The 144179-nt window shown below is 39.9% G+C and overlaps 1 protein-coding gene across 6 annotated transcripts; it reads right to left on the minus strand.

Moving 5' to 3' along the window:
* Positions 1-4329: 4329 nt before the first annotated feature.
* zgc:158464 (uncharacterized protein LOC791139 homolog) lies at positions 4330-119238 on the minus strand. 6 transcript variants are annotated; one of them, XM_047363202.1, is made up of 7 exons: positions 119170-119238; positions 99305-99437; positions 41083-41301; positions 26121-26267; positions 16014-16188; positions 15799-15918; positions 4330-7425 (listed from the first exon to the last, which is right to left on the minus strand). In XM_047363202.1, the coding sequence occupies exons 2-7, from the start codon at positions 99336-99338 to the stop codon at positions 7239-7241; spliced, it is 882 nt and encodes a 293-aa protein (XP_047219158.1). In that variant the 5' UTR covers positions 99339-99437; positions 119170-119238; the 3' UTR covers positions 4330-7238. The 6 variants fall into 6 exon arrangements, with proteins under 6 accessions (XP_047219158.1, XP_047219154.1, XP_047219155.1 ...); XM_047363198.1 differs by lacking the exon at positions 119170-119238 and adding an exon at positions 118362-119157 and having other exon boundaries at positions 26121-26264; XM_047363199.1 differs by lacking the exons at positions 26121-26267; positions 119170-119238 and adding exons at positions 40193-40291; positions 118362-119157.
* Positions 119239-144179: the final 24941 nt, after the last annotated feature.

Raw genomic sequence — 144179 nt, forward strand, 5'->3', positions numbered from 1 at the left:
GGCAAATTTTCAGTCTCTAAACATACAAAGCTGGTAGAAACATGAGCTGAAAGACTTGTACCTGTAAGCAAATTGTGGTTCTACAAATGGCTGACTCGGTGGACTGAATGCGTGTCACACTTTTAAGGTTTTTTATTTTAGTTTTGTAAATCATGCAACATTTTCCATCCACTTCACTGTTGGGCACTGCCTTGTGTTGGTCTATTATATAAAATCCCATTAGGACTGATCTGTGATTGAAACAGGATAAAATATGAAAATGGTTAAGTGCTATTAATAAATTTTGTAAGGCTCTGTAGATCCAAATGAAACAGAAATATAAAATATTTCTCGAGCTTTAGCAGCCCTGTAGAGTTTAGTTGCTCTTGTACATTGTTCAGCATCTTCTAACTGTGCTTTGCTGCTGCTGTTGTTGTTGTTGTTGCCCTAAATTTCAATAATTCTGAGGAAAATAATTATTAGAATTTTCAAACATGTTTTTGTCATTACTAGGATGTTGCAACAATGATTCATGCATAATTTTGAAAGGCAACTTGTCTGCAGAGGCAACAGCATAAACAAGAGGCCTCCCTTATGAACCTTTTTAACGGGCACAATTCTGCCCAATTACTCCCGAGGCACCTGGGATTTTTAGATAATGAGTAAGGGTCTTGCACCCTGTCATTACCGGCAATATATCAGACCGATGGAAATAATCAGTGCCAGGCCTGTTGAAATTGTGAGAAGGCTTGTCTAATCAAGCCTCCACAGACATGCAGAATAATGCGGACACTTTTCGATGTAAATGAAATCCTCAAACATCACAAAGCGGAAGGAAATGACTGAGTTAGCATAATGGCCTCCGTACGCTTTTGTCTCTCTGAAAGAGAGGCACAAGGTCTGTTACCTGAGATTGCTTTCTCCCAGGTATGACTGAACGGAATATGAAATGTGCTTCTGTTAAATACAAGGCTGTTTTGTACCCTCGTTGCCCATTCATTGCTTTCAAGCCATGCTTTTTATTCTTTCTGCCTCTTTTACAACCCTCGCTTTGTCCACAAAGCTTCTTTGATGCATGTTATCCCAGGTGCTTTAACCCTTGATGGAGTTTCTCTGGAAGAGAGTGAAGCTGCAGCACAGTGAGGGGCTGAAACTGCACTTGAAAGTAAAGGAGATATGTTTGAAATACCATCTCTGAGTGTTGTTTTAACTTTAGCTGCTGATTTGATTACCGTACGTATTGTGAAAAACTGGCAAATTACAGCTTCTGTTTATAGATTTTTTTACGTTTTGTTTTGCTTCATTTTTGATCAGAGAGAAGCTTGTTGGCTTAAACATAAAAAGAAGTGTAAAATTCAGTTTTGCACACAGTCATATTACCTGAGAGGTTCTCGGGTTATTATGAGAGCCAACTTTGAGGTTTGTGCAGCACAGGTTTTTGCCAACGATCACACAACACGAGATACTTTCATCAGCCCCGCCTGTGTGTGCTCCTTTCGCATGTCAGCCAGCTGCTTTCTGGCCAAAATGTGTTGGTGAAAACTGCTTTACCGTCACAATGCAGTGGTTCCAAAAGCAATCACAGAGAAGGAGGCAGAGGGATTTAACTGTTTCAGCTGCCTTTAGCTCTAATAAGCGCTAAACGGCCAGCCAAACGTTGAACAGTGAGGGTGTGTTTGGTGAAAAAGTAAAGAACGTATTGAAAATAGATTTAAACTGCTGCAGTGTAAAAATAAACTGCATATTTTGTTTTTTGAATTATCATGGTTTAGGCAATGCAGAAGTATTACTTAATGACCTTATCTCACCACTATGCACCTCTTTTAAATATTATGCTAAGAATAAAATTTTGGCAGTAGTTGAACAGGTATTGCACTTCTTGTAAATGAACAAAAAGTTGACATGGAATTGTAAATAGTCGAATACTAGCCTAAGGTCACTGACGAGGAGCAGCGTAATGAAAGGGACGCAGTCCAGCTGTAAACACAGCACCATCACAGGCTTTCTGCAATAAAGAATGCAAGGAAGACAATTACAGCCAGAATACTGCAAGGATTGCTGTGGAGACAGATTGGAAGCAGTTAACAGAAGGGTAAAACTGTGGTCTACACACATGGAGAATAGCAGTGGCACATGTATGAGCAACGACAATGAAAAAATTGAGCTGACCATGCAGGTAGTCGCCTTGGCAACCCAGTTGCTACGTTGTTTTATTTGTAGTAATTTTGGTTGAATGAAAGTAAGCCCCATGGCATGATGCTGCCGCCACCATGTTTCACAGCGGAGATGATATCTTCAGGGTGATCAGTGTTAGTTTTCTGCTGGTGTTTTGGGAGACAAAAAGTAACATTTTGGTATCATCTGACCAGAGCACCTGCTTTAAAATGTTTGCATTAAACAGGACTTCTTGACAAGCTGTGGATCTCTGCAACAAAGAGCTGCTGCTGAAATTTTAAACAGTTGGCTACTAAATAGTGAAGGAATGAAACAAACCAATGTACCTCCATTACTCCTTCCTTTAGTTGCAAAGGCAACGAAGGCTAATGTGGCTAATGATAACACAGGTAAACGATATAAAATAGTGAAGCCAGGCTGAAGCTGATATTTAAACCATAGCATAGCAATGCACTCTGCTGCTGTGGTTGATCACTAAAGAAAGTGTTAGGCAAAATTACCAGAAAGACAGAAATTGTACACAATTGGACCAGATCATTTTTTTTACACTGTAAAACATACGTTTTCATGCATGTTTGTTTTAAAACAATTTATTTTAGGTAAAGAAGGATCCATTGTTTGTCCATCATTGGTAACATTTATTTGTATAAACTTAACAGGTAACTGGTAGCACACATTGGCACACTAAAGATAAGCAGTTATAATAAAATAAAATAATTTACTGGTACACGCTTCCATAAAGGATATTAACAGCTATACGCTCTTATCTTGTGTACGGTTCTAAAGGGAACTGACAAATTTAAAATCCATACTTTTCCCTAATGAGGGGTGAATTGTCTATTATGTGTTGGTTTATCCCTAATTAAGGAAGTTAAAATATTGTCTTATTGCAATGTTACTTTTTTTCTCTTAACTAGAAAAACTCCTGTGCCTTAAAAAAAATGCTGCTGTATCTAAAACAGTATTGAATATTATTTGGAATCACGTTTGAAATTTTGTGACAACCCTTCTCAAAGCAATTAGAACACTTGCCATGAGTTTGTGGTGTCATATTATCATCATCAACTTTATTTGTATAGCGCTTTTAACCAGCCACAGCTGAAACAAAGGGCTTAGCATTAAAAACAATGAAAATACAATAAAACAATATACAAACACATAAAAACAAATTACATAAAATCAATTCTCAGTTGGGTTTTTTAAACGAGTTTTAAAAATGGACAGTGAAGGGGCCTGTCAAATGTACAAGGGCAGAGCAGTCCATAACTTCAGGGCCCCAATAGAGAAGGCCCTGTCTCCTCTTAGTTTCTGCTTTAAGCTGGGAACCACTAGGAGCAACTAATCAGCAGACCTAAGAGACCGATGTTGGAAGTAGCGACGGAGAAGCTCTACCAAGTGGGGCCAAGTTATTTAAGATCTTAAAAACAAACAGAATAATTTTAAAATGAACTCTAAAATACACTGGGAGCCAGTGGGGAGAAGCCAGGACTGGGGTAATATGCTTCCTTTTACGTGTTCCTGTTAAAGGATGCAGCATTTTGCACCAGCTGCAGACGAGCAAGTAAGGACAGGCTGACTCCGAGATAAAGGGAATTACAGTAATCCAATCGTGATGAAATAAAAGCATGGATTACTGTTTCCAACTGTTGCCTTGGAAGAATAGCTTTTATTTTTGCTATTTTTCTCAAATGATAGAAACTAGACTTCAATGTGGCCCTTATTTGAGTGTCAAGTTTAAAATCATTGTCTGACTTTAAACCAAGATTTGTTACCGTGGGCCTAACATACGCTTCCAAAAAGTCAAGGTCAACCAGAGGGCTCTGACATATTAAAAGAGGTTGACGACAAATGATAGATTTAGATTTTCTAAACATTTCAAAAACTATGCTTTCCATTTTCTTTTGCAACTTTTTCATAGCACCGTATATATCAGAGAAGCAGGCAGCATTAAAAATTAATAAACAAGTGGTGGAAAACTGGCTTGGTAAAAGCACTGCTTTCTGTCCTTGATTCAAACATTGGTCCATCTTCCCTAAATATTGAGAGGCTTCACCATGGTAACCAGTGATGGTGGGGATACCGGAGAAGGCTTTTCTCTCACAAAATAATGATGCTTCCTTCTGATGCGTGTGTGTCAGGGTGCAGACAGGAAAAAATACAATATCAAAGCACATATTAAACTCATAAACCCAACTTTATTTATTTTGCACCATGATGCCTCTATGTCCCCATTTAATACATTCAGTATATACATTTGGCCATGGGGGACTTTACAGAGATGCGTTACACTAGTGCATACATATGTGGCACAAAAATGTACACAAGGAAAACTCAGACATGCCACTTTACCACAATAAAGCAATAATGCGAGATAACCCAGGGCAAGTTGATGATGGCTGATGTGTGCGCACACACACACACACACACACACACACACACACACACACACCCAGTTAACAAGTTTATGCATGCACAACAGCTTTTTACCACACACACAACCTTTAAGACACTTCTGATGGAGAGAGGGGTTTTTTTAGGGTTCCATAATAGAAATCTAAGAAAGTGAAGAATGTCTCTGCTGACTGCAGGAAATTCCTCCCTCTCGTCACAACACTTTTTTTTTCACTGTCTTGTACTCATCCCCTACATGCCTCCAATTTCCTTTTCCCCAAAACTAAGGCCTCTCAGCAGGCAGTGCTGCCATCATACATGGGCTCTTTCCTTTAGTAGAGTAGTACTCATCAGCAGCAGGAACTAAGTAAAGAGCCACTCCTGTCATTATCAGATCTGCTAAACCCCTGAAATTTGTGACAAAAAGGACACAATACATAGTTTATTTCAAAATTTGCCTTCTATCTTCAGATATCTTCTCTCAAGAAAACACAGGTCCACAATGACAACTTACTATTCCTCATTAAAGCACAAAGAGACTCTCAGAATGCACTGTTCTGCTGCCAACACCGTCTGTCTGCTCACTTCCTGCACCTAAAACCACGTCACTCTCCTGATTATGTCTCCTTCTCCTCCTGCCGGACCTATTGTACCATCAAAAGCTTTTCACTGAGGCACAAACTCCATCCAGTTTCATTTTAAATGACTGCAGTTTACAGTTGCATAGCACACAGCGGGAGTTGTAGTGAAAGCAAAAATGTATTCCTCTTTAAAAATTGTGTTTCGGATCTCTTGGGTCATTTCCAGCCTAAAACATTTTGCTGTTATTTGCTTATTAAAGCACATATTTTGTAAGTTATAAGACATGCGTTAGGCAGTTGTATTGAACTGCATTTATGATGGTACGCTTTGAGCAAATCCACTTGATTTATTTATCATAAGAAATTTTGAGCTTGGGAGAAAATAGCAGGACAGGACCATGAAACAGTGCTGCTTTGAGGTGCTAAAAAACGTAGCAAAAAAAATTAAAAAACACCTTTAACTTGTTTTTCTTTTTCAGAATTCAAGTTAGTATCGAAAGATGTTTGAGCACAAGCAGTAAGCAGGTAAGAAGGGTTAAACTGTCCGTGTACACATTCTCTTATGCATTCAAACAATGTACAGGTGAGCATAGTGTTGGACATCTGGGGGTTTTAATGCAAACTGAAAGCATGATAGGTTTAAGGTAGGTGTTTTTCTGGTTCGAACAGGCAGCACTGTGATTCGGCTGGGTGGGTGGGAGGATGCAAGTTTGGACAAATGGGTAGAGGGGTGCTTAAGAACCTTGTTGGACTTGTGTCTCATGGGCAGGCGTGCACTTAGCAGAACAGGAGACAACAAAAAATGCAAGATCCCTAACAATTCATAGATCCTATAAGCACAGAACAGGGAGAGCGAGCGGGCCGAGGCGGAAAAACGGCGCTAATAATTACCCAGAATAAATAACAGTGACAGAACAATCGCTGAAAGCAAAATTGGAAATAAGATTATCTAAGCGGACTGTTTTGACCCCATGCATTATAAGGCATTAAGCAAACATTTTTTACTGACATCACATAGTATTAATAACAGTGACTATACATACAGTTCCTGATCTGAAACAAAAAAGGCTTGTTTTCATTATTATGATCATTTTATAAACAAAGAAAAAATATATTCCTAAAACCAATGACACAGTTTTAAGGTGATTGGGAATGTCTCGGGGAGAGCAGATTGATTTCTACAATCCCATTGTACCTATCGATCTGCTGCTGAGGGAATGAAATTGATTTTCTGAGGTAGACAATGCAGGCATATTTCATTCTCTCCCATGCAAAGCTATTCCACGCAGGGGTAGTGGGGATAATTTGGTCCATTTGGACAGGCTCTGGTCTCCGGCCTCGGCCAATTTTACTGTGTCAGATTGGTTAACCCATCCATCATGCTTTTCCTGCCCATCTCACTATTGTGATTCTTACACTGTCACTGGCATGATACACCCACTTAGTGATGGATAGCAGACAATATCCACTATGACAACATAGAGAGATCAGTCTGCTCAGCTCACAGGCCTGTTTTTTACCTGCAGCTGGGGATACATACGCGGTCAGTTTATTTCAGTATCTCGGCTGCTGCACGAGGCCCACATGGACAATATAGCGCATCATAGCATGCATCATAAATGTTGCCTCTCTTGTTTTATCTTCAAGTTCCCTTTAAAATACAACTAAAGCAACAACAGTGCCTATCCAAATGAGATGCTCATACAGCTGAAACAGGTAGAAGAGTTTAAGATAAAAGACTGAGCCCAGTGACCAAAGATATGCTGTACCTCTCTTTTTCTTTGAGTGTTAAGTGCTATGAGCTCTCAGCTCAACAATAACTGAAATGACGCTCATCAGACAATCAGTCTCCAATGTGAGAAGTGGAAGTCTGCATAAATAAAACACAATAAAGTAATAAAATCATCAGGGATATTGAGTCTGTTTATATGAGATAGTATAGTGGCCTTTGAAACCACTTAGGAATCTATCAGCCAGCGAGGTGAGTCAACATCAGCAGTTTCGAATGCCATTGTTCATGTTCCCGTGATTTCCGCCCAGAAGGACGGGAAGTGCAGAGCCATGAGGATGGGCTCAATGAGTCCAGTGACACCTGCCACGTTCCTCACAGCACTATAGTGTCCTGATGCCTACAGGGTACAGCAGGGACATGTGTTCGGCCCCCTTGATGGGCAGCTTGCGGCTTGAATAGAAATGTATGATCTCAGGCACGCTGTCAAAGGGGCCACTGTTCTGGCCCAGGACATACTTGTTCTCCTTGGTCCGTGAAAGCTTCATGTGCATGAAGCCCTGGCTGCTCCTGGACACAGACAAAAGAGATGGACGGAAAAAAATGTTAGCAGGTATTCAACAAAAAACTTCACACATACTGTATATTCATTGCTTAAAATATTAGGGAGATAAGGATGGAGGGAATAGGACTCTCTATGAATCACTTCTCCTTGATTGGCAGTTGCTTATGTATTTATATCTAAACTAACAGTCTCTCCCAAAATGCAACAATGCTCTGAAAGCTGGATTACCTCTGATAATGTTGAGGCCACCTGGGGCACAGACTAAAAGGGAAGGTTGCTTAAGGTGCTTGGTTTTCAGGCAGCACATAAAGATGAGGCTAATGAACCCCCGGGATAAATCACTTAAGCTACAGCAATAAAAGCACAGCAAATTAAAAGCCCCCTGCGCGCCAGAAGCTTTTGATCGATACATTTTATAGTGTGCCAGTAATCTTCTTCTTTAAAATAGAAATGCACAGGTTTTTGAGCGCGTATTAAGTAACACAACAGGCTTTAGGAAGGGAAAATAAAGAACAAAGGTTCTATACGCTGCAAATAATAAACACTTAGGAAAATTTGTCTTTCCAAAGCACGTTAACATCAAAGCTCTTTTGATCATCGGCTAACGCTTCTTACAATTTCAGATTGCTTTAGGCTCAAACATATCCGAACACATTACAGCATGCGTTTAACATGATCTGAAATGTTTTTTACACCTCACTAAACTCCATGTTTTTTCTCTCCTCTGAAATGTAAGCTCTGGATTAAAAAAAGAAAAGAAAAATTGGAGGAAAGTACAGCTTTTATAGTTGGAAAAAAAAGAAAATGACAGAAAAGAGAATAAGGATTATGATAATTTACAGTCGAGTAAGCATGAGTGCTTACAATGAATGGGCCAGTTTCTGGTCTCAGGCACATGGTTTTATAATGGAAACAGGCATGGTTTAAACAGCAACATTTAGCATTGTACCACTTCAGTTTCTTTTACTAAAGAAATGATATTGTGAAACTAATGAAGGCTATCAAACCCTCAGAATGTCAGACATGTCTGACGCACAGATTTACTGATAAAGTCATTCACTATTGTTTATGCTTTTCCTTGTAAGACTGGCTTGTAGGTGTGTAACACCTTTCAGACATATGGTCTAGTTAAGAAGAGGCAAACAAGCACATAGTTCTGTTTTAGTTATATAAACACAAATCAAAGCTGTCAAGCCTGCTAATAACACTTATAACCACATTCCTCGCATTTTTTATTCCTAATCAAAACACACAAAATCCATATTTGTAACCACATCTCAATATATCCTGCAGCACATATTTCACATAGTGTTATCTGTGAAAAACAGCAGCACAAACAAGGCTTTAGGCACCTTGCATACAAGTCTGTTCTTTACATATCACTTAACTACATGTGTAGAGCTGGTGGTAGCGTTTCCTCCCTGCATGCCAATAAACAGACCAAAAAAAAAATCTACCGGGTTCAATTAAAGGACAGCCATCGAGAATGAATAAAAAAGAATACATAAATACAGATTTAAACGAATGAGAGCAGTCCTGCTTTTAAGAATTCAGTCACTGTAAATTTAGAGATTACCGAGAATAAATGTCTTTAAATGTTTGTAGCTTGTTGCATGGCAGGATAGTTGAAGTAATTCAAAGCTAAAAAGCCTTTTATAAGCTAGATAAGTCAGAAATGTAGGTTTACAAAGTTACAAACCGAAGTAAACAAAACTTTCAGACTGCTCCATTACTGACCCCCCGGCTCCCATTTTAGAACACAATCATTAACAAGTTTATCACAGTTCGAAGAAAATAGAACAAATGCTCCCCCTAATGCGCCTCTTTCCAGCTTCATTATTCTTCAAGCGGTGGCAACAAAGCTCATGTAAAACAATAAAATGATCTAAAATGTGCTTGATGAATCTTCAGCGTGAGCGCTGCGCTGGTAGGAGGGTGTTAGGTTACTCAGAACCACACTTAAACAGGCAAACACACCAGTAGCTGCATTTTTAGATTCCCCATTGGTGTTTAGAGCTCCTTATCATGTTACAGTCCAGTAGAGACAGAAACCAGGACAACAGAGAAGCAACGCAGGAGTGTGGTTGATAAAATGAATGAGGGGCTGTTTTTGGAGCTGACAGGCCTTTGTAGTGTTATCATATGCCTGTGATTGTGGACCTTCTATTTGTGTAATCAGGATGAATCTCACCGGGGAGGTCTGCTGTTGTGTTTATTGAGGTTTATGACTTTGATTTCAACCGAGCGACATTCATAGCAGGAACAACCTGACAGCTTATCTTCACCTTCAGCATATTCAGCGGATTGCTTTGTGAATGATGCTCTCTGCATTATGAGTCCACAGCAGCTGAAACTGAGAAGTCATCAGCCAAAATGATGATGACCTTGTGTGACTTTTATTCAGGCATCTGATCCTGTGTGCCTATTATTTCACATGAGGACAAACTAAATAATACTAACTGGGATGATCCAAACCAAGCTGTTAGTCACTTATTATTTAGATTCATTATACACAAAGTGTTCATTTCTGTTAATTTTGATAACTATAACTTACAACCAAAGAAAGCACAAAAGTCAGATTCTCAAAAAAAAAAAAAAAAAAAAATAGAATATTGTATAATGCAGAAATGTCAGCATATTAAAAAATGATATCTATGTACTATACTGTATGCAATCAATACCTAGTTGGGTCTCCCTTGTTATGAAAGACTGCATCACTGCACTGTGGCAAAGAGGTGACCAGTCTGTTCCACTGCTGAGGTGTTGGCCCTAGTTGCCTTAATAGTGGTCTTCAACTTGTCTGCATTGTTGGGTTTGGTGTCATCTTCTTCTTGACCCTGTTGTTCCCCATTATCCGTGTGCTCTTTTCTAACACACTTTTTCGTCCCACTCAATTTGCTATTAAAATGTTTGGTTACAGCACATTGAATAGCCAGTTTTTGTAGCTTTGAAGTTTTGTGGCTTAAACTCCTTGTGGAGGGCGTCTGTGATTGTCTGCTGGGAGACCGTCAAGCCACTGATTGTGTAGACCTAAACATGGCCATAACTTAATTCTTCTGGATTAAAACCCCTTTTTATTGGTCTCGTGTAAAAAATTCATCAGCTGTAAGTGATAATCACCAAAATTATTTTTCTTATAATAAATCATCATAATTCATGAGTTTTACCTTTTGTATTTGTATTGAACAACCAAAATAAATAAATTTTGTAGTTATATTCTAATTTATTGAGATGCACCTGTATATAAACGAAACAAGCCCATATACACATGGGCAAGGATTTTTTCCAGCTGAATTAAGCTTCACTCTGTCTGCATGCTGGCATCAAACTGAATCAGCTGGAAACATTTAATTCTCTCTCTAACGACGTCTGCCCTCAGATGGTTTAGACAAGCTGCTCAAATCTGTTCTGTGATGTGAGAAATGGGACAACGGTGCGCTCTGAAAACATGTGAGGGGTTTAAAAATGTTTCAAACATGCCAAAGGGAGAAAAACTGTAATGGTTGAGCAGAAAAAAAGTGAAACGGATATCATAAAACAGAGAAAAAAGCTTTCTGTTCAGGCCAAACAGCTGAAGAGGCAGGAGGTCTTAACCATGCCTGTCCTTATCAATAATGCAATGCACATTTGTGCCACCTCATGGCCTTATGCATTTTTCAGCAGCCTCAGACATGGAGGCTCTTTTTGGGTTTTCACTCATTTTCTGTGGCATAAGGAACTTGTGTGAGGAGGCTGAACCCAGAGCCACCTCTGCCTGTAAGGGTGGTGGCACCTGTCGCTCCAACAAATCAGATCTTTCTCTGGGTTTCACATGACTGAAGTCAAGGTCACAACATGACGTTCTGTTAAACCCCTGACACACACAGTATAAATACATGCAGTATTCATACCTGTTGCAGTTCTTCACATTTTGCCACCGTACAAGCACAAAATTCTAAGTATTTTTACAAGATTTTATGTGTAGACCAAACACACAGTACACCGTGGTAAAGCGTAAGGAAAATGATGCCTGGTTTTTAAATGTTTTTACAGATAAAAATCTGAAAAGTGTGGCCTGCATTTGTTTTAATCCCATTTCACACATATTCTGAAATAAAATATGCAGCCTTCAGGAGATTAACAAATATAATCCAACAGTGTGAAATGTATTCTCCGCATAAATCCAGTGGTTCTGTGAAGGCCTCAGAGTTTTGTTAAAAATGAGTGAACAAACAGCGTAATGAAGGAAACTAAAACACACCAGGGATAATGAGGTGGAAAAGTTTAAAATAGGGTTTGTTTAAAAAAATATCACAAGCTTTGAGTGTCTCACTGGGCACTGATCAAATCATTATCTGAAAATGGAAAACGTATGGTATAGATGCACACTACGAGTCAATGGGAAGGTGGATGGACCTCAATACAGGACGATCCTGGAGGAAAACCGATGATAGGCAGCCAAAGAATCGAGATTGGGTTGACTTTAAACAAATAAATAAACCTTCCGGCAGGACAACAGCCTTTAAAAGATTAGATCAGATTATATTCATGTCTTGGAATAGCACAAAGGGCAGACCTAAATCCAATTGATCATCTTTGGCAAGACTTGTAAACTGTTTGCAGACGCTCCCCATCCAGTCTGACTGATCTGGGGCTAATTCTTTAATGAAGAATGAGCACAAATATCTGTAGGTGTGCAAAGCCTTCAGAGGCATTCCCTAGAAAAAACAATTAGAGCTCTAATTGCAGTGACAGGGATGAATATAAATGCATGCCACACTTTTCAGATTTTTGTTCAAAAGAAACAAACAAAAAAACATGATTCATTTTAATTTCATGTCAGAATTATGCACTACTTTGTTCAATAATAACAAAAAAATGCTCAAGTTTGTGGGTTTTACCTGAACAAATATAAAATAGTTTCGCTTTTTACGACTTATTTCAATACCTTATACTGAACCGAACTAAACTTTTCATAGTGCCTGGTTGTGATTGGTTGGGGGAAAGAGGTAATTGCTACATATTGTCAGTAAATCCCATAATCTTGCAATCTGATATTTAACTTGCGGCTGTAAAAACCCAGAGAATTAGCTCATCTGTATTTCATACTTATGGTACAAATGAGAGGATGAGCTCTTTGAGGTTTTATAATTATTAGCTAAAGAAAAGATTTATCTAATCTGAACATATGTCAGGTCTTTTTGTTATTTAGCTTTAGCAGATTTACAGATATATTATTAGCGGACTTTAAACCCAGAGTTTTAGGTAAGAAAACCAAGTCTAAAAAGTAAGAAGAGAGTTTCACATGGTAATTATACATATAAACACTTGTCCAAACTCAAATATCCAGAGCTCTCAGTCCTTTTTAGAACATTTCCAAAGAATAAATAGAAAAGCTCACTTGATTTATTGCAGATAATTCTCCGGTGGTCAAGTTTTAAATACAGAACCTGATAAAAGAAAACACACACTAGAGGAGCAATACAAGGAAATGATTATCCCTACTTCCACAGAGTGTGTATTAACCCTGGATTCACCATCCAAACATTGCAGGGCCTAATTGTATGTACCAGTATATATGTTTAAATCTTTTAGTTTGTCTATCAGTCAGACATGCTCTGAACTGCACTGCAGAGGATCTGTGTCAGAGGAGTCTAATCATCTTTTTATCTGTAATCATGGCAGAAGAAAGAAGGAGCTGCTGCAGCAAAAGCAGATGATCATTCAGTGAGAAAGAACGTACCTTCAGTGACTTGTATAAAAACTGCTTGAGCTGTGAACAGAATCGTTCTCCTTCCAAGAGATATGAGCCTCCAGCAGGATGCTGTTATAACAAAGGCTCATCAGTGTCTCTGCATATTATGGTTTTATCCCATATGAGGGTTGACAGATGATTGCCGAGCATGAATCATGTCTAACTTTTTTTTTTTTTCAATCAGCAGACTATTCTTTCTTAACCAAAATACTGAGATTTTAAAGCTGAAGTCATGCTATTGATGTTTATTCTGCAAAGCTTTGGAGGGTTAAAAGTTTCAGAATGTTTTTCCATGTCTGTTTGTCCTTTTAATCTTGTAGTGAAAACCAAACGTGACTGAAGTGCAGGGCTTTGACGCAGAGAAAACCTCTCCTAAGGAACAGACCTTCAGCAGGATGCAACGAAGAGTAGAGGGTCGCCAACGACAGGGTAACCGGTAACCAAACTGCACCAGCAAATTAAACGAGGGAACAAAGGAGATGCCGAGGAGAGAGGAGGTGGAAAAAAAAGAGGATGAAATAATTTCCTCCCAGAAAAGTTCAGCATTCTAACAGATAACAGGTATACAACTAGTTCATGTCGTCCTCTCAACCACCAGCCGTTTGTGGCAGATGGCTGTTCACGCTGAGAAAATATGGGATTTCAGTATTATTGCTCAATGTTGCAATTAGGATATCGTTAGTGATTAACCCACAATTGCCTTATAAACAATTTTCAAGCACTACAATGTTCTCACTACTCTCCTTGACATCCATGATCTCAGTCACAAAGATCTATATCAGACATGGGCATAAACGGCCATAAAAGTACATCCAATAGGCCAAATATGTTAATATTTAACAGTTTGCACTGACTCCAGGCCAGACACACCACAGCCTGACCCTAAGTCAGCCTCAACCCCCTCCACACGGCGCAGAAGACGTCGTAAGAGGGATGCCCCGGCTCAAGTCATCGGGGGCCCCGACGACGCCTCTGCTCACGCCACTGAGGGTCCAGTCGACGCCTCAGCTCCCGCTCACGTCACTGAGGCTCCGGCCGACGCCTTGGCTCTTGCATACGTCACTGAGGGTCCAGTCGACACCTCAGCTCCTGCTCACGTCACGGAGGATCCCGTCGACGCCTCAGTTCCTGCTCACGTCACTGAGGGTCTCGGTGACGCCTCAGCCCCTGCTCACGTCACTGAGGGTCTCGGTGACGCCTCAGCCCCTGCTCACGTCACTGAGGGTCCAGTCGACGCCTCAGCTCCCGCTCACGTCACTGAGGCTCCGGCCGACGCCTCGGCTCTTGCATACGTCACTGAGGGTCCAGTCGACACCTCAGCTCCTGCTCACGTCACGGAGGATCCCGTCGACGCCTCAGTTCCTGCTCACGTCACTGAGGGTCCAGTCGACGCCTCAGCTCCCGCTCACGTCACTGAGGCTCCGGCCGACGCCTCGGCTCTTGCACACGTCACTGAGGCTCCGGCCGACGCCTCGGCTCTTGCTCACGTCACGGAGGATCCCGTCGACGCCTCAGTTCCTGCTCACGTCACTGAGGGTCTCGCCGACGCCTCGGCTCTTGCACACATCACTGAGGATCCCGTCGACGCCTCAGTTCCTGCTCACGTCACTGAGGGTCTCGCCGACGCCTCGGCTCTTGCACACATCACTGAGGGTCCGGTCGACGCCTCAGCTCCTGTTCCTAGTCTGCAGGAGTTTAGGAAACGTTTTGTCCTCGTTCTGGCTTTTGAACCCAGAGCTGAGGGTTCGCCAGGCTCTGCTTCAGCCTCTGAGGGTTCGCCAGGCTCTGCTTCAGCCTTTGAGGGTTCGCCAGACTCCACGCCTCTGGAGTTCCACAGAGTGTCTGGGATGTCCTCTACTCTGCTCAGTCAGCCTCCACGTCTTTGGTGCAGGCCTGGACGCCCGCCTGAACTCTGTGCCTGCTCGGGACGACCTCCTGGTCGCCCGCCTGAACTCATGTCTAGCTCTCATGTCTAGTTCTCTAACCAAGTCTTGTTTTTGTTTTTTTTGATCATGCCATGCCTGTCTTGCCTGCCCGTTTGTTTTGTTCCTGACTCCTGCTGAGTTTGAGTTTTTGTTATTAAACCTTTTTTTTTTCACTTACCATCACGCTGCCTGCTCGTCTGCATTCTGGGGTCCAATTCCAAGTAAACCGTGACAGAACCGTGACAGCTTGTGCTTAAAAAATAACTGCTGCTTTCATGATAAACTTCACCTTTATCATATTGCTTTCTTGCTGCTGCTTCTCCTACAAAGCAATGGACTAACACAGTCTCAGTATGTTGACTATTGTGTTGTTTAATTTGTTGTTTATAATATTTTATGATTCTGCTAGGTTGCCACTATAAAACTGGCCAACAGGACTACAGATGAAACTAGCCTCTGGCTAATTCTGTTATAAACATGCACTGTCCTGGTAAATAAAGAAATAAGTCTTTTTTTAATAACTAAATTCAGCCAATAATCATAGTTATTCTTTTTACCTTTGGGAAAATTACTGTTTTCTATTGGAAATGAATTGGACCTGTTTTTCTTGTAAAGTACCTTTACTGAACATCTACTCCTGTGTTGCTGTTATGAGATTTGTTTGTATACATTCTGTGTACAAATCACAAACTTCACTGATCTTGAGAAACTGTTCTTACTTAAGAGAGAGGGAGTAGTCATTCTTGCTGGTCTCGCTGTTTCTCACCAGGTAGCTGGCCTCCTTGCACATCCTGAGCAGAGACTCAGCGTCTGTTCGGCTGATGGCGCCATGGTACCAGCTGCATCCAACAGCAGGGAAAAAGGATGAACAGGAAGACGCTAAAGATAAAAACGTTTAAACAAAGCCAAAAATCACAACAAGAACCACACTCACAACTGGCTTTCCAGAGGCATCGTTGCATCAATACGTTCCCCGAGAGAGGAGCTGCTGAGGTCCATTGAAGTCATTTTGGTGTTGACCAAACAGCCACTGGAATGTCGCTGTAGTGGGCGCGTTTTCCCATCCTTGGTGGGTGAAATTCGGGACTTTTCCACCCCATCAAACTGAACTATAATGAAAAAAAAACAAAAAAAAAACAGGTCTAAGCAGCATAGAACTATGATGAAATAAATCAACATCATTGGCATACTGGGCATGGGCCACAGATCGGTATAAAGACCTACTAAAGTTTCAAAATGCTAGGAACGAAAATTTCTCTCATATTGTTCCCAAAGTCCTTTAAAGTGCTTTTGATCGGAAGCCACCGAAAGTCCCAGTGTGTCTGGGAAGTAATGCCCCTTACCCCCCTGTGCTGCACACTGCTGGTCAACTGGCTACTAGACTTTTCCATTGCTCAAAAGAAAAACAAATTCAGTTGTAAAAAACACAGACAGTGTTGGTGTAAAAAAAATCCCAAAACTAAATGAGCACCACATATCACTTATATTAAGGTAACATGGGGTTAAAACTACGGCTGATAAGCTACAAGCAGTGTGCTTTTAAGAAGCCGACTGCAAGCTTGCTGCCTGAGCAGATAGCATGACTAATTCAGCAGCTAAATCAGCTTGCTTAACAGGTGTTAAACTATAATTAAGAGAAGAGCAAAAAGGGCACCACATTCATGTTAGCCTTGTTTACTCTATATTTCTGCTTAAGTCAATATATCAAAATTATAAAAGGCAATGTAACATAATTATAGCTGTACTTATCAATATGTTATAATATGTTTGTAGTAGCAACTGAAAATGTTTTTTTCTGTTACTTTTCCGTTTTAAATAAAGGTGTGTTTTCATGTTATCAGTTTTTGTTAACCTTTTTTGAGCAAACCATGACAGTCATTTTTACTCAACGTCATCATACCATCAACATCTCATACTGGCGCATGCCCAGTGCCTTGTAGCCCAGCTAGAAGTCAGCTTAAGGTCACTTGTGAGCAGCAGATATTTGCAATACTTCAGACATTATGTATTTAGTAAACTAGACCAGCGCAAATATGTGAGAAACAAAGCCCTGCTTGTGCTTTCGCAAACACACACCCACACACTCACTTTGTGCACGTCATCCAACAGAAGGACAGGTAAACACTATGGAAGACACATAAATCAGTCTTTCCCCGCTGCACACACATTCCAGTGAGAGCGAAAAAGAAAAAACACAAGCAAACTTCCATCAAAACATTCAAACAACTCCATGTGTCCATAAATACCTCTATGTCCGATATGATATTGCTGAGCATGTTTGCTGTTTGAATCGACGCAAACAAGCACATCTGAGTCTATTAGAGTAAATAGCAAGAAGCACACACAAGTTCCACAAGTTAAATATTAAACAGATTTTTCAAACTCCCACGGTCAGCTCTAGACACGAAACGCTCTCCTGGCTACCCCACAGCGAACTGTTTGCTGGTACATGGGGGCTTAAGTTAACCTGTACTCATTACATCACTGCCAGAGTATACACCGGGTGTATTCTCAGCCAAATCAGCTCACAGAGAAAAGCATGCAGGTTTGTTCACTGAAGACAATGGAAGAAAAAATAATCTTTAAACAGACAAATGAAAGTACCTGCAGCTGAGGGCTCCCTAAAAGACTGGACACTGGAGGCTGGAGTGGTGATCGTGAGAGGTGGTCAAACTGTGAATTTGCATGGGAGGGATCCAGCCCTTTTATCTTCCACAGTCATCCATCACTATAATTGATGTCGAACACCCCAAGGTTTGGGGAAAGAAAACTGTTTGCAGCCACTGACACGCTTCCCAAGCAATAACAGAAAAGAGGCTTGCAGCATCAGACACACAACAAGCGTCAGGTGGGAACCGCTTGAAGCCTGAAGGCACTGAGGTTTGGATGGAAATGGTTAATGTGGTGAAAATTGAAAATGTCCAGTTTTGTTGCCCTTAGTTACTCATGGTGGGTCTTTGTGTTTTCATTACGCAGACTGAACATACCACTGAGAGACAGACGGGCACTGCGATCTTAACAGTATGTCGATGGAGACGGCCCTACACCAGTCTAGACTCTGCAGTCCACTTAGAGAGGATTACATTGCACGATACGGTTTGTAGGTTGGCCACCTTCTAAGCCCTACACGGAGCTAAAGGGTTGTCAATAAAAAACAACCAATAATCAGACTGAGTCAGAGAATTAAAAATCAAATTAGCAACCCTAATTAAACAACTGAGTGAGTCAGTATTAGGGTTAAAAATGACGTAAAAAGAGTAGAACATTCTTAAATGCAATTTCATGGTCAATAACTGAAATCATATTGAATCCAGTTTCCCAAAATGTTCATTATTATGAAGAAAAGCAAAATAAACAAACAGTGAAAGCCTCTTTAGAAGTTGTCCGACTTTTGCTAATAATATTTTACATGTACTAAAGTGGGAACACACTTATTTGGAACACTTTTTTCTTTCTTTACTGTATATACTTCTTTTTTTTTAAATTATCATACGAACATGATCTACTGTCTAGCGAGGCTGCTGAGACAGACTACTGTTAGTTTATGTTCAACCACCAGGGGCTCCCCTTGACCTCCACACTCAACCTCAGGTTGAACTCGTTGGCCTTAAGCTCACTGATGCGTTTCCCTAAACATAAACTCATGGAAATGATTATTCCAAATAACTGATTGTTGTCTTGGCCTCTGCACTTCTGTTCGTTATAGGGCTTTGTCTGAGTCTTACGACGACAGCCAAATTGTACTGCAGCATGACAGCTGAGTAAAATGTGGGTCTATAACCTCGGACCCATGGAGGAGTATGAGCTGCAGCTCTAATTTCCTCCAGTCTGATGCAGGCAGTTAAATGATGCTCCCTGTTGCATTTAAGTGAATCTGAAAGAATTTACAAGTTATCCCCTTCCTTCATACAGCCCATATGAACCTCATGCTGACTGCTTGGAAAATAAAGAAAGTCAGATGAGCATACAGTTTATGTGTTCGGGTGAGAAATAGAGTTTCCATGGAAACTGACCGAGGGGACAACAGAGATGTATGTTTGTTCCACTCAGCCGCTGTCAGCACTGACAGATCATAACATGAAGATGCAACCAATTGCTCTCACTCCTTCGCTTTCAATTCTGCTCTTCCTGTTTGCAAATGTCTGGTCCTACCTCTTCCTCTGCTGCTTCCCGTCGCCCTCCCTTTTGATCTCTGTATCTGACACCCTCTGGAAAACACTGAGACTGTTTTGGCCTGTTTGCTGTTAACTCGTGCATGTGAGTGGAGTGAGAGGAGAACAAAAAAATTGTAGAAAAGGGGCCTTTTCACCAGCCTGATTAACAACAGCTAGTTCTTTAATCTACAGTGTGTTCTTTTAAATGAATATTACTATAAAAACCCTTAGAGGCTGGTAAAGTTCTCCGATGTTGCACGAAAATAAATTTGGCCAACTTGGCTTTATGACATAGTCAATTTCTGTATTGTAACTCTGATTAACCTCAGCTCTTCATATTTCGTGTATTCTACTACACTAATGCTTCTCTTTACCAAATTGCAACAGTTAGTTTCCTTTTTGACCTTGGTTAAACGTCTTTTGCTTCACAGTCATATAAAAGGCAGAGTGCCTGGTCTCTATGGATATTGCCCTATCAACCTTACCTGTCAGCACTGAATCTCCTCCACAGGGAGTATATATACTTCCAAGAGAAAGCATTACTCTGAAGGGACCTTAAACGAAACAAAAGCGATCATTATATTTGCTCAACTGTGAATGGACTCAGGTCTGCTTCTTTTGCCATCCATCTCACCTACAGCAGCTTCAGACGGTTGAAGAATTATGTTTTAAGGTCGAATACAAGGAGGAACGAGGGAAACTAATTCCCTTTTCTTTCTCCGGAGAGCACCGTACGAGACATGGCCGACAGGAGACTGACAGGAGGATTGGTTCACCGGTGAACAAAAGCCCTGGGAGGCACCCTAAGAACGGGGTGGTGGGCTGCATGAAGACATGCACAAACATGCTCACATGCACACACGCCTTCCCATAAACACTCTAAGACACATAGTGAAATGTGTCGGGTATCTGGGATTGTTGTCAGTCCTGCTGCTTGTAAAGTTCAGCAAATGGAATCTGTGTATCAGATTGAACTGTCAGTTAGATGGTGACTGATGGTTGGAAGGCCTTTAAGCATGCATCTCCCTTCTGAGAATGCCATGAAGAAACACAAACCCACACACACACACACACACAGCATATAACTGACTGATGAGGGAGAACAAACTGATTTATTTGGACTCAAACAAACATAAATGTCAAAAGGCCATTTCAGTGATGAAATCTGCAGACCCATACTACCCAACAGAGCAACACAAAGCTCAGCACAATACACATTTGTCACAAGAACAATGAGAACGTGTCCTACAGTTGGACTCAACAGCAAAAACATGCTAAATACAGGAGTAAAGTGCCCTGCAAAATAATTTAAACACCTTGAACCTTTCCACACTTTGTTACATTACAACAAAATTGGGATTTTATTTGACTGTCCTACACAAAGTGGTGGAGAATTGGTAAGTGAACAAAAATTAATACAGGGTTTGTTTGTTCAAAAAGAAAAATCCGAAAAGTTTGAGGTGCATATGTATTGAACACTCTTTACTCTGGTACCCCTAAATAAACTTCAGTCCAACTGTTTTCAGAGGTCACCTAAATGGTAAATCGATTTCATGTGCGTGTATTTTAATTTGAGAGAAAATTAATTAGAGAAAAGGCCAAAAAGGCTATGGAGGCTCTAGAGCTACAAAGATCTACAGCTCATGTGAGAAAATCTGTTGTTCGGACATTTAGTCCTGAACTCCAAGAACTTGGGCTTTATGGAATAGTGATGCAAGAAGAAAGCCGCTGTTAAAAGGATGCAATAAGAAATCGTGTATGCAGAAGGAGCTGCTCTAACCAGACGAGACCAAAATTAAACATTTTAACCTTCATTCAAAACATTATATGTGTAGAAAAACTAACATTTCGCATCCCCCATCATAGAACATGGTGATGGCAGCATGTTGCTGTGGGGTTCTTTTCATTAGCAAGGCAGGAGAGTTGGTCAGAGTTGCTGGGAAAATGGATGAAGCTAAACGGAGGGCAATCCTGGAAGAAAAACTCCTGACGCTGCGAGAATTTTGAAAAGAAGAATGGGAATAATATTTGTCTTTAGATTAGAGCTGCACAATACAATATTAAATCGCAATAATCATGATATTGGTGTGTACAATATTGCAGTAGTAAAAGACTTCTCAGATGCAATATTTGGCGGCATTATTAATTTCAAGTGTCAGGCATTTAGGGTAATATTGATAATATATTTGGCATTGTAGTAAAGAATGAAAAGTGTCAGGAAAATGTAGGTTCATCATAATCAATGTCGCCATAACAATTTCAAGGCCTTTTCTGGAATTGTGCAGACCACCTGGAATATGCCAATCTGGGAGAGAAATTGCTTAATAGGCTTAAATTTGCATAATTGTTCTTATACTTTACAATTACGCACTATACAGTGTTGGTCCATCACATAAAACCCCAAGAAAATACTTTAAAGTTAATGGTTAAAATGTTTTTGCGAAGCATTGTTATATAAAACTTTGGATTTGACATGTTTTGATGGCCAAATGAAAGATGAAGTAACACTGATTACTGCTGATTCTGAGCAACTACTCCCCATCCCCAGCTGCACACACTGCTGCACAAATGTCTCTAATTAGGCCCGATAATTAATTCTCATTTGCTAATGATACTCCTATCAAAAAAGATGACTACTCTGAGGGGCGACGTGTGTCACTGACGACTGCATTGTGAGGTGAAAATTACGTTTTACAGCCTGGATGTGTGGATTGAGTTAACAGGTCTGCACCTCATTAGAATCTACTCGATGCAAAGCTGGTTTTCAGATTGTCTAGATCGTTTATAATTTTTAGTTTTAGCAAGAGAGAATGTGGAAATAATTTTTATTTTATTTTTATAATATTAAGACAATAGTTCGGTGTTGAAATAATGATTCATTTGATGGACGGTAATAATACAGTTTGAAATCTGTTGCTGCTGAATCTAGAAGTCAAATCTCAGAGGATTCCACCTTCAAAAAATTTGCATCTTTATTTCTAAGGGTTTTAAAATGAAGCTCTAATTACGTTTTCCCTAGTTTATCTGATTTAAACAAAGTATGTTTTAATTACGTTCTATAAAAGATGTCTAAGACATTGAAGGGAAGAAAGAGAAACGATTAAAGTGTGGATAATTATTTCATACAAAAAACAACGGAGAAAAGCTCCTCATTATACTCAGACAAATATGTCTCCATTTATATGTAGATTTAATATCTGCTGGGACAATCTGCGTTTCAGTCTTCATAATGGGGCTGAACGGACAATGCTGACTTGTTATACATTGTTTTCCTTTTTATCAGTGTTCGATCCAAGTGATTATGAGACGGCATTTATACATTTTATAAGCATTTAACTCCTCAGTCAGTTCTGTGTCTGTCACTGACTCACTCGAACAACAGTTCTCAGCCCCATCCTCAATAAACCTTGCCTCCATTGTCTTCGGCCTGTCTCCAATCGTGCTTTTCCATCTAAAGACCTGGGATGTGCCATGCCCAAGAAACACAAAATCTGTGTGAAAAAATTGTTTCCAAATCCATGTTTTGTTCACAGCCCGGCACCACGGCCCCTCTAAAATCACCAAATTATCTCCTTCCATCCTCTGACTGGATTCCTTAGCATCCTCGTTCTCCTTGACCTTACAGCACCCTTTGAAACTAGCAGCACTCTTCTCAACATCACCAGTTGTGGTCTGTCTAACAGACTATAGTTATTTCATGTCAACTACTCCACCTTCTCCATGACATCTCTATCCAGTGGTGTTCCCCAATGTTTTGTGTTTGGTCCTCTCCTTTTGATAACATGATATTATCCCTATTGGCTACATTATTCACCATTTAGAACGTAGTAGATCCATAGATCTACAGATCCATCAAATCCATAACCCCCACAACCAAGTCTACTTTCACCAACTACGTTAAAGACATAAAATCATGAATGGGAGCCAATTATCTCTGACTCAACTACAATAATTCTGACATGTTAATAACTACACCAAAATCCGTAACCAAATCTCACAACTTCTGCTTCATTCTCAACTAGCCCATGCGAAGCCCTTCATCACATATCTGCAACCTTGAAGTTATGTTTAATAACTGCCTCACGTTTAACAACCACATCTCCAAAAACACCTTATTCAATCTCAAGAACATTGTTCTCCTTCTCCTTTGCTGAAAATTTGATCCATGCATTTGTCACTTCCTGAACCAATTACCGGAACAGTATTCTCTATGTTTTGCCCTCCAAACTCCTTGCTAAACTCTGTTGAACAGACAACACACCGGCACATTTGCATCAGAGATTATATTAGCCATTTCCTTAAGAATCATTACGGGCTTCCCATCTTTTAAACAATTTAATTCAAAACTCTCTTGCCAACCTTTAAAGACCTCAATAACCAAATGCTCTTCTACCTTAAGATGTGTGTCAAAAATACACACTGGCAACATCCAGTCACAGGGAGACACTTCTGTTAAAACACTCCATGGATGAGGTCAATTTCGTTCTGTTGTACACTTAAACATGATGTTTCCAGTGTGTGTTAATGGAGCCAACTGATTCTCATCAACCGACTCGAGGCACCGTAGCACTCCTGATTCACACCTCTGGTCCCAAGGCTTCAGCCCTTTAGTCAGGACCACCAACCCCCTACATCTTGAACTCAGGCCCAAGCTCACATTATGGCAAGACACATGCGCCACCAGCACAGCCGCCTCGCTCTGAAACTGTCTTTCACTAACAATCAGAGACTGTAGAGAACTATCCACATTCAAATATCAAAAATGCTTTCAATGTTTGACTAGTTTTCTGGTAGCTTTCATTTTGCATTGTATGAAAAGCATCTTAGTACTGCGTAAAGCTCCTTATGCGTAATTTTTGCTATTATTATGAACACAGAGAATTTCACCATCTAAACCAGTCCAGATAATGTGTTTAATGGAAGTCTAATGTCCTGGTGTGGAAGTGTGGATCTACTAGCACTCTATGGTCAATAGAGCCAATTGTAACCCCCCCCTACCCCCCCCCCCCCCCATGTGTTTCTGGCACATTGACCTTTGACCTGAAAGATGTAGAGTGGGGCCACACTTGCTGGGATGGAGAGAGGTTCGCTTTACAGGACGGCATTCTAAAACTCCCTCACGTCACCGGAGAGTTTCTCATGGATCTGTAGGCATAAATCAGCTCCTCGTCCTGTCCTCGCCTATAGCACACATTGGTGTCCTCTTTCATGTCCCCCACTCTGAGCTTTCCAACTCTGTCTGGGGAAAATCCCATTCTTGGCTTCAAAGTTCAGCAACATATGCTCCTTTCCCCTGGATAATTAAAGCAGCCACATTGTGACTGTGCGGGGGCTTCCAAAATCAACCACTGCCTTTCTGTTAAAAATAGGTGACATACTTGTCCATTACGTCCATCATAATGATAAATAAGTCAACAACTAGTTGCCATGAAAATGACTTACTGTTTTTTTTTACTTTAAGTAATCCACTTGCAGAGAACAGCAGGTCAGGGGGACATCTGGGATGGGTATGAGTATGTTGACAAGAGGAAATGGGGGTCACAACGAAAGGCAATTACGCATGGAGGCGACAGTTTAGCACAATTAAAACTAATGAGGCTTCATCTTAAAACCTGCCCAGCAGTTAGAGATTTTCTGCCACATGCGATCCAGATGGAAAAGTGCAATCATTACAGCGCTAATACCTAAAGCTAAATTATTCAGTGCATCTCAAACTCTTTTAGTAAGTCACCATCAACTAGAAAATGTTACTTACTGATTAATGATGTTTTTTACAAGATATACATGGTTGACATTTATTTTTTCTCACATTAGTTCAGAAATAAAGAAAAAGGTGATTAAAGGGTCAGTCAGTCAGTCATTTTCTACCGCTTATCCCATAGCGGGTTGCGGGGGAGCTGGTGCCTATCTCCAGCAGTCTACGGGTGAGAGGCGGGGTACACCCTGGACAGGTCGCCAGTCCATCGCAGGGCACGATTGAAGGGACTTCTACCAAATTGGTTCTAGTGCTAATGCTTTTTAGGCACCAATTCCTTGCTGAATTCCACAACCACAGGCTCTTGCACCCTTCCACAATTTATTTTGATATCACCTATCACAGAGTTTAAGTAGCTCAATGCCTAACATATAGCTGCAGTCACAGTAGAACTTTTCTGATCCAGAAATGCCATTTCAGACTCATCAGGTAGTCTTATAATCATCAGGTAGTGTGAATAAATCCTTCTTCAAGCGTGTTTTGGAACTTCCGTTTTCCAATGCTGCAGAAACCAATCAGAGAAAGGCTGGTTGGTTATTGAATTCAGTTCAAATTTCAGTTTGTCTTATATAGCACCAATTCACAAATATAAGGCGCTTTAAAAGAAAAAAACAAAAACAAAAACCTCATATCCCAAGAAAAAGCCAATTGATAGTTTTCATTTTTTGCAGCAATCTCTCATCCCAAGCAAGTGTTTACAGTGGAAAGAAACAACTGCCTTTTAACGGGAAGAAAGCATTTGAAGCATTCACAAACACTACTTGTTCACAGCGTTATTAAACTAAGCTGGTGATATTTCGGCATCTGTTTGGGAAATAATATGATTTGTGAAGTTAAATAGTTGGCCTGCACACAGATTGAGGATGAAGCAGGGGAGTGTCAATAACATTTATAGTGATGCAATGACATGGCTCTAAGTTAGAGCAGCCCTAGACATGCACTGGAACTGCTTTGGTGGAAAAACCCTAAATAAAAAAACTAAAGACATATAATGTGCCTGCTAATTATTAAAGTTTGCTGAAACAGTAACATAAATAAATGGATGAGTGCACAGATGGATGGAAGAATAGACACACAGAAGGCTGATGGTGAAAGGCAATTAATGGGAAATATGCTGGACACCAACACCCACCATGGTGGTGCTGGTCACAGCTCGTTGGTCCGGGTGACGGCTGAGCTGTCTGGGAAGGAGACTCGAGCTCCTCCGCCGGGGGAGGGCTGGTGTTCAGTTGGCCAACAGGAGGGGGCCACGGTAGGTCCTTGATCACTTTAATCTCTACTGCAAGTGTTGCCAAAGGAGAGAGATAGAGGGAAAAACAGAGAGGACATCAACGAAAGGTGAAGAAAGGAAAGTAATGATAGAAGAAAAGTGAGGAAAAAGAGAAAAGATACCAGAGGTAAGTTAGAAATACTGCAGATATGACCAGAGGATGGAGGCTTGTGGAAGAGAACAGGTTTATAATGTGGTCAAAGAATCAGCATCACCTGTGGACCAGAAACGGTAAGAATGCAACAGGACCAGAAAGAAAGTAAGGTTAGATCTAAAAGTAAGAGCTAATGATTTTGTGACCGACCTTAAAGATACAGAAATGGATCTTTAATGTCCTTCTAATAACTAAACTGACTTCATGCTGAAGCCAACATTCCAGTTGGAATACCATTTTAGTGTGACCAAAGATAAAGTTAAACCTATTATTCAAGGTCTAATTTACAATGTGGGATAAAAGGCAGCTCAATAAGCTGGAGACCCTGCAATACAATACATTTGGGTTAAAAGTGCAAGATACAGATGATAGCTTCAGACATTCGGTTATTCTGAATTTAGGCCTCCCTATTAAGATAAAGAGCATTGTGGATAAAATCTATAACTGTCAGGCACCACAGACCTATCCATCCATGCACTGGGCACTACAGAGGCTTTTGCCCCCGAGATAATGCATGCCTCATTTCTGGACAAAGCATTAGCAGGATAAATCGAGTATGCTTGTGGTAGCCCATCTGTTTCCAACTCAGGACCACATGTTAAATAGCTGAGAACACTGAATAAATGAGATGCTGAGTGAAGGTTTTTGTTTGCCTTTATCAAAGGATGTCTGTGTCAGAAGCTAAGGCTAATAAATACACATGTATTCCAATATACACACACCTCCTCCCTCAGGTTTGGTTATTTAAGGTGCATTTCACAGTTCCCTCTCTTGGCATACACTGTATGTGTTTTTTATGTCTAAACATGAAAAAATAAAGTATCTTTTATAGAAGATCAAGTTTAACCTTTGCGACCCTGTTTTCTTAGCATGGCCGTATTAAAATAAAGGTTGTAAAGCAAAGTGTTGTGCTGTGTGAAAAGAGCAAATGTTACTTTTACTATTTTGCTTTATTATTCTTTTAACATTTAAAGGAACTGACGAAGTGGGACTTCAAGTTTACTCTGAGTGACACAAATTTGGCAAATAATTAGGGTATGTTTATCTTCTTTAGTGCTATAAGAGTGTCTGCATGATGTAGCAAGAGATTAAATAATGTTACTGGGTCTTCGCTGGCACTTATGTAAATGTTGTAGCAGTGAAGCATTAAACGTTCATCTCCTGTCTAAAGGTTGCAACAGTCATACTGCAAAGATCTTCAGCATATCCAAAAATGCACTGTGGCCTGTCTTACCACGGGTTCAACTTGTGTTACCTTAATGTGAGATTTTAAGGAGTGTTATAGACCTAAAGCTGTGTATCTTATACTAATTAAACATAAGGACAATTTGTGCTAATATAACAGAGGTATTATGCCTTTTTGAATGTTTTCTTAAAAATGTGACCAAGAACATAGTACTGGTCACAGTAACTTGATTTTTTCCCTAGAGATGAAAATATTGCAAAAATTAATGTCCTTTCCTTACACATGCTAATTTTGGTCTATTTAGCGCAAATCTATAGCAATAATAACTGAACCGCTTATTTAGAGTCAAATTATGCTAGTCCCCACATTGGACTGTATTCCCCAGAGCTAAATGTTGTGGATGAATGCAAGTAGTTTCAATAAATTACAATAGTGTGAGAAGCCACCCTGGTTAGTTGTCTAATCCCATGGTTCTATTACTGCGGTACAAGTAAAACAGAGGTACTTGTCTGTCTCTGGTAGTATTCAAAATAAATGTTGCTTTTAATTAATGGCAAGGTTAGGAAGAACAAATTAACTGTGATGTAGAGCTAATAACTGTTCTTAAAAGAAGTGCAGTTGAGAAAACTCGTAGTACGAATTGAAGTTGACAAGACTGAGCCAAGAACAATTGTTGGGCACTGCTTTTTCTGCCTTCCTTTTATCTTTATTTTAGTTGCAAGGATGATCTGACAAAGACAGCGAACCCAACTTGAAGCTGTTCCAGTTCCAAGTTCTAAAACTGGTGGTATTTGTTGTTTGATATGCTCAGTGACCAGGCTAACAACTATTAGCAATAAAAGCTCTTATTACAGCTCAGCACTATGTACTTTTAAACATATTCACAAAAGGTTGCACAGTACTGTGTGTGAAAGAGTTCACAAGACAAATTGCCAAAAAGGGAAAAAGGACATTTGTTTTACTGCGGTTTCTATGCAAGGCAGCCATACTGGATATTGTGATCAGGATTCCCAGTTGGTAACTTTTTAAAAAATCTTTCTAACTTCAAACTTGGAATGTCAGATTTGAACAAAATCATCACAAAATCATGCATCACTACAAAGTACTATTTAACCAATCCTGCATTGGATCACTTTTGTTCCTTTGATTTTTTTTTTATCAGATAATACAAAAGACGAAATAAAAGTCCAAGTTCCATTGTATTATTGTTTTAAAATGACTGAAGATATAGGAACTTGGATAAGATGCCTATATCTTTAAAAAAATGAAACAGCGAACCACTGGTGTAAAAACTATGTTTAAGTAAATTATCCATGTGACCGCTTTACTGTAAATCACCTGTCTTGACAAGGGGAGGACTGCGTTACTGCCTACCTCAGCATTTGATATAATTTGTTACATTGGTTGGTTTTAAATAGCAGCACAAATATCATGTTATAGATGTGTGTTTTCCATCCCGCAAGCAAATGCATCACTGTGGTTATCCTGAACATTATAAGGAGAAGCAATATCTGCAAGCTGAATGAAGTGGAAAACTAGAGAATATTCAATCTGAGAAGCAATTAAATAGCTGGGCTGGGGGTGTCGGGGGCCAAATCTACCAATAGCTTGCTGGAGGAAAGAGCTTTTGCCGTCTATACTGATGGGAGATGTGTAGGATGGTGGTGCAATGGAAGTAGAAGGTCAAAAACTCTAAGACCTAATATGACTTTCTCTTTTTTGTGGTGAAGTCGGGGACTCTCAGGCTATGAGATTAAAAGCCCAATGCTCATTTCACATTGCAGATTAGCGTGTAATTGTTTGGGGAGCAGAAGGCTGCCTGAACTCTGCAGACTCACTGTGGGGACGAGGAGATTCTGGAAAGTGGCTGAGACTCTATTGTTTGCACAGCTGAATTATTGCATATAGCACATTGAAAATTAATGAAACTGATATTTTTTTCATTTAAATGAAGATCTGATTGCCTCACCTTTAACGTATTAAGGACCTTAGGCCTTCATTTGATTTAGATGTCTTGCTGGAGGTGTGACAAGCACATGCCTACACATTGAAGGTTTCTTTAAAAGCAAGAGCAAATTCAAATAAAGTCCAGGGTGCCCTGTGTTAAACATTTACACATCATGCTAAATAATCCTGCTTTCTTAAACACTGGCTGATGCAGAAATCAGAGTTTTGTGGGTAACCTGCTGTAGTTGTAGTCTGCATAGATTGCAAGTAGACAAAGTAAACCACAGTCAATATAATTCCAAATGATCGATGTACCCTTACAGTTGACCTTCAAAGTCAATGGTAGATTTTATGTAACAAAACAGCCCAAACGTGACTTAAAGTCTAATTCATTTGCATCTCTACCGGCTTTGTACATCTATAAACTGATAACGTTTGCCAATGCTACATTCAAAACAGCTTTAATTTCTATAAAAGTGCGCAGGTTAAAGCAGAATCTGGCAGATAAGATTACATTTGGCTCCAGTTTGTGGTCCTCTGTTTAATGACCTTTGATATAAATGATTCCCTTGTAGCTCTGGCTGTATGTTTAGGGTCAGTCTCCTACTGAAAGCTGGACCTCCACTCAAGTCTTTTCCAGCCTGTAACAGGTTTCCTCCCAAAATTGGTCTTTACCAAGTTAAATCCAATCATCCTGTTTAATCCAAAATGATGCTGCCACTACCACGTTTCAAAATAGGGATGGAGCATTCAGGGCTATGTGCAATTGCACATACTGTCTTGCATGTATAGGCAAAAGGGTTCAATTTTAGTCTTATTTGACAACCTTCTTCCACATGTTTGCTGTGTACCCACATGACCTGTGGAAAACCGCAAGCAGAACTAATCTTTCTTTCAGCAATTGCTTTCTTCCACCCAGTCTTCCTTAATGGCCAGATTTGTGAAGTGCACTACTAATAATTGCCTTGTCAACAGATTGTCACACCTGAGCCATGGATCTCTGCAGCTCCTCAAGAGTTACAATTGACCTCTTGGCTGCTTCACTGATTAATGTTCTCCAGTCATTTCTATTTTCAGATGATGGACCGAACAGTGCTCTGTGACTTGTCCACAACTTTATTCCTGACCTGTTTGATATGTTCCTTTGTCTTTGGGATTCTGTTTGTTTATGAATTTTCTCTACTAAACCTTTGAGGCCTTTAACTACAGCTGTATTTTTATTGAAATCGAACCACATGTGGGCTGTTCGGTAATGGGGTAACTTCTAAAATCAATGGGTTGGGCTGGGCCGGACTTTTAGGTTTCCTGAATACAAATGAACAGCACACTTTTCAGGTTTTTGTGTGTAAAAAAATAGAACACATTTTCCTCTTCACAGTTATGCTTTGTGTTGGTCTATAACATAAAATCTAAATAAAATAGACTTCACTTTGTAGTTGCAACATGACACATTGTAAAAAAAACTCAAGTGCAATGAATACTTTTCCAGGGCACCGTATGTCATCTCTTTGTGATGAACTTTAAGTAATGCTTGGGATGCACAACTTATTATTGCTGTCTGGACACAGAGGCACCATTATGAAGTTTAGCATCAGTCAGTCAGTCATTTTCTACCGCTTATTCCATAGTGGGTGACGGGGGAGCTGGTGCCTATCTCCAGCAGTCTATGGGCGAGAGGCGGGGTACACCCTGGACAGGTCGCCAGTCCATCGCAGGGCAACACACAAACAACCACGCACACACTCATTCATACACCTAAGGGCAATTTAGAGAGACCAATTAACCTAACAGGCATGTCTTTGGACTGTGGGAGGAAGCCGGAGAGAACTCACGCATGCATGGGGAGAACATGCAAACTCCATGAAGAAAGACCCCCGGCCGGGTATCGAACCCAGGACCTTCTTGCTGCAAGGCAACAGTGCTACCAACTGTGCCACTGTGCAGCCCGAATTTAGCATCATTTTTCCAGTTTTCCTCTGTGAAATACCAGAAAGATATAAAAAATTTTAATGAGTGCCTCCAAAGGTGGTGTAAAAGCTTCATGTCTGCTTTGCCATCTAATCCTATTGCATTGTGATCGATATGCCTCGCTCTCATCTACATAATCCCCGATCCACATGAGTAAATATCTCTTTCTGTTGACAAAAGGGCCAAAGCAGATTAATGATTCTCAATCAACAAAGCACCTGTCATTCAAGCTGGTTGTACAAAATTGGCAGGACATGAAACATCAATAGGTGAAATCTGTGAATGGCTGCATGTGTTTGCTTGTTTAGTTATGTGGAGCAGAATACTTAAAGTATCATTTTAAATCTTTGACACTTTCTTTTTATTCTTCCAATTTGACAGCAATTTTTAAAGCCAGGTATTTGTTTACCAGAGGCTTTTATTAGCTTATAGCACTCCATCAGTCTAAACAGTGCTGCACCATAAATCATCAGCTCTGCTTGTTTCCACCAATGGCATTCAGCCTAGTTCTGCTTAATTTAGTTGGCTAATTGCATGCACATTCACAACAAGCTGGAAGATTGTAATGTTTATGCCACACATTATAAGAAGGGGAGCTCTGCAAACAAAACCCGTGTCTCCTGAAAACGTGTTTTTCCCATCTGCCCCTAAATTATTACAGATAACAACAGTGTAATGCTCCGGGGGAAACCGAAATGTCACCTCATAATTCTCTGCACACTGCATCCGTCACATTATACGGTCCCACTCTTTCTCAGCGAGTAGATCTGTTTTGAAAGATGGTGTGTTTGCATTAAAAAGAAATAGGTGCAGGAAAATAGGTGATAGAGACGAATTGACAGTAATGTCCCTCGATCTTCCATATAGAGAAAATGAAATGTGAGTTACTGGCAGCTGTCCAGTTGCAGCTTCCATTTGGGTCAAGCTGGCGAAGTCCTGCTCTTGAGCTCCATGAGGGATGGTTGTAGCGCTGTTGTGTGTTGCCAATGTGTGTAAGTGAAGATAAGACCAGTGGCAGTGCTCTGTTGAAGGCGGTAGGACACATTTGAAGCTCATGAAAGAGGGCTGTCTGCAAGGTTATCAGCAGGGTGATGCAGCACAGGCCACAAGGAGAAGGTCTGGCTGTGCTTTGACAGACAACGCCGGGGGAAATCGGACCAGGCCAGCAGAGAGAAACAGATCCACAGCAGCCACCAAACACCTGGCTTTAACCCTAGTGAAAGCATTCAGAGCAGAACTGTAACTGAATCAATTATTTATATTAGGACATTAAACACAAGTCTCAGTGTTCTGGGTCGTTAACCCAAAAAAGGTTCATTTAAAAAAAACATGAAACCTCTTCTGCAAGACCTGTGATCTCCTGGAGTTAAATGTACGGGACCCTAGGCAACAAGATTATGTATCACTGGCATTCAGTCCTAGTTCTGTAGTTTTGAGGGTCAGATTTCCCATGGTGAGGTGTCCACAGTTAAAATATACAAGCTGAGAGATGTGAAGAGAGCCTTTCATGGTGTGATCTGCAGGTTTCTCTGTAAACTATTGTTCAAAGTGTAAAACAAAATGTTTTACATGAAAATAAATATAAAAAACATCTAAATATCAAACACAGCAAGGTAATAATACATGAAAACATTGACAGAGTTAGAAGTTAAGATTTTAAAAAGTAAAATGGCGAATGTGTTCTTCATCCTGCAGACTTTAGGACTTTAAACTGTATATTTTTCAAAGTACTTCATGTCGTTTCCTGCTCCCACACCAGCTCAACAATGTTCAAATCCAAAACCTGTGCTCGCCACTTCATGACAGTCAGAATTTTGTCTGACTACCTTTTTAAATATTGCTGACAGTTTGAAGGTGGGATTTGGGTCCACATTCTGTTGTAGGATGAAACTGGCCTCAATGAGATGTCCACAGGTTGCATCAGATAACCCTGTGAGGCCAAATCTGCTGTTTAGAGTCTTTCATTTGTTCTGGATCTAACAAATTACTCATACAAAGAACTCAAACTTGGACTATGCCCACAACATATTTTTCCATTGTCCAATATCTGAGCTGTTTTGCCCATCTCAGTCTTTACTTTTCACTGTCCAGCCTGAGATACAGCTTTTTCTCTGCAGTTCTGCTAATAAGTCCGGCATCCTAGAGGTGCCTCTGCACATTTGACGCTGACGCTGGTGTGAGGTGGATACTATTTAGTGCAGCTGCCAGTTGACAATCTTTGAGGCAAATATTTGTCCTCATGCAATGCAAAGATGGGCAATGGGACCTCCCACTCCTTGTTAGAACCATTTTGTGATGCTCTCTGGAGCATGAAAGGACACTTTATGTTTCCTAGCATTTTCTCATATCGAATAGCTTAATAGATTAATATTAACTTATCGTCAGATGGATTCATTGTTTTTGAATTGCACAAATTAGTTTTTTTGGAGAATACACATTAACCTTTGATCCCAAACTTTGAAGCTGTATTATAGATGGTGAAATTCTGCTACGTATCCACACACTTCTCCAAACTCATCCATCACCCTCTGCTGCCAGGAGGGAGGCAGGAAGGGGTTGTGGCAAGTGCATGTTTTAGAGGCAGGCTGAAGGAGAGCGAGGATGAGTGATTAACCAAACTGCAAGTACACAGCCCCCCAGCACCCTAACAAGGCAGGAAATTTACATTCCATTGCATACCTGTCAGGAGATAGTCCAGCAGTGAATAATAACAGCAGACCAAGTGTCGTGAAGAGGCGAGTATGCAAGTGATATGTGCAAAAAAAGGGGCTGAAGCATGGAGCATTACGCTGCTTCTCCTCCTCTACTGCTGATAAAGACAAATAGTCTTCTGAAGTGATTGTGTTATTGTGTTATACCGTAGGGGCAGACTGTAGGTAGAGCTCTGTTGTGTAACACTCAACTTCAAAAATAATAATAAGGCTGCAAATTTTGATTAACTGCTAAAAATTCATTTAGAGAGGCTTTTGTTTCCATCAAATTTATTAGCATATGAACTGTAAATGTTTGTTAGCTTCTGAAACAAGACTGGTGAGAATTCATCATTAATAGCATAAAGTCATGAAGGGCTTCAGCAACGACAGAAATATTGCTAAGGAACATTTCCCCTCTAGATCCCTAAAAGCACATAAAGCTATATTATAGTTAGACTGACTTGAAACGGGCCGTCTGCCAACAGAAATGCTTGAATCAGACATTATACTGCAATCCGATAAGGTTTTCATCTAAATGCTGCAGACGCTGCAACATCACCTCAGTGGAGATAAGTGGGGAGCAGAAAACGAGTTCGCAATCACAGAGCATGCAAACAAGTCAAACATGTTAACTTCAGTCTACAAAGCAATGTTTTCTTTGTTTAACCAATAAAAAAACCCAAAACTAATATCACATTTTCATTTACATATTATTTTTCTCTATGAATGACTTTTTGAAATCAAACTTATAAAGCAGCATATAAAGTAGAGGTGAGCAGAAAAAAAAAAAATCAGCTTGATTGGCTCTGACCAGAAACTGAACAGATTAATCTTTGTCACAATGACAACACTGTTCGGTGTGGAAGTTGCTACTGTGCAATGAAAGTTTGTTATTTCCGCTATCAGCAAGTAGTTTAAAATAAAGACAAGAGGTAAGAGGTGATTAAAAAGGAAACTATTTTCTACACTATGTCGAGACGTGTCTGTAGTCCATCCAAGCTGTGAGAGAGGGAGCAAGCCTTACAGCAGATCACAGAAAGGCTGATAGGAGTTCAGCAAAGTTGCTTTTGAGCTTTAAACCTCTGTCTTTCACGGAATATGCTGGATTCGGAAATGTTGGAAAAATCTATAGAAATTACTGTTTTTGTAATAATACTAGCTAATATTAGTAATCACTAAAACAGTTAAAATTTAAACTAACAACTTTGTCTTTGCTCTAGTGTTTAGACTAACACTAGAGTTAAAATCAGCTAAAATTGGTATTAATTAAGATTTTCCAAAACTGGAGATTGGAAACTGGACCCCAAATACTGATTTGTGGATTTGTGTTATTTTGTATAAAATAAAGCCAGGAATTTTGTTTTAGTCATTAGTGAACACTTTTAGTTAAACACACTAAAAGTAAATACTGGATATTAAAATATCTCTACGATAACCTAAAGATAGGGATCACCAGAGATTCTGGAATAAAGGAGCATCAGAGACTGGATTAAAATCATTGGAAGATGGTTTTTCCAGTAATCTGGAGGTGCAGAGGACCTCTAATCACAGCGGCACCGGCCATCCTACTTATGGAAAAAAAAAAAAATGGGCAATGCACTACTCATCTACAATCAAGCTCCAAAACATGTGAATCTGATATCTGTCACAGCTCAAGTATTCTCTGCATTTCATCGACCTAAAAAAATCTAACTTTTTGCTTCCAAACTGGAGATAAAATAAGTATAAAAACTGTGAAAATAAACCAAGAGTTTTCTTTGAGCCCGTATGAAGATTTTTTTTTTTTTTGGCTTCGATAGAAACCTACATTATCAGTATAGATCAGTGAGCACATGGACCTCACAATTATGGAGTTGGACGAGTATTTTTATAGAGCTTCCTGCAAATTAAGCAAGGACAGGGTGGGTTAAAGCATCTAAACCCTCTCCTTAAAAGACCAAACCAAATCTGTTATGGAAAAATGACAGAGGTTTTCTCTGACAGGTTTACAAATGTTTCCTGACTTTTGATGCACTGATAATTCTGACATTTTAATAAAAAACTTTAAGGAAAAAAAAGTAGATTATATTTATGTACTATTGCAAAGGGGTGTATGCACGTCTACCATCAAACACAGGCTGAAAGAATAACAATGTCTGGGAAATTTTGTCTGTACTCTTTGAGGTCTCTCAAATGAAAATGCAGGTGTCAGAAGAGTGATGTTAGGAGAAATAAAGCAGGCATCACTAGTTCCCACAAGCACACTAAGCGCTGAATAAAATCTTTGCACTGGAGTTTAGCAGGTTGCAAAGATCAGAAACACATAAGCTTACACCTCAAAAGGTAGGAACGTTTCTTTAAGCCTCTTGATGTCTAGATCCAAGGCTGGTCTATGCTGACACTTGAGAAAGCAAACAAGTCTGTGTTGGCATGATTTGCCCGTGAGATGCTTTCTGTTTTCCTTCTGGTTTTTTTTCCAAACAGTGAGAAATTATTTAAGTAAAGGTGGACCTACAGGGGTTGGACAATGAAACTGAAACACCTGTCATTTTAGTGTGGGAGGTTTCATGGCTAAATTGGACCAGCCTGGTAGCCAGTCTTCATTGATTGCACATTGCACCAGTAAGAGCAGAGTGTGAAGGTTCAATTAGCAGGGTAAGAGCACAGTTTTGCTCAAAATATTGAAATGCACACAACATTATGGATGACATACCAGAGTTCAAAAGAGGACAAATTGTTGGTGCACGTCTTGCTGGCGCATCTGTGACCAAGACAGCAAGTCTTTGTGATGTATCAAGAGCCACGATATCCAGGGTAATGTCAGAATACCACCAAGGACAAACCACATCCAACAGGATTAACTGTGGACGCAAGAGGAAGCTGTATGAAAGGGATGTTTGGGTGCTAAAAAACATAAATCCACGGCTGCCCAAATCATGGCAGAATTAAATGTGCACCTCAACTCTCCTGTTTCCACCAGAACTGTCCGTCGGGAGCTCCACAGGGTCAATATACACGGCCGGGCTGCTATAGCCAAACCTTTGATCACTCATGCCAATGCCAAACGTCGGTTTCAATGGTGCAAGGAGCGCAAATCTTGGGCTGTGGACAATGTGAAACATGTATGGTTCTCTGATGAGTCCACCTTTACTGTTTTCCCCACATCCAAGAGTGTTGCATGCCCAGAGTGAAGCATGGGGGTGGATCAGTGATGGTTTGGGCTGCCATATCATGGCATTCCCTTGGCCCAATACTTGTGCTAGATGGGCGCGTCACTGCCAAGGACTACCGAACCATTCTTGAGGACCATGTGCATCCAATGGTTCAAACATTGTATCCTGAAGGCGGTGCCTTGCATCAAGATGACAATGCACCAATACACACAGCAAGACTGGTGAAAGATTGGTTTGATGAACATGAAAGTGAAGTTGAACATCTCCCATGGCCTGCACAGTCACCAGATCTAAATATTATTGAGCCACTTTGGGGTGTTCTGGAGGAGCGAGTCAGGAAACGTTTTCCTCCACCAGTATCACGTAATGACCTGGTCACTATCCTGCAAGAAGAATGGCGTAAAATCCCTCTGACCACTGTGCAGGACTTGTATATGTCATTCCCAAGACGAATTGATGCTGTATTGGCCGCAAAAGGAGGCCCTACACCATACTAATAAATTATTGTGGTCTAAAACCTGGTTTTTCAGTTTCATTGTCCAACACCTGTACATTCCCTTTAAAGAGATAAACTAACTACCAATGTCTTTAATTCCAAGAAAAACATCTGAGATTCCAGAAAAATAAAATCAATCATCATCAAAACAGGTTTGTAAGGGTAACGCTGAAGCAGGAAAGCGTCTCGCCTGAGTGCTGCTTGACAGAAAAATATTTAGGGGCAGAAGGTAAGGGATGTAAGAGCAATGTAAAGACCTCATAGGAGCATACAAAACACAATTAACAAGATGAATAGATGGTTACATGGCATGTTTGTTCAGGTCAGAAATACTTACAGAAAATAAGAAAGCCTGTTGACATCTCCTGTATTCTATAATCTTCAGAATTGCTACGATTTTGTAAAATATTAAAAAGTTTTTGCTGTGTTTCTGGCCATGTGGAATGACGAGTGATACTATCATTAAGTACTGTAGGTTGCTACAGACTGGTACTCTCATCACTGCGGGGTATGCACTAAACACTCCCCTAAACCTATTTTTCCCCCTCCACAAATGAGATTCATGAGTTAGCAAGTGCTCTATTATCACATAAGAGAGAGACATAAGAGAAAACATAACCCTTCTGTTGGTCTCATGGTTACTAAGCAAATTTCCATTGAACTATCTCAATGATTTCAATGACAGTTATCAGAGTTAACATCTCTTTTTAGGAGTTCAAGCCCGCAGAGGCAAGGGCAGGTTTCCATGCATCTAATGGAGCATGGGACATTCATGTTATTGACCCCTTGCAAATAAAATACTAGTATGTGCTCCAATGATCAGACAGAAAATGTACTACTGGTTAGCCTGCATGGCAAAGGTCAACATGTTTTGTCTCATAGCTTAAACAATTAAAAAATCATTATATGTGTAGTATTCTTCGGTAATTCTGCATGAGGGTACACCCATTTAAAACATTTATTTGCTACATCGCAAAAAATGCAAAACCAAAAAGAAAGAAAATCTCACCCCAGGGGCTGAACGCCTAAAAAATGCACACATCCAATTTATAACTGAAACTAAAAAGAAAATGCTACAATTTTGAATATGTTGTCCATGAACAAAGTTTCATCGCTAGCTATCTAAAAAGTTAGTAGGGTGATTCTCAGACATGAGGTAATCAGATGAAATCTATATCTGGAACCAGAAACATGACCTTGAGGAAGCATATCCAAGTCGGTAAATGTCCAACCTTTGGGGACACCACAACATTGAGTGATATTTTTAGAAAAATACACTGAATGGATTTGCATTACATACATTCATGATGACGCCGTCGCACAATATCTTTAATATGGTGGTCTGAAGTGGGTGTGGCTTATGAATGAAAATATGAACTGACCTTTGAGTTAAGAAGAATCCTTAAAAATCAACTAATGTTTTCGGAAGCGATTATCTCACATAAATAGCTTTTCCAAGCAATTCTAGACTTGCTTTGAAGCAATAGGAAACTTCTAAACATGGAAAAAACTCTTAATGTCTTTTCATCTATGCTCATTCAAATGAACAAGATAGTCCAAAAACTCCTAATTCTCAAATACAGATTTAACAAACTACTTACTCATTGCATAGAGAAACTCACCTTTCTTTTAAACTGAAGGAGCTTAATTCAACAATTTTATTCACTCTAAGAGCTGAAAATTGCAAAGATGTCAAAGATGTCTTTTAGTCTATTTAAATATAACAGTTATGTAATGGATTAATATTGTTTCTGTGCCTTCTGCTTTACCATTCTGAGCTTGTGCAACCAGTGAGCTGTACAATGGAAACAATAAGCTGTGTTTTCTGTACCTACAGCATTACAATAAAAAGGCTGTAGAGCATATCAGTGTTTCCCTACCTGCAGTTTTAATCATCTTTTTACTGCTCCGCTCTTTTAGCTGGGGAGGGCTTCAGCTTGTAAACCCATCAACCGCCACTTCTTTTTCTGAGCATCCGCAAATGTTAATTGCACTTAAAACACTTGTGTCTGTAAAAGGCTAATTTGAAGCATTTTTGCAAGCCATTCCCTTTTTTGAGTCCACTTCAAACTCAAGTAGCAGCTTGATAATGTCATTTGAATTAGGCCACATTTTCAGCATTGATTATTGCAGGCCGATTTCGATGCAATGGCATTTTAGACCCAAATAGTGACGATATTTTGACTAATTAACCTTCTATAAAGAATGCTGGTATTGGCAGAATTTAACAGGCTCACAGTAAGAAAGTAAGAATCCACAAGTACAGGCATCAGCGTCTATCAAGAACATACTGTGTACACAGAAAGAAAGACACTTCTCAGCCCGTTTCCAGTGGTACCTGTGAGGGATTTAGAAGTAGAGTCCTTTCTTCCAGGGGGATCTGATCCAGTTCCACTTACAGAGCCCTCGTAGCTAATGCAGTCATAACAAAGCAGAGCTGTCCGAGAATAAAAAAAAGAAAAAATGTATAAAGAGAAAAGGGGCGATGAAAAAATATTTAAAGTTGCAGATTTTCTCTCTCAGTTAGATTACTGATTTAATAGTTTTAGAATTTCAAGTGTATATTTGTCTATCAAAACCCCGGCCCTAAAAGGAACAGCCCTGTTTGATGTTATGGCTGTGTTAGCCATGCTCAAGCTCTCAGACTACAGTTACTACCTGCACCTACATGCAACTTCCATAACCAACCAGAGAAGCTTAGGTATCAACACGGTTTGAACTGGAAGGAGTTGTATCAAAACAGCAAACATTAGCCCGGACACCCGCAAAATGAATCTAGCAGGAAAATAACACAAACCCCAAAGGGAAGTATAAACAAACAAGTTAATGCAGCAGCAGCAGCAACATCAGCAGAGCCATCATAACCTGCCAGAGGCAAATAATAAAATTTGTTAGAGGTGGAAAAACAGACACGTGGGTTAGCAAAGCAAAAGAGAACACCATTTTTTTAATCGAGTCATACATTTGACATGTCCATGAAGCAGTTTCTGCAAAACTAAATATAGTTGAACCCTGTGAGTTACAGTCTAGGGTTTTGAAATGAAAAGTAACAGTGCTTAACAGACAGAACAGAGGGCTTTTATAAATGATCTGAAGTTTAAACTGAGAAAGAACATTTAGACTAAAAGAGCCCATGCATCCCTCTATTCAGTGCTCTACAGCCAGTTCTAACTGCATCTACTATTTAATATTCACCATGACTTTGAACAGTAATGTTTAGGCTTATACCTGCAAAGGCTTTGGAAATCCTCTCCTTCTTCCACTCCCAGGGCTGGTCGTACTCCTCCGGGGGCCGCTCATCATCCTGGGGGAGTCGGCTCTCTCTGGGGCAACGCAAGCGCTCGGGGTCGGAGTCTCCTCCGTTTTCTGTTGGCTCATACGGCGTGTCGTAAAGGGGCAGCTGCCTGACAACTCCATCCTTAGACCCTCGACCACCAGACCTGATCTCTGCAATCAGAAGAAAAGATCTGTCATTACTGAGACGTTTTTTAAATAAAATGTTTGGGGATAAAATTTTCAATAGCTTAAATGTAATAGAACATATCATAAAATGTGATAAATAAATATGAGAGGACAAAGTGAAAATGAGAAAGCTGCTTCAGAATAAAACAAAAATAACTTCATATAGGATGTTTTCTTGTAAATCTAACTGAGCCCAAAATATAAAATGCCTTTTTCAGTTATTGTGATATCAACTGCAGGAGGAACTGAAGCTCTCAGGTCCACAGGTATACTCTAGATATATCAGTCACAGTCAAAAATCTGATGTAAATAAAAGTATGTTCTGATATTTTAACACAGCTATCACAATGTATTGCAATAAAGCAGCACTAATTTATTGCTAATACATTCTGATGTTGGTGGATTTAAGTCTGCGTCTGTGGTGAACAAATGTCAATATTTTAAAATGAAGATAAACTGTAAAACATCATCATTCAGTCTTGTTGCTAAAAAACTGTTCAGCTAAAATGAAAACCCAACACTGGATGCAACCTCTCAGAGGGATCAATTTGTGCAAAATCACCAGAGATGGAGAGGAAAACAAATACACACAAAATAGAAGCTCTGTCAACATGAAGAGGTTTTTATCTACCATGGTGGTTGTACAAAAACATATGTGGGCATGATGGATTTTCGCTTTTTGTTATCTTCACTCAGTGAGAAAGGAAGCCCGCATGTTTTAAACCTAGATGTAGCTTTTGAAAACATGTAACAATAAATGGCTCCTGGAGCATTTCCAGGTCTCTGGCTTATCTGTAGTTATGCCTCTTGAAATGTCCACACTTTTCTTTAAATGTGTAAAATCACCAGAAACATAGTTCCTGGAAAGAATGTGTTGGGCTGCTAAATTGTCTGAGATATTTACTTTCATGCAACAGATCATCTCAGACACCTAATCATGGTGTAAAAGCGCTTAACCTGAGAAGCAGAAGGCATAGTGTTTAAAAACCCTTAGATATATGTTATCCATGTAAACACAGAAAGGACAAGCAGGATAATTAAACCTTACATTTTTATTTCACTTTTTTTATTCATGTTGTAAACTTGTCAAGCACATCAAACCCAAACCATGATGCATGCCCTTTTCCTGCTCCATGTAATCAGGTAAAAAAGACCTGACTGCTAATGAAGCATCGTGTCCTTGAGAGCTTAACCCCCCGCCCCCACCCCTCCAGGCTTCCTCTACTCACATGAAGTTGTTAGAAGGCGGCACCCTTTCTCCAGGGCTACATTAAGCTGTTAGCGACCAGCACAATCATAGCGCGACGCAATGTGAAAAGAATGAAATATTGTGCCACACTACTGCATAATTGCTTTTTAGCCCAAGGGAGCGCTTGTGGAAAAATGAGCAATGCGTTGAGCCTAATGGAGCTACCCGCTACTGGTGGTGGTTGTGGTTGTGGTGAGGCTCATATCGCAATGTAATTCTGCATTACACAAACGTGGAGACTTTACTCCAAAGAGTAAAAATCCAAGTGCATCTCAAAAAATTCTGAAACAAAGTTATTTATTTATTTCTTTAGCTTAATAATTAAAAAGGTGAAACTGTATATGTTTATTACATATAGAGTGAAAGTGTCTTTTCTGGTAATTTTGATGATCATGAATTACAGCTAATGCAAACTCAAAATAGAATTTCTTAGAAAATGTAAATGTTACATAAGACCAATGAAAATTATTTCACTGAGTGCGGAAACCTCTAACTGTACCTTAAACAGCTTCTATTGTGTGCCTATCGACTCTTCCTCCAGACTCTGGGACATCGATTTCAGTCGAAATGCTACATTTTCACAGAGTGTGGGAGCTCTTATTGCAGTTTGGTTGTGCTCCATGCCTTGTAACTCTCCCCCAAACTATTGAACGAAATTTGCTTCACAATTCTCTGAAGGCTGTGATTATCCCTGTAGCTTTCTACCATACTTTTTCCTTCCTCTAGACTTTCTATTAATATGCTTGAACAGAGCTCCCTGTTAAAGGTCATCTGGTTGAGCAAAAACCTTTTATAGCTTACCCTCCTTGTGGAGGATAGCAACAACTTACTGTTGGACTACGGTCAAGCACTCCTTGCCTTGAATGTGTAGGCCAAGCTGCGAGTCTGAAGTAAATATCTGAAATATATTGTGTGTAATGAATCTATATATGAGTTTCACCTTTTGAATTGAATTACTAAAATAAATCAAATCGTTATTGATGGTACTTGGTTTCACTAGATCGTGTTATAATTAGGCTGCATCTCTCTTGCAAGGAAACTAATGTGTCTAGAAGAGAGTAAAAGAAGCATTTTTGATATAGTGCTGCAGAGAACTGGCTCAAATCAAACCGCTGTTTGTATGGTGATAGCAGCCCTATTGACCCAGTTTCCTTTCTACATCCAGTCCTTCCCTCCTTCTGTCATTTTTGTCCTTCTCTCGGGTCGAGACACGTCTATCTAGGGAAATTATGATGATTGACATGACTGTGGGGTTGCATGTTGGAACACAGCTGCAGTCTGTCCTCTGTCTTAGATTTCTACCCTCTGTTAGGGATCAAAGGTCAGGCAGCCACACCCTCCCTTGCTGACCCTCCTACCTTCCCCTCCCCGGATGTCCTGGAGTTCCTTTCCAGATGCTGCATTTCCTTTCTCTTTTTATAACGTCTCACAGCTCCTTTATTCGTGGCTCACAGTAGCATGACAAGTCTGATTTATTTCCTTATTGTCACTCATTCACTGTATATTACATGTACCATGGCCATGAATAAACAAGAAACTCCAGAGCCGATCACAAATTAAAATAACATGTTGTTACTCAAAGTATTTTAAGAAGCAATTAAACTTCAGATTAAGCATCCTGCCCTAGACAGCATTTCAACAGCACCAAAGCAGCCTGAATGAGATAAACCATGTGACTAATGCTACAGCCAAACATCTGTGAGAGGGAAAAACATTGTGCAGAGAGATTAAGAGATGTAGCTTAACATTTCCTAAAAGCATAGTTGAGCATTTTGGAAAGGTTGTGTTTTATGTCAGTCAGTCATCTTCTATACCGCTTCTTCCATAGTGGGTCGCAGGGAAGCTGGTGCCTTTCTCCAGCAGTGTTTAATGATGTCTCATGCTGTATACAATGTTCAAAGTGTCTACATCTAGTTTAAATCTAGACTACTTGAACCTGGAAGATGAAGCTACAGATAGGGGCAAAGAATGAGACATTCCTTAAGAATTCAACATAAAAAACCAACCACAGCTGCTTATGTGTTTTCTTTTAAGAATCACATTAAGCATTTCTGTTTTTGACAAAAATGCCGACTTTATATAAAGACAGGAAATGGAAGTCGGAGGCAGTGCGCCATCAATGATGTCCCTGTATGAAACGTACTGAGAAACAAAACATGTAACTGTGTGATATAAAAGTGAAGAAAAAAAGCAAAAATAATAAAATGGTTTAAATTATATGATTTTATACTGTCTGACACTGGTGTTCTACCTCTGAACATATTATAACAGTAGCGCTTGAACAGGCAGAGAGCTCTGGATTAAATCAAATAACATTAACAGCAACCAGTCTGGCAGCAGCATCCTGCTGCACATAAAGAGCTGACCAGACCTTGTGGTCCTCAGACCACTCTTATCTTGATTGTCCTTGTTTTCTAACAAACTAATTTCATTTGCGACAAAATGAAAAACAACTACATAAATGCTCTTTGATTGTGCCACTGATGCTTCTGACATGTAAAGAGAAAATGTATTTTCCTGCTGTTGGTCTTGACTGATGCCCACTGGCAACTTTTGAAATGGAAAGAACTCAAATATCTGTGTTTGATTGAGGGCATTTCTTGCAAACAGTAAATGATTAAATGTAATTGGCTTCACACACTTGGAAAACATTGGGCAGAAATCATCTAGACTTTCAAGGACTTCCCCTCCTTTTTCACACACTGAATCTTTCTTTAGAAAATATTATCTTTTCAGTAAAGTAAAACATTAATAAGGTTAATGGAAAAACAGAGAGAGAAACTAGGCAACTGCATATGCTCTTCATCACCTTCAAATTATAAAATGATGCATCGATGTCCTTTACTGACACAATGTACTGAATGTGAATGAAATAAGTTCAAGTATGTGGATCTAAGTGAAAAAGTGGGCCTACCAAGCTGGTATAATAACACTCCTTCTTCATTAAAAACAGCAGCAACATGGCAGTGAGATGTATCTGGACCTTTGCTTTGATTCCGTCTGATTGCTCAGGTCTGACATGAGTGAACTAAGTTGATCTTGTGATCTTATTGCTCAATTGGTGGTCGTCCGCATATACTGAGTGTCAGCCGGAGAGTGGGCTGACAAGCGACGGTGCTTGCTTCTTGACCCGTTTCGTCCTTACTGCAAAGTGTCATTTAGCTTGGTTAGCAAAGCCAAGAGACTCTCTCGTTTCAGGCTTTTCATACAAAATGAACACAAAAGTCCCTGTGTTTGTGCTAATATCTTGCTCTCATATTTGACTCATTGTGTATTAAGGGATCAAACGGAAACACTGACAAAAAAATACATTTGCATGCATGCATGCTTACTTATTTAAATATAATTTGTGACTGGGATTAGCTCTAACATATGCTGCAAGTCTCTCGGGTTTCCTGTAAACACACCACATTTGTCCATCTTTAAAGGAGGATGTGTTTCCATTGGTTGCTATGTCTTCATCAGCGTCCTACAGTCCAAACAAAAACAGCAATAAAGCTTCCTTTGTCCTGGCTAAGTGCGCCAAGCCTGTGGTGGCTGCACACTGAAGCATATGCTTGTCACATGTGTTTTACAATATGTACATATATATATTTATAGGACGCCTGTGAGCAAAGAGTCACACCAATTCCATTTATGTTTTGCCCAGAGAAAAACGTATTTTTGGTCATGCATTATTTTGGGTTCAAGCCTTCATACATACAGAGACACAAAAACTTGCAGGATGATTTACAGAGCCCAGTCACGTTCGTCAACTAATAAAGAGATTTGGCTAAATAGTATTTTAATGCCCACTTTGGTGTGTGCCTGGGGATTTCATTTTGCTGCAGCAGATGGCCAGAGGGAATAGAAGCTGAACAGTCTTCCACAACACAGCAACAAATACATAGATTTATTCCCTCACTGGGGCAGAGCGTAACCCCTAAAGAGACAACACAAAGAAAGCAGAAAACTAGACAGAGGCGGGTGATGATGGAGACAGAGAGAAGAAAGAGGGATAGTGACAGAGCACATAGAAAAAGGGAAGAGAAAATCTGAGAAGCAGAAACAGGCAGGTGTTGTAAGTTTGTCACAGAGGAGAAAAATAAACAAAGTGACTGAGACAGGAAGTCGGAAAGATTAAAGGAAAATAGACAGGGAATTCAAATCAACACACAATGCTTTAAAGTAAAGACAAAAACAACTTTTACCGACCTGTTAAACGTCCACAAGAAATCAACCTTTGAGTCTCTGTCGACTGGACAACTATTAGTCATGTACTCCATGTATCTGGCCTTCATGAAAGAGTGGCAAGAAGAAAGCCATTGTTAAAGAAAGACTTAAGAAGTCCTGTTTGCAGTTTGCTCCAAGTTTTGAAGGGAGGAACAACAAATATGTGGACGATGGTGATCTGGTGAGAATAAACCAAAATGTAACTTTTTGGGCCTATAAATGCAAGCAGCAGCAAACTAACATCAGCCTGGACACATCATCACTGTGGTATTACACACTGGTGGCTGCACACAAACAGGGAAGCATGCAAAGAAGAAAACTACTGGAGGCTGCAAAAGACTTCAGACTGGTCAGTGACCATAAACATAAACCAAATAAATCGTATTCATTGTTAGAATGGCACAGTCAAAGTCCAAGGTCGTCAACATGTAACAAATGTAAAAAAAAAAACAACCTTGGTCTCTTTAAATTTGAAAAGCTGGTATACAAATAATTGATCTAGAGGAACTGTGTTCTAAGGCACAGCACACTTTTTAGATGTTTATTTATAAACATCTTAAAAACCATGAATCCTTGATGTTCTACCTGGAACAAGAGGACAAGAAATAAAACACAAACAAAGAAACCTAAGGCAATATTTCCCTGTCATTCTTAAAAGATTACTAATTGAAAAAGTCTTGCAGTAATGAGTGATTAACTGGATTTACTGTTTACAAAGAGAGATGGTGCAACACTTTAGAGTGACTCTGGGGTTTGATCCTGCCTCATTGTGTGACATTAGCAATGCCTCAACTATGCAAATGCATTTTCACTGCAGGGCGGATGCATGGATGGTGGCATTGATCCTTCGCAAAGTGCAACTGCAATTACGGCTCCTTAGGACTGAGGTGAAAGCTCATTAATAGGAGATGAATTGGTATAGCGGATTGGAAAGATGCCCATCTACCAACATGAATCACAGGAATAGCGTTCACAGCAACTAACGCAGCTCTGCAGTTAACAAACCAGTGACGAGCTGTAGACCACTGGCAACACATTTGATGAATTATTTGTTGTTGCCTTCAATTGCACTGCAGCAGTAGAAACTCCATTTGGATGACAGTCAGGCACAAAGAATCTGGCATCTTTGCTCGACACACACAGAGAATGTCTCAATGTGAGGCAGTGACAGGCCGCTTGGATGATGCTGTTGGATTCGGAGTGCCACAGAGCCTTGCGAGAGCGGAGCGATTTTCCTGCAGGCTGCGAATCTGAGCCGCGTTCATTCTGTCGCTATTGTTCCAGCGCCCAGATAAGACTGCCGGCGGATTAGAGGAGAGTGCACCCAGAGTTCAGGTTGTGTATAGCTAGTGGAAAGAGAACCCTAGACAGTGATTGGTTTTCGAAGGCAGACACAAAGAAGAGGGGACATAAGCAGGGTGCAGAAGAGGGAAAAAAGGAAACCGGTAGAGCGTAAAGAAAACGACAAGTCAGTGGAGTCAGTGTGTGTCTGTTGTCATGATGCCTAATCTGCCTGGGTGGTCGCAGAGGAGCCTTATGACACGTGGACATGCCTATGATGAATAGCCACTTTATGCCTCTGCCCCAATGGGGGTCAATAGCCCATTAATGGTGATAGGCCTCCAGCAGCAGTCAGCAAAGACCAGCTCGCAGCTCTTCCTGTCTCAACCTTCAGCCAGCTCACATTCCCCCAGGGGATGTCAAGACTGCTCATTCCACTCTTCTCTGCAGAAATGAGAAGAGGAACCAAAAAAAGTGGAAGCCAAGTGTGTTAAAATAAAGACACGGGCTGAACAAGGGTCATGTAGATGAAGTAGTTGCATTTATTCATATTTTACCTTTATGTTACTGTCCATTTTGTATGTTATTACTGGATGTCGCCAGGAGCAGCTGGTGGGATGTCAACTTCAAGTAAGAGCCAATAATGACATCTTCATTGTACTTTGATAAACAATCTTGACAAACAAACTGTAATTACCTTTATCTGACTTTTATTTAACTTCAAACTACATTATGTTAGTTGATGTATCATGGACCAAAAATGGTGGAAGTTTTTAGTTTCAATACATTTAATGAAATGGAAAAAAAGCTGATTTTTCATTGTTTGACCAGCAGATAAAGGCAAAGACTTTCAGATACCAATCGCTGGTCACTTTATTGTCTGTCTACAGAAAACAAATGACTGTTGCTGTAGCAACTTTCTTACCTCACATTGATTGCTGTGACATTACTTGCAAGAACTCTCCTGTTGACTGTTGGACGATTTTACTCATGGAGCACTGAGAGTCACCATAATATATCCTTAATATTCTGGTATGTTCTGGCCATCACTGTTTGGAGTCAGACTGCTGCTGTATCACAAATCCTATATGCTTCTCAATCAGCGTATCAGACTCTTTATACATGTAGTGTTCCTTCAGCACTCACCAAATTTGAACAAAAGGCCATTTTCCAATGCCTCCTCCCACTTGAAACAAACTGCAACTGTAACTGAACCTGCTTTAATAAAACAAAATTTAAAAAAATCTGTGAATTTCCTGTATGCATTACATTGCTCTTTTGATTTGTTTGTTTTTTGTTTGAACATTTTAAGATTGTTATCTTGCATGTTTGTTTAAAACTGGTAGCTCTTGATTGCAATGCTAAGTCTAATACTATAAGTGATGAAAAAATCTCCTAGAAGGAATATGAACTCTTAAGTCCCTTCATGCTTTATTTTTCCTTTTATGTGATCATCCGTTAATCTCTTGCCACACCAACATGATACAGAAAGAAGCTGCAGCTGAATAAAACAGGGAAATGATGTACCATTTCCGAGCTGAGTGTGGCTGACAGTCGCTTTAGTCTTGCTGAGCTGTCTCTCATTAGCACAAGATGATGCACGCTGAGATGCCACAGATATTTTACACACAAACTGGGTTCTAAACTGAGGTCAGGCAGCCTTCATTGTTTCTTGTGGTAATATTGCACAAGTTGAACTCTGCACAACCTCATTTTTACTAATAGATAGGCTAGTCTGAGCTACAAATAGATACCAACAGAAAAAAAAAAGCGTGTTGTTACCCATGTTTCATCATCAAAACTGAGGCTCATTAGAAGTCATATCAAGCACAAATGATAATAAAACTGCACCAAACGCTGTAAAACCAATTTAATTAGTTAAATACAGAAACTTTATTCTTCACAGTTTTAAAAAACGAATTGTTTTAGAGCTTGAAGATGAAAGGGAGGGAGATAGGGGGAATGCTCGGTATTGATTTATTCCCTTTATTCGAGATGGCTACTTCTGCTGAAGCACCGCTAGGACCTGTTTAACATTTCATTCATTCTAGAGGACATGCCTGTCCTCGGGGGAAGTGTGCATCAGAAATGCTTTGGCAATGCAAACAGTTACACAAGCGATGACCACGTTCTTTTGATCATGTGTGCTGCTTTGACCTTCAGAGAAGTCCTTCCTCCTGGTCAGGACTCCCTGCATGATTACACATGGATAGAGTAAATAACGTCGAGCCGGATTACACCAGTAAGCTGGTAAGTGTTTACATGACCGAGTGTGATCTGATCCCATTCACCCTGCTTCTAAACACATAAAACACAACATGAACAACTAAAAATTAAACAGAAGAAGGTTCAAAAGAGCTCAGAGAGGAGGAAGGCTTGTAAATATTTGTTGACACATTTCCACTATTAACATGCATTTATGAGCTGCAGCAGAACCTTCATTAAAATTCACAACTGTTGCAGTTTTATAAAGGCGATGCACATCTTTGCAGCATGATGCAAAATAACTGAAAAGACTGCAGAGCACTTAGAATAGGAAAGCATTTAGGAAAAAAGCTTTCCTATAATATACAACATGATTTAATACAGCCAGACAAGTGGGTACAAATCCATATTCTGGAATTAATGTTAAAACTATAGGTGGTGCAATTGGTGCCAATGATTTATATGTCATTCTTTATCCAAGAGGACAGTACTCAGTCTTCTATAATGTTTCACAAGGTTGGAGCACACAGAGAAATTTCTACAGATCATCCAGAGAGCATTATTCTCTTTTATTTCCACTAGAATTTAGTTCTGGGTTGATTTTGTGCCTGGCGAGGCATTTCTGAATTAATTTAGTCATTTATTTTGCAGCATTATCCAACCGAAAGCTTGCTGGTAGGATGTTGCGGTATTTCAATAACTGCATCATGCCATGAACTCTAAGAACAGAATACGACAGAACAGAACACAATCTTCATTGTCACTGTACAAGTACAAAAAATCTAAAATAAATCACTACCTTTATGTGCAAGACATGATCATTGAAACAAGCAATAACAATTACAGCTAATAGAATCAATGTTGACTGTGCATTATAGTTAAAATATTGCACAAAACAATTTACAGAAACACAACAGTTTCTTTCAGTCTTCTCAGTTCTTTGTTGTCTTTGAAAGAACAATAGGCCCTGAGCATCACAGATTCTCTACCATGCCTTTTCACATATTCATAGTGTAGGAGCTATTTTTGTGTTTTTTAATACCCTACGTGTGCCGCTATGTGAAATGTTCTGTGCTTGTAAATGATTCCCGTTTGTGACCACTGTGCTGTTGTGATTTATACTGGATGATGTTGGATATGAAAAATAACTGTGGAACAGCAAATGCAATCAGTGGTGGGGAACAAATCCTTAAGCTGACAATATAATCACTGCTTTCCCCAGTGAAAAAAAAAATCAGTCAAGATAAATGCTAGCTTTTTGAGTTTGAGATTATGCTATCGCAATAAAGGCAAGTTTATTATTTGGTGTTTTTTTCGTCGTGGGTGCCTTTAAATGTGGTCAGTTCTGCATGTGATAAAAATGAGTACATATGTTTTGCACAAACCAGAGTGCAACATGAAAGCCTTAATTACGCATAAAGATAAAAATGATACACTTCACCCAACTGACATGTTGTTGTCTGCTTCTTCAGTTTCTATTACATCAGATGTCAGATAGCCCAGAGGAAAAAACGTCTGATAAACTTCAGTGAGATCTTTCAGCTCTGTCCAACCTGATTCAGAGTGACAGGACAGATGGACTGCAGGAGAGGCACAGAAAATACAATCTGGCTGCAGGGCTGCACAGCATAAAAGGATCCTATCCATTTTGCTTTGAATGGAACAATTGGGTGTTACATGCAGTAAGAGCTGCATCTCAGTTTGCCTGTGCAATGGAAATTACAGCACCACGAACTGAGAACTAGCATAGATATATACATGCATCTCAATAAATTAGAATAACATTAAAAAGATGGAAAAGTGAACCTCTGGCTATATACATTTATTACACACAGTGGTATATATTTCAACTGTTGAAGGTTATGGTTTGCAGCTAATGAAAACCCAAAATTCAATTTCAATGAAAATTTGAATATTACAGGAGACTGATAAAAACAGATTTTTTTTGTTCTGGCCCTGACTTGGCCTACATCATCCTGGTGTTTTCCAGGAAATGGGTAAGTCACAATAGAGCATTGCTAAAGAAGGTGGCTGTTCAGTATGTTGTATCCATATATTTTAATAGAAAGTTGCGCAGAAGAAAAAAACTGTGCTGGGAAAAGGTGGACAAGCAGCAAAGCCTATTAATGAATTTGGACTGTGGCCACTATTAAAGAACCCTGGGTTTCCTTTGGACCTCAGCAGTGCAACACGTTGATCGCCACCATGCCATGCTCCAATAACGCAGATATCATGCAGGAGCTATGAGCAAGTACAAGCTGTACAATACATGGACTGACCTTTTTTGTGTTAATATCCCTATTGTTTATTGATCAGAAGAAATGTGTATATTTTTTTACTTCATCACGTTTGTTATCTGTACGCCACAATTATCAAAACTAACCGAAATAAATGCTTGAAATTTGGAATTTGGGAAATTTGGAAATAAACTTATCCTTTTTGAGGATATTCTAATTAATTAGAGGCCTAATGTAGATACCTACATGTCCAAGCAAAGTTAGGGTACAGACCAGCCATAACTGCACCACAGACTGCAGGAATGAACACAGTACTGCAGCAGAGGCTCATTTGCATTACTTTGTACCAAACCATTGAGGCGCTGAAGGGACATGGCAAAAAAGGAATGCAAAAGCAGCTCCTTCACCTCAGAGATACATAAAGATGGCAAATGGTTCGACTAAGTTGTTGTGGTGGACTATAAGGCGAGCTACAAGGGCCAAAATGAGTTAATATCAGCAAACACTTTATCAGATGCAGGTAGATGCTTTCACTCAAACTGTCATGAACACTAGAGCAGAGACAGACTTGTTTTTTATTAAACCTTTATGTCACTTTTTAAATTTATAACATTGTTTGAGTGATGAGATTTAATTTCTTTCATAACCTATTTGTTGTTTATGTCACACCACATCAGAATCAAAATTCCAAATCTCTCACTGGTTTTTGGGTCAATATTTGACAAAGCTGCATGGGATGATGCATCATTTTTTCTGAGGGATGCATTTTTAAAATTTCATTAGCCCTCACGTGGCTTACGGTTAATCAAGGGCTTTAAAATTCATGGAGCGAGCCTGCACATCAATAGTGCTGAGCACCTGCCCCTGAGGAGTAAACAAGACAATATGACAGCTAACAAATAAAAAGGAAGAGAAACAACAGCCCCAGAGGATGTCATTTCAAGAATTTATTTTTTATAATATTGTCAATTTATGTTTTGTTGCCACTTGAGATCAAGTCTGTGAGGGGAAATTAAATAATAAACTGGTAATACAAAGAAAAATATTTAGCTTTGACTCCATACAGCAAAACCTAAACATCAACTAGGCCTCAATCTAAGAAACATTATTTAGATTGTCCTCAGGTTTGCTGTGTCTTAAGAAAAGAGCTTGTTTTTCATAACAAATATAAGAAACAAGAAAAAGTCCTCAAGACGACAAACGCAAATCGGCCTCAAGGGCACGCTGCAGAAAATAGGCGCTTGTAAACAAAACTGATTACCCATAAAGAAACAGAAGAAAAGTTGTAATGTAAATCTTTACTAAGCAAGTTGTCACACTAATGAGCAACGGCTCCTGCTCATACACACACTGTAGTTCATAACTGCAGAAGTGGGACTAGTTTATAGGTTCCTGAGTAACACTGTGTAGGTGTGAGTGTTAACAGATTTCAGGATTATTCCTCTGTGACATTAGGCTGAGGGGCTGCAGTTCTGCAGCATGGAGAGAAAAAGTCACTGGAATTAGCATGTTTAATTTTGACAGCTGTATTGGTGAAATCTCATTTCAGCATTGTGTTAGATTTTTTCTGTACAGCTGCTTCATGCTCAAACATCTCAGACGTCTCTTTTGTCATTGGTTAAACTTTTTACAGCTGGGCTCTGCAGCTTCTTTTAACACAACCAATATCATAACAACAATTATATCACAATATCATGTTTTTGTAATATCGTGCAGCCCTAGTCTGTATCTATTACAAGTGGTTGAAGGAAGGAGTTCTAAAATGGTGACAGGGTCATAGGTCAAGGCTTATTTATGCATATATAGAGTGAAGGCTGAGTCCTGCTGTTGAATCGAACAGACAAGCTACTATAACTCAAACTGGTAAAAAAGTTGCTGCCTCTGATAGAAAGGTGTTAAAATGCACATCTTTACACTGTGCTGCATAGCTGCAGACCAGTCAGAGTACCCCTGCTGACCCCTGTCCAACATTTCTGAAAGCACCCATAACTGACACATGAGGATCAAAACTGGATCAAACCAGGGATGGAACAAGGTGTCTGGGTTTGTGGAACCCAGGTAAATGTGAGTGGCTAACCTGGGGAAAATGTGTCACCAGGATGCTCAATGGAAAGAAGGCAAGGAAGCAGTGGGGAGCGTTGGGCAATGTTCTGCAGCGAAACCTTGGGTCACCACAGAAAAACTGACCAAAGTAATATCTATATGGATATCACTTTGACAACTACCATCTATTTCTTTAACCTTTATTTTACCAGGTAAAACATTTGAGAACAGTGTTTACTTAGTTTTCCATGTAAACCATTTAAAGGAAACCATATTCCCTGATGGCCATGGCCTCCTCTGGCAGGATGGTGTACCCTGCCACCAAAAATGATTCAGAATTGGTTTGAAAAGCACAACTGTGACCTTGATGTGTTAATCTGCTGGTAGTGTCTTGGTGCCTGATACATCAGCACACCTTCAGGAGTCTAGTGGGGTCCATGCCTGGATGGGCCAGAGCTGTACTGGCAACAAAATGGGGATCAATGAGACAATTGGACAGATGGTTTTAATGTTATGTCTGATCACTGTATGAAAACAACTGTAAATTGAAAAAACACAGTAATTAAAAAGACTATAAAACCATCACATTATTTGTCCCGTCCGCCTGTAATGATACTTAGCTGGTATCTGTTGTGCCAAGCCACATGCTCGAGTTTATGATGCCTCTGCTGGCTGAACCCCTGATATGTGGTTGTAGCATCTCACAGGGACTTCTTCGCTGATTGTGCCGGCAGCAACAGAAGCACCACTAGTGGCTCAGGAAGCTCTGCCAAATATCCAGCAGCCTGCTGCTGATTTTTTACAGTTGGAGTCCCCCCCCCCCCCCCCCCCCCCAAAAAAAAAAAAAAAAAACACTGGAAGAGCTTCCTGAAAGACGTCTTTGTACCCCGCAGTTAAACTCCAACCATGATCCTGTAAAAAAAAAAACCCGGAACATTCATGCCAATAAAACCGGATGATGCTGAGTGAGTAATTTTTGCCTCATCTACATCCCAAATCCAATAAGGAGTAACTACCATTGTGGGGAAAAAAAGGTTGATAAATGGGCCAACTTATGCTTCGTACAACTAGCAGAACAAACAAATAAAAGAGCTGCATGTCTAAACTGTATTAACTACGCTATGCTAGTAATCCAGATATAGCAAATATGACTAGCAGAATAGTTTTAAAATGAGGCTTTAAAAGAGGTAAGGAAGTGAGCATGCAGTACAAGATAGACCCAGTTCCTTCATCTCCTGTTTCCTTTAGGAGTGTAATCATCTTCCCTGTGGTTTGGCTGCATCCTCTTGCCTCAGCAGGAATGTGTGCTGCATCGCCAAAATCCCCTCACCAAAATGAGGATGCAAGCAAAACAAAAAGAGTCTGACCGTTAAGCAGACTGAGACAGATTCTGCCACAAGAGCAGGGAGCGACTTAACGCAGGGTTGTAAACAGCTGCACAGAATGTTGTATAAAGGAATGCCAAAGTTCATTTAGGCCATCTCCTTTTTTACGTCACAGTATATAAAAGAAATACCACACCGCTGTTTTTTTGTCACAACAATTATTTATAAACCCAACCACTTGGGCGCACACAGACACTAAAAACTTCACCACAGAGGCTATAACCGTCTATTACTAAGGTCTTAATACCATGTCAGGGCCTCATGAGGTTGCATATTCACTCTCAGCCTGGTCTTCAGCTGCTGAGAGAACCAGCAAGTATGAAGCTTCTGGTTTCTTCCCCTCCTCCAGCTGTGTGGGCGACTACCGTCAAACATAAATCCATATTACAGAAAGGTCAGCTTGCCTACGCACAAATATGAGACCTGTAGTTACACATTGAAGGGCACGCACAGAAGCACACAAAGAGTGTATCAAGAATTGGCAACCACACGCACGGCCATAGAGACGTCAAACCAGGGCAACAATACACCCTCCCCTCTGCCTCCCTACGGTGTGCCAAGGGTGGGCTGACAAGACCCATCCTGCTCAAAGCTGCTAACACATTCTTGCACCTGCTGCCTCCCTCACGACTGCTGCTCATCAGTTTTCTTCGGGGAGCACGCACACACCAGATTCCACACTTGTGAGGTGGCTGAATGTCGAACAGTCTTAATCTCTCCGCTATGAACAGTTGTGCTCTTAACCTCTGACAAATGTAATTCTAACTCGGGCTCTCTGTTTTCCCCTGATGAATAAAACATGCTGAGTTAGAGTGTCTGAGGTGCAGACAGTGAATTAGGCAGATGAAGAAATTTCTAACAAGTTAGTACCTGACCAGAGATTTATGATTTATGAGTTTGGAGCAAATACTGAGTGTCTATTGTGCCGTTTATGTGTACAATGTGCTCTGACAAAGTATTTTCCCCTTTACAGATTTCTTTTTTTTTTCATGACACTCCTAAACGTTTCAGATCAAATAAATTTTAACCTGAACAAATGAATCAAACACCATGGAGTTTTCAAATTAGGATTTCTATCGAAATAAAATATCGATTTCTTCCTGGCCATTTAGGAACAAGCAAATTATTATGATAAACCACATTTTATTATGATAGCCACACCTTACATGATTACAGTCTAACCAGTAGAATCAATAAGTTACTTAAACAGAACCTGTCTAACAACATGAAGTAGAAACATGATCTCAAACAGCAACACATCATGGCACGATCTAATAACAATCAAGAACAGAAAAGAAAAAAGTCTTTGACATTTGTGGGCAAGGAAAGGGTTAAAAAGCCATTGGCCTTAAAACCATGGGACTTCAGTAAACCACAATGAGAGCCAATATCTTGGAGGAAACTTGGAATCGTCATTGACCTTCCTACAAGTGGTCTACCTACCAGAATTACTCCAAGAACACGTTGATAACTCATCCAGGAGGTCACAAAAGAACCCAAAACAGCATTACAGGAACTGCAGACCTCACTTGCCACAGCTGAGGTCAGTGTTTAGCAATCAACAATAAGTAAAAGAGACTGCGCAACGATGGCATCCATTGGAGACTTCCACTACTGACCAAAAAAGGACACAACAACCCGTCTCACAACTGCCTAAAAACACTTTTAAGCTTCCTAATACAAACATGGTGGTGGTATTGTGATGGCATGGGGGTGCTTTCCTTCATCAGGACTTTGACCTTATGCTGTAATTGATGGAATCATGACTTTATTTCTCTCTACCAGAGACTCCTAGAGGACAACGCACAACAAAAGTTCAACCAGCTCTGAATAAAAAAAAAAGGGAAGATTTTTAAGGGGCCTACTCAAAGCCTGCGCTTAAATCTGACTGAGATGTTGTGGATTACCCTAAACAGGCCATTCATCCTTAAAAACCCTCAAATGTAGCCTAATTAAACTAATAAAGCAGAGGAGTGGGCCAGACTTCCACCAAACTGATGTAAAAACTCTTTGCCAGTTAATGCAGACACCTGATGGCCGTTGCTGCTGCTAAGGGTCGCTCAAGCAGTTATTAATGTATGGTGGGAAGTTAGATTTTTCACACAGATCATGGTTGGTTCAGATAAATTCATAGTTTTCATGTTTCAATCTTTTAAAAACAGCATTTATTTTGCTCAAATTAGTTTTGTTTAAAACATTTATATGTTTTGTGAGTGTAAAATGTCTGATAGATGTTGTCAGAGAGTGAGGCATAGAAGAAAAGGACACAACCGACCAAACATTACAGGGGAGACAGAGGCTCTGGTCCTGTGGGTGTGGAGATGAAAAACTAAGGAGTCTGACTTCTTGCACTTCCTGCTGAGACATAGGAAGCTACCAGAATCCTGCCAGGAAAAGGAGGGGCCAGTTTCTTCTGGCTCAGATTCTCCTGGGCTTGTCATTCTTTCCTTTACATGCGACAACCAAAGAAAACAAAAGTACTTCTGGTCAAACATTATATGTTTGATATGTTCATCTTGTATTAAGAAAGAAAAACGAGAAGATTCATCGCTCACCATGCTCATTTGCAAGAAGTTGCCTCTAAATCACGGGGAGCTACACAAGAATAACACTGGAGGTGTCTTATCACAATTCTTCCTGTGCACTGACATTTTCCACAGCTGTTGTGTAAATTCTTCTGGACACACAGTGGATGATGTGGCACCAGCAAATGCATTCTCTGCTGGCTAAGTGACCTTTCCATTGGCAGCTTGGGAAACAGGGATCAAGTGCTGACAGGATTCAAGAGGAGCTGTGGATTTGGGTGAAAGATACTGAAGGCTCCAACAACTTCAATACAAATAAGGATTGGTTGCAACAGATGATGTGGTGGTTGCAGATCATGGAGATTGTTCTATCCTGGAGGTTTTGCCCCCCGTAAAATGGTTACTTCTGAATGGCAGTCTGCTTCCATTAGAGAGCTTCATTAATAACATTCATTACCCGTTGAGGAGAATCTCCAGCCCACCCCTGGCTTTAGCCCTGATAAGCTAACATGGCTCGTGTAATGCCTGCAGGACAATTCAATTAGGAAAGATATATTTGATCACCATTACGACTTAGGATTCCCAACCTAAAAGTGTAATCTATCAGCATCAGGGCCTACTGTATGGCATAGATAGATAAGGTGTCCTGAATGTTTTCTGTAAGGTGACACATGGCTTCTTAGAACTGCTCGAGGTAAATTGGATTAGCTTCTCTGCTGAAAGTGAAGTCCAGCAGAATTAATGATGCAGTTATGTTTGCATCTTTCAATAAATTATCCTTCCATTGTTTTACCTGTAATAAATTCTGACTGAGCTGCCATTTGTTGAACCTCCCTTCATAATTATCCTCCTTTTCTTGGTAAGCAGCAAATCAATCAAAAAAGCTCTTCTGCAATGCAGTTTAATTTAAATTATGATAAAGTTCTACCTAAACCAAGGAGAACTTTGTTAACAAAATATCAATTTGTGCTGAGGGAGACCATGTCAAACAGAAGAAAATAAGTAAAAGTTGCCACTAAATAAATGGCAAAAAGGAAAATGGAGGAAAAAAAACTATGAATATGCCAGGAAGTATAACAGAGCAGTGTGTGGTCAGCCCTCAAAGCGAGCTGATTCACTGTTGCCAGGTCTGCCTGCTGGGCTCTCTGCCCCTCTCAACAGTGCCCAGGCGCAGAGGGGAATCCTAGGTAATTTGTCCACTTGTTTGGATAATCCACCATCTGCCACACTGCGAAAGGCCTCAGGCTCATCCACAAGCCATTGTGCTGGACATAAATGCTAAACATATGGGAGCAAACAAAACCCAAATCCAGTTTCCTCAGAGAGCAACAAAAATGCAAAATACAACTGAACTAAGTGGAAGAAATATCACAAAAAAAACTAAAAAGTGTATTTCAGAGTAAAAAATGTGATATTCTTAAAATACTTAAGACTAATCTCAATAAAAACTTGGTCTTCTTCTATTACTATACTATATTTCTACTGGCCTGGTAACAAATAGAGAACTATGAACCTCCACAAGTCTGGTCCAGATGCCTGAAGGTGCCACATTTATCTATTCAGGGAAATACAAGCAAGCAAAGACACCATGAGGATGTCCATCTATCATACCTTTCAGGAAGGAGACAGACCTGGTGTTCTGGAGATGAACAAGTTTTAGTGTTAAATGTATGAATCAACCCCACAACAAAAGCAACAGATGCTTACTAAAGCTGATCAGAGATTGTCATTATGAAACAAAGGTGTTTGGACAAAATGACTATTATTATATTTGGAGCAGAAAAAGGCCAAGCTAGCAAGCCTGAAAACATCATCCCAACTTTGAAGTATAAAGGTGGCAGCATCACATTATCAGGGTGTTTTGCTGTAAGAGGGACTGGTGTTGTTCACAAAACAATGGCATCATGAGGAAAAAACATAACATAATGTGGAAATATTGAAACACCTGAAGAAATGAGCCACAAAGTTAAAGCTTGCTTTCAAAAATGACTTTGAAATGAACAATAACGCTGAGCATGCAGCCAAAATAGTTACAAGTTGTTTAAGGACATCAAAGTCAGTGTTTTGAAGTGGTTACCATAAAGCCCCGATCCCAGGCCTATAGATGAAAAGGTGTGTGTCTGGCCTACAAACCTGAGTCAGGTGTGCCAGCTTTATCAGAAGGAATAGGTCAAAATACTAGAAAAGATTGTATGAAGGTTGTGGAAAAAAACCAAAACCAAATGTTTGTCCCAAGACAAACCTACTACATACAAATAAAATGCATACAATGCATAAAGGGATCCTCTCATCATGCTGACATTTAGCAAACAGGAAAAAAAAAGAAAATCCAAATGACCTAAAATAGGAAAAGCTTAGTCGGAATTGGTGTCAGATAGTGAGAAAAAACAGGTTGTGCATTTTAATGCATGGCTTGTAAATATCTGGTTGAATCTATATGTATAAATGTGCTTAAAGATTATCAGTATGAGCCACAAGTGTCTGTTATCAACAGGCCATCAACATCAAAATCTTAGACATAGTGTCCAGCTTTGTGATGTGCTGTAACTATCTTTGGCCTTGCATCTTTTCTATATTCTATCACTGTGTCCACCAGTTTCTCCAGCCGCGAACAATTAACAGACAGAAAGCCTCTTAACTGCACCCCCTGGATCAACCCACCTCCTGATAACAGAAAACAGCCCAGCGCTCCTCTTTCTCTGGTGAGAGACGGAGCTCATTCAAAAACCAGTTGGAAAAATAAATACCACCCACATAGTCACAAGTAAAAGATAAAAACTTGTCATGGAACGTCTATCTTTGGCATTCTATCAGAAATTATCTTCACTTTTTTGAAAATGTTAAGTAAAAGGCATGCAAAGGATAATTAACTTTTTAAACTGTCATATTCACACTCAAATTTGGCAGTCAGATAAGTTCAAATAACAAAAATCAGAACCTAGTGTTAAAACATCAGCAAGTCCATATTTTCCTAATTGGTAAAGGCAATTTGTTAAAAGGTTATGTTTTAATGAATGTCAGAAGACAGCAAATTAGTTACTGTCAGTCAAAACAGCTTAAAAAATAAACTGGAGGGATGACGGGAAGGAGGAATGAAGCACTGTGGGAAATCCGTGCTCAAAGTTTCCTTTTTTAGGTTTTTATGTATGAGGAATTGAGTGTCACATTCATGCAAAAGCCATCCAATGCATGGAGGTGTGCAGTCGTATCAAACATTCAATGCTTGCTGGAATATTTATGCAGATAGTTTGGTATATATTTATGTGTGCAGATTTTAAAAACTCTAGAATAGATCCCGATAGTGATCTACAAACAGAAACTGAAGAGTTAAATGTGAATACAGTATGCTTTAAATGCAGAGTTTAACAAATAAAATAAATGTTTTGCAAATAAGTCCTTCAATAAAAGCCCTAACTACCTCTGGATCTTTGATGATTTATTCATTATTAAAGTTAACTGTCACATATTTTTTTGGTTTTAAGAAGAGGAAGTCCAAGTGGAGTGTGAAATTCTACTGTAAAAACCAATAAAATCATATTTCATTCAGGATTGTTTTTACTTTTGGTCATATCACAGCGGCCATCTTTCTCAGTTCTGAGACTTAATAACAAATATGTCTGAGCTGGACATACAACAGATATGAACACAACTGAACACAGGTCACCTCAAGCACTTAAACATATATTCAGAAAATCTGCCTCCAATGTATTTGCTTTACTAAGACAGTGTGGAATGTATGGTAAATTGGTACAAGAAAGTGTTTTGTTACAGGATATTCTCACTTTGTTTGAAGATAATTACTGATTTTGTAAGCTTAAAAATATGGAAAACTCTTTAGCTATTAGAAATTTCCTAAAATGCCTTCAAAAATCCTCTAAATTTTAAGATATTATAATTTGGACCACATCTTAAATGTTCAAGTGAACTGTAGATGTGTGTTAAAGATGACCATCTGTTGCCTAAATGTGTCATTTGTAAAGGACATAGACATTTCAACAACAGTTGTTTTCAGAAAGAGACGGACAAGTTCATTTTCTCAGTGCTTACAACAACCTGAGCATCTGCACGTTCTCCCAGAATGCTGAACGAGTGCAAATTGCTGTAATGAAGCTATTTCATTATGGGGATGAGCAGTGCTGAATAAACAAGAACAACAAGAGAGAGAGCTTCATTGAGCCATCTGTGGAAGTACTTTGGCAAAAAGTGTGGCTGTGTTTACGACACTGGTGGCTGGCAGAGGGAGAGAAATGACTTCTTGATATGAGGAGCAACCTTTATCTCAGTCATCTTTAAAGCAAAACATAAGAAAAATCAGGAAATTAGGTTAGTCCCCATCTTTTGCTCTCCCTGACCATCGAAACGCCCAATATTGTTACGATATTAAACAAACTTCAATGACTTGTACTTGAATTTTATGTGGAAGAACAACACAAAGTAAAGCACAATTTTCAGGTAAAATGATATATGGTTTACTATTTTGCCGCTCAGCCGATACTTTGTGGAGCCAGCTTTAACTGCAGTTACAGCTGCAACTATTTTAGGGTGTGTATCTACTGGTTTTGGACATTTTTGCCACAGGTTCTCAATTGGATTTCAGTGTAAACTTTGACTTGGCCATTTTAACACATGGATATGTGTTTAGCTAAACCATTCTTTTGCTGCTGTGGCTGTACAGAAATTGTCCTTCTGGAAAGTGAATTTCTGCCCCGAGTCTTTCTCTACTTCTTCTAAGATAGCCCCACGTTAAGCTAATTAGCTCCATCCATCCTCCCATCTAATCTGTTTCATTGTCCCTGCTAAGGATGAATATTCCCACAGCATAACGCAGCCAACACTATGTCTAACTGTGGGGATGGTTATATCGCTGTGTGGCGTTAGTTTTCTGTCACAAAAAAGCATTTTGCCTTGTTTGACATTTGCTCTGTCACCTACAAGGCTTATGCCAAACTGTAACTGGAACTTCTGTTGACTTTCATTTAACAAAAGCATTCTTCTTTCCACTCTTTCATAAAGCCAGGATTGTACATGATTAATAGTTATCCTCCCAAACACATTCTCCCAAGCGGTGGAATCTCTACAGCTCCCCCAGAGTTACCATGGACCCTTTGCTGCTTCTCTGATTAATTCTCTCCTTGGTTATTTAGGATTGCAGTTTATGATGACTCTGCTGTGATGATCTATTGAACTTATTTGATACTTCCTGAATGGTTGTCCTCTTCATGATGCTGATTGTTCACTAATGTTCTCTAACAAACCAAACTTCACAGAAAAGCTGGAATTATATTGAGAATAGATAACACACAAGTGGACTCCATTTACTAATTAGTCAAATTCTGAAGGCATTGAGATGCATTGCATTTTATTTTGAGGAATCATTGTCATTTGCAAAAAAATATATAAAACAAAGTATAATTTACCTTCTGCTTTACAATAATATGTTACTTTTTGTTGGTCTATCACATAGAATCCAAATAAAATACATTGAGAGTTGTGGTTTTAATGTGACAAATGTGAGAAAGGGTCAAGGACCTTGCTTTGATCTAAAATGCTTTAGTTCAAGGCAACAGCAGGTACAATCTCTGAGTGTTCCACAAAGGTCTAAAACATACTATTAAAACTCAGTCAGTCATTTCAGTCAGTCATTTTCTACCGCTTATTCCATAGTGGGTCGCGGGGGAGCTGGTGCCTATCTCCAGCAGTCTATGGGCAGGAGGCGGGCTACACCCTGGACAGGTCGCCAGTCCATCGCAGGGCAACACACAAACAATCACACACACACTCATTCATACCCCTAAGGGCAATTTATAGTGACCAATTAACCTAACAGGCATGTCTTTGGACTGTGGGAGGAAGCCGGAGTACCTGGTGAGAACCCACGCAGGCACGGGGAGAACATGCAAACTCCATGCAGAAAGACCCCTGGTCGGGAATTGAACCCGGGACCTTCTTGCTGCAAGGCAACAGTGCTACCAACTGCGCCACCGTGCAGCCAACTATTAAAACTGAAACACTAATTTGTAGATCCTAGTATGTGACAATCATTGTACATTCCTGTGACTCTGGAGGTCAGATCTGCAGAGGTCAAGCCTGTGACCTTCTGGTTATAGGTAGAGATTAATTACTATCCCTTTCTGTTGCAACAAAGGCCATAAATTACTTCACTTTTATTCATGCCACGCTCCATAGATAGGTACACGCTACAGATGAGTACATCCCCATCACATAAATCTCCATCCTCGCTAATGTGTCAGTCTGGATCAGCTCATCTTCATGCTGATATCACATTCTCCCGACGTTATAATTACTTGTCTCCTGATATTCATTAAGTAACACGCAGGTATCCCTCCTTGCCTCAATTGAGCCTAATTGACCGCTTTTAAAATCTGAGCCAGTTCTTCCATTAGAACAGAAGACATGCAGCAAAATGTATAAAAGATTGAAAAGTATTTATGTGAGGGGGGTTGTACAACCCTACACATTCCCTGAATGTGGAGACCAATGATAGGCTAGGAAACCTGGTCTCACTCTGCAGTCTTTCTTGTGAGATTGAAAGAGGACTGACAGCAGAACAGCAGCTTAGCACTGAGCTCTGGTTCCTTTTTGATTCTTATTGTATTGCAGAGAAATTCTTCCTAAATAAGCAACCTGCTTAGAGAGTGTACCTTTTCCTCTAAGATAACACAGCTGAACAAAGAACCTGTTATTCTTCAGAGTTCAAAAAGTAGATCAAAATAAACCTTATTACAACTCGTTTGTAAAATAAAGGAAAACTCCAAATCCACAAGACTGGAGAACTCCTGCAAAATCTGTGTGCATTGCACCTGCAATGTCCTTTTTGTCCTGTTGAGCAAGATTAAAGAAACACTAAATATTCTTTTTAATAGTTTCCATAATATATGAAACCATAATGCAGCTTTCTCAAATCTAAGCTGTCTATCTGAACAACACAATGAGCATTAACTGATTCCAATCGCTCATTTTAAAGCCATTTAGACAAAGCTTTCGGTCAGTTTGCTGTCTATGTGCAGCATCTCAATTATACCTGCTCTCATCCAGACAACATTAATGCCTTTAATTCTTAGTCGTTAGATGTCACAGTCAATCAGCTGATTACACACAGACCGTGATTCAGGACAGCAGAACAATCTCATTTCAGTTTCCTCTGTGTGCTTTGTATTTTATTATTCAGAGTTATAGGTCTTTAAAATGACTTGGCACGCTCAATGAACTCTGAACACATTTTAATTAAATGTGTCTTGACTGAAAAAATGCCACAGATTTTTATTTTATGCCATATAGGCATATGCCAGAGCCACACCACAGATAGTGGCTTGCAAATTATTCACACCCCTTGAACATTTTATATTCTGTATGAGATCTGAGGGTAACTGGCTGCACTTAGGTTTTTCTTCGAGGCATCAGAGTAACAGGGGCTGGATAATGCATGCCACTCTTTTCATGCTCTTATTTCTGAAAGAAAAACTACATATTTTCTTTCCACCTCTCAATTATGCATCACTTTGTGTTGGTATGTCACATAAAATCCCAATAAAACACATTGAAGTTTGTGGTTGTGGTTCTTGCAAAAGCCCATTGCAGTTGAAAATTGCCTAAATTTTCAGTAGTCTCAAACACTAACTTGCCTTCTTCTGCTTACTAATTGAAAATCAGTAAAAAAAAAGTTTGTTTTTATTTAAGTAATTTTAATATATCATCATATACCATCACTGGTCTGACAAAGACATCATGTTCAACAAATTACATAACTAATTATTAAAATCCATGAGCTGCATTTGTCTTTTCAGAATACCAACACATATGAAACTAAACAGTCCACTAACCTACCTATCATCAACATGTCTGCAAATGTAAAATTATAAATATGGTGAGTGTTTGGTTTCATGTTACACAAATAAAAAGCCTGACAGACATCAGCGATAGAAGTGATAGAAGCTCCTAACCTGACACGCCAGATGGTTAGTTACATAGAACTGGGAAGTGGTCCACGTAAAGACTTCGGAAAATGTCAGCTACTTAGAGATAATGCTTGGCAGGTGATTGGATGAACCATCTGTCCAATGTTAGCCATTGGTACATCGAAGTTGAGCAAACATTTAATTTCAGGGAAAATTTGTAATGTCCAACTTTCTTACATGAGTTCAGTGAAATCTGATGCTGTACCAGCATAGTATGTGCCAGCTTCTTAAGCGGCTGACAATGTCAACTGTTGTGACCAGCAAGCTGCTGTGCACTTAATACAACTTAGCCTTAGGCATGCTTATCTTCAATCATTGCTTCTGTTTATTGTGCAAGTACTCAAGCGTGAAGTCGTGAGCTGGTGAAGAAAACTGTGACCTTGTGGCAAAGCCTTTTTCCCTGAGAGTAGAATAGGATAGAAGCTGAAATTCTGTGAGCAATGAAATTCATGCCATAATGTTTATATGCAGGTCCATGTGGGACTATCATCTTAACTGAGTTGATCAAAGGGGATGTTTAGCAAACTGCTCCTCTACACCAAAAATCATTACAATGGAAAAATATAACATAGGTTTAAACAAACCCATAAAAATAAATTAAAACTAAAGGAGAGCAACCAATCTAGAAGCAGAGATCTGGCTGCAGCCGTCTCAGATGGGTGTGGGATACAACAGCTCAGCACTCCCAGCAAAAAGAGTCTAATAATGGCAGAAAAGGACGTTCCTAAAGCTATTTAAGATCCCAACACTCTCCCACTCATAAACAAGCAAGACAGCCATTCAGCTTCTGCTCTTTGCAGTCTCATCTCCTGATTCAACACTTTCTAGGGCTCGCCTTAGCTCGTTTAGGTAATTTTAATAATGCATCATTCATGGATCAAAGCCAATTAAAAGAGCAGCCTTTTCACTCTCCGGCTCTTAACCTTGTAAAGCGTGGTTGTGATGAATAAATTATCAGCCAGTGTCATCTCATGTTTGCAAAGATTTATTTGTAGATTGAAAGGTCTGCTGTGTGGGTGGCAGTGCACACCCATCGCTTTAGTCTTACTCAGGTCTCATGAGTAAATCTGCAAGATTTAGCACATCTGCAGCCTTGGCAGTAACTATCTGTGAAGAAAATAAAGATAACATCAGCTGATCCTGTCCCATCTCTGTCAGCAAACCCATCCCATCAGTACACATCCTCAGTAGGCTGACAGAGGTATCAGGGGAATAGCCTGGACCAGCAACGTGTGAAACATCTGCCCGTATGAAAAATCTATTTCTCTTCGGGATGCCAGGTGCTCTTTACCACGTGCAGGAGGCTCTACAACTAAATCCTGAGCACCATTAAATCCTTATTCAGGAAAGCAGTCAGTGTCTCTCAGAGCAATGAACACACAGAGTTTCTCAAACTCCACAGATGGGGAACCCCGATGTGGTTTGAGATAGAAGCAACATGATTTAAGACAAGGCCCCTTGATGTTAAGTCAGATTAAGTCCCCAATGTGACAGATTTGTGATCAACTGCTAAAATAACAGAAACAGAGATGACAAACCAAAATGGAGTTTGTCCAAAGGTGATAAAGAAAGAGGTTTGGAGGGATTTAAAACATAAATGCTAGCTGAATTGTATCTTGAAATAGGCCTTCTGCATCTGTTATACTATCTAAAGGGATGCAAAAATCAAACATACAATGCTGAGCCTACATCCCACATGGGTTCTGCCAGTATCATGTTATTGCAATAAATAATACCTCTATAAGCCTTCCTTATTAACCTGAGCTCTAGAGACTAACTACTTTTTTGCCATAATGTCCCACCTTCACTCAGAACAGAAAATCGCGCAATTAGTTACTTTAAGCTTAAAGGAAAAAGGAAAGACTCAAGGGTCATTACAGAAAGTGGAGAGACAAGTGGGATGTCAAACTCCCTCTTTCATTTTGTTTTAAGAACATGACCTATTTCTTTCATTGACTCCCCTTGTACATTCAGGCTTCTTTCCCCTGATACATTTCCGTGCTTTCACAGAACAGAGGCCTGAAAAGGAATGGGAGTTTTCATACCGGATCTCCTTTTCAATTAAAACCCCTCATTTTCCAGGAGGAAAAGCTGTTCAGCTCTTATGCAATATTGCTTCCAACAATCAAGTCAAGGGGCAGAAGGAAGAAAGAAACAGGGAGTGAATAGAAGGAAGAAATACAGAAAGGAATGAAAGTGTCTGTCATCGTCTGACCCACTGAGTGGTTTCTCTTTGTCAGGATATGTGGAGTGTGATTGTGAAAGGAAGCGGGGTCATTCTGTCTTGATTCACTCCTGTTTAACAGAAATGACCACTCTTGCCACATATTTCCGTACAGTTCTTGTAATCATTTGAGACTGCAGGTAAATACACAGACAGCCCACCTGATTTCTTACTCCCCTGACTCCCACCAGGTTGTTGTGTGCGTTGAGGGGGCTGCATATGGTGAAAATGTAAAGAAACTGGGACCAAGCTAGAGCTGCAGAGAAACTCTGATAAATATTGGGGGTGATAACCAAACCCCCCAAGGAACAGGAGACAAGTTAGAATGAGAAATGGAATACAAAGGCAAGCCAAAAGGTTTTAGAAAAGTGCTGCGGTGGCTGAGCATAAAGCCCCTCCTCTCCTTAACCCCCTCCTTGTCCCTATCTTCTGCTGGAAATACTAGGTCACACTCGTTTAAGATACACCACAGGCTGCTTATGATGGTACTATCTGCATGGCACTTCTTGACTCCAGGAATCATCAAGGAGTCCAAATACACTAAATTACACTGAACTATATTGACCAGTGTTATAGTAACTCTGAAATTATAACAGATTGGAAGTTGCACGTCTTTAAACAAACAAACAGTTTAATCGCTGCTCACACACACAGGCCTTATGAAACATCTGCAGTTGTTTGCATATTCACTACCTGCATGTATAAATGTAATACTCACTCCCAACCATCCCACCGGACTTCCAAGTTAAAGATGAGGAGTTGCTCCAAAGAAGAGAGGCCTCTAAAAATTCAACAAATCTTTCAAGTAATAAGGAGGAAGGCTGATGTATTTTGCTTCAGGTTATGTGCACATGGAGTGAAAAAGCTCTGCGGCAAAGACATAATAAACTAAATGCATAACGCAGCCCAACCATTCCACAAAACACAACTAACAGACTTAACAGACTTCTATGAAAGACACTATATTGAAAATATAAATACTGCTCAGTTTAGTTTCAGACCTAAACCAAACCTAATAGAATAGAGTAGGCTCTGAGTTCATCATGTGCATGTTTGAAATGTAGACTTTCTCAACGAATGAAATTGCACAAAGATTTTGGGTCGGGTCTGCTTTGTTGGCCACCTCGGTGTTGGTGTGGGGTATGTTTTGTTGTTCTGAACCCTACTTTGAGCAGTGCAGTCTTGAAGCAGGTGTTGCGATGTGATGGCTGGTCGGCTCTTTCTGTTGAGGTGGGGTTGCGCTCTTTCGTGCAGCTGCGCGCTTGCAGCTGGCTCCTCTTTGTCGGGGTTTTGCTGCTTCTATTGTTGGCGGGTGTTGGGGATTAGGGTTTGAGGGTTCAGGGGATCCTGTCCCGGTCGGTTCTCGGGGCTCAATGCCCATCTCTAGCCTTGGGCTCCTTGGGTCTCTGTGGTGCAGCTGCCATAAGTACTGGGGTGGATGTGCCAGTGCCTCCCTCCCTTGGTAGGTCTTGGAGAATGGGGCTGCTTATTGAGATCAGTGGGGGAGCTGGCGCTAGGGGAGAGCATTTTGCCCCCAAGTCCTACCTTCCCTATCCCGGGACACTTCCCACTGCCCACTCCATCACACTACCACTCATGTAGGGATTTGGAAAGCTGGTGCATCAATGGGGTGTGGGGAGGGTTTTCTGTCTCCACGGTTTCATGGCAGCCTGGGCTCCACTTTTATATTGCAACTTAAAAACTCGCTTATAACATTTTAATGTAAGGTGTCCTGGGGTCATTTGGATTTTTAGACTTTGGTTCCTTGAGGTACCTCAAGTCTGGATGTTGTGGGGTTGTCATGGTTGACACACCTCTTTAACAATGCGTGACGGTCGGGGACAGTGCCTCTGGGGACTGGGGTGGTGGTCCCCTTTCAAAAGAAGGGTGACCGGAGGGTGTATTCCAACTACAGGGGGATCACACTCCTCAGCCTCCCTGGTAAGGCCTACGCCAGGTAATTGGAGAGGAGAGTCCGGCCAATAGTCAAACCCCGGCTTCAGGAGGAGCAGTGAGGTTTTCGTCCCGGCCGTGGAACACTGGACCAGCTCTATACCCTCTACAGGGTACTCGAGGATTTATGGGAATTTGCCCAACTGGTCCACATGTGTTTTGTGGACCTGGAGAAGGCATTCATCTGTGTCCCTCGTGATGCCCTGTGGGGGATGATCCAGGAATATGGAATCGGGGGCCCTTTATTAGGGGCTATCAGGTCTCTGTACAAGCGGAGCAGGAGTTTGGTCCGCATTGCCGGCACTAAGTCGAACCTGTTCCCGGTGCATGTTGGACTCTGGCAAAGCTGCCCTTTGTCACCGGCCCTGTTCATAACGCAGCCAAGGGACAGAGGGGGTCTGGTTTGGGGACCAGTGGATTTCGTCTCTTCTTTTTGCAGATGACGTGTTCCTGCTGGCCCCCTCTAGCCAAGACCTACAGCATGCGCTGGTGCGGTTCGCAGCCGAGTGTGAAGCGGCTGGGATGAGGATCAGCTCCTCCAAGTCCGAGGCCATGGTTCTCGACCGGAAAAGGGTAGCTTGTCCTCTTCAGGTTGGAGGGGAGTTCCCGCCTCAAGTGGAGGAGTTCGAGTATCTCGGGGTCTTGTTCACGAGTGAGGGAAGAATGGAGCGGGAGATCGACAGACGGATTGGTGCGGCTGCCGCAGTAATGGGGGCGCTGTGCCGGTCCGTTGTGGCAAAGAGAGAGCTGAGCCGAACAGCGAAGCTCTCGATTTACCGGTCGGTCTACGTTCCTACCCTCACCTATGGCCATGAACTTTGGGTCATGACCGAAAGAACGAGATCCCGGATACAAGCGGCTGAAATGAGCTTCCTCCATAGGGTGGCCAGGCACTCTCTGACAGATAGCGTGAGGAGCTCAGCCATCTGGGAGGGGCTTGGAGTACAGCCGCTGCTCCTTCACATCGAGAGGAGCCAGTTGAGATGGCTTAACCATCTATACCGGATGCTTCCTGGAGGCCTTCCTTGGGAGGTGTTCCAGTCATGTCCCACGGGTAGGAGGCCCAGGGGACAGCCCAGGACATGCTGGAGGGACTATGTCTCTCAGCTGGCCTGGGAACGCCTTGGGCTCCCCCCGGAGGAGCTGGAGGAGGTGTCTGGGGAGAGGGACGTCTGGATGTCTCTGCTGAGTCTGCTGCCCCTGCGACCTGATCCTGGATAAAGCGGAAGACGACGAGTACGACGAGTACGACTTTGGTTCCTGGTTTCAGCTATGATAAGATGCGTACTTGGCAGGCAAGTTGATCCTGTCTTGGTGTGGGGTTGGAGGATCTGGTGTGGGTACCTGGCTCAGTGGTGTCTGCTCTGTAGGGCTTGTGTTTGGTGGCTGGGGTGGCATTGCGCAAGGCTGTTGTCTTGACATCACAGAGCCCTATGTGGTGGGATGCGGTGGGCTCAAACTATGTGGATGTGTTTTCCCAACAGTTGGGAGGGCATTCATAGCATTTGTGTTGAATTCGATTGGGAGTTGGGACTTTTTTCGTCCCTGTGTCCTGGTTGGGACTGGATTGGTGGTACCTAACCCTAGTCAGGGCTGGTGGCTCGGGTGATCTTCTTGTCTCCACCCTAGAATGAAGGGGACCACCTCCTGGGTCCTGGGGCTGGTTGCCCCTCAGGGGTATCGGTACCTGGTCCTGGAAGTATAAAGTGTCTATGGGTGTACAGCATCCATTCTTATGTGTTCTGCACTGTGACTGCTGGGTGGTTCCCCCGGGGACTCCAATCTCCATCATGTCTGCATCAAGTCTTGGGGGGGCAGGTCTGTGGCTCCTCAGGCCTGCTATTGAATATTCTGAATAATTGAGACATTTTATGCAAACAAGTGCTCTCACACATCCATCCAGAGGTGTTTGGTATCAGATGTTTACAGATATACAGATATACCCCTAAATACATCTTGTAGTAATTGGTACTGTGTACTTTTCAGTGACTTTGTTGTTATATATGCATTTGTTGTTTGTCCCTATAGTTTTCTCTTTCGGCAAGGGTAGAAGCAGTCTAGGGCGTTATCTTGAATACTATTTATAAATCTTTATCTCCTCTTGTTCTCATCTCCTTTTCAGCTTTTTGCCCCACCTCTTTTCATTTCCGGCTGTGTCCACTGAATAATCCCAAAGCAATTGCTAATAAGGTTTTTCATATATATATATATGTTGGGGGGTGGGGGGGGGGGGGGGGGGGGGGGGGGGTGTGTTATTTTATGGCCCATTCAAATGAAACAAATTCCAGTCACTTTTGAAACCACACATTTGAAAAGCAGGTTGTACCCCGATACCACTAATTGGACTGTATCTATTCCCCATTTATTTATTTTTAATGAGTGTGTAAGATGTTGCTCCCTTAACAATTTAAAGATGGTCGGGGAGTCTTCCATGCTACTTTAACCAAACAAAGTCATGCTGACTTCAACTGCTTTGTAAAAAATTTCCTCTATATGAGAAATATCTCAATGCTATTTTAATCAAGAGATCACGTTCCTCTCCTACTCTCTGGTGTTTATTTGCTCTCAAAGACTTTGTCCAGCCCTACTCTGAGTTTTTGATGCTCTTTGATATGGGTTTAGTGTTTGTCCTTATTTGCAGTCTACTCTGGGTGAAAGAAAAGGACAGGATAAAAGGTGCCTATTGTCATTCTGATTGTCTCCAAGTTTCCACATAGGGCCTTTGTATAGCCAGGAAATGACCCACCTGGTGCAATCCAAGTATAGGGGCTTTACTGCTCAAGTGTTTTGTTGTGCTTAATACTGCCTCTTAACAGAAAAAGAGTACTGGCTGCTGAGCTAAGGCTGAAGAGAGTAATCCCAGAGGAGCTTTGCAATGTTTCTGCCCAAGATAATTTGTCAGTATCGCTGGACCAGTGAAGCCATAGGAGCCCTCAGGTGAAGTAAGAAAATCAGGTCAATGATAGAAGAAAAACAAAACTAAACAGCTTTCAGGATTAGATAACTTAAACACATTGTCCTGTGTGTTTACAGTTCCCACTTACATGTGTACCTTGGAAAACCCAGTTAAGGGAAAGAAGTACTGGCAAGAGGTCACCATTCCTTGACAAAATGATTTATTATAGGGAAATAAAGGTCTCCATTTTTTCATGTTTGATCAATATAATCTTGTGAGCCAGCTTCATCTCTCAGCACTATGAGCAAATAATCCAAACTAACTTACTGAAAAATTTATCAAATCATCAAATACAAAGAGCATGGTCAACATCTCAAAGATTGACTGATTGTCTAAAGATATCTTATGGTGCCAAGATCCCGCTCATAAAAATCAGTGACGATCACAAATAAGTTTGGAATTAGCATTTGAATCAAAATGGGTATCCAGCAATTCTTTCTGATGTTAAAACTCAGAATCAGACTGACTTAAGTTACTCACTTCCGTCTGCTTTATCTGTCTCCTCCGTTTGCTAATTCTAAACCAAGAAGGCAGCCAAGGGGCACAAAGCAAAAAAAAAAAATAGAATAAAAAGTAAGGATAAATGAGGGAAAAACAGTGAGCCAAGTCTTTTATGTGTTAGTGGGTGCTGATGAACCAGGCTGAGAGGACATGGAGAGGGTTTCCTGTAGGGCAGCAGTCTGCTCTGAATGGACCAGCTGTTCCCTGCTCGTTCCTGTGTCCCAGTACCCACTGAGCAGCCATGGTCTGCCAAAATGAAGGACAGGCGCAGTCTCACTGTGATGCGCAGACTGACAAAGCATGCTTTTACAAGGGGTTCTATTCAAAGGTTACCAACAGGCCTTAGGATAACTGGGGAGGCCATATGCTCCAAGCAGGCCGGAGCTTCTGTTGCTTTTTCGTCTTTCCTTAGGACATAGTCCACCTTCATTCAACCCAAAGACTGGCCTAAACTGACCTGGCACAGCTAGACTGTGGGGGTCCCAGCACCTCCAGGGAGGTGTTGATGCGCTTGAAGTGTAAGACTGGATGCCCTGCCTAGCTTCCTCCTGACAGTGACATGTGGACCTGCTGACGGAGCACTGAGGCGGGGCTGAGAGGAGCATGATGCAGCAACGTAGCAGGAGGTCAATCCTGAGATGGTTGGGTTGGTTGGAAAATAATAGATGCTACCAGTTTATTTATCAGAAAGTGCACAGACAGGCAGAGGCAGAGCATTAGGACATAATGGACCAACTAAGTGCAGCCAGTTAATTGTTGACTTCTATAAACTGACTCTTCAATTTCTCAGAGTGAGAGACCTTGAATATTTTCTTTCTGCAGGGAGTAAATCCACTCTTGGAGCATGAAGAAAGTCAAAAAGTTCAAACCGACTCATCACCTGTGGAGTCTCTGATGGGAAGCTAAATGGTCTCTAAATTAACCTGTGCAGCTTATCTCACTGAAAACATTCAGTGATAAAATGCTTGCATGCTCAGATTGCAAAGTTGCTCTATGGCTTCATGATGAGTAGCAACATGGCCTAAATCCTCCATTAAAAGCAAGAGACGGACGGAAAAGCTCTGCAACTGCACTGCGTAAACAAAGTGACTGATTGCATTTAAAAAGCAAATAATCACTGGATGTCAAACTGTAATTGTTGTTTAATCTCACTTCCAAATTAAGTATGAGGCACAATTCATGTCTCATCAGTAACAAACGACTCATGTTATTTTATAAGCTCTGCATAAGAGAAGTACAGTAATGTTAGTATGTGTACAAGATACAGATGAAGACACTGAACCAAAAACATTCGATAGGTGAAAATGCGTATAAATCTAGGGTGGGCAAATAATTTCTCCAGAAGGCCACATGAGCATTGTAGGAACTCAGTAATTTAAGTAATGTGTTCAATAATACCTTCCAAATATAGGTTTTAGTTAAGATTCCAACTGAACAATGAAATAGCATACTGACAATTAAAGCTTTAATATCTTAGTTTAAATATTTATCTTTTATTAAAAACAATGTCAAGTTCTTGGGTAATCCAAACCCACCACGGGGACGATCTGCACCTGCTTTGTCAACAAATAAGATAGAACATACAGGTCCTTCTCAAAATATTAGCATATTGTGATAAAGTTCATTATTTTCCATAATGTCATGATGAAAATTTAACATTCATATATTTTAGATTCATTGCACACTAACTGAAATATTTCAGGTCTTTTATTGTCTTAATACGGATGATTTTGGCATACAGCTCATGAAAACCCAAAATTCCTATCTCACAAAATTAGCATATTTCATCCGACCAATAAAAGAAAAGTGTTTTTAATACAAAAAACGTCAACCTTCAAATAATCATGTACAGTTATGCACTCAATACTTGGTCGGGAATCCTTTTGCAGAAATGACTGCTTCAATGCGGCGTGGCATGGAGGCAATCAGCCTGTGGCACTGCTGAGGTCTTATGGAGGCCCAGGATGCTTCGATAGCGGCCTTTAGCTCATCCAGAGTGTTGGGTCTTGAGTCTCTCAACGTTCTCTTCACAATATCCCACAGATTCTCTATGGGGTTCAGGTCAGGAGAGTTGGCAGGCCAATTGAGCACAGTGATACCATGGTCAGTAAACCATTTACCAGTGGTTTTGGCACTGTGAGCAGGTGCCAGGTCGTGCTGAAAAATGAAATCTTCATCTCCATAAAGCTTTTCAGCAGATGGAAGCATGAAGTGCTCCAAAATCTCCTGATAGCTAGCTGCATTGACCCTGCCCTTGATAAAACACAGTGGACCAACACCAGCAGCTGACACGGCACCCCAGACCATCACTGACTGTGGGTACTTGACACTGGACTTCTGGCATTTTGGCATTTCCTTCTCCCCAGTCTTCCTCCAGACTCTGGCACCTTGATTTCCGAATGACATGCAGAATTTGCTTTCACCTGAAAAAAGTACTTTGGACCACTGAGCAACAGTCCAGTGCTGATTCTCTGTAGCCCAGGTCAGGCGCTTCTGCCGCTGTTTCTGCTTCAAAAGTGGCTTGACCTGGGGAATGCGGCACCTGTAGCCCATTTCCTGCACACGCCTGTGCACGGTGGCTCTGGATGTTTCTACTTCAGACTCAGTCCACTGCTTCCGCAGGTCCCCCAAGGTCTGGAATCGGCCCTTCTCCACAATCTTCCTCAGGGTCTGGTCACCTCTTCTCGTTGTGCAGCGTTTTCTGCCACACTTTTTCCTTCCCACAGACTTCCCACTGAGGTGCCTTGATACAGCACTCTGGGAACAGCCTATTCGTTCAGATATTTCTTTCTGTGTCTTACCCTCTTGCTTGAGGGTGTCAATAGTGGCCTTCTGGACAGCAGTCAGGTCGGCAGTCTTACCCATGATTGGGGTTTTGAGTGATGAACCAGGCTGGGAGTTTTAAAGGCCTCAGGAATCTTTTGCAGGTGTTTAGAGTTAACTCGTTGATTCAGATGATTAGGTTCATAGCTCGTTTAGAGACCCTTTTAATGATATGCTAATTTTGTGAGATATGAATTTTGGGTTTTCATGAGCTGTATGCCAAAATCATCCGTATTAAGACAATAAAAGACCTGAAATATTTCAGTTAGTGTGCAATGAATCTAAAATATATGAATGTTAAATTTTCATCATGACATTATGGAAAATAATGAACTTTATCACAATATGCTAATATTTTGAGAAGGACCTGTATAAGGTAATTTTTTCTATCCTAATCACTGTCTACTGTGAGAAAATGTTGGTTTTAGACCAAACTTATTAATGACTACCAGCAGGAGGTACCTTCAAGCTATTTTAGTCTGATAAGGAACTATAATCTATCATGTATATAAGAGTCAACTTACCCAAAAATGGATAAGAACCAAAATAAATCAGAATAGAGTGGAATGCAAAGTTTTCAAATGTGCAAATGATCGATTATCTCTATAGTTAATAAAAATACTTAACTACAATAAAAAATAAACGTGGTTGACTTTATTTAAATACATGGGTATAAAAAGATTTATGTAAAGGTACAAACTGGATATAGGAAGGGACAAATTGCCAATGCCTGGGTGCAAAATAGGGGCACACACTGGGAAAGGGCCAAATTGACAGGGAGCCCTATTTGTGAACTTTAGCACCTTTGGTTTAGGGCACCTAAAGTGCAAGATTTGGCCTGCAGATAGCAAAATTCCCAAGTTTGTTATAAATTTTACTTTGGTTATTCTATTCACACTACAATGTTTCTGCAGAAGGACATTTTACAGGAAATTGGAGGAACATATCTCTGTATACCCTTTTGAATCTGCACCAGAATGAGAAGACAGGTTTTAATTTATTAAATCAAACTAATGTGTTAAATCTTAGACAAGCATTCAGGCAAAACGTATTCAGAAACAATGACAGTGAACATTGTGCATTGTAGAACAAGTGGACTTTCAATGTTTGCGAGCGTGTCTTCATGTGACAGTTCTACATCTTGTGCAGATATATTGAAACGAGCAGATGCATATTAAAGTAGACACAGCCATAAACAGACATCACCACCTGCAAACATGCAGGCGACTTACTTTCTCCACTGTCATATTGACAGATGCTACAGGACATACAACATAAAAAGTTGCCTGTGTGTTTCACCTGCCCTGTGTAAGCAACACATCTCTGTGTGCCACATCTGCTCGAGCTTAATGAGCTCTGAGGTCTGATAATGAAATTAGCGCCTGCAGAGAACAGCGTGGCAACGAGTTTTCTTGCCTTTGTGAGCATCAAGGGACCACACGAAAACAGACATTCATATGCTGTCAGTACTCATCACTGAGACTGCTGCACTCTTTGCATACACATGAAAATAATAATAAAAAACAAAGATGAATGGAGATGTAGTGATCATGTTTCCTGTAGTGCACAATGATTTGTGATTAATTCAAGCTGAAGTTAATGCCACACATGTTGCACCAATATTGTTTTCTATGCTTCATGCATCCGATTGACCAGAACTGAATCTAATAGTGACTGGACCACCATGAAGCCACTCTTAACAAGATGGAGGATGTCCTGCTGTCAGTGAGACCTAAAAAAGCTGAAACATCACTTGATGGGTCAAGGTTTAAAGTGCTGATCAGTGAGCCTGCACGTAGCACATTTAAAAACCTTAACATCTCATAATACAGTATCTGCTAAGTCAGGACACAATATTGTGATTTTATGTTTGATATTGTTTGTGATTACTGTTTCATCCTGTAATCCCACATGACTTTTTAAATTTTTTTATACTTTGCATGTCTGCATCAAGCAGGATGTAGGAATTGTCTTTCATTTGGCCTTAAAATCTAACATTTCTGGGGCAAACATTAAACAGTAGAAAAAATGTTATGCAAGCAAAAAAGCTTATAAATGTAATTTGTAATGTCCACTTTATTGTTTTCCCTACTGATTCTGTGTACCACTGTTTATCTTCTTAAGAGCAGTAACAAAATACATTGGAAGAGTGTAGGAAGATAGAAAGCATTACCCATCACAAGTTTAAACTCTAGTTAAAGCATGTTGCACAGGTTATCTGCTCAGGTAGCCAGCGTCCAGTCGGCTGCTTAACAGACATGCTGCCTGTACGTTGAAGTATCTAAACCATTCATGTGTTTTCACAACTGGACAGATTTCCAAACAGCCACATTTGTCTTCTTTGAAACAAGGGAAAACCATAAGAAAGATCTTTTAGCCAGCTGACTGGCAGTGCACTACAACAGGAGGGGGCAGCCCATGTTGCGTAACTCCATGTAAAACCACACAAGGTTAAACGTTTCGTGTATAGTGACGTACTCACCGAGTTACACTGTCATTTTTGTCTCTAATCCCACAACCACACATTGCGTGACAGTTTGGTCTGAGAGTCTCATATGTTTTTCTGTTGCTTAGAGATAAAAAATGTGATTTTGTTTTTTGCTTTAGTTTTGTGTATGTTCATACCAATGTACACATTGACGTTCATGGGGTCACCTAAACCAGGACAATGTTTACAAGTAGTAAAATCTTATGGATAAAATACATACCAGCAAAAATGTTTTTTACAAACAGAAATACAGTGTCTTGTAAAATACAGCTGTTTTGGACCCGCCTTAGATGTTTCTTGAAGAGCACCAGTAAACAAGCACCATGAAGACCAATAAAACACCAGACAGATATGAAAAAACATTTTCAAGAAGTATAAAGCAGGAATAAGTTATAGACTTATAGACTGTCTTTTTTGTCTTTAAGTAATAGCGAATGAAATGCTGCTGTTCATACCTGTTTAATGCAACTTCTGTTTCTGTAGCTCCACGCTGATCTTCTCTATGTTGAGCTGTAACATGTGACTTTGATCCTCACACAGGACTGCAGGCTCTCATTTGTGAGGCGCGAGTGATATTTACACTTTCTGAAGTTCATGCTGGAGAAAACTTACTCGCATAAGTATGTGGAACAAAAGATGGACAGGACTCCAAATGCATACGTTCATATACTTGTCAGGAATGTCACTGCATGTTTCAAAAACAAGTTTCTCAGGTTTGGGGAGGTTTTCGATATCATTTCATTTGTGCTCTTTTAGCAAGAGTGTCCTTCTGGCGAGTGACTCTTTTGAGATCCACTGTCAGGCTTTTAAACTTGGAAACCCATAAGTCTCTATCCGCTATGTCGGCCAATTCCATATGTTCAGCAGGGATGGATCAATGTCCAGCGGTGTAACAGGGAAGGACAGAGAGCCACCTGCAGGTAAAGGTGAGGGCTTTTTATAAAAGCCTTTTTTTTTTTATTCCACGTTAATGTATCACCTTGAAATCTAACATGACAAAAAATCTAAATAATAAAAAAATATATAAATAAAATTTTTATTATTGAATAGATTATTTTTTATATTTATTTATTTACTTTTTTCTTTTTGTCAAAGCCAAAGAGGCAGAAGAGCCACATGCAGCTCTGGAGTCAGGGGTTGCCAAACCCCAGTTTTGTTCATCATAATGGTAGAGTATGGCACAAAATGCAAACTTACCAAGACAATGCAACTACACTGATAGGCTGGGCAGGGAGAGCATAAATCAGAGCAGCGGCCAAGAGGTCAGTGGTGACTCTTGAGGAGCTGCAGAGATCCACAGCTCAGGTAGGGCAATCTGTTGACAGGCAAACTATTCTTTCTGAATTCTTCAAATGGGTAATTGTGTAATGTTTATGTCACAATTTGACTATTTTAATATGTATTTATTTCAAAGCAGAGGTGTTTTACTTTGACACACTGTGTCTCGCTTCTTGTCTGACTCATGACATTCCCATCAAATTGCGGTGTAGGTCCGACCAAAAAAAAAACCCTCGTCTAACGTGGGCAGCTGTGGAAAATCACGACTGGTCCGCACAGCCCCATTCACTTTAACATGTCAGATATCATAAGACTTGATTTTTGTCTGTGTATCGTATGTCGAATCAGATCCAGTGTGTTTTCAGGGTTAGTTGTGCACTCCATACATCTGGCCTTTATGATATATGGGAAAGAAGTGCTCTGGTCAAGTAAGACTTAAACTGATTTATTTTTGTGCATGCAAATTGCTATGTATGGCTGAAAACTATCACTGCACATCAATCTACAGCCACCATCCCCACTGTGAAACGCTGTGGTGACAGTATCATAGTATGGGATGCTTTTCAGATGGGAAAATTGATGGAGCTAAATACCAGGGCATTCTGCAAGAAAACCTGAAAGGAGAATGACCCTAAACATATAACCAGTGCTACAATGGAATAATTTAGATCAGTGTTTGATGATGCATGTTTATGTGGCATAGTCAAAGTCAGATGTTAAAAGTCTGGTGTAATTCTAGAAAAAAGCTGGTGTTGAAAATCTTTCTTCAGAATGGTTTAGAATCAGATGAACACACTTAAAAAAACTAAATCAGACCACTGTCCTCCTTGTTTTCCTGTAAAAATCAATTGTCACTGTATTCTGAAGACACAAACCAGTGGAGTTAAAAAACCTGTCAGCTGCAGGGGTTCTAACTGCAGATCAGCCAACCTGTGCATCATCCCAATGATGATCCCCTGAAGTCCCACTTGCACAGAGGTGACCTTCCCATTGGATTTCTCTCAGCTAACTTCACACTCCACCGGAAACCACACATCTCTCCTTTTGTTACAGTGTTCCTCATTTGCCGTTTTTATTTTTATTTTGCTTGTGCATTTTTTATCTATTTAATATCCTCCACCTCCTTTGAGCATAAAGTTCATGGAGTCAAGCATGTAATTTTAGTCATGATTCAACTCTGACACTGTTGAACTGGCGGTGGCTGGCTGGATGAAGAAAGAAAGAGGCAGACAGAAATTCAAAATAAAAAAGCGGGAGGAGGTTTTTCACTTGTGCAATTATTGCACAAGCCACAGTTGAAAACAACAACTTGCTACTTGCATGTGGAAGGCATATATCATTTATTTTTTTATTGTTTCTCCACTAATGATTAAATTGAGACAGTGAATGGCGATAAAACTTTGGAGAAGCACTGTAAAACCAGGATTCTGTTAGAAGGAATTGAATCAAGCCGTTAAATTGCATCTGTACAGCAACGTATCTCTCACCAACAAACTTAAGAGACATGTCACAACCAATCAATTTGAAGCCTCTGTAACCTATCAAACAAACATGCACACAGATGTGTGAAAAATGAAAGTTAATGCAGTAAAATAAGAAAAAGTTGAAAAAATTAGTATTACCACCTTTTGTTGAACATTAACAATGCCCTTGTGTTGCAGAGTACTGAGTAGACTGCTAACCCTGTTGTTGGATGTAGAAAAAGGTCACCCAGGAGAGACTTTCCTACTCTGAGAGTGTGTTTTAGCTCTGCTTCTCTTAATCACCATGACCCAAAAGCCAATATGTGCACAAGTAAATTACCCAGGAAAGAGAATTCAAGGTTCCACCTAATCCAGGAGATTCCCTTATCCAGCCCCACCAATCCATCTAACAGTCAAATCATAGGTAACTTGGATTTGGTGAAGAAGGGGATCTTTACATTAATAATTCACTCTGCGTGTGCACCTCATCTTCCCCAGACACTGAGACCATGCTGGTGCACATGGGAGGTGAGAAAACGCAATGTTTAAATGGAAATGAACCTTTTCTGCCCAGTAGCTTCATTCTCTGCATCATTGCCTTCTCTGGTCTCATGTTTATGTTTTCTTTGTTTTTCTTTTTTTCTCTCTGCTCTCGCCTTTTTACCCATTCTGGTTGATTGGGAATAGCATTTGTTTTTCTCTCACTGTCAGATACTCTGTATGAACGGAGAGATGCATCTTAAAATAAAAAAAGCAGATAATTGGCAGGATTTGCTGTTAAGCATCTCCACATCATGATGCTGCCAGAACCAAGATCGACCGCGGGGATGCTCTGTTCAGGGAGCAGTGTTGTCAAAAGGTCAATTTTGGTCTCAGCTGACCAGACATGCTGCGTGGATGTGTGCCCTACATGACTGGTGGAAAACTGCAAGTAAGGACTTCTTGTGGTCATTTTTCAATACAAATACACTTTAAAGACCATGTATAATTTTCCTTCTACTTCAGAATTATGCTCTTCCTTTTGCCGGTCCATCAAATAAAATCCCCATAACAATGAAAAAGTTCAAGCGATACGAATGCTTCAGCAAGGCCGTGTATATTCTGACAGAGATAATACAGTGTTGGCAAACTTTCCTCCTTCAAAAAGCAGCTTAAATATATACTCTAAAAAGATTATTGTCCCGCCTCACACCGAATCCTTTCAGTGTCCCATTGGTCTCCCTCTCTACAGCTTCATCACCTCCTCCACCAACCCATGCTGCTCTGAGACAGACACACCTTTAGTCTCCTGCTCCTCCTCTCATCCCTTCCTCTATAACCTCTTCCCTGTATTTACCTCCATACCATTTCACTCTTCACAGAGGGATCCTGCTGCTGATGGAGGGCCACCTCTTCTCTCTGAGAGTCGCTGCCTCTAAGGAGGCTCCTCAGCAACATGCCGTATCAAATTAACAGGCTGCACCAAACTATTACAACACAAACCCAGCAGCTGGGCCACAGGCAGTCCCAGCACCTTACTTCACCACAATGACAAATCACATTCTGTGATTGATAAGATGGGAAGCAAACGAAAACAGTCGGGAAAAAGAAATAGAAACAAATTGAACCAACTTTCACAGGGGAATGGGGTATTTTACTCCTTTAAAGTAACATTTGTTTTACTAATTTGTAACCATCCTTTTGATATAAGAGGAAAATGTTACAGACTGGCAAAGTGAAAAAACCCAAACATTCTCAAAGCCTGTATAAAGGGATATTCAGAGGCCTACTGCTAGATTTTCATTATTTATAGTTCTGGTCTTTCGTAGTCAGTCTTAAAAGACGCCGTCGGATGGGAATGTGTGTTATGCTGTAACCATCCATCTGACTAATTGGATGTCGAATACTGGAACACACACTTGACATGCTCTGATAAGGTTATAATCTCCCACGTGCTTTTATGTTGCTACTTCCCTATTTTAGTTAATTAGCTCTCTCGAATTTAAGCATGGTGTTGCTTCATAACTGTGAAAGGGGTGGGGGGCATTTTCATGAAAAACAAAACATATAAAACTGGAAACTGACAGATTACATGGTCATAAGTACATACGTGGTGATTGAGACAGAGATGTACACAACTTTAAAAAACGGGAATATGCAAGCTACAATAATGGCTGGATTATGCTGCAGGAGGAGATAACAGTGTGCGTCTTTGGAAGGAAAACCTGGAGAAGGTCATTCCTGAATAAATGTCACTAGTAAATTGGGTTCCTGAGGGAGAAAAGTCCCCTCTGTTATTTTACAGGACAACAAGGCTTCTATAAAACAGCTTAGTCCATAGTCTATCACAGTGAAAACAGGAATCTCCCAGACTACTGCCTCCTGGCTAGACTGATAGAGGACTGAGAACATCATGAGGGGAAAGACAGAAGCAGAAAATGAGACACAGAAGGCCTGAGGAGAAATGGATTTAATATAAAGAAGACAGATGGGGACAGGAAGAGGTAGATGGATCAAAAGAAACAAAACATGGGAAATTAAGATAAAACAGAGTAAAAGCCTGGGAGATCCAGGGCGAATCAGAACAATAGACCCACGGAAATGTGAAATATATGAAAAATATACACAGCAGAGTTCAGAGGTAGAGATTTAGGTGATGGCTTCATCACAGCGTGTCAGCTTTTCTCTCTGACTTGAAGCCCTTTGTCAACAGGCCTATCCAGCTACATTACTCACACTGAAATAGGCCCGTCTCCTCTGAGACAGAGAATGACCAGTTTAATCCAGAAACTCAAAAACAGTAAATCATTCTTTGGAAAATAAAACTTTATTTTCTTTAACAAATTAATCCCAAAAACTTCGAGATTATTAATTACATAATTTATTTTTTTTTATAACTTTTCTATATCTGTTATGTTGAGGTTTGTAGCTCATGCAGTTCTTTCAAATATCCAAAATTGAGAAATGTGTTTAAAAATTTGAAAGAAAAAAGTAAGCAACAGGGAATTTTCAGCTGCTTTTTGTTCACTTATTTCCTCACCTTTTTCTTTCACCTAAAGGTGAAAATTGATGACTGGAATGATTACGTTATGTATCTGCTCCAGTTCTGACCAGCATTGTTGCTTACATGCACACAAGGGATCAGCACAAATTTTTACGTGCGAGGGTTTAGCAACACTACGCTGATGTAGCTCTCAAAACGTTATCACTAGGACCTCTTTTACGCAGATCTATCTGTGGTTAGTTTCTCCACAACAACGTGTTGCTTCCCCCTAAAAGGTCACTTCAATTATTTGGCTCAGACAATAAGAGAAAAATAATGCTACACTTTTTTCTATTGATAAACAGAAAGACACACATAGATTCAACATGCATCTATATGAAACGGCGTTGCACATTATAAGGAAAACAGCACCTTGATCACTAAGATCTACAACAGGTGTTGGCCTAAAAGGCATTTAAGGTCAATCCAACTGGCAGCCAATAACATATTGCATCAAGTAGTCCTTTGTGAGTGTAATATTGCACACAACTGTGATGGCAACTGAAATGTAATATATTTTGCTGTGCTACTTAGAAACATCTTTTTGTCAATCTATTCTCTGCTTACAACCATAAAGAGTGACAGGCTTCATAATAGTTTCCAGCCAGTAAAATCTAGCCTTTATTATTTTTAAATGAGAACTCAAAATTCATGGGACTTAAAGGAAAGGACAGCAATATAATTCAGCTTCTACTGAAATATAATCTAGTTTTTTTCCAGTCTTTTCTTTTAACTTGTTCTTCACAAAGAGCTATAGGCAAGCCTTAAAGTGAAAGAAAATATCATTCCAGGACTGTGATTGAAAATGCATCACACCGATCCTGGTCCATTAAAACATTGGCTCATTAATGGAGGGTTACACACTAGGTCTACCCAGATAGTGAGAGGAGCCTTCAGGTTCGCTAGATAGCTTGCAAAGCAGCCACAAAAATCACATACTGCTGCCAGGCCAACTTAACCTAAATTTCGTGAAACAACAATGATTCACAGCTTGGTATCACCTCCCTGTCAACTACTAATTCACTGTGTCAGCTCCTTTCATTGCAATAACAGGAGTGTCACTGAGTTAACAAAGATACAGAAAACAAAGAAACAAAAGCAATGTGAATGCATATATTAAAACAAACGTCACTAAAGCTGTTTACTCCCCTACTAGCTAATACAAATCAGACCAAAAACTTCCATCGAGGAACTGCAAGCAGCAAAGACACAAGCTACAGCCTGGGGTTTCTTAACCGCAAGGCAAATAATCACTTGACATATGAAATGACTCACAAAAAAGTGCATGTGTCTGCAGCGGGTGTATATGTCTTAATCTGTGCATGTGTATTTATTAATAGAGCACATACATGTGTGCTACTGGCCCCAGGTGCAGGAGCAGGTATGAATTTTGCCCTGTCCTCCTGTGTTGCATGCCAGAAATGGATTAATGATGTCATCAATCACACCTTAAAAATGAATGACTTCAGCACCTCCACACAGCACCACTGTGTCTGCCCAGTCCCTCACTCCTATGCTCCACCCCCCACCTAACCTACTCAGCTGTAACTGATGGGTACTGGGTTAGTATACTTATCCATCCTTGGTTTGGCTCAGTCAGGTGCAACCGGACATCAGAAGCCCTGAGGAACTACTGCCAGCACACACTGCTTCTTCTCTGACCTGCGGCTTGTATATAGAATTACAATATGCCATCTTAATGCATGGCTCTGCAATGGGTGTTCCTCAGAAACACCTTGAGGCAAGTCCAACTTTCAGACTTGGTGATGGCATTCTAACAAAACTTGCAATGCAGAAAACACAATCCTAATTTCCACTAACCAAACTGCTTTGCGCTGAGATTCAGTTGTTACAAACACTAGACTCTGGGCTGCTGGATTAATTAAGCCACCTGGTCACATTCTAGGGAGGTCATGTTAGGCTTTTTGAGGTTTTTCTTTTCAACATTAGGAAGCATATATCTTGACCAACCTGAACAGAAACTGAGCTCTATCTGACTGTTACTCTGGCTTGTCTTTATTATGGAGGAAATACCCCTCTGACATAAATGACCACCTCCTAAAAACATGACAGTAAAGATGCACCAATTAGATGACCAGAGTTCAAAATCTTCCAATGTCCTTAGATTGCTTCTTATAAATGCAATATTGCATCAAGAAAAAAAAGAAAAAAAAACCTGATCAGAGCATCTCTAAGGAACAGCAGAAGAAAGGTTTAGACAACAAGGTTTCCAGGACATGACATTTTTGAGATGGCGGACATCTCTTAGCCCTGGTCTTTTCAGCCATTAGCTGGCATATCAACCAATCAATCAACCTACCAAACCAACCAACCAACCGACCAACCAACCAACCTAGCAAACCAATCAACCAACCAACCAACCAATCAATCAACCTAGCAAATCAATCAATCAATCAATCAACCTAGCAAACCAATCAACCTAGCAAACCAACCAACCAACCAACCTAGCAAACCAATCAACCAACCAATCAATCAACCAACCAACCTAGCAAACCAATCAACCTAGCAAACCAACCAACCAATCGATCAATCAACCTAGCAAACCAACAAACCAACCAACCAACCAACCAACCAATCAATCAACCTAGCAAACCAACCAACCAATCAACCAATCAATCAACCTAGCAAACCAATCAATCAATCAATCAACCTAGCAAACCAATCAACCTAGCAAACCAACCAACCAACCAACCAATCAATCAACCTAGCAAACCAATCAACCAATCAATCAATGAATCAACCAATCAATCAATCAACCAATCAACCAACCTATCAAACCAACCAACCAACCAATCAACCTAGCAAACCAACCAACCAACCAATCAATCAACCTAGCAAACCAACCAACCAACCTAGCAAACCAATCAATCAATCAATCAATCAATCAATCAATCAATCAATCAATCAACCAACCAACCTAGCAAACCAATTAATCAACCAACCAACCAACCAACCTAGCAAACCAATCAACCAATCAATCAATCAATCAATGTGAAAACACAATGAGTTATCTACTGCAGGTAAGATACTGACTGATCCTACCCTATCAAAAAGAACCTACTTTGAGAAATTCTGTGTCCCTTCAAGAAAAGTAATGTTTTTAAGATTAGTTTTATGTATGTTGCTAAAACCTATCTGAGAAAACCCCTGATGTTATAAGGTTGCAGATTTTGTTTCTCTTATAGGTACGATCTATAGCTGCTTCCATTATGCATCTTTACATTTTTCTTTTTTTACAAAAATCCAGGAATTTAAATTAAAACTGGTACTGCAGCATATGTGGCACAGAAGTCAGTTTGTTGTGAAAAGTGTCAAATATCGACAGTGGTGAAGCACTGTCACAGTGTGCAAAGCCATGTGAGAGTAGCTGGAGCTCTGGCAATGGATAGCATTTATCACTAAGTGAGGGGGAGGGAGGTTATCAGGCTGTGCTAGAGATTTCTCGTTTCATCAATAAGTCGTCAGTCTTCCTACTCGTGCCCTCTCCTCCCACCTCTTACGCACCCTCCACCCACCACTCCTCACTGCTCTTCAGCTTTGCCACATTACCCCCCCCCCCCCCCAATAAACACTTCTATAAAAAAAGGAATGTTCTGTAGTGCAGTGACAAAGTTCAGCAAAACCTTATTTATCTTTGACAGGCAACGAACATTACATTATTTTGGCTGTCCAATGATGTGATGTTCCAAAAGTTGAAGCTGCACAATGTTTCTATGCATCAATGTGGGAATTCTTCTCTGATTTGATCAGTCAAATCACAAAACCTATTTTTCTTCCATCCATTCATTTTCTGTACCCACTTTTATCGCAGGGTTGCACAAGGGGCTGGTCCTACCAGTCACTGGGTGTGAGGAGGGGTACACCCTGGACAGGTTGCCAGTCCACCACATGGCAACTCAGAGACACACAGCTCAAGCAATCATGCACACACACACCTAAAGGTAATTTTGAGGTTCCAGTTATCCTAACATGCATATTTTTGGACAGTGAAGAACCCAGCGCTTATAGAGAGAACCTGCATGCACAGAGGGAACATATAAAATCCATACAGAAAGGCCATGGCCCAGTTTAAACCACTGGCTCTCTTCTGCACGAACACTGCCACATATCATTTTTGTTATACACAAACACTGGCATTGTCCACTTTGCAAAAAAAATAGGTTACGTTGCAGTTTCATCTTAAGTATTTCTCAAAATAATACCTAGCTCTGCATTTTGAAAACAAAATTTGTAAACTTAGAAATGCACAGAGAATTTGACTAGTGAATGGTGACCAGCCAACCAGAAACCCGAAAATTCAATTCTTCTCTGATTGAAGAATGCACAAATTCTAAGCATCACCAGACTATGCCGACAACAGCACTCTCATTGTCTGTCTAAGTTTCTAAGTAAAGCTAAATCAGTTGTGAGATGTTTAAACATAAAGGGCGAAGAACCACTGAAATGTAAGAACTATGTAGCAGAGTACTATATTTTCAATAGGTATAGACGTTTGATTCATTCTAGCTGCGAGAGGGCGAGAGAGAGCAAGGCTTTCAGCAGATTACAGGAAGACAGAAGTGATACTGCAAAGTTATTGGGGTTTCTGCTTTTGAGCTTAAAACCTCCGTTATGGAATAGCCTGGATTTGGACATTTTTGCAGCCTTCTGGAAATCCCAATGAAAGGTAAGGGTCTACAGGGTCTATTTAAAGTTTGTAATGGTAGCCACAACAAGCACTAACACAGTATAGGTGACAAAAGACGGCTCAAAATGTTAAAATTATAACTCTGTCTTTGTTTAACATTAGTAGCAAAGCACCGAAAAAAAAAAAAAAAAAAAAAAAACTTCAAGCCAGAAAAAGAGAAGGAAAAAGAAGACCCAAAACCAACTTCTGGTTTACAGCATCCTGGGTTTTCATCATTTGGTGTCAGCTTGTTAGAATAGTGTGCATTACCTGGCTGTCAGTCATTTCTCATCACATCATAGCACACCAAATGTGGTGCTAACACACTGACTAGTCCCAAAACCCAATGAAAAGCACAACTATCTCAGTGATTTCTGTTTTATGTTCCAGGGTGTCAGATTTAGGGACATCTAACAGGGCAAATTGGAAATTGCAACCAATGATTAACCTCAATCTTCACTTTCAACAGTATAGGAAAAGCACTGTTGCATATTAGAAAAAAAACAATCTAAAGCAAGTTTGTGGCTTGTCTCTTTTGCTCGTCTGCAGTAACATGACAGTGCAGCACAAATGAACATATTTATACAAACTTCTGCTTATTATAAAAGTGGGCATTTTGACTGGATCATCATGTTTTATGCATTTCTTTCAACACAAACCTGTCTAAACGTAAACACTTATTGGATTTTAACATGACAGATGATTTGTAGATGTGCAATGAGTGTTGCCTAAAGAGATCAATACCTTGTATCAAGGTATGTATAATTATTAGGCAGTTTCTACTTCAACTCAGAAGCCATCAAGGTGAAGATGAGGTGCTGGCATGTCCTGGTATAATGAAAGATTCGCTAGTTGGACGTTTTCAGGTTGAAGATGAATTAAAACTGCCAGTTTAAGCTGTCCGCATGCCGTGGTACAGCAAAATGTCTGACTCTTTCAAGAAGACCATGATTTTTACCTATGACAATGCTTCATTGCATGCATCAAAGTTCTCCAGGTTTGCTAGTAAATGCCTTGAAGATGATAGAATAATTATATCCCCCCCTTCCTCACCTAAACTAAACTCTATAGAGAAATTGTGTGTCCTTCTGAAATAGTAGATTTAGGTGAATGAAATCAATCCATCTTTCTGAACTGTGTCTGGGACTCGGTGGAAGTTGATAGTGAACAGATCAAGACAGACTGACAGACTCCATTAATGGAAGACTTTTGACCATTACTGAAAAACAGGGTTGCTATATTGCTCACCAATTTTGTGTATAAAATGTCTTGAGCCCCTTCTCTTTTATAGCTACCTATACCTATCAGCTAGGGTGAAGCCTAAATGCATATATGTGATCAGGTAGTTTTTGAACGATCCCTTAAATGTGTAGAGAAAGATGTAAGAGAATGGAAAACCAGAGATACGAGGATAATTGCAAAGTTGTGGTCTTGTAAGAAAATCAATAATATAACTAAGTAATAATGACGCAAATTTGAAAATCAGAGCAAAAGACAGCAGATAACATTGTAAAAAAAAGCCACTGTCGACACATGCTCTGGATACTCCTCAAGTCACAGCTTGGGGCAATAAAAGCAGGCTTGTAGGCTAAGAAATGTGCTGCCACATGTACCTGAAAATTGCCTGGGGTGAGTTTTCTCTCTTGTGAGTGAGTGTGGAGGAGATGGAAACCATTTGGCACACCATGCCACCGTTCTTTTCTCTTAAAGAGTCCCCATAAACTAAGCCACATGTGCTATAATATGAAGTTGTTCCCACTGGTTTTGCCTCAGGTCCTCTCTCTCTCTTTTCCCTTTTCTGTCAGTCTTTATCCATTTCTTCCGAATTTCTGTACTTCCTGCCCTTTACTTTCACTTTCTTGAAACATGTTCTCACAACTATTCAAGCCTGTGCCAAAACGGATAACGTTCAACAAGGCTTTGGCAGTGAAGCTGAAAAAATAAAAAGGAAAACAAGTTCACAGCTAATGATTCATCTCCTTGGCACTGAATGCATGTCTCCGTATCACCGGGAGTGTAGGGCAGGTGGTGCAAGGGGCCGGGAGGCATTTCCCAGCACATTCATAAAAAGAGAAAAACTCATCTAACATTATGATAAAAAACCTCAAGTTTTTCCGTTTGAACAAAATACCAAACTCCCTCACTGCAAAATGATTTGATGAGGGAAAACTGAGATAAAAAATTTGTGAAACTACTATCATATTTGGTGTTAAGATTTACATATCCCATTAATCCCATTACATACATGTACACCTTTCAACCAAAACTTACGGTGCACAGATTAAGCTTTGGTTCAAGGATTTGCAAGTTGGCTAGTTCGGAAGGTTGTTTGTTTGAGAAGGATCTATCACCCGGCTTGTTTGCTAAACAGGCCTACTTTGCAGCGTGGGAAAACTCACACATGGCTGCCTGCCTTCTCACCTGCCTGGCTCGACACGGAGTATGAGGATGAGTGTGCATTCATTGAGAAATAGCTTGACGTAGTCTGTGCTACAGAACTAGTCCAGCCCCTTTTGCTCTGTGGTGTGACAAGTCTGAGCAGCTACAACAAATCGTGACGGATTCGACTGAAGAAGGACAAAAAAAACATAACAGGAATTAGTTCAAGAATTTCCTTGAAAAGCTCATCCTGTGATTGGATGCTGCTGCTTGGGATTAACCTTGCTGGAGCCAGTGTTACAGCTGAAACCAGATCTTTACATGTACTGTACAAAACACACACAACCAATTTTGTTTTCACTATCTGAGAATAAGCAAGACTAATCCTTTCCAGTTTTAGCTCAGTTAAGATTATTGTTTATATTCCCTAAATGTCAGTAATGAGTAATGGAAGATATATATTTTCCCTTTTTATTACATTCTTCATATTCAAAAGTTTAGATATAAAAGGTTTCTTTGTCTTTAAAGAATTTGAGAAATGTCAAATAATGATGTCATGGCTTTGGGAGACCTATCAGTGGATGTATTTTAAGGCAACAACTCAGACACATGGCTACTTTCTGCAACGTCATGGAACAACTCTAAAGGAATTGGGCACAATGTCAGGAAGAACATCACAGAGCTCTGCAATCCCGGTTCATCCTTGGCAACAGTTTCCAGATGTCTGATGGTGCCATGTTCATCTGCTCAAACAATTGTGAGCGCCATGATACTGGCCAGCCATCCCACTGTTCAATAAGAAGGCAGATTCTGTGTCCCAGAGATACATGTGTTGCATAGTAAAATCAGTGGATCAATCCCAAAATAAAGACAAAAGATCTTGCAGAGATGCTGCCTGAAGCTGGTAAGATGATGTTATCATCCACAATGAAACACGTCCTATATCGGCACGGGCTGAAATACCACTCAGAGAAGAACAGGTCCCTACTCCATGAGGAACATAAGAAGCCAGATTAGTTAGGTTACGTTCTTTAGTCTGATGAAACTAAAATTGAGATGTTTTGCCATAATGACTATTGTTACATCTCAAGGTATACGGGGAGGTTCACAAGCCTGAGAACACCATCCCAACTGTGAAGTTTAAGCATTGCAGCATCATGTTGTGTGGATGTTTGGCTGCAGGAAGATTATTTCGAAATGTTAAAGCAAACTTTCAGCACAAGTTAAGGATTCGGCATGAATGAATCTTCCAAATGTGCAATGATCCTAAGCATACCCAAAATGAAGTGGAAAGTGCCTTAAGAACAACAGTCAATATTTTTGAGTGGATATCACAAAGCCCTGATCTCAGTCCAATAGAAACTCTGAGCAGAGCTGAAAAGGTGTGTGTGAGCAAGGTAGCCTTCAAACATCATTCAGTTACTTTAGTTCTGTTAAACTATTTTATGAAGCTTGTAAAAGGATACTCAAATTTGACCTGAGCCATTCAGTTTAAAAGGCAGTTCTACCAAATAAAAAGAAATACGGTATACAGTATATAAACGTCTGAATTTAAACAAAGTTAAATCTCTCTCCCTGTTTGGGCATTTAGCTAATAGAAATAACTTTAGTAATTCTAATTCACATAAAAAGGGAATAGTTTACTGTACGTGCATACATGAGTAGAGGTAGTACTGGTGTGTAGGTGTGAGAAAAGAAAACAATACTGTGTAATATTATATCTTTCATAAATATTCAAATATACACACAACGCATATAAGATACAAACAGCGAGGGCATTAAATGTCACAGGAATGCATCATGGAGTAAAAGAAAAAAATCAGACTCACATTGATTCAGAAATGGCCATTGTAATAGCTGGCACATGTAGACATGACAAACATTCAAGGCACTCTGGAAATGCACACGCTGGGAACGTTGTAAAGACAGGGCAGCTGAGCACGGATTTTCACATTACTGAAGGTGGTGCACTGTGCACTGGCCAGCAGCCGGTGTGTGTGTATCTAACAGCTCCTATGTGGGGGTGAGGTGGGGCTGGCTTTTTCAGGTTAAGGAAGTTGTGACATGCCCCTCCAGCAGGCCCATAAATCAGCAGGCTCAAAAGAGACATGAAGTACACAGCACAGAAACACAAAGGTGTGAGCACTGGTCAAGTCAGCCATCTCATACACACACAATCACCAACACATTCCCAGTAATGCGTGCCAACAAACATGAACAGCGGGAATACCTGCTCTGTTATGTAAACGGATTTGGCACTCTTCGCCTCAGGCCCTACATGCCACACCTTCCACTATGTAGTAGAGTGTTTGTCTTTGTGTGTTTAAGGTGTGAATGATCTATAGTCATGAAATTATTGTTACACACTCAGAGAGACACCTCCAGTATTAACAGATTGTCCCCAGAAACCTTTGGAAAAACTTTAAATGAGATCCATTAGGTTTATTAATGGTAGATAAAAAAAAAAAAGTACTTGGTGAAGCAAACCTTCTAAAAGAAAACGGGGCAGGATGAAGAGCAGTTAGGTGAAGGAATCACAGTGCACCCCGTGTCTGGTAGAATCGACAACATATGGTAATTAAACGTATCATGATACAGTAATTCTGCAAAACATGAAAAATTGTAAGACAAAACTACTTAATATAAATTTAGCTAGAAATAAATGCCAATAAAAATAGACTGATAAGGCATTTTCACAGTATTATGTGAAAATACAATGTTTCACAATTTCAGAATCAGAATCAGAATCAGAATCAGAAAAGCTTTATTGCCAAGTACGTTTTTGGACATACAAGGAATTTGTTTTGGCGTAGTCAGTGCAATACAATACAAATTAAAAAGTATAAACATATCTACAATATAATATAAATATATGTGCACAGTTTTAAGTGAGTGAGAGTAAAAAGTAAAAACAAAAACATAATATTATCTAAATATTTCTATTTAAAAATGAAAAGCAGCAATTCCTAATTCCTGAAGCTTTAAAAAATATTCAACAATGATATATATATATATAAGTTATGATGTTGACATAACAACCTATGCTTCATTATTTTGATTTAAAACATAAGCAAAAATGTGGAATAAACCGATGATAAATTTAGTGTAGGTTGTCAAGAAAACTTGTTTATTGCTCAGAATGTTATACTTTGTTTTTTGTTGTTGTGCTCTTTATAGAGATGGATAACCATCTTATGTTACCAGGTTAATTAGTCAGGCTATCGGCAAAGGTAGCCAGGGTTAGTCAGACATGCTGCACTTAGCTTATCAATTGTAGCTTTAAAAAAGCTAATTAGGATGAGGGGTGTCGCTCATGTTTCCGAAGCATGAATGTACATGTTTTTAGAAACCAGAAACATTTCCTAACAGCCAGATTTGTCTTCCTTGTAATCAAGGGAAAAGTGGTACAGGTTTCTTCCATCCAGCTGACTAGCATTGTACAGAAAACAAAGTTATAGGATAGAAAATTTTAGTGGTTTTGAAACCATAACTTTTTAAAGCCTTGACTTTCATTGATCCGGGTTAGCACCCCATGTCAAAGGTTATTTTGAAAAAGTGCTAGGGTCTGAATAGAGGTGATTTTTTTATTTGTTTGCTATGGGAAAATTAAGTCTCTTTTCTTTGATAAGTCAATTTCACCTAATATGTGTGTTCAGTTAAGTACCGATACTACGAGGAGAGATTTTGATACCATTTAAAACAGCATGTCCAAAAACTAAAAAACATTCATGCATCCAACAGCTGCTAAGTCTTTGCAGGTTCACAGGTGCCTATCTCCAACTGTCTATGCAAAAGGAACAGTGGCACCTTGGACAGGTTGTCAGTCTATTACAGAGCAACATGGGCACATAGGAAAGTGGTCTTTTAACCAGACATGCATGTTTTTGGACAGTGCAAGGAGCCAGATACAAGCGGCTGAAATTAGCTTCCACTCTACTGTGCTTGTGCGTAGAGATAGTATCAGGAACTCCGACCTCCAGGCAAATCTTAGAGTACAGCAGCTGCTCCTCAACATTGAAAGAAACGAGGAGCTGAAAGGAGGTTTGGGCATTTTTAATTCTTTAAATGCTTTCAAAGTTCTTCCCAATGAGAGCAGCTGACCTAAAATTCAATGAAGGGACTATATGTCCCCTTCCTGCCTGCGAACGCCTTGCGATCTCTCAGAATGAGCTGGATAACACTGAGGAGATGGATAGCTGTTCTTCCCTTCTGGACTGGTTACATTTGGTGTAGGACTTTCCAAAGTCATAAATAGGTCTCATATGTAGGAAATTTGAACTTTGAAATTTGAGCTGAAAATATAACTCCCTTAACTGACATAGTCACACTGGTTCAACATACAGCAAATGCAATATTCGGATTATCAAACCAACTTAAATAACAATAGTTTGACAATGCTGCCTGGCTGTCTGTGGGATATACCCTTTACATTCCAATTGACAATGCATATCAATGTGAATGCCTCTAAGTAAAATAGGTATTTGTCATTCTTTGTTTCTCCAAAACATGAAACCTAAAGGCAGTCTGTCAAGTCAGCCTTATTTATGTTCTGTCTATGATTAACTGGGAACATGTTTTTGTAGACTGGCACCTCTGAGTTTTACAATTTAAAGAAAATAAGAATTCTAGAGTCAAGATTTATTTTTTAAATTTATTATAGGTGGCGTAAATCTATGTGTCAGTAATTAAATTATTAGAAATTAGCCTTTACAGTCATTAGGCTTGCATGCTGCAGGTTTGGTGCATGACAGAACTGAGAAAAGAGGGAGGCTGCAAGTGTGAATGAAACCACAGTTACTGTTAAACACGTAGGTTCCACACAATTAGAATCGCAAGGTTCTTTTTGGAACCAAAGTCCAGTTATTCCATCTTCTTAGCCTGACCAGTACACTGTCAGACTGGGAGATGCAGCAATTATCCTATATCCCCACAGTCAGTATGCTGATGCATTGTTAGTGTCATCTGACCTTGCATAGTGGGAGAATGTGAAAGTGACTGACCCTCATTATATTGGTCAGAAACCCTCAGGCAAGACATTTAACCTATAAATGCATCAGCAGGGCTAAATGGGGTACCATCCTAGTGTGACTGTGTTTAAGTGGGAAAGACTTTTGCTGCCAGTTTTTATGTCTGCTTCGAGCTAGCACTAAAAGAGCATATATTAAAGTTTTCTATTAAGCAGCGAAGTATAGGAATTACTGAAGCTGTAATCCAGATGGATAAAAGTCTAGCTAATGGTCTTTAGTTTTACACCTCTGAGTTATTACTTCACTGGATCATTTGAGTACAGGTAAAAATGATAAACGGCACTCATATCACCTACTAAAACTAAATTAATTCACAATATTATTTTTCCTTTACTTATCCGTTCTTTGAAGCTCTTCCATTTTAAATTTAATCCAGATGTCAAGTTTGACAATATAAAACCAACTCTACAGAAAACAAGGCCACACTAAAACTATCAAAGCATTAAATTACTGAGAGGAAACATCTTTACCTTGGCTTTTCTAAAGACAGAAACGGCTGTAGAAATGAACCGATGGCTTAATCAGATCAAACAGACAGCAGGTGCCAGATAAGAAGTTTTCTCAACACAGCAAAACATTCCAAGTTCAATTTATAAAGCTGCAAAAACCTTGGAGAAAGCTTAAGATTTGATTGATACCACAAAAGCCTTGTTCAGATTACTGTGTCTTTACAGCTTCCTCATGCTAAGAGCAGCAATAAATCCTCAGTTTTCATACTTGTGCTGAGGCAATGACTCGGCCAGAGGTCAAACCAGGAAGACAGATGAAAACAGAAGACTGTCTGTAGGCCCATTAAAAAGAAAATTGCTGAGGATCGACAAAAGCTTTCTGTTTGCAGCAAGAGCAGCAGTGTTATGGTAAAAGGTTAGTTATGTCATATTACTATGTCAGTAAACACAAAAGCCTTGATATATTGGATATCTTGTGGTAAATCGCAATTTTCAGAAGACTTCAACCTGAGTTCTGACATTCATACCAACATCTTTTGTAACATTCCTGACTGCTCAGGAGAGGAAAACATCTGGCCCATCTTTTTTTATCTTTTTGCATTTTCTTGTTCTTTGTCACTGTTGCAGTCAGCTACAGAATGCGGTTTAGCTAAATTCCTATGTTAGCATAAAGCTATTGCTATCCGAAAAAGAGACATCTTGGAAATCTCACAAGTGCACATATTCCTCTGATCAGATTAAAACAGAATGCATCAGTTACATGCTTAAAGTTCCTGCCTTTGAAAATGCTCCAACATAGTTTGTGACACACAACTCCTTTCTGCACCACTGCACCTGTCATGGAGTCATCTGAGCTTCTGCATTAATTCACATGACCAATCCATTATGAATAATGATCAGTTTTACACAAACGCAAATAAAGCTGTGAAAAAGACGAAGATATCCTGAGTGAATGAAAATGCAGTTCTCAAATTATGATTTCATCCATTATGGGGAAAAAAGCAGTCCAAACCAACTTGGCCCTATGTGAAACACTAATTATGCCCCTTGTTAAGTCATCTGATATAAAAAAAACATTGGAAGAGAGAAACAAAGTCGTTGACATCTATCAGTCTGGGCAGTCACATAAGAACCTAGATAAACATTTAAAGCAATGCAGGCCTCACCTTCGACAATTAAGGTCAGCATTCAAATTTTTACCAATAACACATTGTGCAAAAATGGCATCCATATGAGAGTTCTGGGGCACACCTGCAAGCCCACCTCTGAAATGTTCAAAACATAACAACAAATAAATAAAAATGAGATTTTTGGAGTGGTTTAATTAAAGATTGAGATGATGTTGCATAAACAAGTCGTTTGAAAAGCCTTATCTCTCTTTTTAATAAATGTACTTAAAACTGCATTTTCCATTTACTCTTGTTATGTTTGTCTAATTTTAAAAGTGATTTGATTATCTGAAACGTGTCACTGTAACAAAAACAGAAAAAATCTGAAAGAGGACAAATGCTCGTCACTGCACAATATGAAGCCACAGCGTATACACAAAAACAAACCAAATCAAATCAAAAGTCACAGAGAAACCTCAGAGCACCAGATAGGAATTAAAACATGTTGATCTTTACCTGCCATCATCTTTTGGGCCTCATATGGCTCCATGTAACCGTCATTTTCAGTTGTGACTTTTTCAGTTGTGGTCTGAGCACCACCAGCCTGCTCTGCATCGAAAGGGTCGGCGTAGTCTTCGAGGATAATCAGCTGTGTTAGAAGAGAGGAAGAAAAGTAAGATTATGATGAGACGCAGGGACAGATAAAACTCAAGCCAGGGGATAAAGGGAGAGACACATAAATAATAGCGCACCTCTCTACGTCTCATCACACCACCACAATGCCTCAGCTTATAGCCTCAAATCACGCTCTCTGCTACAGCTGGTCTGCCTAATTATATGATAGCCCAGTGACAGGACTACATTTCAAACGTGGAAGACAGAAGACCACAACTGCTCAACTTTCATAAGAGAAACACTCTGGTAGATTTATGCCAGACTTGCAGTGAGCCACAGCTAATTGCAGTCCTGCTTTTCTGCTGACTTTTTTTGTGCAATGGATAGCAATTAAGTGGACGTCCCAAGACCCAGAAATACAGCTCAAACCTTCAGGGAACGGAGTATGTCCATGACAATGGTGCCTTAGGGGGATGTTTGTTTTCTTGAAATGTTGGATTCATTTGAGAGGAACAATATCTTAAATGAGAACAAACGAAGTCCTAACTGAACCATCTGCAGTCTTAGCCACTGGATTTAAAGAGGGCAAGCAGTGGTTTAGACATCTTATAAGGAAACATACTTTTTCTTTGTTCCAATTAAGACCAACCATAGAGAAGGCTAAAATAGATTTTATTCAAAATCATCTTAATACCTTCTGAGGGTTAAAACCAGTGCACAAAATAAGAAGACACCAAAACAAGTGTGTGAAAATAAAAATGACTGGCACTACACCCAATGACTCATACATAACAGGAAGGGATTTGGTTTCATTACAAACAAGCTCCTCAGTCATCCGTTGGATGGGGCAGGGAAGGGAGGACTGGAGGAGGGCTCACCCTTGCGCCCACCAAGTAGCTCCTCCACAGAGCCAGATTTCATAAGAGCCTATGTCCATGGTTGCAAAATAAGGAGCACACTCCCTAACACCCAACCACCAAATCCCATATGGAGGCCACCCAACTAAACCATGCCGCTATAGTTCTGACTGAGAAAGTCATTTTCAAGTTACAGACTAATGATTTTTATCTAAAGAGACATGTTGAAAAAATTCCAAGTGTTAAATGTCAGAAAGTTCACTGGGGATATTCGATAAGCTGCTTTGTGACAAAGTAGTCCTGGCAGGTATATTCCTGCACTGATTCCTGCACTCCCAACCATACGCGGATTAAGAAATTACAACAGAGGAAGTCGGTACAGTGGATGTGTTCTTAGTGGAGGCTGTGTGTTAAATCTGCGCCCCTCTCTGTCTGTTTGGAGGGGGAAATGAAAAAAACACTTTCTGCCACAGCTTAATTATGGGTTCTTAGAATATTGAAGTGGAGGGGAAAAAATCGAATATATTCTCCTGGTTTGTTTTTGATCTGAATAAAATAAACATATTTTACCCACAAGTTTGACTAAAATTCAGTCAGTCAGATGAGAAACATCCTCACAGCCCAAGAGAACCAAAGAATTATGCATTTCTGGCACACTTGTCACTGCAATCCTGTGGCTTATTGCAGGAACCCTCAACCATTAGTAATCATATCCTACAATACACAGCCTAAACCTAAAAATAAATATTGCAGTTCTCCTTTCCAAGATAAAGATCAAGGCCAGTAGCTGTCATATTCTAAAAGCACTACCTAGAATTATTAATTATATCACAGTGCACAAAAGATGAACCAAGAATTCAGCTGCTGACTAAAATGCAAATTTTAGCTTTCTTACCACAGACCATTAGCAGATTGATTGGTCAGAAACTTCAATATCTGATATATTTGTTGAGACATGTCATGCTGTTCATCCAGGCCAAGAGAGAGTGAGTTTTAGCAGATAACAGGAAGGCTAAAGAAGCACAGTAAAGAAACTCTTTTTTTTCTCTTGAAGCTTTCATGATTCATCTGTTATGGAACATGTTAGATAAGGTTGCCTTCATGGAATCTCTGAGTTAAGGTTAAGATTTGTTTTCTCTAGACACGGGTTACAGTGCGTTCAATTTCACACAGAAATGCAAGCTCGGATCTAGGAATAACATCCCATTGACTTGAGTGCATTCAAATTGCAAGTTAGAACACAACTGGAACAAGCTAATATTGTACTGCTAACTATCATTAGCAAGGCAAGCTGATAAATGAGGTTGTGCAGTACTATATGGGCCAGACGTGCTTATAAATAGTTCACACTTGCAATGTTCAATACATTTTAAATGCAAGGCAGCCATATTGGATACTGAACTCTGCACTGCTTCTGAAAATCTAACTTCCAGAAAATCTAACTTCCAGGTATAGGATAGGATAGGACGCTAAAAACAACAATGTGAATGTAAACCTCACAATATTTTTATCTTGTTTTCAACTATTAAGAAAATCTTTTTTACAACTATGCTCTCGAAAAAACAACTTGATGTTGCTATTGCTCCTAATATAAGTAAATAATTCATTTATATTGCAGGATGGACAAAAAACATTTTGAAAGCTATTTATATTCATTCTTTATTATTGTTCTTAAAGAGAAATCAGACTGGGCATAAATCAGTACTGATCAATTGAGAATCAGCCACAAAATTCTGATTGTTGCATCTCTGGTGTGAAGATATTGGAACAAGTAGTTAAAGTCCACTATTTACAGCCAGGGCCTAAAGCAATATTGCTCTGACTTATTTACATCGGCAGATTTTCCCGTGTTTAAATCACGTAATCAGATTTTGCTGAACATATTCCCACATTAATCTTTAACAGAGCTCTGTCCTTGAACTCAGCCACCTTACTGCACCGTTGTCGTGTACCAGTGGATGTTTAGATGTGCTTCAGGAAAGAATGGAAATAACTTATTGAGTTATGCACTCCAAAAGCATGACATCATCCTTTTGCCTTTCCTGTTGACATAATGTAGGAAACATCCAGGGCGAGTGATGAAAACCCGATGGCTTTAGACCAACAGATTATGTGCAGTCGAAGACAAAAGTACAACACAAAACTGAAATTGGAATTACATATAAACCTTAGCTGGGTTTGATTTGCAGCAGTTTTTCTTTAGAAACCGCAGCTAATTACCCCATCTTGAAAGTGTGTAACCTTCCTAACCATCCAACATCAAGTAAAACAAAATATTGTGGGCATGATATAAAAAAACATCATTAATATACACACAAACGTCTTTCTAGATTGCTGTGCACTTCTAATAATACTGAGGTAGATGTTGAATCACATTTAAATAATCCAATATATTTTATTCTAGTTACCATCAGAGTTTGTATTTCTAATTTAATCGAGCCAGCTGGCTCATGTTCTTACTTTAGTCACCAACTTCTCTTTTTCCTATCAAAGACAAATTTAAGTTGATGACAAACCCACCTGTTGCTAAAAAGAATAACTTCAAAAACATAATTCATCTTAGAATTTCATGGACTACTGGCAGTAAACTGTCCTTTTTAGGTTATGTGACAGGCAGTTAAAATGCCTCTAGACCTAGATGTTTCTGAGAAGCCTTTTCAAAGCTAAATGATCACCGTTACCTCCATCTGGGTTTTAGTTTATACTTTCCATGCATCAATTTGGGGTGAATATTTGTTTTGTTTTTACTTCTAACTTCTGATACCTATTTTAGAACATTTCAATTTTCCTTTAAAACCTATATTATTGATAAAATATAAGAAAATAATTCTAATTTGTTTTTAGCCCTCCTGACATGAGCCAATGTAAGAAATTTGCTTTAAAACAGGGCTATTTTTGTTTCTTATCTTGCCATTTATGTTGGCATTTACTAAGTTGGTCTTCTCATTTAGATATGAAAAGAATTTTCTGGAACACCAAGTCCTGTCACTATAGTTGAAACATGTGTATCTCACTCGATGTGTCCCTGTTTTGTACAGCATGCTAGTATTGGGATGAAGGCTCTGAGCTACTACACCAGAAGGTGGATGTTAATTTTGCTGTTACGAAAGTGGCCCAACAATTATTAAACACAAAGAATGGCACTCCAACCAGCATCCTGAGGTAGGCGGTCTGCATAGCATAACATGTGTTTAAGCATTGCTATTTTGGGTAATTGATACAAAATGTAAACAGCAGTAATCTCAAATCTATAATATTGGCCAAATTATGTGCCCTTCAGTTCCAGATGGCAGTGCTGTAACATCATTTTCTTTCAGTTGCACATTTTCAACTCCACTAAACCGTGGGGTGTAGTGAAACAATATATTCAAACAATGACAAAATGATAAGAGAACTGACTTTTGAAGCTGGCTCTAACGTGGCATTTTAGTGCTGGCTAGCTTGAATAAAATCTCATTTACAAATCCAGCATGTCCCATGACAGACAGAGTCAAGCAAATGAACAACTTTCGGCAACACATATTCTTCCCGTTAGTCCTGGATTTGAAACGTGAACATTTTAGGAAAAACTACTGAGGCATCATCCATCACCTGCAGCCCAGTTCGTAACATGTGGAGGAAGTGTCTAATATTTCTAAATGGCTCCTTCCTGTCCCACCACAGTAATGACTCCTCAACAGAAGGAGAAGCATTGGCTTGTGAGGAGAGGGGTGTTAGAGAATGGCAGCGGCGCCTGGGGACACACCATCTGCCTTGTGGCATGCCAGGGTGTGTCAGGACTGCTGCCAAGCCACACTTATCATGAAAGTAAAATTCCCCTGTCAGCACTATGCTGCCTCCATATATAAGGCATTTACTAAGCTGTGATGTAAGTCCACATGAATCTCATAAAGACACCTGAAAGGCTTAGGGTATATCCCTGTGGCAGCTGGGTCTGTCACTGGTCCGCAGGATGGAGAGAGAAAGGGCCCACTTAATTACTGGATTTTGTAGCTCAGATTCTTTGACTTATACCTGCCATGGCTCAAGAGGCTCACAAAGGAAGTGACTTCTTGAAATGCACTGCAGCTCCCTGACCTCAAATCAGTGGGAACAGAGGGAAGAGCATTAACAGAGGAGGGAGACTACAACGGGCACCTGCCACTTTGACTCAGTGTTCAGATGACACAAGAGCTTCTAGGATTTCACTTTTATTCAGCCCAGGTCTTCCATTAGAAGCGGTGAAAATGTGGGCACCCGTTCTCCTCCTGCACTCTTAATGCTTAATGGGTTCAGCGAGCTCATCAGATAATCAAGGACAAAAAGAATAAAAATTTCATAAACTGCATTATATGAAATTTGAGCGCAGAGATGGATTTGTGGGAGGTTATAAAACAGACTATGGCCTGCTGCTTCTTGAGTAATACATCCATTGTGGTCAATTAACCACAATAATCAATCAAATGTAAATTCAAAAGCAAGTATACTTGGGATTTTACTGTAAACCCAGCAAACAAAACCTCTATTAAGCATCAGTGAAGATTAAAAGTATAGAGCTTCACCTCTGATAGATAAATGCAATCAGATCGTGGCATCAATGTCATGACTAGTCCTGTAAGTACTGGCTGCATAAGGGGCTAGTCATGGATAAGGTCCCTCTGAGGCTGCCAGAAAAGTCAGCAGGCTGTAGAAAAAGAACGGAGGGAAAGAAAAAGGACTGACGCATGTGATTTATGCCTCATGCCACAAGGGATTTTAGTCACTGATAACCTAATACACCTCAGTGCTTAGCAGCTCAATTGCATTATGGCATTTCAAAAGGCTCTTTTTGTTGTTGCTATTGCTCTTTTGTTCTTCAGTGTGACACAAAAGGAAAGCATGCCTCCATTGTGAGGAAAGACAGCCATTGCAGAGGAGATAGGAAGGGAGGGGAAAGGAGACAATGGATGAGGAGAAGCTATTTTTTTCAGCAGAATACAGTTGGTGAACAGACTGACATGTATGAGGTATGTTTACGCCTGTTGGGTGAAGGGACAAAAGTTTGTGCCTCATTGATAGTCCCTCTATTCTCTGCTTGTCTGGATGTACAGGATGAATGCTCTGTGTGCAGTCATGCTGAGATAACTTTGCCATTTTCTAAAAAGAACATACTGGCAAGAAACACACCCTGAAGGCACTTTATTTAAGAAGAGAGCGCTCAGAGCTTTTATGTTGACATAACGCAGTTTCTACCACTAAGATGGTTTCACGTTTGTTAGAAACAAGCACAAATCTGGTTACAATTCATTCAAGGCCCCTTGTGAGGACTGAGCTCTGCTGGCTTCTCCATCTCCCACACAGATTAGGCAGATGGAAAACTGGCTTTGCCTCTTGGGGAGAGGCAATGCAGGAGTGCATTCCCCACAATACAGCTCTGACATTAATGAAACTTTATTGAAATGTTTTCCTGAGAAACACAGTTACCACAAGAGCATTCTGGCTCTCTGGGAGCCTCAAAGAGTGATGTGGCTCCTTTAAAGGCCTACTTAGGAGTCTGGAGAGGTAACTAATCAAATCAATATATTTGCTCTAGAGGCGTTGTTTTGCACAGCGTCGTGAGCCACTGGGGTCCATGCACTGGTGAGGACCAATCCAGGACCAATCCAGAAATAAGCCAATATCCGCTCTAAAGTGCTTTGCAAAAGTTTTCCTTCCCCGTCAACTTTTTCACATTTCACAATGTATTTGATTCAGTATTTAAGCGACAGCCCAGCAAAAATTAGTCCATAATTATTAAGCGAAAGGAAAAGGACCTACGATAAAAATAAAATAAAATCTGTAGTGCGGGCTACATTTATAATTAGCCACTTTTATCTGGTATCCCTAAATAAAATCCAGTGCAACCCACTGCCTTCATCGATCATGTAGTGACTAATGAGGGTCAACCTCTGTGTGTAATTCAATCTGAGCATAAATCCAGCTGTTCTATGAAGTCTTCAGAGGTTTGTTAGAGAACCCTAGTGAACAAATTGTATTATGAAGACAAACGAAAACAGCAGACAGGTTAGAAAAACACTTAGGAAGACATTTAACACAAGGTCTCAAAGAGCAGTGTTCCAACCACCGCATAAAGAAGGAAAGAAGATGGTACAACTGCAAACTCACCAAGATACAGACAGACACCAAAACTGACAGATCAGGCATTTATCAGAGAGGCAGCCAACAGGCCTATGGCAACTCTGGAGGAGCTGCAGAGATCCAAAGCTCAGGTGGGGTAATCTGTTGTCAGGACATATATTAGCCATGCTCTCCATCTATATGGCCTTTGTGGAAGGCTGTGTATCCTTTTCCTTAATCTTTACAATTATGCAAAGTACTGTAATTTGTTTGCCTTTCACATAAAATCCCAATAGAATACAACATTTTTTGTTCTAACATGCCACAATGTAAAAACGCTCAAGGGGTGTGAATATTTCAGCAAGGCACTATTTTCTGGGTATATTCATTAGCTTTCTTATAACCTACTAAGAAAACCTTCAAAGAGGAGGAATTCAGCTTTGGTAAGTATACTACTCAACACAGTGAGTCAACAGAAAAACAGGGAATTTTTAAAAGAAACAGGCCAAAGACTTCTCCATATCTTAACTGTATGTAATTTGGGCTAGGCTGAACATTTCTTTTCACACATCAATGTGCTCTACCATCAGTTTTGCACATGTCTCCCTCTGAGACATGTGCACTGCGGGTATCACCTTATTTACTGCATCCCCATGTCCTTTTAAGACTTACACCACTTAAAATGTTGTTTTTTTCATCTCTGTACCCTCACCCAGATGAAGAAACATTCATCCTGGTGGGTGAATTAGGTTCTTCTGAGTGTTTGGGCTCATGTTGATCACAGCTGGCTTGATCAACATGGGGGGGGGGGGGGACTCTGAGTGATTTTACACTTCTGAAAATATGTAAGTATAAGTTAAGTATAGTTGTGTCTGAGCTGCACAAATGCACACAAGAGACAAGATTTTGACAAGGCTTAAATTATTGACAAAGCGGGATGGCTTGTGTTAGTTGTCAGTGTTCAGTGCTTTAATCAGTCCAAATTAAGACTCGGTAAACCCGCAGGCAATCGCTGAGACCTTCCAGAAACTCAGGAAGTTGAGGGAGGCTTTCAGAAGGTTAAAAATAGAAGCCGCTTGTCATTTTCTATTGTTGTCATGACAGCCGTCTTCCCTCTTCTGTCCTTATTAACAGAGTAAAAAAAACGATTAAATTGTTAAAATCTTTGCCGCACATTTTCCCAGGTAATCTGGTGAACATTTAGTACCCAATCCCTCACATGCAATATTCTCACTAAAAACAACTTTATCAGACAAACACAGTAAAACACATTGTATAAAATGATTTAAGTGTATACAGAGTTTATTAATAACAAATCTATTGTCTCTCATTCTTTTGGACAGAGCCTACTAATAGTTTCACATTATTTGTTAGAAACCTGCTGCCAACCTGCCTTCATTTAAACCAATAAATGGTTCAATTCATGCATGTCATTTCCAAAAGACACTGTCGTGTCATTTCCAACGCCTGACCAAATGTCTGTATGCCCACAATCCCCAAAATCTCCCCAGGTGGATGTGACACCATCCCACAAACTGCAATCATTACCTTGTTCTTTTACACCAGTATAACAGATGCACCTATCAGGAATAACCAGGCTGACAACAAATTATTCTTTTCTTTAAAGTCTGACCTGCTGATATCCAATCTTGACAAATGGGACTTTTCTTTTGTAATGACTATAACACATAAAAAAGAGAAAAACAGGGAGCAGATTATTTGATGCACAAAGTAGCTTTAAATCCAACACCAACCAAAAACATAACGTTTATGGTTTATTAGTTATATATCTGCTCTTACAAGATCATAACAGGCATTATGTATCTATATCAATGTCAAGAGATTAGAAAAAAGGTACAGCTCTACTTAAAACCAATCAATCAACCAAATTACCCTTTATCTATTCTAAACAGTGATCTGATATTTTTCCTGATTTCTTCCTTATTCATTAAATGCATCAAAACAAACAAATCTTACTCTTTTTGGTCCATAAACCCATAAAGAAACAGTTGCAAGTTGACAAATGTACTTTGATGAGTTTTTGTGTTTTGTAAAAATACGATAAAGTTGAGGAACATGTGCTTCAATGCATAAAGATGCATCTTTTAAATCCTTTATTTTCCCTTAGATTCAAATCTTCTACCTCCGTCAAGGAACCTGACTGCCTGGCTGGTGCAGCTCTAATTTTAAGATGAAAAGCAAAAAATACTCACACCACCAACAAAATTATACCCATAGTACTTTAGTCAACAGGGTTTGCTCTTAGATCATAAAGTCCGAAAATGTCTCCTTTCTGAAACATATTTAATCAACAGAATTCCTCAAACAAACAGCCAACTATGCAACACTCCCCTATCCTTTACATCTAACAAAAATACACAGTATGTAGTTTGTTTTTTACACTTTTAAAATGCTAAATATGCACCCTCTCTCTTGATAAATTCCTATTCTGCTTGCTCATGACTCCTGAAGAAAAAAAAGGCATCTTTTGTTAAAGCACCCAAGGCAGCGAAGCACAAAGAGCACCTCAACTTGTCCCGGCAGACCTCATTCATAGAGATGAAATCCACATACCCACTTTAGACCTCCAATGGAGAGAAAAGAGGAGCCAACGGGTTTCACCCTATGAAGGTCCTCTTAATATGCGACAGATATTCAAGATTAAGTACTTGACGACACGCTTGGCAAAATCCAATTTCCTTTCTCTGTCCTAGTCTCCCTGTGATAGATTTATTGGCAGTGTTTTCTACATACAGTAAGTGGTGCGGCTCAAGAGTGTAAAATAATTTAGTTGCCAAGGTGGAATTGTAGAGTTTTATAAAATATAGTAATCCTCTGCACGTGGGCATGAGTGATTTGTTCTCATTGTGATGGCACCAATTTCACTCTTCACTTTGGTCAGAGTCATGATGGAAAAACTTTTTCTTTAATATATATTTAGGATATCCGCAGCAGACTGAAAAAAAATAACAAGACTGTATGCTGACATACAGCAATCAGAAATATTCACCCTCCCAACCTTAAGACATGCAATGTGGACGACGGATCCATGATTTTATATTCTACATGCCAAATTCTGGCCTTACCACCTGAATGTTTCAGCTGAAATCAAGCAATTATTTTTCAATCTGATTTTGTCCAAACTTACTGAGCCTGTGTCAAATTGTAGCCTCAGTTTCCTGATCTGAGCAGAGAGGAGTGGCAACAGTTGTGGTGTTCTACTTCTGTAGTCCATCTGTTTCAAAGTTTGGTGCATTCAGAAATGCCATTCTGCATTCCTTGGTTGTTAGGAGTGTTTGCTTAAATGACTGTTGTTATTCTATCATTCTAAAACTAGCCTGTCCATTCTCCTCTGACATCAGCAAGGCATTTCAATCTTCACGATTGCAGCTCACTGGACAATTTCTCTTTTTCAGATCAATCTGTGTAAACCCGAGAGATGGTTGTGTGTGAAAATCAGGGCAGATCATCAGTTTCTGTATACAGACCAGTCTGTCTGGCACCTACAACCATGCCATCGTCAAGGTCACCTAAATCTTCTTCCTCATTCTGATTCTCCGTTGTCAGCTCTAGCAATTATCTTCAAGAACAGGGTGGAGCTCTACAGGCTGCCGTTGCTACGTGGCTGGCCACCCACCTCTCTGGACAGGAAAGCAAAAGGTGAGTAAAGTTACACAAAGTGGGCTGAGGGACGAGTCCTCACAGTGTCACCAACTGTCACTGTTTTTTACAGCCGGACCTCAAGTCAAACAGACGGGAACATTAACTTTGCTTTCATTTCAGCATTCAAGCATCAACCTGAAAATCCAGCCCACACAAAGGGGCGAGCACAGACTTGTCAAGTTAAAAAGGGAATGTCACCAAGTTGTAAACACTTCCTGTCAGGAAGCCAGCACTTCCTTAATCCTAGAGCAACCAAATAATACCAAACAATTGCAGATAGTGGTTGGCAGCTTCCTCTCATAATAAAATGTCATCATATAATAAAACTATACATTCTTAAAGAAAAAACACAGACAGGGGATTAATAATTTGTTATTTGTTGTTATTTATACGTACTCCAGTTTATCCTGGTCTTGCCATGAAGCCCTGGAGGTGCTTAGCCTGTCTGTGGCCATTTAAATCATGGGCCAGAACTTTCTGAAACATAGATGTCTGACTGCCACCTACAGTCACAAAAACAATGACCCGTCTTTAATCAGAAGATGAAACGGTAAACCAGTCACTATCTGCATGACTTCAACATCATAGCGCCCTCCGATGTAAACAAAACTATTTAGTTGCAGCTTGTTTCTTTTGCTAAAAGAAGGGTAGAGATTCTTGCAGATCTGTTCTTTGGGTCTCAATGGCAGGCAAGTGTTTGTATTTCTCTTTAATCTGTGACGATCTGCCTGCAGACCAGGGCTCCCTCACTCTGGATTCAGCTGCACACTGTCATTAAACAAAACAGAGCCATGTGTCTACAACTCCCCAGCGGCCAGCTGCAGCACCAGTCTGAGGGCTAATTGTGACCTGGTGGAGTCATGTGACTGATGTTCAGGCCCAAAGTTAGAAAAAGAAAACTGAGCAACACAAACACAAGCAGACCCTACTGGGACTCTTTAAACTGAAAAGAAGGCTTGCAGATGGACAGAGAAAAGAAAATAAGCAAACAATGGCTAAAAGCCATCATTTCCCAGAGCTGTAACTTTGCTGCACTTGAGGTGGTTGGTGCTAAAATCTTAACCATGACTGATTCTTATGCTCATTTACTACACAGAGTTACATTGCCAAAAATGTTATTAGAATAGGTTACCAAAATGATATCTTAATAAAAAACCAAACGTTTTTGTTCTCAGGTTCTGCCACATCTTTTCCACTGACAGAACTCTTCAATAGGGAAGTAGGAAGCTGGCGTGTGGTTGAGCTTATCCTTTCCTTTCTTTCAAAATTCCCTTCGCGTTCAGGTCAGGAGTGAATCGACATGCTCTTTTGTCACTGGCTGTAAGGCAAGGGAAGGACTTTAATATAGGCTTTGCTTGCCATGGAAACTGATCAGGACGAGTGTTAGAGGATGCCTTAGATGTTTCAGATAGTTCAGGAAATGCACCGCATTCTTTAATGCTTCTGAGAACAGTAAGTCAAGCTGCAAATGTATTCTCCTACAGCCGTACAAAGCACACTTTCATAACAATAACACTTTAAACTTGACAACATTATAGTTATAATATACAGGGGTTGGACATTGAAACTGAAACACCTGTCATTGTATTGTGGGAGGTTTCATGGCTAAATTGGACCAGCCTGGTAGCCAGTCTTCATTGATTGCACATTGCACCAGTAAGAGCAGAGTGTAAAGGTTCAATTAGCAGGGTAAGAACACAGTTTTGCTCAAAATATTGAAATGCACACAACATTATGGGTGACATACCAGAGTTCAAAAGAGGACAAATTGTTGGTGCACGTCTTGCTGGCGCATCTGTGACCAAGACAGCAAGTCTTTGTGATGTATCAAGATCCACGGTATCCAGGATAATGTCAGCATACCACCAAGAAGGACGAACAACATCCAACAGGATTAACTGTGGACGCAAGAGGAAGCGGTCTGAAAGGGATGTTCGGGTGCTAACCCGGATTGTATCCAAAAAACATAAAACCACGGCTGCCCAAATCACAGCAGAATTAAATGTGCACCTCAACTCTCCTGTTTCCACCAGAACTGTCCGTCGGGAGCTCCACAGGGTCAATATACACGGCCGGGCTGCTATAGCCAAACCTTTGGTCACTTGTGCCAATGCTAAACGTCGGTTTCAATGGTACAAGGAGCGCAAATCTTGAGCTGTGGACAATATGAAACATGTATTGTTCTCTGATGAGTCCACCTTTACTGTTTTCCCCACATCTGGGAGAGTTACGGTGTGGAGAAGCCCCAAAGAAGCGTACCACCCAGACTTTGCATGCCCAGAGTGAAGCATGGGGGTGGATCAGTGATGGTTTGGGCTGCCATATCATGGCATTCCCTTGGCCCAATACTTGTGCTAGATGCCAAGGACTGCCGAACCATTCTTGAGGACCATGTGCATCCAATGGTTCAAACATTGTATCCTGAAGGCAGTGCCGTGTATCAGGATGACAATGCACCAATACACACAGCAAGATTAGTGAAAGATTGGTTTGATGAACATGAAAGTGAAGTTGAACATCTCCCATGGCCTGCACAGTCACCAGATCTAAATATTATTGAGCCACTTTGGGGTGTTTTGGAGCGAGTCAGGAAACGTTTTCCTCCACCAGTATCACGTATTGACGTAGCCACTATCCTGCATGAAGAATGGCTTAAAATCCCTCTGACCACTGTGCAGGACTTGTATATGTCGTTCCCAAGACGAATTGATGCTGTATTGGCTGCAAAAGGAGGCCCTACACCATACTAATAAATTATTGTGGTCTAAAACCAGGTGTTTCAGTTTCATTGTCCAACCCCTGTACATTGCAACACACATTTACCCTCACAAGTGATGTTAGTTATTAGAATAATTACTTTCTTGCTTAAAGATGTGTCACAATGTGTCTTGTGCTGATTATGAAAAACAACAGCTGCAAGGTTCAAAAACATGCAAAACACAGCTGTCACACAAATCTGTTGATTATTTCAACCTGTGCTTAAGTCTTAAAGCAGTGACAATTACTTCAAAACATTACTTCATTTCAGCTGCTGCTATACATTTTCACTGGGTTTTATTTAATCAGCTTTGCCTAATTAAACATGCTCTGATTGCTGTTGAAACAGTTTTGAAAATGAAAAATGAGTGCAATAGCCAATAAACCCGTCCAGCCTGTTATTAATGTGACCATCCAGCCTGTTATTAATGTGACGAGTTGCATGCTAATGTCAAGCCTTGGAAAAGTATTCCCACCCCTTGAACTTTCCCACATTTTGTCTAAACCTTTAAAATATTTTATTGAGATTTTATGTGATAGACAAACATAAGGTAGGACATAATTTTCAAAATTATCATACAAAAAAGAATTTGAAAAGTGGCGTACATTTGTATTTAGACCCCTTTACCCCTAGCCCTCAAATTTGCAGAGAAGTGTAAATTGGGGTTATGTTATAAAACAATATCCATATCTGTCAACATCTCATTGAGCACTGTTCAATCCATCAGGTAAATGGCACAACTGCAAACTTACCAAGACACAGGCATCCACCAAAATTGACAGGTTGGGCATTAATCGGAACAGTAGACAAGAGGCCTTTGGTTACTCTGGAGGAGCTGCTCCAGAGTAACCACAATTCATTGGGAAAATCTGCTGGCAGAGAAACTGTGTCATAAACTCTACACAAATCTCATTTATGAAAGAGTGACAAGAATAACAGCAATATAAAACATGGAGGTGGCAGTGTCATGCTGTGGAGATGTTTTTCTTCAGGAGGGATGGGGAAACTAGACAGAATTAATATGAAGATGGATGGAGCTAAATACTGTGTAATTCATAAAGAAAATCTGTTCCAGGCTGCAACCGATTTAATTTAGGGCTGGAGGTTTACCTTCTAGCAGGACAACAGACCTAAACATACTGCCAGAGCAACAATGGAAAACACGTCTGTGTTAGAATGGCACAGTCAAAGCCCAGACCTGAATCCAATTGTTCAGAGAAGCTTTCTACCTATTGCTACTGAACCAGAGCTATTTGGCTAAAATTGACAGACGTTTCAGTCACTAGATGTAAAACGATGCTAGACATACTGCAAAAGACGTATAACTATATTTGCACCAAATGGCGGTAACAACAAATTGTTGATGAATGCACATGTCATACATTCCAGACCATTATATCAGATTTACTTCCAATTATGCACTACTGTGTTGGCCAATCACATAAAATCAAAGTATAATACATTGAAGCTTTTGGTTGCAATGTGACAAAACATGAAAAAGTTCAATGGTATGAATACTTTTTGCAAGGCAATGTATGTAGGTGACTGCATCTAAAGGAGCTGCTATAAGAAAAAACATAACAGAGTCTGATGTTTTCAGCTGTTGTGTAGTTCCTTGTAGAGGAGCACTCTTACAGACCCAGGTGATCTTGACAGGTCTCCGGTCTGTAGCAAAGATAAGTATGTGAACGGCCGGTCACACACATATGCACTCATAAAACACCACTGATCTGGAGTAACAAGGCTGAACAGCAGACCGAAGGCACTCAGGATGCGAGGAAATGAAGCTGAGCAGAGTTTAGCCATGCACAGAAAGCACTGGAATCTCTCAGATGAACCTGCTCTGCCTGCTCCTGATGTATAAAAGACGGTGGTTGGTACATCTGGTGGAAAACAGAAACTGTTTGGGTCGAGGAAAAGAATCCCACTAAGATCCATCAAAGACCTCCGTATATTTTGCAATGTTTAAACCTTTCCAATCGAAGATCTTCTCCTCACACATATTACATGTGCATTCATATTGATCAGCCAGCGAGATGGATATTCTGAGCATGAAATATATATGTGTTTGCAAAAGCGGGAATTGTTCTTCTGTGGCATTTTAAGCTTTGCTGCTCGGACACAAGACTAACTTTTTACCAAGGAGTAGTTGTTAAACAGACAGTATTCTTTGATGAACCAAAGATTATCATAATCAACTGTCAGAGTCTGATCCCACACGTTTCCATAGATAAATCCACAGCTGGTCGAGCTGTGAGCATTGAAGGTAGCCAAACAGTTTCCCAGGTGAACAAACAGATAGCAATGATAGCGTGTGGTGCTTCATAGAGAAGCAGCAGCCTGTCAGTCAGCTTCACCCAAATGCCCCTGTTTACACATTTGTCGAACAGAGCCCGTCATCACTTTGGGGCGTCCTTGAGAGGAGTTAGTGTAGCGCTGAGTGGAGCGATGAGCTGGGAGATGAGGCCTTTAATTAGTTTCAAGGCAGGATGGTAATTGATCATCTCTCTCAGCTAACTCTACCATGAAGGGTTCGCATAATTAAAAACAAAACAAATCACAATTTCCTGTGAACTCTAAACTGTGAGTAAAGTTAATGTGCATCAAAGTTATATTGGAAATAAAATAAAGATCTCCAATAATAATCGATGAAACTACATACATAGAAAAAAATCTCAGAGTTTTGATTTTAGTGCAACAGAAAACTTCTTTATCAAGCTTTTCCTTCTTCTGGAGTCTGCTGAATAGAAATGGACTCAGAAAATTCCCTTGATGCCTCTATTGGCATTTCAGGCATTAGGTAAGCAGTGATGTAATTAGCATTCATGAGTCAAGTAATTAAAACATCAATGTAACCAAGCTGTGCTGTTAAGACACCCATGTGCTCTTTGCTCAGTCAGAAGTGTGTGTTAAGCCTCTTCAGTCAGAAAATGAACATATACATTTATGAGCATGCATGCACAGATATCTGTGTGAAGATGTGCCAGAATCCATCCAGAAATAGCTGGAGATAAACCAAACCATCAGCCGAAGATCGGAATTGGCCAGTTTCTCCTTGACTGGCTGTAAACAGGGATTAACAGTGGAAAAAATGAAGATCAGATTTTTTTTCTATTTAGTGAACGCATTAAAACTAAGAACTTCCACCATTTTGTTCTATTTTTTGTATTGCAGTCTCCAAGAAAAATACATCTGAATCTGCAGGCCAGTCCTCAAAGAAACTGATATCGGCCAGGAAACAACTAGTCAGTGCATCCCTAAAATTAACAATAAATGAAAAGGTAGCATGAAGACTGTCTTAACACAAGGCAGGCCCTAATGAGAACACCAAGCATTTTCACCTTTTTAACACCAATCTGCAGAATAAGAGGACAGGATATAAAACACGGCAAACAGCTCATCCTCCCACAGAGATTTGTTGGAACCAGTGTTTATAAAAAAAAGAGCCTTTGTTCCCATGTTTTTATTTATCCTCAACTGAGTTTCTCTAACATGGATTTACAAACAATTAACATCCGCAGCAGAGTGGGAGAGAAAATCGTCAGCTCCCACACAAACTCCCGCTAAACACTATGGAGCTATGAAGGAACACAGTGATTTATCTTGTAGTCCTGTTTTATCCGAGTTTCTTCTTGGCATCATGAAAAATAAACATACATCATATTGCCGAAAGTACTGAGACACTTGCCTTTACACACACATCTGAAATCTAATGACAACCCGATCTTAATTTATTGGCTTCAATATGGAATTGTCCCCCCCCCCCCCCCATTTTCAGCTACGTCTGGGAAGGTTGTCCAGTTTTTAAAAGCGTCTTTAAAGAAATAAATACTGACAGTCAATTTTGCACTCGGTGATGCAAGGTTTGGATGTAAGGTTTAGAAACCCATCCTATGAGGATCTCAACACACTGTTCATCAGCTAATCTAAAGACAAACAAGGTTTACAGGTCTGTAGCTACAGACTGAGCAGCCTACTGCAGTACTAAACTTTTCTGTGATTTTTTCTAGAAGCAGTCTGCATACTTACTGGCTTATTTTTACACCTATGTGGCCATTGAGGCAATTGGACACCTGAACTCAATCATTTGGAGGGGTCTCTCACCACTTTGGGCAATAAAGTTTAACAAGGACTACTTGTGGGTAAATTCACACTTTCCACATTCAGAAAATAGAGAACCACAAAGACTGCCAGGTGACGTGTTTTCTAGGTTTGTCTATTCGTTCATCCGTATTTATTCAACCTTTCTTCTCTTGACACACACCCAAAGCCCACCGGCTGTCGGTACTGGTTTAGCTCTGCCATAACCTCATAACATCAAGCTCATACTATTCTATCAGCTGTCTGTCATTTTCAGCCGTGTCTGCACATAATGAGACATTAGAAGCTCAGACGCAGCAGAATCCCTGACTTAAGCAGGTTCCAATAAGCTTCAGTTAATATGAGACAACTTTAATCTATTTACTCTGCCTGAGCAGCTGAAGTGTAAAAAACTATGTTTTTGATAACGTTTGACTATGTCATTATTAAACCTGCACATGTTTGAGGGTAGAAGTAAAACCAGTTGTTTGGAAGTGGGTGAAAATAAAACATTATAACAGAATATGATTTCTTTAAGCTTCCTTTATTCACATTTTTTGTATGTAACACTTGCCTTCATCAAAAATCTCAGTCTTGCTTAATACAACATCCTTATGACAGGCTGCAGACATTGCAAATAAAAGCAGTGAATGAAAACCAACTGTGAAGTTGCCACATGTCAAAAGACAGACGCAAAGCAAAACAAACGCAGAGGAGGAAGTAAAGAGAAGGTTAAAGCAAAGGAACCAGAAAAATGTCAGCATTCAGTCGTGACTGAGGCATGATCTGAGGCCTGTAAGGAGTGTATATTCACAGGGCTGTTCTTTCATCTCAGCTGATAAACCAAACAATCACATGGAAGCATTCCTCAGATGGATCACACTCAGTTATTCAGCAATTCTTGAAGCTTGCTGACGCCCAACATCTCAACAGCTTTCACCAGATGAACCCAGAATATGGATTCCTGAGATCTCAAGAGATGACAGCTGCGCTCCAAGGCATATCCTGCATACCTTCTCCCTATTTCCACCTTGCTGTGGGCATGTTTGAATAGTTCAGGTGAGAGGTGGTTCAAAGCACTGTGCAAAGAGGATCAAATTAGAGTCATATAGCCCGACAGTCATGAACTTTTCTCTGAAGAGATCACCTCAGTGGCCACTTACAAGATTGATGAGCCGAGATTAAAACGTTTAGGAATTGTATCATTTTCGAAAAAAATGTTACCACTCTAACTATATTAAATAGGTAGAGTTGTATAATAAATGACAGCACTCCACGTTGGATTTTAGACTAAGGCTGATGGCGCAACTCAAGCTGCTGTGATAAGTCCTGCCAGTTGTAACTTCTGTCCTTACTAACAGAAGTTGGGCAAGTGCCTTCTTTTCTTTTTTTAATAAAGAGAAAGGCAGCAGATTTGTGAAAGTCAGAGCCGAGTTCTTAAAGCGAAAATAAAATCTGTTTTTAATTCTAGTTATATCAACAATAAAAAACTTTTACGAAGTTGCTGCGAGCAAACGTCTCCCACCTTTTCCTTGTTGTCTTGTTCCAAGGGAGGCGAAGAAGTAGGAGACTTAACGCTCCCCACAGCTACAGCCTGGCTGACGGTGACACCGCCGCCCGGAGCCGGGCTGCTCTTTTCGATTGTTTCCACCTTGATAAGTCGGTGCTTCGGCGACACATACTTGTTATCCGACGGGAGAACAGTGTTCAAGCTTGAACCGAAAGAAATATTTCCACCGGGAGTGTACGGGTCTTCGAAGTCCAACTCCTTTTGTAGTTTGTACGCAGCGAGGATGTCTGGCTGAGCGGCACTCGGAAAAGTGGCCCCAGAGTCCGTTTGCTGGAACCCGGGTACACCGGTGTGACAGTGTCTGTAGTCCGGTTTTGGTGGCGCCGGCGCTTTGGCGGTTTTGAATCCTAGGTGCTCCTTGAACCACTTGGCCATACTGCCAGTTCATCGCTCTGAAGTCAATGAATGTAATTTCAGCTCCACCGTTTCCGCCAGCGCAGCCCGATTAAAGTGTGGGGTCCTCGGGTCACCCAGCAGACCGGGTTCACAGCGTGTCGCCAGTCTCGTGGCGGACCGAGGAAGCCACGGGGACTTTTCTGATCTGCCCCGCCGCAACTCTGTTGCTGTCACACTCACACACGGCCACGCACACACACCCACACACAGACATACACGCAGCTGTCGCTCTGATCGCTCGGCTCCGATCCACGTCAGTTTTCCCAGACGACGCAACGCAGGAGCGCTTGTGTAAGAGGAACACACGTCTCCCCTACCTCCTGCAACCTGTCCTCCTCCATACCTGAGAACACTCACTGCCACCTACCGGACTTCTGAATCCGCGCTGGCTGCCATGGACCCTAAGCACAGTCACAGCTGCACGCACCGACTTATTGCCCCCATAACCATACCTTCCCACAGAGTTGGGTGCCCCAAATGTTTTAGTGAGGAAAGAGAAAAGCAAAGAGAAATAACTTCATACCCGTTAAAAGCAAAGATTTTCAGAGAGACACTTGAAACCAAAAGACAAGGAGGTGCACTTTCGTATCCTTTGACAAATTGAATATTTTGTCCCGTCAATGGCACAATAACCTCTGTGATGGTTTAAGGAGAAACACAGAAAACAACAAAGAAGCACTGGTAATGAAGTATTTTCTATATTAAATAAAGAATAAAGCGTAATGGCAGCAGTCCCTCTTTTAGTGGCTGAACAGATGAGCTCTGTGAGTAAGATCAATGGGATTTGGCTGTATTTGGGTTAGGGATAGCCCTATGAAATAGGATTTAGTTTAATTTAAGATAAAGGTTGGCAGGCCAGTTCTTCTAAAAAATATACTCTACTTTTTATATTCAGACATGTTGAGTGTGGAAAATTAATGCCAGCAAAGCTCTTCACCTCCCTTCAAAGGGATTCAAGGGTAAAGTGTCCTTTGCTCATTCTTAGTGCTCTCGTATCCAGATGGCCACAGCAGTGTTTTAATTGCAAATTGCATTGCAAATGATGGGCAGAGAGGATGCTGAAGTCTGTATAAACATTGGGTACTGTCCTCACAAAGCCCATTACGCAAATCCATGACTAGATGTGGTAAATTGTTCAAAAAATCAGCACGAGTAAACATTGTTCTCCAAGGTGTCTTTCAGTACCTTTAACAGAAATGACCAGTTGTTCATTTGCTTGACACTAATTGTCTTGACAATGGGCAACAAATGAAAAAAGTCCCCTTTTCTCTCCAGGAAACAAACTCCAGCAACAGTCTGTATTAAGAGGAGTCACGGTTGCAGCGCAGCAGGGTTTTATGAAGCAATTTTTCTTTTTAATATCACCACAGACAGCCTTGAGCAAGTCACACTGCACAGATCAGAGTTTAACCATGGCTAGCCCAGGAGGGAGACAACTTCATGCTCTGAAGATCAACGCAGAATCCGTTATTACTTTTTTCAGTCCTAAATTCAACTACTGCTGCATTTTGGGCATGCTGAAAAAACTTCACCTTTGTATATTTGTTTTTTAGTTATTATATATCATTGAAGCACAAGAACATATTTTGTTCATTAGTATCTCACACATAAAAGTGTTGTTATTATGTGCTTCATCCCTGTGTGCTTTCACCATTATCTGATGTACTATAAATGAGTCTCACACTGTTGATGATCTAGGCTGAAGCAGGTGTGTCATTTAGGTTTGTTGGTGTGACTCAAATTCCCGATCTTTTGTTGTGCTGCCACGATTGTGTTCACCTGTTTCCTCCACCTGCCATGGCTGATACCCTTTAAAATGCAAATCCTTTAATCTAGCACCTCATAAACTACAAGTGGAGCCTTTTAAAGCCCACGCAGCAAGCATTTGTTTGTTGTGTAGGAATTCTGCTGAAGTTGTCACACCTAGAAAGGCACCAGAGGTGTTAATAGTGTATCAGCACACATTCCTTTAGCCAGTTAGAAACATCTGAAAACATGGAGAGACTGATTTAAGATCGTCATATACATTATTTGTGTTTCATTAAAAAAAAACAATTTTTTGATGTCTTTATTTTTTCTCTGCTACCTGGAAAGCACCTTTCATTGTGTGCAGCCAGCTGGGAGCACACTGTGAGTCATTATGAACTACTGGTTGTGCATTAAATAGCATCTAATACAATTCCTTGCAAAAATTAACCAAAATAAAGGAGCACACAACTGTGAACTAGAAAGAAAAGAATACATAGTTTTCAACATTTTTTGTAAATAAAACAAAAAAGTGTGGCATGAATTTAGGCTACCCACCACCCCCCCCCCCCCCCCCCCCCCCCCCCTTATTCTACTATCCCTAAATTAAATTCAGTTAAGCTGAAACTGCCTTCAGACGTTACCTAATTCATAGACAGTCTTCCTGTGTGTGATTTAATGTCAGTATAAATACAGATATTCTGTGGTGGCCTCAATAGTTAGAGAATATCAATGAACAGGGATAAGGTTTTGAAGGATTAAAAAAAAAAGGTTTGGTTATAATACAGCATCCAAAGCTTTGATCATCTCACAGAGTTCTGTTCAATCACCTGAAAATTAAAGGAGTATGGCACAACTGCAAAGGACCGCATTCATCAGAGATGCAAGCAAGAGGTTGCCTATAACTCTAGAGGACCTGCAGAGGTCAACAGCTGAGATGAAAAAGTCTGTTGACAGGGAAACTGTTAGTTTTGTGCTCAACAAATCCAGCTTTTATGAAAGAGTGTCAAAAAGAAAGCTGTTACTCAAAGGAAGACATAATAGCTGTCATTCACAGTACATATCAAGCTGTGTACCGGACACAGCAAAACTGTGTGCTCTGGTCAGTTGAGACCAAAGTGTGACCTACATGCAAACATGTAAACACTGAGAGAGAACATGGAGTTAAAAGCCGAAATAACAGTAAATAATGCAAAATTGGAGAGTAGTATGAGAATGTAGCTGAGCGAGGGGATATGGTCATCATGTCCTCCAGCAGCCTAAGCCTACAGCAGCATAATGACAGAGATAGCTTGGGATAACCTAAGCCACTCTAGCTATAAGCTTTATCAAAAAGGAAAGTTTTAAGCATAGCCTTAAAAGTAGACAGGGTGTCTGCCTCACAGACTAAAACTGGGAGCTGGTTCCACAGGAGAGGAGACCGGACAACTACAAGATCCGCCTCCCATTCTACTTTGGTATAAACTATAAACAGTACTTTAAACATAAGGGAATCCCGGAAAAACACCTGTTGGAAGTTGCCAAAAACTTGAGACTGGGGAGGAAGTTCCCCTTCTGGCAGGACAATGACCCTAAACCCACAGCCGGAGTTGTAATAATAAAATTATGATGTTAATCTCCAGCTAAACATAAAAACAAGTGCTCTCCCTCCATTCTGATTGAACTTGAGCTATTCTGCAAAGAACAAGGGGCAAGAAATCTTGGTTTGTAGATGTGCAAAGCTGGTTGAGACATTGCTAAAACGACTTGTATTTGCAATTAAATTACAGCGAAAAGAAAGTATTGAATCAGGGGGTCTGGTTGAACACAGATGCACTCCACGTTTTCCAAATCTTAATTTTTAACAAATTGAACTAACCGATAATTTTTCTTCCCTTTCACAATAATGTAATCCATTGTGTTGGTCAACCTAATACAATACTTGTAAAATAACAAACTATAAGAAAGTTCACGGGGCATGAAAACGTTTGCAAGGTACTTTATTTTACAGGCTCGAAGAACACCTTGATTCTATGTGCAATATGTGCACCTGACAAGTATGTTTCCCTCTTCAAGATAGTTGAATGATTCCTCAGCAGCTTGGGGTATTGTTATTGACAGAGGGGGTAAAACAAGAACATGTTAGGATGTAATATCTCTATGATCCATATACTATAGTTGTTTTTCTTTTAAGATAAGATGCTATGAATGCTCACCCTCAGCTCTGTGACTTCAGAAATATAAATCCTGTTTTCGCATCATATCAAGTACGACAACTCTCCTCAGAATAGCTGCATGTAAAAAGCTCATGTGTTCAGAAAGTATTAGCAACATGCTTAACAGCGACAAAGAGTTATCTCAGGTGGATCAAAAACAGCTTATGCATTTTCTCACTGATGAATTAAGGTTGTAAATGTCAAAATAACACCTGAAACAAGTTTGTGCCAATATTTACTTTCATGCTCAATTTATCTGATGACTTTTCAAAGGTACCAATCAAAATCTCAGATCACTAGAACAAGAAATTTTAATGTAACCTTGCAGCAGAATCTCACTTGCAAGACATGTTTTATGTAAGTATACTGTTGCCATGCTGAAGCATGTGGGACATTTGTTGATTTAATAATAAATAGACTAATGAATGCAAAAAATGAAACTTGACATCTCTTCAATTTTCACCCCCATGAAGTGAAAGCAATGTTACTATTGGAAATCTAGTTTTGTTAACTCTAATATTACATTCTGGTCAACATGGAAATGTGTACACGTGATGTAGGCAGCTGCCTTTCTTCCAGAGCAAAAGCCTCAAAGATGTGGTTTGATACCAAGAATCTTCCACCGCTGTCATTCGTGTAGGGAAATATATAGTTTGATTCTTCAGGCTGCAAAGCATTTTGTTGAAGGTGTAACAGCCTCCTGTCTGTCAACAGCTGCATCACAAAAGTCTTCACCCAGAGGAATCAATATGTAATTGCTCAACTAGACAGCTGAGAACTCTTGAACTGAAGTGAAGCTCCCTACAATTGAACACATTGAGAACACGAGTCAATTCAGTTAATTATGCACAGCACACACAATCCTGAAATTAAAATCCAACAGTTTAATGTTGTCAAGGGTAATCTGTGTAATTCTATCACTTATCCCTCATCCAATGTACTTGTGCACTAAAATGTCTGATGATATTTAGCAGGACTACAATCCAATGACTGAGATGAATAGATACAAAACTGTCACACTCAAAATATGTACCTGGATGTGAGCATTGGGTTAGCCAACAGAGAAAGTGCAAGATATATGGATATTATGGTATAGACCAACACAAAGTATTGGATAATTGGGAACAGAAAACTATATATAGTTTTCAAAAATTATTTTAGAAATAAAATCTGAAAAGATTGGCAGGCATTGTTATTCATTCTTTTGGTATAAGTCTCTACCAGCTTTGCACATCAAGAGACTGACATTTATGGCAATTTTTGTTCTCAAAACTGCTCTGGTTGATACATCTGCAGTGAAATGTATGGTTGTAACGGTACAAATTGTGAAAAGTTCAAGAGTGTATTATACTCTGTAGAAAACCGAAGCGAAAGACATTGGATGCTTTGGTGCAGTATGTAATATTTTTGTCTATACAGTCCCCCCACCCCCAAGATGTGTGTGGGTATGTTTGTGTGTGTTTATGTGTGTGTGTGAGTGACAATACTACCCATCCCTGCAGTCTGACTGTGCAGATTTGTTTACTCTTCCATGTGTGTCAATCAAAGTGCAGGCTGGAGGCCACTTCATTTTGTATCTCATCTGGAAAGAGAATGGATGTCACCTCTGGTTGTTTTAAATAGACTGCTCACCACAGGGGTAAGCGGCAGCAGCCAAAATTAAATACTATAGTGTTGGTGCAATAAATAAGAAATTAATTCTGCTCACTATGGAAATTGTGTTTTTTTAGTTTGAATAATTGCATGCATATATTGGACAAAGTAAATCAATAAGTCCAACCTATTTGAAGGTTTGAACTGTAAGGAGAGAGAGGTGGAGTCCAATTTTCCAAAGATAGGTAGCAACAACTGATGAAGTCACATGCAGCATCAGAACATAGGGCTGCTAAACTCTTTGTAGACATAACCCTAACCCATTTTATTAGGTACACCTTGCTAGTACCGGGTTGGACCTCCTTTTGCCTTCAGAACGGCCTTAATCCTTCGTGGCATAGATTCAACAAGGTACTGGAAACATTCCTCAGAGAGTTTGGTCCATATTGACATGATAGCATCACACAGATGCTGCAGATTTGTCGGCTGCACATCCATGATGCGAGTCTCCTGTTCCACCACATCCCAAAGGTGCTCTATTGGATTGAGATCTGGTGACCGTGGAGGCCATTTAAGTATAGTGAACTCATTGTCATGTTCAAGAAACCAGTCTGAGATGATTCGTGCTTTATGACATGGTGCGTTATCCTGCTGGAAGTAACCACAAGAAGATGGGTACACTGTGGTCATGAAGGGATGGAGATGGTCAGCAACAATACTCAGGTAGGCTGTGGCATTTAAACGATGCTCAATTGGCACTAATGGGCCTAAAGTGTGCCAAGAAAACATCCCCCACACCATTACACCACCACCACCAGCCTGCACAGTGGTAACAAGGCATGATGGATCCATGTTCTCATTCTGTTTACGCCAAATTCTGACTCTACCATCTGAATGTCTCAACAGAAATCGAGACTCATCAGACCAGGCAACATTCTTCCAGTCTTCAACTGTCCAATTTTGGTGAGCCTGTGTGAATTGTAGCCTCAGTTTCCTGTTCTTAGCTGACAGGAGTGGCACCCGGTGTGGTCTTCTGCTGCAGTGAACCGACGCTCACTGGATATTTTCTCTTTTTTGGACCATTCTCTGTAAACCCTAGAGATGGTAGTGCGTGAAAATCCCAGTAGATCAGCAGTTTCTGAAATACTCAGACCAGCCCTTCTGGCACCAACAACCATGGCACGTTCAAAGTCACTTAAATCACCTTTCTTCCCCATTCTGATGCTTGGTTTGAAGTGCAGCAGATCATCTTGACCATGTCTACATGCCTAAATGCACTGAGTTGCTGTCATGTGATTGGTTGATTAGAAATTTGCGTGGACCTAATAAAGTGGCCGGTGAGTGTAGACTTAACAGCTGAATGCCTGTGGAGTGGAAATGCAGTGTCTTTTTAAGATGTCTACAACCACGTGACTGTTTTGTTCATTAGGGATTGTAATCTGTCCTTTGGGGTTTGGATTATGTTCTTGCATCTCTGTTTGGGTGAAACATATAAAAATGACAGAAAGTTGCATTCCTGACATTCAAAGGGGACAAGCTCCACTCTTCTGTTACATACCAATAATCCCACATACCTCAGCTACATTGAGCATTGAGGAGAGGAAATAGTTTAAACGTTATTTTACCCACAGCTTTCCTTAAGAAAGCTTTGCCTGTAATAACATCTGATTTAACACAAATAATAAACACATCCCTTTTGTCAGGTGTTTTCCTCCAGGCCCTGAAAACAGCAATTATCAAACCTCTATTGAAAAAGAGCAACTTGGACAAGCTGCTACTACAGAACTACTGGCCTATATCAAACCTCCCCTTCATCGGCAAGATTATTGAAAAAGCTGTGTTTCAGCAGTTAAACAACTTCCTAACAATGACCAACCGCTTCGACGTCTTCCAGTCAGGCTTCCTGCTCACCACAGTACAGAGACTGCTCTTGTCAAGGTGTTCAATGACATCCGTATAAATGCAGACTGTGGAAGAACCACATTGCTGGTATTATTGGACCTTAGTGCAGCATTCGACACTGTTGATCACTCCATTTTATTAGAGTGTCTGGAAAACTGGGTCGGCCTTTCTGGTACAGCACTCAACTGGTTTAAATCCTACTTGAAGAACAGGGACTTTTTTGTGTCAGTAGGTAACTTTATATTAGAGACCACAAAAATCACATGTGGTGTTCCCCAAGGATCCATCTTAGGGCCCCTCCTATTTAATATCTACATGCTCCCCCTAACTCAGATTTTAATAAACAACAACATAAGTTATCATAACTATGCAGACGACACACAGCTATACGTTATGATGTCACCAGGTAACTATGAACCCATTCAAGCGCTGGGTAAATGCTTAGAAGAAATCAATGTATGGATGTGCCAAAATTTTCTTCAGCTGAATCAAAACAAAACTGAAGTAATAATCTTTGGACCAAAGGAAGAGCGGATAAAAGTTAGCACACAGCTTCAGCTAGAAACCACCAGTCAGACTTGAAACCTGGGTGTAGTGATGGACTCAGACCTGAACCTTCAGAGGCACATAAAGACAGTAACATGGTCAGCCTTCTATCACTTAAAGAACATCTCCAGGATTAAAGGACTAATGTCTCAGCAGGACCTTGAAAAACTAATTCATGCGTTCATCTTTAGTAGAATTGATTACTGCAACGGTGTCTTCACAGGTCTGCCTAAAAAGTCGATCAGACAGCTGCAGTTGATCCAGAACGCTGCTGCCTCCGTCCTCACTAGAACTAAGAAAGTGGAGCACATCACCCTGGTTCTAAAGTCCCTACACTGGCTCCCTGTAGCTCATAGAATAGACTTTAAAATACTTCTGTTAGTCTATAAATCACTGAATGGCTTAGCACCAAAATACATTACAGACTTGTTGTCAGTGTATCAACCAGCCAGACCTCTCAGGTCATCTGGCTCAAATCTACTCTGCATACCCAGAACCAGAACCAAACATGGAGAAGCAACTTTTAGTTCTTATGCTCCACTAATCTGGAATAAACTCCCAGAAAACTGTAAAAGCGCCAAAACCCTAAGTTGCTTTAAATCAAGATAAAAAACTTATTTGTTCAGAGTAGCCTTTGAATTTGTTATCTAAACATTATTAGTTAAGTTTTCAGTCCAATTTTCCTTTCATTTTCTTATCCATCATTCTATTCTTTTTTTTTTTTCAATTACCTCTGTTGTTAGATTTTCTGTATCATTGTAATGTTTTTCCTCATGTACAGCACCTTGAGTGCCTTGTTGCTGAAAAGCGCTATGTAAATAAACTTGACTTGACTTCTAATTCTCAGTTTTTGCTGCTGCTCTACATCCAGTATCTCCTCTTTAGTTCGTCTTGGTTTGGGGTCATATTTCGGGCACGAAATACGTGGGCTTTTGAAAACTCAGTTGGCAACCTGCACTTCGAAGCAGCTGTCATTGTTACAGATCCTGACGGCTGTTGTGTAAGTACGGGAACGCACACCAAATACTGTTTGAGCGACACATCCAAACTAGCACACAGCACTGTTTGAAACATTCCCTTTGAAATCAAACTCAGGTCAATATTACACGAAGAAAAACACAGCTGGCTGCACTACAGTAAAAGGTTTTTGTGGATGTAGCAACATTTAGATTTATGTTGTGTTTTGATTATTACTTTTGATTATTAAGTCTGTGTTTGGGTGCTGTGTATGCCAAGCTTCTGTCACTCACAAGTATTGAAGACCAGAACTATGATAATACTCAGTTAGTGAAAGTACCTTAACCAGGTGTGTCCAAAGTGTTTATGACAAGTACAAATTTGACCCTCCAGCAAATAGAGCAGATACAGATGGACAGCTTTTAAATCATTTTTAGGATGAGATTTTTGCTTGCAAATTTATATTTTACTTTTATGGAAAAGGTTTCGTACAGCACAAGATATTTTCCTTTTAACCATGTTTTTTACTTTCATTTTAACATCACAGTGAGTAGGGCCAAAAAACAGGCTTTTTACTCAACAGACTTGGGCACATCCTTTCAGTAAACCTGGCTAAATACAGCATAGCTTTCAAAACAATGTTCTCATTTTTATAGCTAGGATTCGATTAAAACATTTTTTTAGACCAAGTAAATAAAAAACAATCAACCCAAAATGGTAGGAAACTGCATTCCTTTCTTTTATTAAATCAAACAGTAATTTGGTCTTTTCTACTTTGTTTCATAAAAATACTGCATATTTAACTTATTGCTGAACTGGTAAAAAGAGCAGAATTCACAATACAATTATTCTGCATTTTTAACTGGAAAAAAAAAATTGGCCCCTGAGTTCTTTCAACTTACCCATTTTGGCCCGTGGTGCAAAAGGTTTGGGCGCCACTGACCTTAACCATCTAAATATAGGTTGCATTGCCACAATATTAAGTTAATGTAAATGTAAGGCAATATCAATTAGATATTATTTGCAGAGCTATGCAAAACGTTTTCAATACCCCCAAAAGTTACCTTAATAATAGATATCAGTATGTTCCGATTAATGAAGACTCCTCTGATTTACTGAAATTGACTTGCGAGGTTTTGTGGTAGGCCCTGAAAGTTTTATACTGTAAATAAATGACTTATGTAATGTTTCAACATTTCTGAAATTCACTTTATTTGCATGTGATACAACATTATACAGCTTTGTTAAAAGTTTGGCTCAGCTTCTGGTGAAAGGAAACAGACAGTCTTAAAGATATAGTGTGGCAGAAATAATTCAACACTAAATTATAGTGAAACAAAATTCATAATGTTTAGAAAAGACAAATATAAAAAATAAAGCAATTCTTATGAGGATTGATATGCAAATTGAAAGAGCTTATGAAGTCTGATTTTAGGGCTTGGTCATTGATCGCAAATTGTCATATTAATAAAGGAAAAAAGTAAAATATCCAAACAGGATCAGCGTTATGCGCTTAGTTTGTGTACACAAACATGGAATTTGACTTCGGCTCCATTTTGCCCTGAATGTACAGATATTTTAAATAGTAACATGTAAAAACATCATGGAAAACAAATATGGTTTATTTCTTGTTTGAAATATTATACATAATACAAAAATATATGAACATGAAAATGATATACTGCTCTGTAATAGTCATTTACATTATTACATAAAAAACTAACACTAAACTGCATAGACTCTACAAAAAAAGTTGAAAAAATAGGACTACGTTTGATACAATTTTTTGCCTCAAAATTCTACAATTCAATACAATTCAGTATTGAACTGTAATGTACAAAGCACACAATAATCTTTATTCAATAGCTTTTTCTAAGACCTTTCTCAAAAAGAAGCCAGAACTTAGAGGTAAATGAGTTTAAAAGAAAAGTAAAGGTGAAGACAGATATTAAAAAATGGTGCAAAGCTGTTAGAGGGGTAAACGTGTAGAATAACTGATGATGATTTAAGTCTTGTTAACAACCAAAAATAAGTATCATCAACATTTTAAATTCTTTCTTCTCAACATGTCTTAATGTAGTATCCTTTTTTATTGTCTAAGAACATATTTGAGCCCTCTGAATGATTTAGAAAATGTGTGTTTGAATCCCCCCAAAATCCTGCCATTCTCGGTTTGTTACTTTACTGGAAGCTTCACACTGGCTGCCAAGAAAGGGACTCCAGTCAACATGTTACCTTTTGAACCCTGCTAAGTGTGTCACCCAGTTTGATAGAACCTGTGCTGTCACACCATGCAAAATGAGGATTTACTGCCTATTAAGTGGAATCCAAGTGTGTACTTGGAATGCATAAGATGCTGTGAAGTCTTGCTTCAAATGAAGCAGAGCGTTTAGCATATATTCTTAGTGATTTATGGTGTTTAGGAAGACCATGAAAGGACAGTGGGGGGATGAAAAATCCAAAGACTATTTTTTCAAGCGACATGCTACTGGTCCTGTTCTCCTAAATACACAACTTGCATTAAAACAAATAGAATAGAAATATCCTTTGGTGTCTCAGAGGGAAAATTCAGGAGTATCAGCAGCAAAGTAAAAGGCAAACGGAAGCATGCAGGTACACACAAAGAACTCTGCAACTGCAGAGGAAAGCTAAAGCTTTTCTCACTTTTGTTGGGGCATTATAATGGTTGTTTGGCATTGTGGAAGGCCTGTGAGTGTACTGTGTGTGACTGTGATGAATCAGAGCAGAATGGTTCAGGAGTCTTCCTCCTCAGTCAATGGCATCTGACGAATGAAAATGTACTGCTCTTCTCTTCTTTTTAGTCCCAATATCATGCACGTACAACGGTCTCAGAACACTCTGGGACTAACACAATCTGAACCTGCAGCCTTATTCCGGTTCAGTCTTTCCAGTTTTCTATTCACTTGACTTCTAGAGACACACAGGCAGAAGGAATCAAATGGAGCATCAGCATCTTCTGACTTGGTTGAAGACAAACATGTAGAAGCAGAAGTGTCCATGGCTGAGGTGGCTAAGCTGATAAAAGATTTGAGGTGTGACATGAAAGCTGTGGATCAAAGGAGAGTGGGGTGTCTGTTTGGCTGGGAGCAAGAGCAGAGGATGCTGAGCTTGTTGTTGAACTGAACCTATTGAAGAATGTGTTTAGTTCATTGGCTCTGCCCAGACATCCATCGGTCCGATCTTCCTTCTGCTTGAAGCCTGTGATCTTCGTCATCCCTGACCACACATCCCTGATATTGTTGTGCTGGAGCTTGCTCTCCAGCTTCTTCTTGAACACCTCCTTTCTGTCTCTTACCTTGACTTTAAGTTGCTTCTGTACACTCCTGAATAATTCTCTGTCTCCCTCTCTGAAGGTTCTTTTTTTCTTATTAAGCGGTTCCTTCAGGTCACTGGTGATCCAGGGTTAGTTATGGGGGAAGCATTTCACAATTCTGGTGGGGTGGTGTTATCCACACAGAAGTTTATATAGTAGGTTACCCCCTCAGTCATAGCACTTATGTTCTGTGCATGTGGCTGGCACAGTGCATTCCAGTCTGTAGCCTCAATGCAACCTCCCTGGGGTTCTTCAGAAGTTGAAGAAGCCATTTTCACTAAGTGTGACCATTGTCTTACAGTTCTTTATTACAGGTTGCCTCTGAACAAGGGCTTATATTTCAAGCAGAGATTGTGATCTGACTTGTCTAGAGGAGGTCTTGCTTTAGAGATGTACGAGTCCTTGACATTTGAATAAAACAAATCCAACGTTTTTTTTTCCTCTGGTAGAGCAGCTGACAAACTGTTGAAATGTTGGAAGTGTAGCAGAGAGTGAAGCATGGTTAAAATCCCCAGATATTGCTACAAATGCATTGGGGTTTTGTGTCTGTAGCTTGGCAACAAGTGAGCTGATGGCATCACATGCAGTGTCGGCAACAGCTAAAGGTGGAACGTAATCTGTTGCCAAAATAACACTGGTGAACTCTGGATAAATAATATGGATGAAAACGTATTGTTAAAAGTTCAATATCTGGAATATAGAGATGACACTTCACTGTAACATGCCCTGGATGACACCATGTATTGTTCACAAGTACTGCTGGTCCACCTCCTTTGTGTTTGCTGCTCTTTTTTAAATCTCTGTCTGCTCGTATGGTCAGAAAACCTGGCAGAGAGATGCTGGAGTCAGGGATATAATCCTGCAGCCATGTCTCAGCGAAACACACAATACTGCATTCCCGATACTCTGGCTGGGTCCTTCGTAGGGCTTGGAGATTATTCAACTTGTTTCCCTACGATCTCACATTGCCCATCATAATCAATGGAAGACATGGTTTGAACTTCCTCCTTCTCTCTTGTCTCTTTGCTCCTGCTCTGCATCCATTGCACCTCCTTTTCAACTCATCAGGAATTTGTGTCATGGTCATGGGTTTGGAAGTAACAGGGAGAAGAGTGCTTGCAGAGCTGAATTGACAGGGACAGGGTCTAAGGCCCTACTGCGGATGTGAAAAACCCAACCTGGGGGGAAAAACTAGATCTAAAGGGAAACACATGAACACCAGAATCTAGAAAGTAATAACTTAACAGAAGTAACTACTAATCAGAAAGGAACAGAAAAACACCTAACAGAGAAAAAGTAAACTAAAAAGAAATCCAAAATGGCAGATCCCAACAATTTGGGGTTGTAGGTGAAGTATTATTTGAGCTTTTGAGATCTAAATCAGCTGCTCCTAGTTATAAAAAAAAAAAAAAAAAAAAAAAAAAAACAGTTGCCATACTGATGCATGATAACAAATGTCCAAACGTAAAAAAGTATCAGCAAAAATCCTTCCAGCTGCACAGCATCCTATACTAGAGAGGATAATCACAAAAAAGTCCATTAATATCCACCACCACTGGAATTTGAGTTCTTAAAAAGAAATAATCAGAATGAAAATTAACAGAGCTACTCCAACCTGCTGCCACCTTAAGTGGTGCAATTCAAGAATATCTCTAATATTAAAATAATAACTTTTTCATTATAAACTCAAACATACAGTATTTTTACATACAGTGTTTTTACACATTTTTTTTACATATTTTCTTCCAAGCCTCAGTAGAATGATTATTATGTCAGTCATGCCTCTCCTTGAATACGATTTCATTATTCCAAAGTATAATTACCAAAGTGAGAATTGCCAACAGTTAAACTCATATTGATTGCTTTTTCTGGAGGGTATGGTGATTGGGTACCCCCTACCGCAACCACTCTCATTTTCTTTTTCATTTTAATTGTAATTTTGAAGGTTTTCTCTGACCGACAAAGAAGGTGTCCAGCAGAGCAGGTAAACTGTGTCTGGTGTGTGATAAGGAGAGCTTGGCAATCTTAAAAGCTGGTCTCATGGCAGCCTATTAGGGCAAGTCCTGTGATGGATGGTGATATGCACCGAAGCTCTGGGTGTACAGAGCAATTTTGCTTAATAGCTTGGCTGCAGACAGGTAGACGCAGTTGTAGAGTCTTTGTGGCATATTTTCAGCTCAAATGTAAAGCTACAATTCCTTTGGGTTGTAACAGACAAACAGTTTCACCCAACTTAAATCTTGCATGTTAGCACAGAATCTTGTAAAATATTCAAAAGTTTAGGATTTGTGGCATCAAGTTCTTTTTTTAAAATCATTCCCAACAGGATTCAGGTCTGGACTTTGACTGGACCAGTCTAACTGATGAAAAGGCTTTGTTCTAACAGTACAATTGTAACTGTATGTTTAGGCTCATTGTCCTGCTGGAAGGTAAACTTAGTTGAAAATCTATTGCTATCTCTAAAAGATTTTCAGGATTTCTCTGTGCTATCTTAATTAATATTTCCAGTTTTGTTGATCTTCCCTGTCTCTGCCAGAAAATGTACTTCTATACCATAATGCTGCACTGTTTGTGACTTTTTATGTCTTTCTCTCTTGGATTTCATAATGCTGCTCTTCCATAAAGGCCAGATTTGTGTAGCATACAACTAATAGCTGTCCTGTCTACGGTGTAATGATCTTGGTGGGTTTTTGTGTATGAGTGATTTTGTGTTGAGTTTGAGTTCACTCCAGAATTGAGGGTCTTTGCTGATGAGTGACTGCAGGCTTCTGACAGCACACCTGTTGACAATCATCTAATCCGGGCTTCTGGAGATTTATGGAGCTGTTTGCCAACTAGTCTTCACCTGATGGTCAACCTTGCTGGTAGACTCAAGCCTCTGATTTCTAGTGAACCTTACTATTTGATAGTCTAGTTTCATGCTTTTGCCTGTTTCTCCTGTAAGCTCACTGCTGCTTTCTGTGCCTCTCAAGATAGGTCCGGTCACTGCCTTATTTACAAGAATCCCTGTTGCAGAAGAACAAGGACCTCTCCAAGACTTTTTTTTGACCAAACAAACAGTTCCGTCCTCCCCCAAATACTACCTGCCTGTCCACTCTCAGACCCTGTGCAAGCTATCCGCAGACCCCTTAAGACCACTTGGTTCCCATGCCTTCAAACACACGGATCAATTGCTACCAGGATCTTTAGCCTTCCTTCAGCCGTCACCTTACCCTGAACCCGGTAAGCCACCATACTGGCAGAGATCTCTACCACCATCACTAGTTCTCTTCTCCCTTTCCCAGACTCTGAGGAACCTGATTGCCTGAAGTCATCCATTATTATTGTTATAAATAAATATTTAAACTGCTTCCTGAGTCCTTTCTGATTCTGCATGTAGCATGATGGCATACAGATTCTCCCACTTAAGCTATGGTTTTCACCTGCTCCTTCTGAGATGTTATGGGCCTATTGGCTGCTTATTTGATTAAATAATTTTTATTTGCAAAATAATTTGAAAACCCCTTCTCCTTCAAAATTATGACCTACTTTGTGTAAGTCTATGCCATAAATATAATAAAATCCCAATAAATACAGTAAATGAGGTTTGTGGTTGTAAAACGTGAAAAAATATTCCAGTAGAACTAAAGGCATTGTGCATACATCAGGAGTGACTGGCAAAGCATGCATCAAAGCCAATAATGGTGTTATTGAAATCTGCATGACTTGTCAGAGCAAAATCCAGGGATGGACATGCCCTCAATCATGACTTGACTGGCATTTTTCAAACCTAATGTTGGCCTATTTAAAATGCACAGCTCAAAGGCAAGGACGTACCTCCTGCCTTGCTCTCACAGCATATGGATGGAAGCTGGCAGGAAACAGTTATAGACTAAGAGAGTTCATTGATGGAACTGTTTGATAATTAAATCGCAAAGTGATTCTCAAAGTGCTGTGCTGCTGTTTTTCAGGGTGTGTGTTGAGGGCAGTAAACAGTGTACAGACATTTCTCTAATTAAAAATGAGCCGGATGTTCTATGAATTCTCAAATCAAAACTTATTCCCATCAATACCTAACACATTTTTATCAAAATAAATCATACTCATGATGAAGAAAATTATGCTTAATGCTTGATACAAGTTAAGTTCATATGTGACAGTTTTTAAACACACAGAACTGACTTTATTTAGTGATCTCTGTCTTGTGTTTTAATGTTGTGCTTCATTTCCTCCCCTGAAACTTCAGAAGTATCAATAACTTGTTTGTCTTGTAATTGCATATTGATTCAACAAATTCAATGTGGCTGTTTACCTTTTTTACTTCACTGAATTCTCTTGAAGCCATAACAAATCCCTGCAGCTTGAGGGAGTCATGGTATTCTCTTCAGAGGTGTACGAAAGCATTTACTCATCCTCCGGGTGATCATAACCATCACTGCTCTGCCTTTGGCTTGCACCGGGAAATGTAGACTCTTCACCCTTTATATACAGAAACAATGTGTTGCTAAGGAAATCCAGCACCACATTTCACAAGCCACAAAACATGAACACCCAGCAGTCTTGAGTACCTCTCCAACACCTTCCCAGACAAATTAGACACAGCTGAGTAGCACTCAATGGGCTTCTCCCAAGGGAAATCATCACAAGACAATGGGCTTCTCATCTTCATTTTATGTTTGGAAGGAGGAAAAATAGACAGAACCAGAGAGAGTGAGGCGAAAATACTTCTGAGACGCCCCTTGGAAAAATACAGGTGAGAGACTGGCTGTATTTGACAGTCATAGAGCTATGAATGATAAGTCATTTCCTTCTGGGTCAATGTGAATCCCACAGACTTCGTAGCTGTGGTGTTTTCACAAGGATGATTACATGCTGAAGATGATGGATGTGGGATGAGTAGTGTGAGAGACAGGAGGATGTCCAGGCAGCCCTGTGGCGGATGACTTGCCAACGGCAGCTATTACAACAGCCTCATTACACACATGGCATGAGGTAAACTCTTTATCTTGTGGAATCTACAGGAGAGAAGAGATTTTAGCAGCCTTGCTCAATTAGGCTGCAATATTCACATCCTTTTCTTTTGGGTGGGAGCCTGTGAAGACTTTCAAGTATAAACAAGGACATCATAAAAGAGGTAGAATCTATTCCTGAGGAGTGCAAGTAAAAATAAAAAAAGTTCAGTATCTTTTCAGTAACTGTCACATCTAAAAGTAAGAATCCTCTGAAAGAAAATTCTCCCCTGCACATCCTTGGCATCAGCTTACAAATGCCTTATTAGCATATTATTTTTGGATGGGAGGATGTGACATCAAACCATGTTATCTAGCTGCACTGACCTGTGTCAAGTCATTGACCTGAACAAAACAGACCAGATTTCCTATGATGCTTTGGTTCAGTGGGTGGATGGAAATGACAGTTTGAGTGCACAAAAAAACATCAAACTGTTTAACATGTTGCTGGTGGAAAAAAGACAGAAAACAAAAATAGAGACGAGTTTCCTGCAACAAAACATTTCCTCTGTTCCATCCCAGTTTAAATTGACAATTTATTTACCTAGTTTGTGAAAAAAATAACACTTTCCTTTTGCTCGCTCACAGATATGCAAAGGTAGAACCCATGTGATTATGCCCCTGAACACATCTTTTTGGTTAAGTATGCTTGACAAAACTGACAAGAAAAATATGTTCACGTTCCCTGTGTGTTAATATTTCATCTATTGGGTTTTGCATGTGGTATGCATTTTAAGCTGGTATAAAAGATGTTAAAATATGTTATAGTGGAATTTATTCACCAGATCTATTCTTAAAAACATTTATTGACAGTTTCAGACTCTGTGCAATCACTGAAACATTAGTATCTTCGGTAATACTGTCCATCAGATCCATTGCTCCTATACACTTTAAACAAAGCATATACAAAAGGTACAAAACTGTCTTTTCTGCAGGTTACTTTAAACATCTTGTAGACCCATAGGTTTGGTCAAAGCGTGCTTCTAATCTTTGCCTGTGAACTTAAAGACTATATGACCTTGGTGGAGTAATTTTGTCAAGGTCTTTATCTAAATGCTAGACAGTATATGTGAAAGTTTCTTATATGGGATGGATCAAAAAGAGTTTAAATATGGTTGATAATGTGGCTGAGCTAAATTCTAAAGTCTAAAAATCTTTGAAACAATAACAAAATTAACCTAAGATTTAAATTAGGGATGAACAATATCAGGAAAATATGGAATTGTGATATTATTGCCAAATATTCCAATGACAATATTGATTATAATTATGCATTTTCCTGACACTATCCTTTATCACAACACATTGTCCTGTAATCACTAAAAAACATCAGGTTTGTCCCTTAAGAACAGTTGGAGTCCAATATATATTGTTTCTATGCAGAGTGTGAAAGTTTGATGCTTGAAGTTTACTGTCCTCTCAAATAATGTGTCCAAGCAGTTTATTGTGATTGCAGTATTCCCCACCCTCGTATTGCAATCGTAATTGCAATTTAATGTATTAAGCAATTCAAATTTCAATATTGATTGGTGATTATATCAAACTTTAAGTGCAAAGCTGCATCAAAGTTATTATATCCTTGGTTTATTTGGTGAACAGTACATGCTTGGGATTACAGGATGCTGAATACATTTGGAAAAAAATGTCAGTTGATAGCGTTGCTGTCGTAATATGCTATCCATATGAATCAGACCACATTTTTACCCCCCTTCCTGCATCTGATTGGTCTGCTAACTTTCATTTCAATTCAATTCAATTCAATTCAGTTTTATTTATATAGCGCCAATTCACAACACATGTTGTCTCAAGGCACTTCACAACAGTCAGGTAAATACATTCCAATTAATCCTGACAATTGAACAGTTCAGTCAGATTCAGTTATTTACTCAAATTGGATAAAGACTTTTTCTATCTAAGGAAACCCAGCAGATTGCATCGAGTCAGTGACTTGCAGCATTCACTCCTCCTGGATGAGCATGTAGAGACAGTGGACAGTCACTGGCGTTGACTTTGCAGCAATCCCTCATACTGAGCATGCATGTAGCGACAGTGGAGAGGAAAAACTCCCTTTTAACACGAAGAAACCTCCAGCAGAACCAGGCTCAGTATGAGCGGCCATCTGCCACGACCGACTGGGGGTTTGAGAGAACAGAGCAGAGACACTGGTACCCACCGAGAATGAGGACTTCCGTGGATTAAACTGAAGAGACACCACTGTCCAGTCACCTTGCCAGTCCAGATTGGAGGATGATCAACCAGTTTGCGTTTGTCAGCTTTGTATGTTCAATCTGTTTTGTGTAAGTTTTTTCTCCATTCACACTATGGAAAAGCACACGGCTTAACCAAGTAAGTTACTTAAAAGCAACAACAGCAGAGGCAGCACAGTATGTGGAGCCAGTTGGAGGAGATCAGCAGCACAGGAGGGAAGGGGGGCAGATGAGGAGAAAATGAAATCAACAAGAACCATGAGAGATTCTTTGAAGCATTTCTTGTGTTTTCCTTCTAAATGTTTTTTTTCTTACTTTTAAATAACAATTCTTTAAATATTATTTTATGCTTTTTTGTGAGTTGTAGAGGTGACATTGCAGATGTAGAACATTTGAAATTTGTCTTGCATGTGTAGTCTTGGTTGTTATGAGAAATGTATAATGCACCAGTCAGAAACCAAAAAATACAGAAAGCTGAGAAGTTTGCTTGAGCATCTAGATGGGATTGTAAAAAAAATAATGTTGCAGAAACGGCACAAGATACCTTACAACACAGCCCAAGTAATGCCAGTGTCACGGTGTGGACCTTTGGTTTGGTGTTTGTTTATGTTCATTTAGTCAGGTGTTTCTTTCTGTTTACTTCTGATGATGGTAGTTTTAGTTTCTATGCTTCGGCTGTGTTTTTTCGTTTCTTATTGATTTGTCTAGGTTCTGCTTTGTTCTGCGTTCTTATGGGTTTGATGATTGTCTGTTTAGATCTGTTCCCCCTGTTTTAGTTTTGAAATTTATTTCCTGCCCTGTCCTTCGCACTTCTGTTCTTAGATCTGTGTTCTGGTTTCTGTGGGTTTGTTTGTTGTTTGTCCTCGTCTAGCTCCTCTTGTTTCTGTTACTCCTATTTGGTTTACCTGCGTCTCAGCCTCTTTGCCAGTCCGTCCACACCTGTGTCTGTTTACCCTAATTACCTGCCCTATTGTTTCATGTCCACCTTTGTCTGTATTTAAGTTCCTCCTTGTCCTTTGTTTCACGCGGTGTCGTTAGTCATATTTTGCTACCAAGTTTCAGTTATACCTTGTGAAGCTTGTTTCTGCGATCCTGTAGCCAGGATCCCGGATCGCCAGTTAAGCTGGCACCGGCAGTTGTAAGTTGGCTCTGCATTAAATTGTGATCAACTCACCATTCTGTCTCCGCTCGTCCTGCACTTCTGGTCCTCCACCAACTTAAACCATGACAGCCAGATCTTATCACTGATGTTTTAATTAGATTTAAGGAAAAGGTTAAAACCAGTCTAATTTGACTCCTTTTGAGAAAGATATTGAAAATCTAAATGGTTATGAATAACTTTTGCCAAAGCTTTTAACATATAATCAGTAGAAGGCCTACAACTATCAGCAACCAAGACTGAAATATGTTGGGTCAACAAAAACTTTTTATATTTGTATCCAGGTTAAAATGAATTTATCCTGTAGAACAAACAAAAAGTAATCGCCTAAATTTACAAAAGTACTTATATCCCTTGAATTATTGTCACATTACAACCACAAATTGGATTATATTTTTATTGGGATTTCAACATAAAATATCACATAATTATGAAGTGGAAGGGGAAGGATACATGGTTTTTAAATGAAAATAACTGAATGAAAATCTGAAAAATGTGGTGTTCATTTGGATTTACCCCCGTTTACTCTGAAACCCCTAAATAAAATCCAGTGCAGCTATTCGTTTCAGAAATCACCTAATTAGTAAACAGAGCAGCAAACGGTGCTCTGCTTAGATTAGATAAAGATTTATCTCTTGGTCCACATGCAAAAACATACAGTGAGTGTGTCAGAAAAATAACAATGCACATCCTGCTGTGCAGACAGTTCCCAACCTAAAACATGGTGGTGGCAGCATCATGCTGTATGGATGCTTTTCTTCCACAGGTACAGAGGCACTGGTCAGAGTTTATGGGAAGATGGAAAGAGCTAAATCTTGGAACAAAGCCTGTTGGACGCTGCAGAATAGCTGATCTGGGGTGGAGGTTCACCTTTCACCAAGACAACAACACTAAACATACAGCCAGAGCTACAATGTAATGGTTTGGATGAAATTGTATCCATGTGTTGGAATGGAAGTCAAAGTCCAGGCCTAAATTCAATTGAGCTATATAAATAAACTTACCTTACCTTACCTAAAGATATGTTCACAGACTTTATTGATCAATTCTGACTAAGCTTAGTCATTTTGTAAATAAGAAATTGCAAAAATGCTTCATGTACAAACCTGTGAAAATCAGCACTGCAAAGTTTCACTGGGGCTGAATTCAAATACATGCCACACTTTTCAGATTTTCATTAGTAAACATATTTTATAATCTTGTATCCATATCCTTACACTTCACATTTATGTACTAATTGTGAAGTGCAAAAAATCTGAAAGGTTCAGGCAATATAAGTATGTTTTTATGGCACTGGACATCTGGAGCACATGCCTGCAGCTTTTAGGAAGCAGTAATGTAAGACTATGCAGAAAATCCAAACATTTTAGTGTAATTGCTGAATGAAAACCCTCCCTTTAACGTTTTGTGAGTTAGAGTGAAGTAAAACTTGCAAAGATTTAAGTTTATTTCTGTCTCGGGGGTTTTAGTTTACGATGTCCATTTAAAATATTCAATGTATTTCCACAACTCTCAAGCGTCAGTTGATTAAGTCCATGTGTTTGTTAACATGATGATGGAGCACACAGAAGACACATTTTCCACAGAGTCCACGGTTTGTTTTCTCTAGGAAACAGCCACCTCAGTTATTAGTAGCAGGAGTTTATTGGGTGTATCTTTATGTGCTGTGAAAGCTGAAGAGCTCCAGGCGGTTGTCTTATATCCGTCTTATTCTCCCTCTCTTACGTCTGTCCCAGAGTAGCTGTAACTCTGTCAAGTTGAAATCTTGACATTTTGCATACAAGCCAGAGCAATGCAGGTTGAAGCCACAATTTCATCATTGGCGATAATAGGAATGTTATTAGACTTATTAGTTTTATACTTTTAAAACAGGCATCAAAGCTATTATTGTCATGATTTGTTTTGAAAAATGACTCAAATGCACAGAACTGAAGTCAGGTTAAGAACTTTAGTAATAAAATAATAATAAAAAAATATATAAAATGCTCTTGCACAAGGAGGTCTAACAAGGAGCACGGGAAGTGAACCAGGCATGCAGCAGAGAGAAGAGGAACAAGGCAGAGAACATAGACAAGAAGAAGAATCCAGAGAAGAACAAAGAGAAATCAGGAGCTTAAATACCAAGGCAGGGTGGAGAAATGGCAGGCTAAGCACAGGAGCAATAAGAAGAGAAGTGGAGGAGGTGTGGCAGAGTGAAGGCAGAGCAGCCAAGGGAGGAAGACTAATTAACCACCTAAATCAAACATCTTACAATAAAAAGGGTAGAAAAATGATCTAAAGAACATAAAAACTGCAAGGAAAAGATAAAATACTCACACAAAAAGAATCAAAACTCAAAACCCTCAGGATAGTGACAATAATATTCGTGTGTACAATTCTATTTTTTAATTTTCTAATTCAGAAATTCTCTGTGAATTTCTTATATACTTTGCTTCCATTCTACAGAACTCGTATCATGGGATTGCAACAATATCGGTGCTGAAGTACTTCATATCAAATGAGTAATTAAAAACCAACACTAAATAAGTACATATATCTAAATTTCAGATTTAGGTAAAGACTTTTTTCTAAATAAAAAGAAAATGGAATTGGATAGAATGAAAGTGGAGCGATTTGCATGCAGTCATATCTGACAGACAAATTATCTCAGCAGCTTGATAATAAACTGATATTAGATTCAGTCTAGGTGCACTAAGTGCAAACACAGTCATTTTGCTCTTACACATGTTGAGGTTTATATGAAGCCAGGCACAGCCTGAGTAACAGCCAGTATCCATATTTAGTGAAAAAGTTCTGGCAACAACAGAAACAATGTGATGGGTTACAAGACAGACAGATAAACTGCTAAAAATATCCATGTGTTCACAGCAAGCTGCTGCAGAAAGGTCCTGACTTCTTGACCAAAAATTATCTTTTAAAAAGACTAACCCCTAAAGGAATAAAAGTATTTTTCAGTTAGAATATTTTGTTGCAATGTAGAGGGATTAGTCTTTTTTGTAGAAACTTCACCTTTCATATTCGATTCGATTGAACTCATTTTGTGAAGTGCCTTGAGATGACATGTGCTTTGAATTGGCGATATATAAATAAAACTGAATTGAATTGAATATTAGTAAATGCAAGATGTAAGCCTTTGACAAGTCATTTCTCCCTCTGATGAGACACAATTTATCATTCCCTCATGAAGATACAAAGCATGAGTGAACGTGATTAACAGCAGGATATAAAATATTACCCCTGGGAGCTGTCCAGTAACAATATATTTAATTAAAGTAAATAATATTAAAGGATAAACCGTGACTTATGTTGAAGAGCCTCAACCATAAACTATTTTACAGGCTGAGTCATTTTCTGTGAAGGACTCATTAAATAAAATGGCCCCATGAGGCAGGGTCTTGGACAAAACTCCAGCTCTCTGCGCTTCCTGATAAAAGGTAATATATAAATGTGAATATATCTGTGTGTGAGAGAGCATCTTTCCATGCTAAATTCCCAGATTTGACGTCTGCACTCACCTTTCTGTCTGGTTCTAATCGGACCTCTGACAGAGCATCACAGAGGTCAGGGCATTTGCAAGACAGACCACAGGGCATCTGATCTGCCGTCTTCATCAATATGCACACATGCAAACCTGCGTATGCTAATTCAGGTGCGCAATTTTCACTGGCACCCAGTGGGAGACAGTATAGCGGACTGACACATACAGACGGGCATTCCAGAAGCAAATGGATACGGTTTTTGCAGATGTATCAAATTCACATCCACTTAATGCTAATGTGGTTTTCCTGCAGGTGAGATACCCGACACAGATGGAGCTTCACTTCCAGGTAGCTCAGTGTGTTGTTAGGAGAAACAGCAAAGAAAACAACAGTGTTATTAAATCATCGAGACAACATATGTTTGAAGTGCTTTTTTTTTAGCTTTGCATCAGTTTAACAATAACAGACGTCTGAGCTTTTAAACACAATTCATAGAAAAAAAGTGGTTCAACAAATAATTTTTGATTTTAAACATGTCCAATGCACAAACGAAAAACAAATATGGAGGTTATGTATATTAATGTATACACTCCCTGCCCAGATGGAGTAGTGTTAGTATATTATTTACTGTTTTCTCGACCTGGGCTCAGTTTTGCTGATATTTGGCTAAAAATGCTGATCCTGTTTTGGACTGATTGTTCTCCAAATCACCTCCAAACCAGAGTAAATCCCAATCACTGTCATAGTTTTTGAGGCCGACTTGACCCACATGCAGTAAACACTCATTCAACAATCACTCATTCAATCTTTTTCTGTGAAGATATATTACAGACCTCTGGTATCAACTTCATCCCAGTTAAAGCTAGTATTTATTTTTCTCTGTTGTGGATCACACCTCTGCTTGGATCAATCATTTTTTTCTGGGTAACATTTTGACTAACATCATAAATGTTATGTCAGTATCTGTGAATACTGCCCCAAAGTAATATGAGATTGACCATGTTGATGTCTGCCTAGGTCTGACTGAAGCTGGAGTTTTAACCCTTGGTGACAAATCATTACATATTCAGCCAACATGAAGATTAATGATAATAAAAGAAGGTTGGCAAAATAAAGGAATTAGATCATCAATACACACACAGAAAAGCCAGAAAAAGCAGAAGTGCATATTATGCATGTGGTGAAAAATCTTATTCAATCAAATAAAAGGTTGAAAACAATATCCTCACTTTTATTTGGATTATCTTAATGTCCCCACCAGATTCAGATTC

This window comes from Girardinichthys multiradiatus, chromosome 4, assembly GCF_021462225.1.
Source record: "Girardinichthys multiradiatus isolate DD_20200921_A chromosome 4, DD_fGirMul_XY1, whole genome shotgun sequence".
NCBI classification, from domain to species: Eukaryota; Metazoa; Chordata; class Actinopteri; order Cyprinodontiformes; family Goodeidae; genus Girardinichthys; species Girardinichthys multiradiatus.

Bases quoted from the DNA above. Each gene is read 5' to 3' on its own strand.
- zgc:158464 (XM_047363197.1), bottom strand. From the start codon at position 118,781: ATGGCCAAGTGGTTCAAGGAGCACCTAGGATTCAAAACCGCCAAAGCG. The intron at 41,302-99,304 runs GTAAAGATCAAC...TTCTGATTGCAG, and splicing joins GGCCCAAAAGATGATGGCAG to AGATCAGGTCTGGTGGTCGA. The intron at 15,919-16,013 runs GTGAGTGTGGTT...TGTTGGATGCAG, and splicing joins ATGCCTCTGGAAAGCCAGTT to CTGGTACCATGGCGCCATCA.